Here is a 127,124-nt window from a genome sequence, read left to right as displayed (position 1 = left end):
AAGATAATCAGATAATGATGGTTATGTATATATTTACAAAAAAAATTAACAATATGTTTATATCAGTTGTCACCCATAACACAAGCTCTGCTTGAAGCTTTTTTTTTATTAATTTTGTTTCTCAAATTTTTTTTATATTGATATTAACCACTTCAGTCGAAATTATTACGGCTAAAATTTTAATTGTTTCATATGTTCCTCTGGAGGGGTGCTAAATTACGCCTATATAAATACATATATGTTTATTATATTTTATATACATTAGTTAGTAGTTAGTACTTAAAAAAAATAATATTGTAATTCTGCATATTTTTATGTTTTGTTAATATTTTTGAGGTGATTTACAATATGTTTAGCCAATAAGTCATACGAATTCAGAGTTTAGATGAGGCGCTGTGTGAATTGTCCAAGTTTATTATTAATAATATTTTGTACTTTTGTTTGGTAGCTGTCAATGAACGAAGCGGCAAAAGGCCTGCGTCCTACCAGCAAGGCAAGCGAGTTTGTCAAAGCATTGGGCTCTTCAGGGGTGGAGCATGTTGCTTTGTATACAGACGACATCGTGTCCACGGTTAGTTAAATATCTGTACCTAACTATTTATTTTACATGTATCGTGTAAAAAAATATAGCAGATAATTTGTATGTATGACGTATTTAAAAGCGATTCCGTTGATAATAAAATAAAAAAAAATACCTTATTTATTTATTCTTTTCGAGACTATTCCACTATTTAAATACTTCATACAAATGATTTTTGTTAAAAAACCGTCAATATTGTCTATAATATTTCTTGACAAATTAAAAAAAAACAAAGACGCGGTAAATTTATCATAAAAATAATCATATTTGCTATATTAAAATCTTGCGCCATATCGTAGATGCAGAACTTGAAAGCACGTGGTGCTGATATCCTAACCTGGCCTCCGACTTACTACGACCTCATCAGGGAGAAGCTGAAAGACAGTCCCATCAGGGTAACAGAGGGCATCGATGCGCTCCAGGCTAACAATATCCTGATAGACTTCGACGAGAGGGGGTATATGCTGCAAGCGTTCACTAAACATCTGCAAGCACGACCTACGCTGTTCATTGAGATATTACAGAGAAGAAACCACAGGGTAATAATATCAATATAACAGATAATTCCGAATATCTATTTGGTTGTTAATAATAATACACGCACACATACATATGCCCACACATATGCGTAGGTACACACACACACACTGGTTTGTTTCGATCCGTGAGTTTGGTTCACCCCACAAAGCGTAACAAACCAGCAAAAGCTGAGGAAATGAACCAAAATAATAATAACAGAGATGAAATAATAATAATATTAACATGGCACTGGACAATTCACAAAGCGCCATCTAGTCCCAAGCTAAGCTTGGGTTATGGATACCAGAAAACTGATACATAGCTATATTTTTTTGTAAATACATACATAAAATACATAGAAAACACCCAGACCAATAGAAACAATCATAAGTACTCATGAATACAAATGTTTGTACCGTGCGAGGTCGAACTCGCGACCATGGGAAGTAAAACGGTGTTCTAAACCGCTATACCACCGTGGTAGCATTACAATAAAATAATAAAGTGTTTCTTTCTTATGCCAGGGTTTTGGCGCTATGAATTACAAGTGGGTTTTCGAAGCGATCGAACTCTTGGATGCAACTGCAGATAAAAAAATTGAAGAGAAAACAGAAAAACTGAAATTAAAAGATTAAATATAAGTATTAACAATGACATTCCATAATTTGAGGTCAAATTAATTTCATTAAATACTTAAATATAATATTTGTTTGTCTTTTATTATTCAAACACCTTCCTTGGTTTCGCACAGGTGACCGATATTTCGTGCTATTTTACAACGAAGTGATTTATTTTTGTTATTAGTAAAACAATACAATAATATAAGAAAGAAAGGTATTTATTGATAACCAATAACATCATACATATACTCATATTTTTATATATTAGAAAAAAAAATTAGAAGGATTAATAAGATACAGAAATGTTTAAATATACTATCACTCATCACACATATAGTACTAACAATAAATTTAATGTTAATGTCAGTAAATTGCTCAGTAAAAAAATCAGCATATGCTGTGACAGCAGATTGTTACAGCGCTGATATTCTATAACCATCCCCTTTGCCTTTCCGTTAGAAGACAAACAAAACCAAAATAAAAAACCTGACACCATACGAATGGCATCACATCTTTTTGCCTTTGCCTGACTACATATGTACCTTAATAACTATGACCTACAGTTGACAAAAAGATGTAATGTATATATTCTTTTTATTTTAGGAAGATTAACTTCAGGAAAATTAATATATCACATATAACAGACGATTTAATTAAACGGTTATGATTTCATTTTATTATTAATTTTTATATAAATAGTTACACATTTACATTGTTTTCACATATATAAAATTAGTTGTGCCCGAGGTTACACGCGCGTAAAATTTATAGCTTATGTGCTATTCTGATATATAATCTATATTATTGTAAAGTTTCATTAATATCCATTCAGTAGTTTTTGCGTAAAATAATAAAACAACACACTGACAAAATTCCACATTTGTAATATTAGTAAAATATTAATAAGACTAGAAAAGATTCTTTGTTTTAGTTGTGAACGAAACTAATACAGTAAATAATTTACTTACAACAACAAAAGCAATTAATTAAGAAATATACAAAGTAAAAATATAATACTAAAGTACACCTATTAATAATGTGGCAACAATTTAATTTAAATACCTACTGTTTTAATACAAAGTTATTTACTCGATTTCTATAAAAACAACACAACAAAAATATTTGTTGTATTCAAATGGCAATGGAATCGTAATATTAATGCCAAGGAAAATTCCCGTAGAATATAAATGCGCAATATTTTGAAATATGCAAAGCAGGCAGTCACCTCATACCGGACTCGAACCTCAACTGACGTGGGGTAGAGACAGCTGCGACACTCACATTATATTGTGACTAAATATCGCGGGAGATTCGCTGATTATATTTTTGACCAACTGAAAAGGTTGTTGATTCAATTCAAGTATTGTTTTTTTTAAGTAGATATAATATTTTTTATCGATCATAATAAAATGATGAATCCGCCTGCACGAACGATCTACGCTAGCGGGCACCAGTGTAGGATGATAAAATAAGCATGCAGTCAAGTCATTTAGCTCATCTTGGCAAGTGCTAATTTAGCACGATATATATATTCCAGGGGAATTTGACAATGTATATATATGTATATATAAACAATGTACCTGTACCATAGTTATCAATGGGGTTATAGTTTACATTAGTAGCGATCCCCTTTCCCCTGATAGGTATTATATTATATGATATTTCCTGTCTGATCGTATTTTGAAGTTTTTTTATTAGGTTTATATACAAATATTGATTTACGTTTATTTTCTGGACGTCCCCAATTTACCCCCAGCACTTTATATTCAGCTACAAGATTAACATTTGGTACTATACTAACTTTGACATGATTAGTAGTTAATTTTTTTCTATAGAATAGAAAATACACATTTCTATAGCCATTTTTTCTAGGTCTTTTTAATAAGGTTCTACTTTTGTAAATTCACAGCTTTTGCTTAGCAATATACATGTATAAAGTCCATACACTGACTATAATAATGTCAGTGTAACACTAGGACTAACGACTTTAGGTCAGGAAATATATGTGACGCCGCGCCACCCCGTCTATGTGCTTGGAACTCCGTCCATACCAGTTTTATACATCGAAATACATTTACATATTGTTTATCAAGTGGCACAGTGGGCCGGTTTGTTTCCGCATCTGGACAAAATTAATAAGTTATAAATTTTATTGAGATGTTGCGTTGATCACGACATCGAGTGACTTTACCAGAAAGTCTCTGAGTACCTATCCCAACTGGAATTGTTATCGATGATCCAAAAATTATAGTTGATTCAGAAAGAAATTCAGGATCCAAATTTCATGTAAATAGTAATATATTTTACAAATATATTACTATTTACCACGTGGTGTATATATATTTATATTTATAAATATTTTTAATCTATAACAATATATTAAAAAATCTATGTTTTATATATATATATATGTATTGGATTTTGTTGATGTTTTATAATATTATAGATTGAAAATATTTATAAACCAAATCATTTAGAAAATATTATACTTTAAATTTTTTGTCCACAGTTAATTCGTAACGCAACACTGTGCGTACACTATGTAAGCACGGCACCAGTCAGATCATCTCATAATCACTACGCGCCGTAATTATAAACTCGTTTTCACATGGTCCCATGTTAGTTAGGTCGTGGTATTTTCCAATTTGGCATAAAAATTATAATGTATATAAAATCATTTACATTATATTATTTTAAATATATATACGTTAATTATTAATACTTTTTAACACCTTAAAATATACAGGTATATATGACGTGTAGGTCTGTTGCTAGGTGGTGGCAATCGTACTTAGTATGCTATGATACAATATTACAATAATTTCTAGCCCTATACAAAGACCGTTATCTCGAAGGTTTATGAAATCCCATAAAATTTGAAAAGGATAGATATAAGTATAGGCCCGTATTTTTGTCCCTAGTAGGTCTAGGTAGCGAACTTTGAAAAAACGGCTAGCAAAATAGATCTATGTAGGGCGCAGCGCTACAGGTTTAAACATCTGACAATAGCCCAAAACCCTTAATAAAAATAAATATCATTATAATGATAGTCAACGGTCTTGATTTAGTCATCGTATCTCTAACATCTTAACATTACATGGGTTATTACATGATGATGTTATTTTCTACATGAGAGGATGAGGAGATCAGAAAATGAGGAGAAAACATCTTCCCTCAATTGATAATGCGTTCATTGTAGAACATACTTTTTTCTATGCGTGATAGAAATAAAAAAAATTGTAACGTAATCGCACCTTTATCCTTAGTTAAACTAACGAAACAGCCTATGGACATCCCACTATTTGACACGGGTTTAATTAGGAGAAGTACATTAATTACATGGGGGTGATTTTGACGATTTTTCAATCCGCCCTAGGTGAAATCGATTACCTCCCTTCTCCCTTAATCTGACACCAGCATTCCACGTATGGTTATCCTGTGGAGGCTAAACAATCGAACGATTATTAAAAATATTTATTACTGCTTCTTGTACAAAAATTGCTTTTTTTATTATTGTAATAATTAAAAAAGCAATTTTTACCGAAACCCTCTAGTTCTAAATTTTAATTAATACCTTTAAATTATAATTTTGGATGCCCCATTACTACACTTAGACTTTGTACAAGACTTCATTTCCACTTTGCCACCCTTGCACTAGTTCTTTGTTCTCCTTGCCACAACTTAGATAAAAGTTAAGAAGAATACACACGTGTATTCTTATTCCGTCTCCACAAATCTATTACAAGTCTAGTGTTATTAATAAACGCAAAATCATATTATAATTACCAGAATCTGGTCGGAATATAAAATCGTTCGTAAACAAGTAACTGTTGATTCTTAACAGACACTCCGAGCGACGTATACGTTGTTGTTTTGTGGTAGATAACTAATAATAAAGATTTACTAATAAAAGTTTGGCTGTTCTTAAAATAATGGTAAGTACATATACTACTTTCCGAAGTAACAATGTTTACTTTCATTTATCTGAACAATTTTTATTTCAGTTAAATTAAAAGATTTTTTTTAAATAAAATCTATACATATAAATAAAATTGGAGTGTCTGTTTGTAATATTAATATAACCGTTTTTTATTACATGCATATTGAATATAAATACGATACATACACCAAAATAACATATTTTACAATTTTTGTCTGTCTGTCTGTCTGTTTGTTCCGGCTAATCTCTGAAATGGCTGGCCGATTTAGACAGGACTTTTATTGGCAGGTAGCTGATGTCATAAGGAGTAACTTAGGCTACCTTTATTTTAGAAAAAAAAAGTTGAATTCCACGCGGACAAAGTCGCGTGTACATCTAGTAAAAAATAAACTAATCTTTAAATCTCTGAGTTAAAAGTAACTTATACTTTTTAATTCATAATAAATTAGAAAATATATTTTTATTTTATAAATAATATAATATTTATTGTAACATCTTTGTAGACTTCATATACAGACAAAGGGAGGAAGCCAGAGAATGGAAAGTTTCTATCATTCGATCATTTGACCTTCTGGGTATCAAACGCGAAACAGGTAAGAACCACCAATTAAACAGTATTTAAATAAATATTTTATAAATTCTATAAACCCACGCAACTTCCTATAACAACCTATAGTTGTTCATAAAAGCAGATATTGTTTTGTAAAAAAGCATAGTTTCACACAAAAATTTCGGATGAACATGAAAACAAATTGTACTAAAATAATTGTTACCACAGTTTAATCCAGAAGATGTCTCGTTAAATCTTAATTTTTATAACAAAAACACTATTTTTAAAAAATCACTCCCAGAATTATTATGAAAATAGAACCCACTATTTTTTATGCTTTATTATAGGCAGCCAGTTACTATGTCACGCGTTTTGGTTTCGAGTGTCTCGCATACAGTGGCCTCGAGACGGGCTCCAGAAAAATTGTATCCCACGCCGTTAGAATGAATAAGGTAAAACAATTTAATTATATTATAAACTGTACTATATTTTAGGGTAGATAACTTAATTATTTATTTATTTATTTATTTACGTCACACTAAGTGAGCTTTACAGTTTCCCAATATGCCCACTTAGGAAGATTGTATATATATACACACACTTATAAAACACTAGTTACTAATACATGCACTAATTACACAAGAAAAAAATAAAATAAAAAAATAATAACAATAATAATAATCTTACTTTTCCATACTACTTAAATAATCTATTGCCATCCTACGAAACTCCAGCAAATTACTAGTAAATATGTCTAGATCCGGAAAACGACTAACAACACCGTTGAGTAGACTCAATGCCAGAGAAATAGGAGCATGTTTGGCCAGCTCCGTCCTTCTCCATGGAACATCAAACAAGTTTCGTCTTCGTGCTTGTACGTAATTATTGGGCGCTCTTATGGACACCGATGTTAATACCGCTTGGTTACATTTTTCACCTCTCATGACTTTGACTACATATTCCATTAATGCAATCTTCCGTCTTACTTCGAGTGTGTCATATCCTACCATCCCCAACAAAAACATAGTAGGATATATATTAGTGTATGTTACCCTATAACCATACTGCCTTTGATATATATATCGTATAAATTTCTTTTGGAGTTTCGTTTATCCGGTACTTCATCTGCACAAACTTTCAATCCTTACTCATCATATTATCAATTCGTTCACTCAAATTCTTATTAAGAGAGATGGTTGTGCTTCAGTTTTCATTATTTTAAATATTCATCCCATACTCAACCCTTTCTATAATTTTCTGAAAAGATGCCAACCTCGTCATACAATGTTTAATAACAAATTTCATTACGAATCCATTCATTCGTAGTAGTGAATTTGTAAAAACAGACGTACGTACACATTTTCACATTTATAATATTAGTAAAACAATAATTTATTTTTATAAGTTGTTCACTAACATAATATGGATGGATAAATATCCGAAATAAATGAAATAATAATAACATCCCTGGACAAATCACACAAGGCATAGATTAATAAATGCTCTAGAAGAGCGTTTATTAAACTATGCAAAAACTTAAATAAAATTTGAAATAGCTGTTAGCAATTTCAAATTAACATTTTTCACTAAATACAGACAGTAGTACATATATATGTGGTGCTTAATATATTGATATTTTAAAAAAATCTGTCTGTTTATTCTTGCTCATCTCTAAAACGGTTGGACCGATTTTGACGAGACTTTCATTTATAGATAGCTAATGTTATGTAGTAACTTAAGCTAATTTTGTTTTACAAGTATTGTTTATATTTATTCTACGTGGGCGAAGTCGCGAGTAACAGCTAGTATTTATTATTATTAATGTTATGATTTAAATTCTTAGATCTCTTCTTTTTATTTACATATTTAGCGGCTGTGATGAAGCTTCTATTAATTATTATGTATTCGTAATATTACTGGCAGCGCAGCGGAAGGAACATTCACTTATTATGTTATTTTGTTTTAATAGATAATATTCGTGTTCCAAGCACAATACGAACCTGAAGAGACGGAGTTCTCGAATGAGGTGGCGTACCACGGGGACTTCGTGAAGGATGTAGCATTCCAGGTGGAGAACCTGGACTACATCGTGGAGTACGCGAGGAAACAAGGCGCCGAGATCTTAAGGGACATTTGGGAAGAAAGTGACCAGTACGGTACTGTGAGGAGGGCAATTTTAAAAACGGTAATTTATTTTATTACAAACAAATCCACGCAAATTCGCATGTGTCACATTTTCCCGTTTCTGGAACATTTTTCCTTACGAAAAATGTTGCAAAAACGGAAAAAATGTAGCCGCTCCGCTGTAGTGTAGATAATGTCACGGTCTACGTGGTCTAGCGGTTAAGTATACCGCCTTACTCCCGATGATCGCGGGTTCGACTCCTCGAGTATGATTGTTTATTTTGGTCTGGGTGCTTTCTATGTATGTCATGTACATATAAACTATCTGTATTTACAAAAAAAATGTATTTGATATTCGTATAATTTCTCTAGTACCTATGAAACAAGCTCTGTATAGTTTGGGATTAGATAACCCTGGTTGGATTGTTCAGGGTTACTATTATTATTAACATCATCATCAGTAACCTTCCCCGATAAATGGACTACCCAAGATTAAACGAATTTTCAAAATCAGTTCAGTAGATCCAGATCTCACAAATGTAACCTATTTATAATATTAGTACCTATATTTCAAAATTATTATTATTGTACAATTATAGTGTGGAGCAACTGTCGATGTAGACTTTCTACGAAGTCATGTTCATAGGTACGCCTCTCTCGCAATTTTTAGCATCTTGCTTTGTAAGAAATATAAATAATCTTTTAAAAGCACTATTGAATATGGTATACGTTCATATTTTACATGAGTGTTTGATTTCAGTATGGTGACAACACCCACACATTGGTCGATAGAACGAAGTACAGAGGTCCGTTTTTACCTGGTTATGTTGCTTTACCTCCTGATCCGATACATAAATTCTTGTAAGTATGAAAATTAATTATTTTACAGTATGTGTATTTTATGATTGATTATAAAAGCAACGATTTCAATACTTTCCATTGTTAAATATGCGCCGTCAGCATATTGGTTATTCCAGTGTATAATTTGGATATTAGAAGGTTGTTTATTAAGTACTAGCTACTCGCCCCAGCTTCGCCTGAGTGTACATGTATTATATATATAAACCTTCCTCTAGAATCACTCTTTTTATTAAAAAAACCGCTTCCTCTTTCGTTGCGTAGTTTTAAAGATTTAGCATACATAGGGCTGGACAGACAGCGACAGCGATGTTTTATACTAATGTATTTTATTATGTAATAATGTATTTAAAAAAAATGTATCTATGTATTTATATCAATTGTCTAGTACCCATACCACACGTTCAGCTTTGTTTGAGACTAGATGGTGTTACGTGCCATTGCACGTATATAATATTTTAATATATATATATTAATAATATTATAGACGTTCTCTTATAGTCAAAGTCAAAATAATTTATTCACATTGGACCTCGCAAGTTCAGGTACTTAAGTTGAGAAGAACTGGTAAGAAACTCACCTGGTACATTTTGTTATGTTCTATCTAATATTTAACTGTACATGTAATATTTTAAAGAAATAATTAGAAATTAAAACATATATAATTAGAAATGACGAGGGAAATCTTAAAGTATATTTTAATAGTAGGTACAAAAAGCCTTGACCTTTGAAGATATTTCTGTATTTTTTTAAGGCCAAAAGTAGAAATCAACTTTATCGACCACGTGGTTGGGAACCAACCAGATAACGAGATGGAAACGGCTGCGTCTTGGTACGAAAGATGTCTACAATTTCACAGGTATATTTTTGAATTATTTATTTGTATATACCGTCACACTGGATTCGAAGGATATGAAATGCCTTCGATAAGTGCCTGTAAAGGCCTAATTCCAAAATAAATATTTTAATTTCACATGTAAAAGCCGGTAACGTTGGGTTTTATAATATACGATATTAGAAATGAAAAGAATACAAGAAAACAGTGGCGTAAACATAAAATAAAACAAGCCTCGTGTTTTATTTTTTATGATTACGCTCCATTCCACTAATCAAGAACGTCGGATGTTGTTGTTGGATGTGTGGGGTTGCTTCTTCATAATAAATATGTTTATTTTTTATACTACTATGATGACAAACAAGCGTAGGACCCATCTGATGGTAAATGGTTACCTCCATAGTAGTCTATGGACGCCTGAGACACAACGCGCGTTACCGATTCTTGCCATTTTTTTTGTTATTTTTGTGTGAACAAAACAAAATCGTTTTCGGAATACAATATCACACGGGACCAATTAGTAATTAGTAATGTGTTAGAATTCCTGCTGTTTAGCATACCCTTTCCGATTATACCTGTATACTTTGCGGTCAACTCTATATACATTGTACAGATTTTGGTCAGTCGACGATAAGCAAGTCTGCACTGAGTATTCAGCACTGCGGTCAGTCGTGATGGCAAATTGGGAGGAAAACGTGAAGATGCCTATTAATGAACCGGCCATCGGCAAAAAGAAGAGCCAGATCCAAGAGTATGTGGAATATCACGGCGGAGCCGGGGTGCAGCACATAGCTATCAACACCGAGGACATTGTATCCACTGTATGTATTATATAGTAGTAAAAGTTTTATTTATAAAACTAGTTGTTACCAACGACTTCGATCGTGTCGAATTAGATTAATAAATTTCCTAACTTAAAAATAGCCTAAAGTTACTCTTTGTAATATTAGCTACTTGCGAGTCTCTTTAAAATCGGTCCAGCCGTTACGGCGATTAGCAAGAACAGACAGGCAGATATTTTTTTATAAGGCCCTTATTTGTATACCTTTATATATATGCATTTAGTAAAAGCTGTGAGTTTGAAATTACAAATATGTAGACACTTAAATTTTATTTATATAAATTCCCAGACACTAAAATATTATATACATAATAAAGAAATTAATTAGACGTTACTTAAATAATTAAATGGTGAAAATATTTCAGATTGAAAAACTACGTGCGCGTGGCGTTGAATTCCTCAGCATACCTTCAAAATATTACAAGCTCATCCGGGAAAACTTGTCTCGCAGCAAAGTGAGGGTTGCAGAGAGTATTGATATACTGGAACGTCTGAATATCCTCATAGACTATGATGATGAGGGGTACCTGCTCCAGATATTCACGAAGAACACACAGGACCGACCCACACTATTTTTGGAGGTTATACAGAGGCGAAATCATAACGTAAGTAGAAATCTGGTAATTCTTATATAATATGTATTTGTTACAATATCGTGACTCGGTTTTGTGGATCATATCTGGTTGGGTCCAAATATAGAGCAGTTTTTAGCACAATACTGGTTTCCCTCAAAATGACTCCAAATAAATAATTTGTACAAAAATTGGTAAACTGCTTACCATACGGTTTTTTATGGATGATGCAATGTTGCACCCGCCTACGCTAACGGTTTACACTGGACACCAGTGGAGGATGATAAAATGAGTATGAAGTCAAATCAGTTAGCTCATCTTGACAAATTCTTCTGAATTTACCATGATGGTTTCCAGGGGGAACCGCGTGGAGGTCAAACCAACATGGTACATACCACACCACCATTACCTCCATACCTCCTTCCCCCTTACCATCGGCTTAGCTGTATGTTTATCACTTTAAAAGAATGGCGACTCGAAATGAACCATTTTTTTTCTAACTTTGCAGGGATTCGGCGCAGGCAACTTCAAAACTTTGTTCGAATCTATAGAATTGGAGCAAGACAAGCGTGGCAACTTGTAAATATGAGATATTTTAATTACATACTAGGTAATATTAAACAAAAGCAGAGCTAATAATAAACCTGATTTAATATTAATTGACGCTTACATTAAATCTAGATTTATTTTACGAAAAATACCTTATAATACAATTTATATATTTTTTTATTTTTATATAAATTAATAATAAAATTATTACCTATATAACTTTTATTAAAGATATATTAATTTCTAACCTCAGAAGTCGAGGACATCATAATCAATATGTACAAAATATGTGAAATATAAATTATAAAATATATTTTATTTATTTTTATTATTAAATCAAACTACATAGGCATGTACTTAGTTGTCAAACATTGTTAGAAATGTTTTCTATAGTTACAAAAAATAATTAAATATAAGTAAAAAAATGTGTTTGATATATGTACCAACTTTCTATAAAACTTATTACACTAATAATACATATTTAATTGTTTTTACATATACTTATTTAGTTGACATCACTCATTCATATAATATACATACATACATATTTAGTGTTGATGCATTATTTTTATTTCGTTATAAATTATAATTTATTAATTTACAATTATAATATTCTAACTTTATTACAAATGCAAAAAATAAACAACCCAAAACTTGTTATTATTGTTTGAATACCCCCCTAATTCCATATGAATTAGTCCACTATTTCATTGAATATTAAATTGTTTTTGAACACGTCTGATATGTCTTGATACGAGATCACATGATGAAATAGGAATAATCTTTATTCAATTAAACTTAAGGGTTACATGTCCCCGATCAGTCTCCATACAAAACGTACTATTACGATTTTTTTTACAAAAAATCTATGTATAGATTCGAGGATATTAGAACTCTAGGATTAGGAAACAGATTTTCATTAAACCATTTATTGTATTAGAATTACACGTAATTGGAAAATTGGAATTTTCATCAAAGAAAAGGACCCTTCTTTAGTTTATTCATATGAACAGTTTAAAACAATTTTAAAAACGTGCAAGAAGAATTATAATGTATTATTATAATAATGAAAAATATATCTTTATAGGTATTTTACGTAAATATTTACGGCAATAATTAAATGAAATTATTGCTACCGCGCTTGGGTGAGAAGTATTGACTACTACAATATTGACGGGTTTGAAATATTATTAGGTGTTTTAGACCTGTACCCTGAGATCTATCGTGCTGGTTCTATTTAAAATTCCTAGATAGCGAATTTTAAACCAAATTTAAACCCGTCAGTGACAAGAATTGAAGAATTTCTTTGGAGCGATAGTTTTTGAAACTCTTTTATATAAATGTTGTTCAGCATTATAACTATACTGAATTATCTCCATAACGCTACGATAGCTTTAAATATTATATCATTATTTTTTTGGAACCTAATTGGAAAAGGAATATCAATTGTGGAGGTTTATCACTTACTAAGAGTTATATTTTTTGAAATCACTGCAATCTAAAGGCGCAATAGTGTACTAAGTTGCAATAACACAAAAAAAGCATTGACTTCTTTATCCAATGGTTGGTAATACAAACTGTCATATTAAGCACAAATATACATGTAGTACTAAGGTATATTGCATAGATGGCGCTGCTTAAAATACATGCAAAATCCTAGTTGGCGATGTTAAGATTTTCTCGCTCCGAATGACCTCCCCTCGGTACAAGTTGGTTGTTATCGCTTCTCGGCCTTTTGGCTAAGATCAAAGTGTAGTATCTGTTCTTTTCAGCTTAATATCTGAAAGTTCCCTCACTGAGGGACCAGTATATTAAACTGATTTTTGTAATCCGACGGGATGTTCGGGGCTCGCTCCACTCCCGTCACGGGTCGGCCCGGCATTGCAGTGCCGCCGGGATTGGCCCACATAATTCACACAACATCCTACAACTCGCACCCTCAGCAACCACCAGTACGGGGGTAGTCTACACGTCGTACGCTTTGCATATAAGCGTACGACGTGTAGACAAACCCAAGAACCTAAAAACTACAAAATGAATGGCCCCTCACCACCTACCTTAGGATCGGTGTATCGGGTTCTATAATCTATTGCAGCTACTTGTGTTAATTGCGCCTGTAGAGATTTCTCATACTTAACAATTACATATTAAGTACTGAAAGGGATTTTTTTATTATAAGAAAAGGGCTCCTATGAGACGTTAGGGATGATGACCGTCTGTCAGGCGGTGGTAATCGTATTTACCATGCTATAATTCAGCAGTATCTTAGCTTATTAGTTAGTTACTAACTAGTTGAAACATTTTGGTTACTGTTTCCCTCTTAAAATAGTGTGAAAATATTAAAAATTACTTTCTATTAAACAACTATTCTGAAGGCTTAAAACTTCATATTAATATTATATAAGGAGGAGAATTGTCGGCCACGGTGGTCCTGTGGTTTAGAACACCGCTTTACAACATTAAATCGTGGGTGCGACTCCTCGCACGATTCAAACATTTCTACTCATAACTATGATTGTTTGTATTCTAGGCTATTACCTATATATCATTGGATTGAGTGTTTTACAAATGTGCGTATTTCTTATATGTAATTTCAGACCAAAAGGAATTGGTTGGTTTTATTGAAAGATCATTTAAAAAGAGTATCGTTTTATTGAATTGCCGTTGATTGACATAAATACACGTTGTTTAATAACACCAATAAGATCTTGTTATGAGTATGTATATACAATACAAACACAGAAAATCACACTGGCGATTTGAATAGCGAATTAAAAGCGACGCGAAAGCGCAACGTCTTCACAATCAACACGCATCGATCTCGTGACGGGTCTGCAGCGTACATTACGGTAGGGATGATTGATAAACATTGGTATTTAGTGTAAAAACATCGATATTTTAACATCGACAAGTCATAAATATGATTGATTCGATATCGAATTTTATCGACAAAAAATAGTACCTGGATAGGTTTAAAAAAAATGACACCCAAGATATGAATTCTCTAATAACTTGATAACTAATAGGCTAAAAAGCAAACTGTTTTTTTTGTATGGATGATAACTAACTAACGGTATATTCTGGCGGGGCACCTGCGAAGGTTCACAAGATAAGCAAGGAAACCCAAACAAGAAATCAGAAATTCATACTGACAAAAGAACATTCTATATGCAAAATTATAGAAAATCAGATCGAGCAAGGGAAACATTTATGTTTTCTGACATCGACCATTTTATTCGACATTTATTATATTGTACATGTTTCTGAAATATCGATCATCCCTAGTTCCGAGGCGTCTGTAATATGAAGTATACCACCAATAGCATCAATTTTTTGCTAGCAATGGGAACATAGTAGAGATGTGTTGTACACCCAAATTTAGCCATAAATACACGAGTGAGAAAGTTCAAATTTCACTGGCTCGCTGTCCACAACTAGCGCGCACGCTATGCTTTCGTCGGTTTGCATTTGCTGACAAATCACCATTATGATATAACCCTAAGTGTATATAAGTCAGTGAGTTGAAATGCTAACATTATAGATAACATTCTAATATGATACTTAATATTGTGAATTTAAGGTTACAATTTACATACCTTTGGAATCAAAATAATATGACACATCAATATAACAATTTTCAAGATAGAATTCCTGGAAAAAATCGAGCATTCATGAATTCCGAATGCTTCATCAATTCATTCTCAAGAACAGAAACAATTGTAATACAAAGGATTTTGGACTTTCTGTACATATGAATATAAAATAAAAAAATAAAGACTTTAGAGGATCTGTACTCTTAAATTAAAATTAATATTATTTATATCTTGGTTTGGTTGGAAGTTCCATGTCATTATAACAGTTTATTGATAAATGAATGTTAAAAAGATGAAAGTTGACAATAATATCGTTGTGACAAAATACTATAATATTTATTACCTGTCACTGTGTAATTGTTTCACGACAAAGTTCAAAATCCATCGAATAACAATAACAGTACCGTCTATACTTAGTACAGCACCAAATAAATCACAAAACATATTAATGGACATAACAAAACAAATAATATGCATATTGTTATATGCATAAATACAGCACAAAATTTGTCTATATAGGTTATACGAATACATAGGGCAAGATTAATATCTAAATTCATTTTTACGGTAGTAGTGTACATTACACGGCAAATTAACAGATAATAAATTGCAATAACACATGAGTTACAATCGCATCACAAGTCCTCAATATATCTTCCATACATAAAGTTATGATATACATGAGGAAATGTAAACAAACAAATCACAGCCCTACGATTGTAATTGTCTATGAATTACCCACTTTTTTTGTACAACTGTCAAGAGAAAAATTGAAAAGAACAATTTTTGGCAACATTAGGATCAGACGACGACATGAGTGCGACAGGTACAACAGGTCAAATATGTGATTCCGTGGTGCTATTCTCATAATATATGATGACATGAGAATAGTGGCCAGTGGTAGTGATTGCCATTCATCAAATCGGTCGTCAGTTCTTTTTTCTTGTAAATAGAATGGTTTTACCGTTCTAATTACAAAAAAAATAGTACTAAACGAGACATTTTTGAAACTCAGTCGAGAGTTACAAAACTTTCATTCACCCTTCATGACTATTTTAACATTTCCAAGTCTATTAAGCGTGTAACGTACACTGAGCTACATTGTAATTTTAACTATTGTAATTATACATTAGTGCGAAGATGACGAAATAAATCACTAACCATGATTTATATTTATAGCAAAATTCTTGAGGCTTTAATCGAAAAACATGTAACATCATAACAATACCCTTGATTCGGAATACTTCCCAGGGTTGCCAGCCTTAAAACACATAGTTCTGTACGAGAACATTGAAAATCTGTCAAAATGTATTAGCTGAATTTGGCTGTCTAACCTCGTTTATAACATTTGAACAGATCCGTCAAAACTTTATTATTTTATAACATCCTTATGGATGAAAATGTCCTCGTACAGAAGGTTAATCACCTTATATTTCAGAGGATCCTCGTAGGTTGGCACCCCTGTTCCAATTATTACTAATTCATCTAGTATCAGAACGCAGTGGGTCAGTGACAAATAATACTGTTTTGAGATATCAATTCACATCTCAATATAAATCTTCATACTTCTTTAACAATTACAGTAAATAAATAATGTAAATAAATGCATTTTATATATCAATTAATTTCGTATCAATATTTTTAACATGTCCACAGAGCATTGCGGTTAAAGCCCTTTCTATAACCCTGTATAAATAATTAAAAAGTAAATCTGTCGACACAAAATAGTATATTTACAGTAATACCATATAATTACGTTTTATAAAATTTATTCAACTTCTATTTTGCTGATATAATATAATATATATTAAAATGTAGTATAGCATAGTTTAATATTAAATGTCTAAAGTTTTCTAACAATTATGCAACTCATCTCAGAACAGACAATTATTATTTTTTTAATGCATATTTTCTTCTTTTTCGCCATATAATTTGAATTCAGCAAAGCAAAAAACACAAAATAATTCTAATGTACGTTCATTAAGTATATTTATAACCAATTTCTATATCAGATTTTATACTTTGATAATTTAGTTGTTTATCATTGTTCTGTAATATTATGCCACTGGATATTTTATGCAAACATAATGCTTAGAATTCTCAATAATATCAGTCTAATAAAACTACAGCGTGATACCGCAATGCTATGTCTTACAGCAGCCCTGATATCGTGTATAAAGAATTTTATATGAGTTTAACTTGCCACTACCCAGTGCGTTCACGTCATACGAATGTACCGGGTCTACGCATTAGAATCTTCGTCGGGTTCGACGTCATCTGGCCCCACGATCTCGAAGTCTCGATCTGTTGAAGAACGCTGACTGTTCTCCGACTCCGATTCGGATTGCTTGTCTGTGTTGGTCAGCAGAGGTTCCTCTCTGTCGAGTGTATAAAGAATCACTGTAAATTATATGACCAAACTAAACGAGAGTGAGACAGTTATCGCCAAACCGTGTAGTAACGCGACTAAACCGGCCGTGATTTCGAATATGATACTAAAATTTTGTGTCAATTTATATAACAGCTCTCTGGCGATGAAAGCATCGGTATCAAAGCAAAATTAACAAATAATATTAATAATATCTCACAACAATTTAATCAGGACCATCTAGTCCCAAGCTAAGCAGAACTTGTGTTATGAGTACTAGACAATTGATGAACATATATAGATGTATATATTTTTTATAAACACATGCATATTTCATATAGGAAACACCCAGATCGATACATACAAATATATTCATGAATACAAATGTTTGTGCCGTGTGAAATCGAACCTGCGACCATCGGAAGTAAGGAGCCGTCCAATATCACGCTTGCCCGCGCGCAATTTGCAATTAAGAAAGAGATTTAATACAAAAAAAATACTTCATCAGGATGATCATCAGCTTGTTTGACATTCCAATTATTCAAAAATAGTGATGATCTTGATCATGATGATGACATACTTAGCTTCCCCAGTATCTGTCTCTGGCGGGGCCTCGGGTACGCTGTGCTCCGGCTGTTGCTCGGTCAACAGTGGTGTCTTCTCGCTCTCGTCGTCGGACTGTTTGTCTTTCTTGCGTTTCTTCTTATTTTTAGATGACTTGTCGCTGTCCGAACCCGGCCCGCGATACTCGTACTAAAATGGTGGAAGGTTCTAGAATTAGAACTTGTTACTTTCTTAGCTATGTTTTTTATTTGGGGGTTTAAGACTATTGTCAGATGCTAAGACCTGTAGCACTGCGACCTGCATAGATCTATTGTGCTCGCCCTATTTCAAAGTTCGCTACTTAGACCAGTCAGGGACAAGAATTGAAGAATATTCTTAGCAGCGATGGTATTTATCTCCTCAGGATAGAGTGTATCCTTACCCAAAGGAAATATTTCAGTTTTGCATGAGTGGGCTACAACTACACATCCTATGTGGATGTGTAGTGGCGTTTCGTCTTCAGCTTGGCAAAAGCTGCAGATTTTTGTAGACCACAGGCATAGTTCTCTTTACTGCGATAAATATTTGTGCAGGAGCTTGTAAGCTTTATTTCGATTGAAGAGTGAGAAAGTCCCTAACTTTGGTAAGAGCACTGGGCCTAGTGGTAAGAAAATAGAAAAAGTAGGTTCTAATCCCGTCCGGGTTAATTTTTTATAATAAAAAAATAATATTCTTGTAATAGTTGTATTATTTTGTAAACTTTGGTGATTTTACATACCTTATAAAGCGGCCAGAAGGAAGCAAAGAATCCTACGTCTTCCGTAAGGTTTGGCAGTAACCACAGATGATGCCTGGGGACAAACAATAAAAATGCTTAATTTACAATATCTTTTATGATTAAATATACTAATAGGTAGTTGACTTATTTGCGGGTGCAAACGATTACAACACTTCCAACGATAACTCAATCATGTAAGTATGATTTATCAATCATACATACATACCTATCGTAATCATAAGTCTTATATAGTCGGATAAAAAATAGTGCCAGATTCATAATTTTTGTTGCTTCATAAGCTTTAGTCTCGCGTCTACAAGTCTAGCGGTTTACTTCCATTAGTCGCGAGTTCGATTCTCTTACAATACAAACATGTATTCATTAGTAGGATTGTTTCTGTTAGTCTGTAAAAGGGGTAAAAGTATTTGTTTCAAGTAAAGATAATAAGAAACGTCGGTAGTCCCCTCTTATCTTGTTGGATTAAAATAATAATAAATTTATTAAGACACAATTATATATCATTTTATCATAAATCATTTTCATAAAGTATTTGTGATTATATGAGCTTGGGAACTTAATTAGGCACGAATATACTGCAAAACGTGGGCTTCTCAAGTATTGTGTTCACTACATTGATCATTGACAATCCTTCTGATTAGGGGCGAAGGCAATTGATAGTAATCCTATTGCCATGTACCATGTACCAACAATGTACCACAGCAGATTGGCCTCCACACGATCCCTCCTTGAATAACGATCGAACGATCCCTTCCTGATAAATAACTGGTGAATTTACCACGATGGGCTAACTGATCTGACCTCATGCTCATCCTATCATCCCCCACTGGTGCCCCGTCAGCGTAAACCGTTAGCGCAGGCGGGTAAACCATATCATAATAATTCATTATGAAAATCCCTCTAACTACCCCATCCGGGATAGCAGTTGTGACTGTATGTTTTTGTGTTTACCTAGATAGAGTTAGTATCCAAACTAGACAGAACACGACGACGCGGAGGACAGCCAGGACAATGATCATCACCAGGAAGGCTGCAGCGGCAACACTTAAATAGTATACGCCTTTTCTGTAACATAAAAAAAATATCTTATTAATCTTATAAACGCGAAAATTTGTGAGTATGGATAGATGTTTGTCACTCTTTCCCGCAAAAACTACTAACGGATTTTGATGAAACTTTACAGTAATATAGCTTGTACATTAGAATAACATATAGGCTATAAACATTACGACGGTGAAATCGGGGCTCAGTTAGTATTATAAATGCAAAAGTAACACTGTCGTTTTGTCTGTGTCGCGGTTTCACGCCAAAACTACTGAACCAATTTAGATGATATTTTGTAAACATGTCATTTGGTACGTCCTAGGTCTAGGCTATCTGTTTTGTCTAGGACGACAGGACCAAGGACATAGGCTAAATTTTAATGCGAAAAAAGTGTTCATAATTAATCTCCCCTTTTGGGGGTTGAAAGGGGAGATGAAAGGTTGTATGGAAGTATCGTCATTTTTAAAGCTAGAAGTTTGAAACTTATTTTTAGGTCGTCCATTAAATATAAATCTATATGACATTCAAAGTTCCTAAAATTTTACCCTTAAGAGGGTAAACTAAAATTAAAAGAGGATGAAAGTTAGTATGAAATCGTATTTATAATATTTGGAAGGATAATTCTAATATAAGTAAGGTAATATGTACCTGACAGTAGCAGGCCACAGTGGGAACATGCAGAGCACGATGGTACTAAGGACGACGAGAGAGCCACACAGCCAGTAGTACCACGGGATCGGGTTGTAGATCCATACGTAAGCATCCGTTGTGTCCAGGAACACCTGCTCCAGGTGCATCTCGAGGCGGATCTTGCGTTTTTTCTTCTCCTTCTCTTTCACATCTTTGGTTTCCTGCGATAAAACAGAAAATTATACAGCGCACATGCCTGTGACAGAGAAATAAAAACAACTGTAAAAACAATATTTATCAACCAACTTCAAAACAAGGAGGATTTTGATTTCTAGTTACTACAAGTTCTGGTATTGTATGATATGGTTATGGTAAACGGTAACGCGGTTGATGTGTATTGTATAGTCACCTGAACAGTACTACGGACATCATTGTATTTCTTACTAGAAGAAATTTAGTTACCCCTAATAAAACGTTAATTGCAATGTGCACAGGAGAAATGGGCTGCTAGTGTAGCGTACATATGTAGATCAGTCTACTCATAAGTAGATTTACTAGTACCAAATGACAGCCTTAGCGGTATACCACTCCGCTTTACTTCCGATGGTCGTGGGTTCGATTCATCAGAATAACAAATTAAATATTTCTAGTACTCATCTAGTACCCATAACACAAGTTATGTTTAATTTGGGACTACATCACGCTGTGTAAATTGACTAGGATTATTTTTATTATTATAAAATAATACATACCTTGCCCTCACAGGCACTAGCTTGACTCTTCTCACCATCTTTGTCATCTCCACTCTTACTGGACTTCTCTTGTTCTTTATCTTTCTTCTTGGATTTCCCTTTCAATTCTTGCTCACTAACTGGAACCTGTAAAGGAGTAACAAGTGACATGAGATACCAGTTCAATTATTATTACTACAAACAACATACGATCTAGTATGTTATTTTTAACAAGCGACCCGTTTCCGCTTCGCATGGATGCATTACAAAGCTTTGAATTTCTCGGCTTGTTCTATACTATAACATGCATGTATTATAGATACAAACCTTCCTCTTAAATTACTTTATCTATTGCAGTAAAAATACGTTGCTTAATTTAAAAGATATAAGAGACTTTGTTTTATATTATGTAAAGATAATATTTATGTACATTATTACTTTTCCATGTATAGATATATGGTATATATAGATATATTTAGATATAGATATTATTCTACATATGAAATGAAATACGAAGAAATAATGTTGAATTATATGTCTATTTAGCAAATTCTAAAAATAAACACATTATATTAACATGAAGAAAATATTTTGGTTTACTATTTCAATACACACAAGTGAACCTGTCTTGCCAACTATACAGATGGGTCCAGTGAAATGTGGCCATGTTAAATATTGTGTCTGCCATGTCGTCAATAACTGACAATGCCCATGGACACAAACAGTCGTGACGCAGTGTTATTGTGTTGTGTTGATTTTTTTTAACTACAATCCCATTATGTCTGTATTATAGATCTATATCAAGTGCATCTAATTACAAGCATTTAAGAGCATAGTAAGTATGTTTGTGTTTAAAATTTTCATAATTCATTGTCATTCGCATTTCACACTGATGAGGAAACAAAAATCATTTCGTTTTCCTATTTGATTAATATTCCTTGAATTACAATTGTTAAAGAGGAAACTAACTAATGTACTCATTAGCTTACTACTGGTTACAAGCTAATTGACTAACTTAGTGTTAGTTGAATAAAATTAACTTTCTTTAAGATAACCATTTAAACTAACAAAAAAAAACAAACACTATAGTAAAGAGCTATTTTAAAATTTCTTTTCCCTTTCTATTTAGATAGGCTTTGTACGTTTTCTACATGGATGCCTCTGTTTAACGCACAAGCCACGAAGTCCACACACCCTTCGTCAACCCCCTGGCGGGTCCCACCCGCCTAGTTTTTTTATTGTGTATGATAATGAAATGGCGCACCTGCCTGCGCGGCGGGCAACAGTGAGGATGATAAGATGAACATGAAGTCAGGTCAGTTGGCCCATCGGGACAAATTCACTAGGAATTTATCACAATCGTTTCCAGGGGGAACCTTTTATCATCTACCCCCATATTTTATAGCGATATTATTTTTGTATGGCTAAACAATGTTTCCTGGGTCAGCTGTTAAAGACATATAAATACAGTACGGTACTGCTTTTATTACCTTCTTGGCTCTGTGAAATAGTTTGTGCAGCAGCATTTTGTGCAGAAAGTCCCGGACCTCGTGACGGGTCGTGAATATAGGGTTCTTGCCGGTCGCCCACTTGGATGTCAGTAGTGCATCCACTGCTTTTGTCCCTGAAAGTAATATATTTTCATTATTAATCACTTACACCATATATATAATTAGATAAAGCCAATTTATGATTTTATTCTTTACTTTACTTTCTATACATTATTCTTTATCACCCGTGTTGTGCTACCCTAGTTTTTATTTTTTTTATATTATGTTTAAATTTGCTAGAAAAGAGTCCAGTTGAAAAACCAAAGCCGCACATGAACATCCTGTCGGCACATTCTGAAATATATTTTGTTTTATGTATTTTATTGGCAGAAATAAATTATTCTTATTCTATTTTTATTCTGTTCTTATTCATTAACGTTTTATGACAAATACTTTGTGGAGTACTGTCGTAGAAGATAGATTGTCAATTATTTTGCTACGGATTTATTCTTCTTCCTTATTAAATAAAATATTCTATATAATATGTTCTTCCTTAATAAAATAAAAGTAGGCATGTATTGCGTAAACTACGACATGTACAATTGACAATACCTCGACTACTCTATCTGGGATAAAATCGTAGCGGAATGGGATTGTTTGTATTTGGACCAATAACCCCATTGCCGGCAATGTTGGCAGGTCCACCTTCGTGGTCTTCCCTGGATACTATCGTGATTAATTCCTGCTTATTTAATTACAGTAGGCAAACTGACCTGACCTCCTGAAATAATCCTCCACTGGTGCCCCGCTATACCGTTACCGCAGACAGGTGCACCAATCCTTACTAATCCATAAAAAAAAAATTGAGTATGACTGCATACAATTTCGCTCTGATATTGCATAGTAATATTTATAACACGAATTTGTTATATCAAACTACAAATGTTGTTAAACATTAACTTCACGGTACTTGTGCCGATGTGGCTAGAGCAGTCATGTCAAACATACGGCCCGCGGGCCGCATTCCCCCTGGCCCCCTGGCTGTATCAATAAAGCTCGTGATCGCAATGTGTCATTATATACTATACTAGTCGACCCGGCGATCATTGTACCGCCTAATGTATAAATATTGACAAATATTGACGACTGATGAATAAATATTATCAATATATATACGATACTAACGTCACTAAATTGTTTTGTATTCGCGGAACATCTCCACTAACAGTTGAACTTTATGGTATGGTATTAAAGTTCAGATTGACTAAGTATTATTACGAATCGTTTGTGTGGAGGTACAGAAATAGACTTTTAAAGGCAATTTTTTAAATTTTATTATCCGTAATAACCATCCTCATGCTTATACTTATAGGAATATTCTAAAAAAAGAATTAGCGAAATCGGTTCAGCCGTTCTCCAGATTTGCGCTTAGCAACACATTCAGCGAATCATTTTTATATTATAGAGAATATAAAAAAATAAAATAAAATGTTATAATAATTCAGTATATTTTTTTATTTGCATCTGGTCTGCATACCTAAACTTTCTAAATTTAATACATTGCCCTCTGTAAAATTGTGTTTGACACTTCTGGCCTAGAAGCTGGTACAATATTAGTTACGCTCGGTTCTTACAAACGCGAGTGTGGAGGACTGTATCAAAACATTAAATTCGATAACCTGCAAATCAGGTCAGTCGAACAGAGGAAACAATTACAGCGATAATTATAGTTTACACTAAGAATAATAATAACAATTGAAAGGTAGTAGAAATATCACAAAATTGCATTAATTACAAAATCTTGAGAAAACGACTTTAAGCTTACTGAACTGGACGGTAGGGAAAAATATTTAATATAAAAAATTGACGCGGCTAAAATGTCCTACATGAACAAATTCCTGTCGAATTTTCATCTCATCGTTCTCCACTGGTGTCCTGCCACCATATAAATTTAGCGCCGGTGAGGGCACCATTCCATTATCAAGAGATGACCCTTAAAAACGCCTCCATTATCCTGCCTACCCCGCCTGCGATATAAGTCGTTAGGGTATGGTATTATTAATATCACGCCAACAGATATTGATGGCAACAGCATGACGCATTAAAGTCCTAGTCAATTTGGCGGCACCATATTTCATATGCGTAGTTTCATTAATAGAATCGTTGATGACAACGTAAACATTGTCTGATCACACGTTTTTGGATGGCTAGTCCAAATTCATTGCGTTGTAATGTTGTTCTGTCTGACCGGGGCACGCTTTGACGATGAGACTATGTAAGTAAAGCGGTGTGCCAACCGCTAGCCGTCAGACGTCTGACCACTGAGGTCGGACAATATTAAGAATCGTAAATCATTACAATAATACCTGTGAAATATTCGACATGATGGTTCAGAAATTTGGTTTTCTTTGTGGGGACGTTGTTCTTCAACCATTTCGCGACCGAGTACTCTTCGCTGGTTGCCTTCTCAGACTCTTTAGGTTCTCCGAACTCCTGAAATGCGATATATAAAAATCAATATTTTTATGAAGATAAAAAAATAATAGATTTGTACACCTGCGCTAACGGTACACGCTTATTTATATTTTTTACGGTGATATTGAATACATATTTGTTTTATTTTTTATGACGTTAAAAAAGTAAATGGATTTGTGCACACACGTCTGGGCTAACGGTATACGCTTTTTTATTTTTTACGGTGATAATAATTCAATATTTGTTTTTTTTTTGACGATAAAAAATAATATGATTTGTACAGCCGCCTTCGCTAATGATATACGCTTTTTTTATTTTTTACAGTAATAATGAATAAATATTTGTATTATTTTTTAGGACGTTAAAAAAGTAATATTTCTGCACACACGCCTACGTTAACGATATGCGCTTTTTTCAATCGGTGACAAAGAAATAGTGCAGTTTCCTGGCCTAACAATATACGCTGGCGGGGTATTAGTGGAGAATATAATAATGATCAGAAAGTCAGAGCCCATCATTACAAATTCACCAGTAATTAACAAAGATGGTTTCCAGGGCGAACACAAGTCCATATAGTAACAATCCCCTGCCCTTCAATATTTGTTTTCTTGTTCGTATGAGCTACCATGTTTTTCATTCTATTTAGATGAAACTAGTCTATATCGAACCTTTTCATTCAATCTATCATAATGAGAAAATTCATTGCGATCTCTTCAGACGTTTAGTTATAATAAGGTCGTTTTTAACAGACAGAGTATCGCTTTTATAAATAGAACTTAAAAAAAAATTACATCAAAATCGGAGCGCTGTATAAGAATGTTTATTACCGATCTGAGTACACTTAGACATATTTTCACGTCTGTATCAGTAATGATTAAACATTGTGAAATTAGTTAGGACTTCAGAAAAAAGTAGTCAAAATCAGATTGCTCTGTAAGAAAATATGTTTGGATACATTATTAGCGTCAAGTTAATTAATCAACTGAGTACAGTCAGACATATTTTCACGTCTGTATCAGTAATAATTAAACATTGTGAAATTAATTAGGACTTCAGAAAAAGGTCGTCAAAATCAGATTGCTCTGTAAGAAAATATGTTTGGATACATTATCAGTGTAAGCTTTATTACCGAACTGAGTACAGTCACACATATTTTTACATATATATCAATAATGATTAAACATTGTGAAATTAGTTAGGACTTCAGAAAAATGTCGTCAAAATCAGAACGTTCTGTAACAAAATATGTTTGGATATATTATCAGTGTAAGATTTATTACCGAACTGAGTACAGTCACACATATTTTTACATATATATATCAATAATGATTATACATTGTGAAATTAGTTAGGACTTCAGAAAAAAAGTCGTCAAAATCAGAACGTTCTGTAACAAAATATGTTTGGATATATTATCAGTGTAAGATTTATTACCGAACTGAGTACAGTCACACATATTTTTACATATATATCAATAATGATTATACATTGTGAAATTAGTTAGGACTTCAGAAAAAAGTAGTCAAAATCAGAACGTTCTGTAACAAAATATGTTTGGATATATTATCAGTGTAAAATTTATTACCGAACTGAGTACAGTCACACATATTTTCACATCTATATCAATAATCATTAAACATTGTGAAATTAGAACTTCAAGATTAGAAAGTAGGGTATTTTAGGGTATTTTTTTTATTTGGGTATTTTAAGGAAATAGTCGTCAAAATGGACACCTAATTAATAATATTTTTTCATACATTATCAGTGGCAGATTTATTAACCAACTAAGTACAGTCAGACATATTTTCACGTCTATATCAGTAATGATTAAACAATGTGAAATTAGTTAGAACTTCAGATAAAATGTCGTCAAAATTGAAGCCTCCTGTGATAAAATATATTTGGATTATCAGTTTCAGTTTAATTAACCAACTGAGTACAGTCGGACTCACTTTCAAGTCTGTATTATCAGTAATGATTAAACGTTGTGCAATTAGTTTTTATATGAATGACGTCAGAAGTAGACTAGAATCCAATACACAGTATGTAGGTACTAGAATCGTGTCAGTTAACGGTAAGGCCCGTCGTGTCTCGCTCTGTCGTGTAAGCTCCGACCTATGTGGTTATGAATGTCGAAATAGTTATATAAATAACTGAAAGAAATAAATAATATTATTATAGCTAAGAGACATGCCACGACGAAAGTAAGATAAACTTATTAATATTAAACACTTTTACCAAGAAACAAAGTGGAAAACTGAATATAAATTCAGTTTACTAAATTTGTAACTTGACCATACACAAGCTATGAATATTGTAAAAAAATATAATTTTCCACTTTGCTATAACACATAGCTGCAATAAAAACACCTGTCAATTGTGACAATGTATTTGGAACTAACAATTAGACGATTTCTGCATTTAATTCGTAAAAAACTACCGTTCTTGCTATATTCTCCCTAAGTACTCATATACCTTTTCATATTTCTTTCTAAATATTAATAAATCTTCTTTTTTATCTGTAGAAAAATAAACATGTATCCTATAATTGTATGTATGACTATAATTCCAGGATTGACGATAAAATTACTTAAAACAAAAACAAGTTTATTTTCAAGATAAATACATATTTTTTAAAATACGACTAATAGTACATGAATCAGTATATTACTTATAAATGTCGTCTGAGGACGTAAGTGAGTAGGACATTTTTTTAATCTACACCAATTCTTGAGTAACCATTTGACAGCGGTAAATTACTTAACCTTTATATAAGAAACTAATTAATCATTTAATTTATTTCATAATAATTATTGAGTAGTGATTTGTCATGTGATAGAAAGACAAAAAAACCTACATATAAAATTCTTTATAATCATTTAGAGCAGACCAATTATGATTTTATTCAGTAATTTAAAAGTAAGTTTGGATTATAAAACAAAAATAAACACAAAATAATCAGATGAACTTGAGCATGTTTTTTTTTTATTTAAAAAAAATACCCATAGCGAGTTACAAACATCGCCAGTTACTAGTTATCAATAACTCCACCCACGAGAAAACTAGGAGATACTAATAGTTCTGTGTTATCTGAGCACAGATTGTTGCAGTTAAACGTTCAGTACCCGCTTTAAATAGGTCGAGGGAAGGTGATTATCTACGTATCTTTAAAGGTTTTTTTAAGGGATGATAAAGTAATGGTGCATCCGCTTACATTAACGGTTTACGCTGGTGGGGCACCAGTGATGATAAGATGAACATGAGGTCTGGTCAGTTAGGCTATAGTGGCAAATTTAGTAGGAAATTATCACGATCGTTTCCAGCGGAAAGCGCGTAGGTCAATATGACAGGGTACATAGCTAGCAATGGGATTATTAATCCACATTCCTTCTCTTGCTTTAAGCGTTAGCATTGAGATACCAAAGAGTAGCCCTACATATATATATATGCCTTGATAGCAATGTACCACGTCAGGTCGATCTTCATACGATTTCACCCACGAAACCATCGTGATTACCACAAACAAAATAAATATAGCTTCACGATTAATATCCCGTATGGGGTAGACAGATATGCTGTCAATAGAGGTAACGTAAAACGCAACACTTTGCATAGTGCCCCTACCGCGTGATCTATCAATCGTTTGTCCTTCCAACGATCCTCCTTTACATGCCCACATTTCATTGGGTATATTTGAATCTAAAGTGATGGGGCCACTTCCCTTCGCCGAACAGTCATTCAAACTCAGAAATATGAATTTACAATGAAAGTTTATTTTTTAATATGCGCTAGATTTGAACTCACGTGGCGATACACGCCGGGATGGGCTAACTGACCAAGTTCATGCTTATTTTATCTTCTTCCACTGGTGTCCTGCTAGCCTACACTGTCAGCGAAGGCAAGTCAATAAATCAACCAATCAATCGATATAGTCAAGTCAAATCAATCAATTTTTTTAATGAATGAATATGGAATGCTGACATTCCATATATATATAATAAAAAAATGGATTAAAGTTCGCATACGCAATCTTAACTAAACTTTGTTGCTTAGAATTAAACAAAATGTTTATTCGCAAACATTATTTACTTAACTCTCAAGCACCTCTCAATTATAGAGGATACTGTACTATAAATAGGAAAATTATTAAAAGGAATTATTTGGTTAAATTTCTGTTTGCAAATTTTAAAGCACTATTCAATTTCTCTGACTTTCTATTAGTACAACATAACAGGGAATATCTTCGTCAAATCTGAATGGATCATTATTAAGCCTATTTTATTTACTGTGGAATCAACATTCAAAATATTAGTAAGAGAATTGTGTGGTGGAGTTTATTCGTTCCTTTAAAATCTCGGAAAATTTTGCAATTATTTTTCATTATCATGTTTAATTTAACGGAAAATGACTTCGTAAACACGTTTTCGGACTGTTATTTCGACCCAATAAAACATATTAATATTCTGTTTAATCAAATAATCGTCGATAAATTTATATATTTAGAAGTTCGTATGGGAACCAACTCAATCAAGCAGCTCACCATAATATTGCATTACACACCGAAATAACAAAACTTCATACCGATCAGATGCCAGCGACTGTTTGAAAAATAGATTACAAACCGGAAAGACGAACGGAAGCTTCTAAAAATATTATATTTTGGAAGTTGTGCAAGTGGTCTTACTTATTATTAACATGTAATACAGTTGAAACATGAAAAACTATTAAAATTAACAATACCTTTATCAATTTTAGACTGATAATAAAGGAAACCTACATAAAACAGTTTAACCTACATAACTTTGAACAAGATTTAGAAGAAGCAGAATAAAACAAAGATCTTTAATAACCGAACTGACAACAATAATTCTCGAATACATTAAAAAAAACTTACGTATTCTCTCATTATGATTGCACTATTCTATAAACACTACACACTATAACACTATACGAAAGGCAGTCCCGTTCTGATTGTAGACGTATTTGATTGTGGTGAAAGTAGCGCGCGCGACCGTCTCTGCCACTGGTTTGAATAAGTCAGGGGTGAGCAACCTTTTACATCAACGGGCCAATTTATATTTTTAATTTTTTTGGCAGACCGCGCATAAAGTAATACTTATTAATAAGTACTTTATTTATTACATTATAGGAATAAAAAAATTATAAAAATAAAATTTAAATAGATTTTGAATGCAAAATAAAATCTCGCGCAGACACGGCGCGTTCGTATTACATGTGTGAACAAGTCGCCGACAAGTGAGTAACTCGTCAGAAAAAAATGTTTCGGTTTAGTATGTACCACAATTTTATTAAAATTAAAGTTATAACAGTATATTTATCGAGTATTGCTTGGCGGACCGCAGAAACATGTTTACCGGGCCGCAAGCGGGCTGCGAGCCGCGTGTTGCTCGTCCCTGGAATAAGTCATAACCGCTACACGAGTATGACGAGTCACGGTCAAGGGTATTCCTCGTTTCGAATTACGTCAATTATCACAGAACTCATTGAGAATAGAGGGAGATGACTATCTAGTGTCTAACAACAATACATTTCGTGTATGAAATGCATCATGGAATAGAACATCTGTGACTAAATTCGGAACAAAAGCATTTGACTTTGATGGCGTTACTACAATTGGGTTACAAACCAATTTGTTTTATTTCAAAGTGTTGTAGAGTAATATTGAGTACTAGTTGTATAGCTGTTACTCTTTATTACTATATTGTGGTATATTTTTTAAAGGATGTATATGGAATTCTCATCTGCGCTAACGTTCGCCAGCGTGCCCCGCTAAAGCAGATTTCAGTAACTACAACGCCATCTAGTTGAGTGAGATAACCACCACAATATATTTTTAATTCATTGATATAATTTATGCTTATAAACTTAAAAATATAAATAGTAAAGATTAAATTTAATTATAATTATGACATGAAATGAATGATATGACATGATATTCTAGGAATTTGATCATGTTTATTTTTGAGTACAAGATATATCAAGTATATAGTCAGTACTTGATTTGACTATAACAGTCCTGCCTGCCTACTGATTTTAAAATAGTGAATAGCTCAGTTCGGTTTATGTGCTCGAAGTGGAAAGTAAGATATAAGTGACATAGGGAATCGGGAGGAGCTCGACCCGACATAGTATATTATTATAACAATCGTCCTTAGTTAGTAATGTGGACTAATAACCACATTGTTAGCAATGTACTATGTCAGGTTGACCTTCACGTGGTTCCCTCTGACCTCTGACCTCATACTTATCATCCTCCACTAGTGCCCCACCACCGTAAACCGTTAGCGCAGGTGTGTGCACATTATCATCCATAAGAATTATATATGGAAATATTTACATCCAGAGATACACGTCGCAGAAAGTAAAAATAATAAAAAAATTTAAATATACATGAAGATAAATAATTTAAATTCTGACCTAAACCATCATTTTCATTATAAGATCTTACAGCACTTACTCATATTGGATAACACCTGTGAAAACAGATGATTGTAAATAATTACTGAGTAATTTATTTATTATATTATTTAGTGAATTGGTATCCAACTGTTGAAATAAATAGGCTATAAGCGATTAAATGTTATGCATTTTTATAATATTTGTATTTATTAAAATGTCCTTTTGATATAATGATTTAAAGTACAAACTCGTATGGCACTGGTCATATCCTGTAAATAGTGAGACATTAACTTTTTTAGAATAGAATAGAATATCATTTATTCAAATAAACTTAATTTAAGCACTTTTGAATAGTCATAACAATTTGTTTTTTATCTACCACTTTTAAAGTCAATAGTTGATTGGCATAGCATTAACCAAGAATAATTCACACAGAGCCTACCTACCTATCTATACTAAGCACAGAGCTTGTACTAACAGGAAGTACAGAAAGAAATACTGTTTCTGTAAATACATAATATACATAGAAAAACAGATGATAGGATGATGTCAGGTCAGTTAGCCCATTGTGGTAAATTTACCAGTGACTAACTATGTTGGTGTCTAGTGGGGACAGCATAGAAATCAACATGATGTGGCACATTATCAACATTGTAATATTGGATTCACTATTCCTGATAATCAAAGGTACAACATGTATCTAGGTATGGATAAATATAGGCTGATAACAACCACATAATTGTATGCAGGAAGGTAGAGAGGCGAGAGGCATGTTTCAATCACAAAAACTAAGCTGACTCATCTTAAACTATGTTATCAAATAAACAGAGTTATTATCTATCATTGATATGTAGAAACATGTGACTTTGTATAAACAATCATTTAACTACAACTCAAATCAAAATCTAATAAAAAAAATTATAAAACAGAGGATTGACAGAGAATAAGATAAAATATAATATCAATGTAACAGGTAAACAAAAAAACAACAGAAGATCGAAATTAAAATGGTAATAATTAATTTGGTATATAATCTGACATTAAAAAATAGAACTTATTATATAATAGAATAGAATGTCTGTCTTCCATCAGATTCGTCAATACATCAGTTTACATTACATATTTTAATTTTCTGTTATTGTGCCCATAATTACTTAAGAAAAATTTATTTTAAATCTCCCCATAATGAAAAGCCTATTCAATATAATTATATTACCATGCCTACCATGAAAATTTGGGATAGAATTTTGTTTCTAGTTTTCCTGTTTTTGCATCAATGTAATTGTAATTTGTTACAAAAGTCATCTATTACAATATGCTATTCCACTCTTAACATTATTACTTTATAATTTTTCACAAAACCTTGGCCATATATCTAATGAAGCAAAAATTAATTACTAATTATATTATATTAGTAACTATCATGGTTAACTGTGCCGAAATCAGTTGTTTTCAAAATCTGTCCCTGTTGCAATTAATCACCCAATTTCCCATAACACTTGTGAAATAAAACAGACTTAGAGAGTGACATGGAGACAGCAAGAGTGGATATAATGCAATACAAATATACATATATAACTAGTCAATATTTAAAACAAATGAAAGAACTTGATTTATGCAAAATATTGTGCATTTATCTACAAAATAAATAAACAAACATAAAAGGAAGTGCAAAAACAATTCTTTCAAACCTTTTTGCGCTGAAAAGTAAAACAAAATAATTAACAAAAACTGTAAAAAAGTTGTAAATTCTATTATTTGAGAACAAATATCTTTAAAAGAATATTTTTAAATCTAATATTCTCTTGTAAGATAATGTTCATAGTACTTTTGACTAGAGCAATAATTCCCAATGTGGGGTCCATGCCCCACAGGGGGGCAATATGATTGTTAAGGGAGGCAATTCAAAAATGGATTCTTTATTAAAATTACATGGAATGTGAATTTCAACTTTTTATTATGTGTTTACTTATAATAAAATTTTACTTATTGTTCATATCTTTAACAATTTCCTAGTGATTTCTTCCTAAAACCTATTTTATGGATATTTATTTTGCATGATGGAAGGAAGGAATCATACAAAAAAAACCTTCATTCCATCAGGTAATTCACAATTTTTTTATTTATTAGGTACTTTGTATTATCAATATCACTGTCACGTATATTGAAAAATTTGTGACAAAACCAATTACTTACAATATTCTATTATATCATTTGTAAGGTGATTAACTGTAATACATTAATGATCACTTTAATAATTAAGATTCTATACCATTAAATTGACAAATTAGTAATAGAATATGAACTTATATTAAATTTTAATAATCTGTTTCTTGAGAGTTAGTGCAATTATGTCTGTAATTAATGAATGGACTAGTTTGTGTATTATCAATTGACCTTAATCAGTAAGATCATGCCAAATAAGATATTTGTAGAATGCCAACTTCTTAGTTGGTACATTGCTTTATTTTGATTTACATTACAGATTTCTCCTATTCAAATATTACATTAATAAATGTCACACAATTGTGCCTACACTTGTAATATTGCTGTCAACACTAGAGACACCTATTAGCACCTCTCCAGATAATATAAATTTAAGTTCAGTGTAAATACAGTTCATGTTGCGACTCCCCATCAAATATATGTGTAACTAATAAGCTATGTAACACACTATCTAATAAACTTACTAATGTCTAATAAATAGTATAATCACCACCTAGATGTTCTAGTAAATTATGCAGCAACACCTCATCACATCATATACATATAATGCTACAGTGGTGAGGTGATAACCATTGCGCTAGACAATCCTATCAATTGCCATGTATATATATAATATAAACAAAGAATACATGTAAACATATGAAATGTTTAAATATTTGATTGCGTTTTTTTTTCTAATTCTAATACTTTTGACCGCAGCTGGTCTTTACAGCTTTACCAAAAAATAAGGGGATTCTATTCCTTCAAATTAACAGCTGTTTCAACATGTTTAAGATATATGAATACTAGTGTCTTTTGTCATTACTGATTTAATCAATGATGCAGATGCAGAAAGTGATAACCTTATGTGGTTATGTTTTACAGAAAGGAGGAAATATAATAATATTTAATGTCAAAAGATCACATTATATATATTTTAAAAATTCATGTAATTAATTTTGTCTTCATTAGATAACAATTTATAGAATTTTTTTTTTATTTTTACATATAAATCAATGCAAGGAAACAAATACTAATGTTCTTAATTACTTTTTTTTAAATATTTGATTTCAATTCAAGCTAATATTCCAATAACAGAATATTGTATTTAGAATACAAGTTAAGTGCTGCAGTGTTATTGGTTAACTCCATGTTGAGTTAAAAATACACGTTAGAAAATGCATGTTTATTTAAAGTTAAAACCAAAATAGCCAATTCACGGCGGAGAAGAACTGCGTAGAATACAAACCCTATATGCCGGCCTAATGACGAGACAGATTTCGTCACGGGTATACTTACTACTTTCTTTGTGACGTAAACAACGTAAAAGAAAAACAAGGAGCGAAATTGATTTTAGTAAATTCATACACCGCAATACGGAAACAATAACAGTGTATGAATAGAGATTACAATTTATATTCTAGGGTGTAGGCCGTACTGAAATTTGTAATAATAACGTTACTTACTTCTTTACGCTTCTTGATTTTCCGTTTGTCTGCCATTATAGAGTAATTTTGTCAACGTTGCTAAAATTCAATATGCTTGATACACTTGCGTTTTACTGATTGATTGTGTTGATTTGATGATTTCGTTTTGTTCTGCTTCTTACTTGACTTTGACATTTGACATTATAATCACAGATTGTATTATACATACACAATGTATTATAATATGGAAATAATAGAATTAAATTTCCATGTGACAGTATAGGACTGACATTTAGAAGTTACAATCAAGTTTAATTATTTATATTTAATAGGATTATTATTATACATCTTACATTTAATTTTATGAATTCTATTACTTTAACTTTCATGTGCACTTTGGTAATAAGGAAATAAACTTGTGTATTGGCAAAATTACTATTTGAATAAGCGACTATCAATAGAATCGAGTAAACAATCGAAAAATATCTATTTCATAGTCAAATATTTATTGTAAATCTCACACAATTAGCATATAATGATTTATTTTTTAGAAGTGCACCTTTCAGTTAAATCTTTATTCAATTTTACGTTTTTCAAATGCTTCAAACAATATTATTGTTCTTAGGTCAATCTTAATTTAAAATTATAAAACAATCTCAGTCAAGACTTCAAAGATCAACGTCCTTGTCAAGCACTTAATGTCATTCTGTCTGTCAACACTTGAGTGTCAGTATAGAATCAATCAATCAATTTTCAAAAATCTTTTTCTTCGTATTTCGTAGTGTCAAGGTAAATAAATGATATAGTTCTTTTGCAAAATTTTATATATTTAATTCTTATCTTTCTCAGCTTGACGTAATACACTCTAACCATAGTTAGTCATCCAACGTCCAAGTGGGTGGACAATAGTGTACATTTTGTCTTATACAAGTTTACACTACTGAGGCGATCTAGTTAGTACGGTTCAGCAGTTCTTGCAGTGTAGTGCCCATAGAAGACAGTAATTTGTGAATATAAAAATCAATACATGATTTACCTAAAGTGATAACAAATTAATTGTAAAGCTGTAGCTACTTTATTTCTTATTAAAAATACAGTTCCTTTTTCTTTAGCATGGCGGAAACGAACGGACATCAAGTAAAAGAGAGTAAGTGATTCTATATTTTTAATTATTCCACATTTGCTGTCTCCTATTTTCCTTTGTTTTTCCTGAAAAATTATAAATATGGAAATGGATTTCTGTATTTTAATTATTTTACTTGATCATAGGCAAAGGCCGCATAGGTAATTATAATTATGTATATTTTATAAATATTATTATTTATGAAGTAATATTTGTATATTATATGTACTATTTATATAAATCGATAAATATATATGTATGTATAAACAAATCCCTATTACCCTTGCTTATGTAAGAACTTGAGAATGGCTTGTCCAATTGCATTTATTTAATTTCTAAGGTTTTGGAAGATAATATGACATTTTGTAAAAGTGGAATATTAAATTATTCTAAAATGAATCATATTCTTAGGAGTTATCTGTATATGTATAATTAGTATCGTAATTGTTATTACTATTAATAAGCAATTAGAATTTATTAAACAAAATACTAAATGTACTTGAATTAATAATAATAATTTATAAATAATAAAAATGACTTTATTTATTTAGTGCTGGCTGCAATTTTGCATGTATGTACAGTTGTAAATACTCATCTTTTGATAATAATTAAACAATTGTAAATAAAGCATTTATACAGTACTATTATTTTATTAATAAATTTTAAAATAAAATTGCTAAAAAATTTCACAAAGTTCCCCACCATTTTTTAAATTAACACTGTAAACCAAAGGGTCTGCTTTTAAGAATAGGAGATTATAAAACTGTAGTGTTGGTAAATATAATATTAAATAATATAGAACCACAGAGGAGGGGGGATTATTAGTAATGGGAACTAGTGACCCCCAGTGCTAGCAATGTAGCAGTCAGGTCAATCTCTACACAGTACCCCTTAGAAACAATAGTTATATCTCACAATTTTGTAAGGAATAACTTAGACTTGACTTGACTTCAGTTTATTGTCTTTCACTGGTGCTTGCATGACCTCCTAAAGAAGGCAGGTACAAACATTTAATAATCATACATTAAAAAATGTATACACCCACAATTCATATATTCATTAGAATAACTAGTATTTGTAATTTTTAGTATAAGTAAAAATACCAAATCAAAAAACTGGAGCTAAAACTTTTATAGGTTTCATTCAAGTATATTTTTTACAAATGTTTACAAATGCGGAAGTTTGTGAGTATGGATGTTTGTTACCCTGGTATGCAAAAACTACTCTATGAATTTTAATGAAACTTTATAATAACTTATACATCAGAATGCCTATATGTTATAGGATATAAATTTCAGGCGGATAAAACTGGGCATCTGTAGTAGAATATTGTAGTGAAATTTTATTTATGAATACAAGTTATTTGTTCTTTATTACTTATTTGTTTTTCATGAATGATTTAGTAATATCACAGGGTTGTTACTGGTTAATATCCATTAGGTCAATTTACATAATTACTAACAATTTTTCACATTCACAATTGTAAATTGCAATTTGTTTTTATTTACACTTCATCAATTTTCACTCTAATTTTACAAAGGTGTCAAGGATATTGAATGGGGTATTGTAATCTTTACTATATTAATATTGTAAATAGATGCTAAAATATGTTTGTTTGTTATCTTTCACAACTAACAACTGAATGGATCTTACTTGATTTTGACAAAAGCATAAATTGTAAACAGTTCATATCCCAAAAAGCAAATGTAGTCACAGGTAATAGTTAGCATTTTACATGTGCCAATCTTGCTGTCTTAGTTTTCAAGATTTTACTATCATATAAGAAAACATCTAAAACAACCTAACTATGCAATGTTTATAAATGTTATACATATCCACACAACAAACTAGTACCTAATGTATTACTTTTGAGTATTATGTAGTACATAATACTCAAAAGTAGTACATTACTCTAAACTTGCAGTGTAAGATAATAAATATTTGGTCAGTCTTATTGAAATGCATTCACTGAACAGACAAATGAGTTGAATCAAACATGACTACATATCCTCTTAAATCATCCCCATTATTAGGAAAACCATGGAACAATATGTCTCATATAAGCACTGCAAAAATACACGTAATAATTCCGGTATTTCCGATCGCAACATATGAGTTGGACCCGCTGGTATATAATGTACATATAATTATGTTAGATATACTTCCCTGTTCTAACCCTAGCGGGCACCGGTGAAGGATAATAGGATAAGGATGTTTTTTCGCAGTTTCACCCGCGTGAAATTTGTAGCCTATATGTTATTCTGATGTATAAGCTATATTACTGTAAAGTTTCATCAAAATCCGTTCAGTAGTTTTTGTGTGAAAAAGTAATAAACATCCATCAATACTCACAAACTTTCTATCTAGTATTATGCATCCGCCTGCGTTAATGGTTTACGGCAACAGGGCACCAGTGGAGGATGATAAGATGAATAAAGAAGAATTTTTCATAATGGTTTCCGCGTGGAGATCAACCTGACATGGCACATTGGAAGCAATGGGCAATCCTCTTCCTTCCCCCAGGAAATTAGTCAGTCAAGTTTAGTCAGTTAGCCCTTCGTCACAAGTTCCCCTCCTGTTTATCACGATGGTTTATGGGGAGGACTGGAGAGCATAGATATATTGCCCGCAATGAGTGCTATGCTAGTCCAAATTACCTACTATTTTAAACATTTTTTACTGTTGTTTACGATTGTACTCATTATACAGACGGGTTATTTATTATGGTAATATTATTAATGAGCTCCCGATGTTTCGATCATTATTACCTACAATACGTAACATTTGAAATGGCCTTACACGTTTTGGTTTATAACGTCTTCATCTGAATGGCTCTCTGAGATCTCTGTCGATCTGAACCTAGATCAGAAGAACCTGGAACTTATCACAGGCAGAACCTAGTTTTAAAATCAATATGTCTACTTCCTTAAATGAAAACAGTCCGATTTACGTCACATCCGGCCAGAGATATTTCGGTACCATGTAGCCAATCTATAAAAAGAAGGCCATGAACTTGGAAGAAATTAAACATTTATGTGAGGATTGTTTTGAAACTTTTAAATACCTACCTACCGTTAACGACGCATAAGTAATTGTTTTTAACGCTTTAAATTCCTCTCTAACTCTTTTAACTAATATTTAAGAAATTTACTGAAGAAATTTTATATACTAGCTAGTATAGTTATATCCCGAGGTTTTCAATCATGAATTAGTTATTTCACATAAAGAACTGGAGAGACAAATTTCTTAGCATTCCATGATGTGGAAGAGAGGGAAACTCCAAATAGTTCTCGGGACTTGTGATCCGGGTGTAGGTTTAATGACGTATAATACGTAAAAATGAGAAAAGAAAATGAAAATAATAACAAACATAAAATCATGTAAGAAAATACTAATAAGTAAAATAAGAATTAAAATGACTAATACCTCTTCCTTTCCTATTCTGCCGTATTTTTCCGGGTAAATAAAGTCATATATGATAACTCGATTATTACATATTGTGGAGTGTTAAAAATTTTGGCCTTTACAATTATTGATTCGACACTGCAGTATACACAGATATTGCTAAGGTTACTCTGGTGGTTTTATAATATACTACATAGCCATACATATCGTTTGAAACTCATTCTTCTAGTCCCATAACCAAAGGCACTTTGGTTTAGACACTCCCTATTATTGATTATACTCGTGAAAGGGTGCAGCAGAAGGGACTGGTCTGCTCTGATCAATACCAGTCATAGTAATTTAATTTGTTAGTCAACTAATTATTTAATGTTTTTCTTGCTATTTTTTTTGTAATTGTAATTGCAAACAATCTGACGGCTCATTTGGTTCGTGGTCACCTGTGAACAGTATTGCGGACATCACGTTGCCATGTGAGCCTGTGATTCCGCTCATGCGTTGCCATTCTGAAGGGACTATGGACTATGTTACGTATATTTGCTAAATTTCAGGACAATTGGTTAAGGTCAATTTTTGGTTCAATAATATTAGTTAATGTAAGTATATCGATTGTGTCTTGTCGAAGATTTTCTTTATTACTAACTCAGAGTCTTATTAACAATTTTATCTACTCTGTGTCTCTGCATAAGTAGGCAGCTAACTTTAAATAAATCTGAACTTAGAGACTTTCTATTTACTAGCAGATGTAGAGTCACCGATTTCTATTTCCGGATTACTCCTACTTTAATGGACACTGATTTTAATTGTGATTTACGTTCTAACTCCCTTATAATAAGAGCACTATTCCATCATCGATTACAAAAAAAAAATATCTACGACACGTCTATCTGCTACTGTCTAGGTAAAATAATATACGTAATAGCCTATGCCAATCTGGAATCTACTTTTCATATGGTGAAAGTATTCGACTAGGCATAATGGTTCCGGAAATAACCCTCGGTATATACAGAAACAACGTTCACACTTTCTCTTTAAGATATTAGATGTATATTTATTTAAATAGATACATTTAAACATATGTAGGTTCTTAATTTATTACAATATCAAGCTATTAATTTGTTTTCTCAAACTTACAATTTTTTGTCTGAATTATTATAATTTAAAGCGGTTTATCCTGGTGAATATGTATATATTCAAAGATACTGACACTGGCAAAAGACTGAAGACACTAATGTCTGGGGAGAAAAATTGATTACCGTGAACTGTTTTGTATTGATCGACTGTATACTTCTGAGATTCAAGTCTAGAAATCATCAGTCAATCGGTCTTGATTATTGTTGTGTATATATCATTCTTGAATAAGGAAATTGAAGAGGACTATGGTCATGCTCGTCAATTTCCTTATAACTTAAGGTCGAGACGATATCGCAGAAACGTTTTCTTTCTGGTTATATTCTTCCATTTGTGTCGGTCTTTTGTATCATGACTGGCGTCATGGACACCACCCTGTAAGCACAACGCCCTTTTAAACCTTTTGCCCTTTATGTTATCCACATTGTGATAATGCTATATATATATATATTAGCTGTGGTTCTTATACTTAATCTTTACATATAAATGTTGTGTCTACTCTTTGCTAGTGATTTGGATCAAACTTAATTGGTTCAATTGCTTACCGAATTATATTCACTTATCATTCAGCATTATACCTAGCATGCTTGTTGTATTTATACAAGTGTGCTTTGACATATCGTTTATATATTTTTTAATCGTATATCTTGGTTAACTTATGTTTACAAATACGAATATGAACAAATAATGATTATTATCAAGTGCTCATTCTACTATTTAATAAGGACATTATTTAGGATTTTTGAGCTATCATTAAATTTTACTTTAATTACAGATTTACCTCCGGGTGTCCAAGTGGAAGAGATCGAGATACCAGTACCATGGGGTCACGTATCTGGACGATGGTGGGGGCCTACAGACCAACAACCACTGATAGCTATCCATGGCTGGCAAGACAATGCTGGCACATGGGATAATCTGATCCCCCTTTTGCCCATCAACACATCTGTTCTCTGTTTAGATCTGCCTGGACATGGTTTGTCCACATACTATCCAAAAGGTATGTCGTATTATATTTTCTGGGATGGAATCGTGCTGTTGCGAAGGATTGTCAAACATTTCAAATGGAAGAAAATCTCTTTGTTGGGTCACTCCCTCGGTGGTGCTCTAAGCTTCATGTATGCAGCAGCATTCCCCGATGATGTTGACAGAATTATTTGCATTGATATAGCTAGTCCAGCAGTAAGAGAGCCTGCACACATGGTAAAGACTACAGGTGGAGGGATAGATAAAGTGTTGCAATATGAAAATTTGACTGATGATCAACTACCTTGCTATCAATATGATGAGATGATTGATATAGTTGTTGAAGCTTACCAAGGATCTGTCTCAAAAGAGAATTGCAAAGTTTTGATGAAGAGAGGCATGACACCGACTCCTCCAGAGAGCAAGAAAGAAGGTTATTACTTCAAAAGAGACCCCAGACTAAAAGTATCGGGGCTCGCTATGATGTCAATTGAAACGGCGTTAGAATACGCAAGTAAGGTAAAATGCAAAGTTTTGAACATAAGGGCATTGCCTGGTCAGAAATGGGAGAGGCTGGATTATTATACAAGTGTGATAGACAAACTGAAGGAGGTGACAGATGTCAAGTATGTAGAAGTAGAAGGTACTCACCACATACAATTAGAATCACCAGATAAAATAGTCAATATCATTGAAGAATTTCTAGAAGATTATTAATTTATGCACATATTAGGTAATGTAGTTGTGATATGCATACTAATGTAGTGTTTTGTGTTGTACAGCTATGAATATGCAAGGGCTTAAATATTTAATGCGTAAATCCAAATTCTATTGTGGTACAATGATTCCTAATTAACAAATAATAATGTTGCGACAAATGAATTGTAATTAATATAGATTGTAGGCACAAGGACTTTTAGAATTGCATCAATTTCCATATAGTTTGGACGCAGTGCTTACGCGAGGTGATGTTTGAAGGCAACGATATTTTTACAAGTCATTTTGTAACTTTGTGTTTTTGTAATAGAATCTATTAACATTTTTAACTTGATTATATAATGCAGTTGTTAACAATTCTTTTAATGAATTGGAATTAAGTTTTTCTGTCCTTTTTATGCCAAGTTGCATGATTTACAACTATTTCAGTCGCTTGATGCGTACACAAACTGGTCAGTTTCAGTTTGTTCCTAATAATAATTCTTAGCAACTGTGTATGACAAGCCCGAAGTTACGAATGCAACTGATTGAAACCGTTGAATAAGAGTTATTTTAAGTCTTGCATTTTCTTAAATATCTGAATTATCATCGTATTTTCAAAATCTGACCATTGGATTTTAAAAATAATCTTAGGTTTTGTAATATCACATGTAGGTTGTTTTTTATTTTTTTATTTATGATGTAACTTTTAAATTATATAGTAGTAACAGTTTCAGTAAATTTTACTTAATTTATACTTGCTACATTAATAAATTTATCACATAAGATAGTGATCTAGTTGTAATATAGATACAGTGATGAAGCGGCTGTTAATAAGAAAAAAATATTAGTTTATTTTTAGGTAACGGGTTCGAGCATAGCTCGTGTTAGTAGGCAAATAGGCTATTAAAATGAACAAACGCTTAAACAAATGGTGATGTTTAGTTCTGTTTTATCTTTTGTTATTGTTTTTTTTTTACAATGTTCTTTTTTTTTTCTCTAGATGAATGCAACGAATGCCTACCAAAATCAATTACTTTTACAAAGTTTTGTTTTTATTTTATTTTATTCAAGCAATTACAAAGAAATATCATGTTAGTATAGAAAAAAGCATGATTACTGAATAGTCTAACTCAATTCAAAACATATAAAGCATGATATGTTTACTCTAGACAAATAATAGTTATTGAGACAATTTTTCGAAACTTTTTTTTTTCTCTACTCTAATGCTGTTGGGCGCAGCTGGCCTTTACAGTTTTAGCATTTTGAATAATGCTTATCTACTAGAATTTATATTTTATTTAATTTTATTAGTAACATAAATACTGCTCGTATCTGTAATGGTACACTATTGACGAACAAAACACAAAAACAAAAAAATATAATAATATTTAAGAAACCGAGTAACAATATACTTAATCAATCCGAAAACGTATTTAATATGTATGACTTGTGTGACACTAGACATTCATTTACGTATGTTTAAAGTAGTTGTATTTCTACTGGAAATAAACATGGTGTTTGTTTCATTTCTTCTAGTATATTATATACTATACGATTCTCAATATATGTATACGTACGTACTTCAAAGATAAGTTCAGATTATTGAATATTCAAATATGTCATATCGTCTTATTCACAAAAACTGAAAACGTCTACAAATTCACTATAGTCTCACTGTCTATCCAATTAAGAAAGTAGCTGAAAAGGACAGGACAAAAACTTTCTTGTACATTTACTGAAGGTGTTTAATTTTGAAGCAACTGGTTTATCTGTTAATATGGATAAACTAGAATTAGTGTTGTCATGTATTTGTGAATATGATTTTTTTTAAATAATAGAATTAATTGACATTCAAAGAAAAACAAATGGACAATAGTTTAATTTTGTTAATATTATATTATAATTGTAAAACAATGAACATAATGTAATACATAATAATATATTTTATGAATAAGTTCTCATTGATATTCTTTTGTTAATTTCATGAAAACACTTTTTTTAAATACAGCCGTATGCAATAATATGTAAACACATTTAGTGAGATAAATACTTTCATTATTGATAACTCGCATGGTATTTTGTAATGAAGTGATATAAATACTATAGAAATTCAAAGTAACAAATCTGTACAAATATGTACAAAATAAATATATAGAATCAAGAACAAACTAATATTTACAAACATAAGTGAGTGATGCCGCTGGCAGTGTTTATGTTTATATTATAATTTATAAAATATTATCGTTCAAAGTACAATGTTTATATATTATTGCGTTTAACTGTACGAATAGAATGTGTGTGGGTGTCATGGAAGAAAAGATTTTGGGAATGTCTGCATAAAATTTGGACATCTCCAAAACAGTTGCAAATTTCGTGCAATAAAATTGCAAGGTAAATTTTTCTTACGGTACAAACATTTGTATTCATGATTGTATGTATTGTTCTGGGTGTTATATATTTATTTCTTGTATGCATTTGCAAAAAAATATAACCATTTCTATCCCATTACCATAACACAAGCGCTGCTTAGCTTGGGGCTAGTTGGAATGTGTGGATTGATCTGGGTTCTGGAACTATTGACAATTCCATGTTTCATGGTCAATGACAGCATTTATTGCCATAGCTATCGATTTAATAAATTTTGTCTTAATTACGTTTCAAACAACTGTACAAAAATAGATTAGATTGAAAATTGGGGCCACTGAGGTCCCGTAGTATTTTTTTTAATGAATGTTAATATTTGGTGCACCTCCCTGTGCTAACGGTTTACGCTGGATTCAGTGGAGGATGATAAGATGAACATGAGGTCAGGTTAGTTAGCTAATCGTGATAAATGCACCAGGAATTTATCACGATGGTTTCTGAGGAGTCTATCTGACATGGTACATTGCTAGCAATAGGGTTGTTTATACTGCCACTCTATTGCTGGGTGTAGCTGCTAACATAATTTACAACGATATAACTGTAGATAATTAATTATGCTTGAATATGCATTAATTACATCTAATGCACGAGTAATATGCATTTAGAAGCATCATTTGATATAGATTTGCTGTCACGTGGTAAGATTTTCTAGTCGATGTATTTACTTACGTAAGGTTTGTATATACATCAACTTAGGATTTCATTTTACTCATAATTAGCAATGTATAATCACAGAGTGACGTCATCCTCTCCATACTAATATTATAGATGCGAAACTATCTGCTTATTATGTGAAAACATAATTACTATTTGGGTATAATTATTAAATCACAGGATCTTACCACGTTTTATTTTTATTGAGTTCCTGATATGTCAGCGTTTAACCGCCATAATCACGGGTAAACTGAAGAGCAACGGGTAAATAGTAAATAAAATATTTTATGGGCAGATCTGGAGATTCCGAGAACAGAGCGAGATCCCGTGATTTACTAATTATACTTATAAATAATGAGAGCGTCAAATATAAAACAGTATATACTAGATGGGTAGTAATGAAATTGGACTAATTAAAAGAAGACGAAGTCACGGCTAACATTTGCTAGTAACATTACAAATTTGATGATTTACTTGTATTAAAGACATGTTATTTATAAGTAGATAGATCTTACACGTGTGGATAAAGGCATTTAACATTGCACGCTGAAATATACACATGGGCACTGGTTTTTAAAGACACGGTTAAATAACAGAATTACATAATATTGTTATACAATTGAGTACCTATCACGCAATTATATTGTTATCACATACATATTGTGTTTTATTTCGTCTTATAATTCCTTAAAGAGATAGCTGGCTATCTTAATCTGACCTGCAATATATAATTGTAATAACGTATGATATGTTACTTTTACATACATACATATATAATTGTATTTTATTGTATTCATCATTATCGTCTGCTTCTTCCTTATTCCATTTATTTGACTAATCTATATAAATACTATCTGTCCCGGCAAACATTTTGCCTTAAAATAAAAAAAAATAATTTAGGGTGGACTACCCCTAACATTTAGGGGGATGAAAAATAGATGTTGGCCGATTCTCAGACCTACTCAATACGCTCACAAAATTTCATGATGATCGGTCAAGCCGTTTCGGAGGAGTATGGGAACGAAAACTGTGACACGAGAATTTTATATATAAGATAATAAAGAGGGAGAAAGGCGATTGTTAGTAATGTGGAATTTATATCCCATTGCTAGCAATATACCATGCCAGATCGACCACCACGCAGTCCCCCCGGAAACCATAGTGGTTGTCATTTTGTGGTAAATTCGCTACGATGGGCAAACTGACCTCATTTCATGCTCATTCTAACATTTTTCATTGGTGCCCCACCAGCATATACCGTTAACGCAGGCGGGTACATCGTTTTATTATCATATCTGAAAAAATATAAACACATGAAGAGATTTTTTACAACGAAGATATGCCGATGTAGTCTAAAGGCGCAGAAACACTGGGTAAGTCTGTAACGCTAGAAATGCTGTTAGTAAGTAATAGCGTTGTGGAGAGTATAATAGGGTTGCCGATCTTAAAATATTGAGCAACGCACAAAGACATTACAGATCAATAAATCTTAATTTGGGTCTTTAATCTTGGGTACATCTTCCTATTTAACTAAATTCCTAAGTCCAGAATCTCATACAACGTTGGTACTAGTAAGACTAAAGACTAAAACTCTCGTACTTATACGAGAATTCTCGTAAGGATGACATACTTAAATACAAACAATTCACCTGTCAGTTATTTGTACTCATGAAATTCACCTGTAATTTTTTTCCTACTTTATAAGGAAGTAAATTGTATTTTTGATTTGTATGGATGATAATAGAATTGTGCACCCACCTGTGCTAATGGTATCATGTTAGCGGCGCACTAGTGAAGAGGGCATGATAGGATGAGTATGAATTCAGGTCAGTGACAATCCTGACGAATAAATCTGAAATTAACCATCATGGTTTCCAGGGGGAACCGCGTAGAGGTCGACCTGACGTGGTACATTTCGAGCATTGTTTTCTATAATCTTTATTTCCCTTCCCAGAGTGGAAGCCTAGTAGAGACTGGGCTGTATTACAAGTTGAAGTTTAAAGCGACAAATTATTATTTTTTTTAAACTTAAAATATATCATACATAGAAAAGTAGATACTTAGGTATTACGTGAAGGGCTGATGTTTCGGCAAGCTAAGACTCATATATTGTTATCGAGAAGATTCATGAGTTCTCAGTCGAACGACGACGAGTCATTCGGACGAAGTTAAACAAATCATGACAAACAAAATTGTAATTATAATAATATATATTATGTTATCTGTGATAATATCAAAACGCATTCTGATACTTTTAGATCATATCAACAAAATCTATCATTGAGCAATAACGTCATAACATGCTACTTATAACATCAATAAAAGTATGGTTAGTAGCACTTATTATAAACAAATAAATAGCACTTTATTACTTATGGATTCGAAAATTGATCATCAAACTCATTAGTGTTATGGCGTTTTATTAGGGTATGATGTAATGTCGCAATGACGTCATTGCATATAGCTAATAGGCTATAACATCACGACTAGTCGAAAGTAGGTATATTTAGCGAGCTGTACTGTAACCTAGCATAAGTAAGAGCTTTACTAATAGTATTTGATATTGTTTTATCTGTGTTCATAGTAAGTTTAGTCCTTATACTCTATAACTGAGGTAGAGTTTTAAGTCTTGTTTTAGGACATCTAGCCCACGATAATCTCCAAATGACGATGGATTGAAAAACATTTTTGCGCTACAGACAAAAACTAGACTGTAGATCGAGCTTAGATTCTGTAAAAAGTCGTCTACGAGTGTACTTGAGCCTGACCTTTTTTTATCTGGAGAAAATCGTCATGGCAAACCCGTCCGCCCCGTGCAAGGAAAGCGGTTACTGTATAACTCCTACACCCTAAAAACTAAGACGTCCCTCATCCAACGACATATGCCGGAATCACTGTATCAATGTCAGTCTGCCGCGACTTCGAGGGCGGCCCTCTCTAGTACTTCAGTATCACCTAATTCAACCGCCAAGCAGCTTATTTTGTATTGTGCTATGTTTCTATTGTTTGAGATTAGGTAGTGATATATATATATATATATATATATACGACAGGAGGCATGTCATTGTCATCTTAGTCTTCTGGAATAACAATGAATGAGTATCACGGGTTTAAGTGATAAAGATTAAGATAACTTAATATCTGTAGTGCTGTTCATGTAACCAGTAGGTGGGCCGTCAGTTATCTTAGCAATATTATAAACGTGAAAGTTTGTGAGTATGAATGGATGTTTGTTACTCTTTCACGGGAAAACTACAGAAGGGATTTTTATGAAACTTTACAGTAACACATAATATACATCAGAATAACATATAGATTATAATTCAATAAGATATTATGTAAATTGGGTGAAATATAATAAGGGTGATGTAGAGGAAGTTGCTCGGGTAAGATAGTATAAAATAAAACAAAAATATTAAAAGATCAAATTTATATTGAGTTTTATTCCCATCCGGAATAACAGTCTTGAAGGTATACAATGGGAATATATTTCTTCTATTCTTCACATTATGGTATCATTTTCAATATTTGCATACCTCTACGGGGTGCTGCATGTCATGTACTCTTATATGGTATGATCTAAAACTGTATCATGTAGCAAGCAAAATGTATAAATTATTATTATAAATATATTATTTCTTCACACAAATATTTAAACACGTGCATGACTGATAATTATCTAAATCCTCGGGACGAGTGACCTGTAAAAAATATTATTACTTATATTATGGCCTATATCCGTGTTTAATAATTGATTGGTATTTGTAAACAAAGAAATTAATAGATAACAATGATAAGTAATCATAATTAATAATTGGACGATAATAACGCTATCAAAGTGCAATTTATTGCACAAAGATCAAATCGTCGTACAATTTTGATAACTTTGTCTGTGGGTGCAAAAAGTGTTGTAAAATAATTATCATAATATAATAATTATATAAATTTGACAGCCTCGATGGTGTCGCTTTTTAGCACACCGCTTTACTTCCGATGGTCGCGGGTTCGATTCCCCGCACGGCACAAGCATTTGTATTCATGATACTCATAAATACAAATGTTTGTAATTGTTTGTATCGGTCTGGGTGTTTTCTATGTATAATATGTGTGTATTTACAAAAATATATATCTATGTATTTGTATCAGTTATCTAGCACCCATAAGACAAGCTTTAGTTAGCTTAACGTGGGTCTAGTTGATCTAGTTGGTCTGAGATTATAGTAAACATTTATATTTATATATTTATTTTTCTACTTGAAAAGTAAAGTTATTTAAGTGTTTTAAGATATTATTTCACTATGTCTTATTGCAACATAATATAATTGGATTTTAAGCACAATAGATCTCTGAAAAGCCTAAATCAATGAACATAAAATCTAAACTATCTAATAAAGAAGTAAATTTTGTAGGGGATAAGTGATCTCTGGATTCGATGAACCTATTTTGAAAATTCTTTTAGTGTTTGATGGCTAATTTATCCGGGAAGACTATAGGCTATATAGTACATATAATAAAATATATACAAACAATAGGAGCGGAACTGTAATAAAAATGTAGCATAAACATAGGAAATGTGACGCAGTGGAAGTGGCGCGGGTGAATCAATAATCTGGTCGGATACATGTGATAAGTTTTTTACGTCAACAGTTCTTAGTAATCTTACTAATATTATAAACGCGGAAATTTGTGAGTGTGGTTGGATGGATGAATGTCTGTTACTCTTTCACGCAAAAACTACTTAACGGGTGTTGATGAAACTTTACAATAACATAGCTTATACATCAGAATAACGCATAGGTTGTAATTTAAAAAGATATTCAGTAAATTGGTCAAGTCAATTTAATTGAGACGACAATTCGATTGTTACTCTCGCACCCATTTCCGTAGTCAGTACCTATAGGTGCGCCGATAACACTACCTGCGGGAGAGAATGTTATCAACTGTTATCTATAACGATGACGTCATCGTGATAATACAGGTGAATCTAATCTTTGTACCCGGTGTCAAATTTCTATATATTTGATATCTCTCACAACTCGGGAAATAAATAATATCATTGAAAATATTTTTACGAGATAAGGAACACTTCAGAAACTGTTCCGTGCGTTTATTTTAGTAAGTGGCGATGTAATGGTGTAGCCTTCTGCGTAAACTGTTACAGTTTACGCTGGCGGGGCACCGGTAAAGTCCGATCGCTCAGTTGCGTTTCTGACAGGTCGGGATCGAATGGACGATGTAACTTTGAACTGACGTACAAGTGACAACATTAAAAATTTAATAATTATTCTAACTTACAATAAACGTATTAATTTTGGGGTAAATTTATGGACTATTAACTATTTAACAAATATATAAACAATAGTTTTCAAAAGTCAAACCACATCAAACTGCGCTGTTTCAAGGTTATGTGAAATGTTTGCAAAACAAACAGTTGACATAACCATAATAAGCAAAATAAAAGATATTTAAAAGTTTGCAGTAAATTATACGTCAGTTCAAAGTTACATCGCCCATTCGATCCCGACCTGTCAGAAACGCAAACTCTGAGCAGGCGGATTGTAGAATATGGTAATTGAATGAGGATGAAGTCAGGCCAATTAGCCAATAGTTGTAAAATCGCCAGGAAGTAACCACGTTGGTTTCCGCGCATGGCATCCCTGGTACTGCAACGACATTTTAAATAAATACGCATATAAATAAAATACATGAAAATATACATAGCATACCTCAATTTGTTTCTTATGCTCACATTCTATCCTTAACTTATCTCCTATTGCGTTTTGAGCTTGTAATTTATCACTAATTGATCTCCATGTATTACTCGCTGATTGCAGTGTCTTCATGTTACCGAATAAGTAAAATCCTGTAAGTAATAACAAAACGTTAAAAACATGTGAAAATTTATGAAAATCTTGGATTAGGAAATGGCACCTGGTAATCCCAGGTCCTATTACCACGTACTCGCAGGCTTCCGTTAATCCTGCGTGAGCTTTTGTAGTCATGTACAAGCTCATTCGAAAAGAATAAGAGCTGAGTTTCTTGTCAGTTCTTTTTAACTCGAATACACTCCGAACTGACAATAATAGATTTTGACATATCACATGAATCTGTAATAGTCCTACATGAATAAAGATATTTTTATTATATTTGATTTAAAATTGTAATTATAGTACTCTGCGTGATGAGCATTGTTTTTCGGTTTTTTAATTAGTCTGTGCCGAAAAGATTGTATTAGAGAGCCGGCATCTCGTTTTGTAAATTTAATTATAGTAATTGTGTGAAATGTCAATAAACTAGAAGAACTGCAATACTATTTTTGTTCACTCGGCTGGAAGAACCCAAAGAAATGGCAGGTTTGCTTCCTGGCTAGATCAAAAACATACTCAGTGAATTGTCAATTAGTTGAAAATGTCTCTGACTACCCCATTTTGTGTTAAAGTAGTGAAGATGATTAAATATCGTGAGTCATGCATTTATTATTTGCCGACTAAAATAAAGTAGGTATGTAGACTGTAGCTTTAGAGGCAAAATTAGATAAAGTTGTCAATAAAGCGGTCTGATGTCGATAATGCATCATTATAATAAGATAATGATGAGATCCGTAATGTTATCTTGAGTATAACTCTGCCTAGCCTAATTAGTGAGACGTTCTCACGTCGCTGAGATTGATAGGGTGTTTTATATATACATTTATATATACACACAGCCTCGGTGGTCTAGTGGTTTAGCACGCCGCTTTACTATCCGATGGTCGTGGGTTCGATTCCTCGCACGGTACAAACATTTGTATTCATGAGTATGATTGTTTGTATCGGTCTGGGTGTTTTCTATGTATAATATGTATTTATTTACAAAAAAAATGTAACCAAGTATTTATATCAGTTGTCTAGTACCTATAACACAAGCTCTGCTTAGCTTGGGACTAGATGGCGCTGTGACAATTGTCCAGGGTTTTTATTATTTTTAGTATCCAATCAGGTCAACGCAAACATACCTTCTTTAGCTCTTGACAAAGCCACGCATATTCTATTAGGAGCTGACAAGAAACCTATATTGCCGTCTCTGTTACTCCTTACGAGTGAGAGTATGATAATCCTATTCTCTTCGCCTTGGTAATTATCCACTGGTGTCACTTTCACCTCTCGAATTGTGCTGTACTTTCTACTCATCTGTGAAAAAGATCATTAAGAAATTAAAGTGTTTTAAAGTAAATATCTTTCCTGATCCATGTATAGTAAAAAAGACATCGCAGTACATCAGTGTTGCAGTGTGGGGGTGCAGAGAGAGCTATGAGGTGACATACTAAAAGAGACAACAAAAATGTCGATTTTTATTAAAGTAAAAAATGAAACTGTAATAATAGACACGAAAAGTACATTATTATTTGTAATTAATTGACAATAATTATTGTAATTATAGTAATTAAGGAGCGGTGAATTTTCGGTTGACCTTAGGTGGGGAAAGACCACACTGTATATCGCATATCTGGTACATAACAGAAGTAACTAAAAATTATAATCTTTTCAAAATCCACTTGAAAGTTTGAACATTAAAGTCTAATTTTATACTGTAATTTTCGTTTCGTAATTTCGAAAACGAAACTCGTTGTATCCATGCTTTAATTATTAAGAGAACTAAAGTGTTATATCACTGCCATATCTTATTCTTCGTACAGGGATACAGTTTCCATAGCAAGCGGGTAGTAGCGAAGTATATTAATATATCCATGCGATTTTTTAACTCTGATTTTAGCGGCTTATCAGATGTTTTGCGCTTGATCTGTTGTAACTGGCTTGAATGAAGAAATGTTTTATATTCTAAATTTGTATTTAAAATTTATAGTTCCTTTTGTAGATTCTTGTTTGTTACTTTAATTCCATTCTATTTATGTCAATATACTATCCAAAAATATATATTTTCTCCTTATTCCAAGTCTTTTTTCCTATTATCTATACATGGATAATATAAAACTACAACAGAATCTAATCTCAATATCGATTTCAACCTAATCCAATAGCCCACACCGTGTACACGGATAATTTTAGTTTTATTGGTAAGTTTCGTCATACTTATTAATAATAATATAATATAACTTTACACGAAGTGTTAAAACTATCTTATTAATATTACAAACGCGAAAGTTTGTAAGTGTGGATGGATGTTTGTTACTTTTTCATGCAAAAACTACTGAACGAATTTAGATACACCTTTGGAAATTGGGCGAAATATATAATAAATACCAAGTGTGATGCAGACGAAGTTGGGCAGATCTAGTAGTTTATAATTAGTAGCTTATAATTTAAAAAAGACAACACGTAAGTATATAAATATAACACATATATAAACTATGTAATTTTGTATATATTACATAGTTTATATAATGATAGTTATAAATATGTGTACATATATTACACAACTCAGTGAAACACTATTAGCTTTACGAAAACTACTGCCGTAACAATAGCAGCTGAAATTTGTAACAATGTGGCAGCGAGCGATGGATTTCCGAGTAATGTTGGAGCTACTACGCGTGCTGATAAGGTATTGAAAAGGTAATGTTAATGTTTGGCCACGTTGAATAAACCGGTATCTATATAAACATTTGGTCTCATCGCTTTTGGACTTTGTTCTATACGTATCTACTATGATTTCGCGTTGCAATCACTATTTGCTGTACAAAGTACAAGGTTATCTTTATAATTTTAACTATTTCCTCGGCTCATACTTTATCTATTGATATTACGCTAATCGAACAATAAACATTAACATGTTTATTGTAAAATTGTAAATTCGTAATTCAGAATCACTTGTCTTTTTAGTTAGCTGATAAGAAAAAAAATTCTAGTATTGAATTTAATAAAAATTTTGAGTTCATCTTACGAATAAATGCTAAAGTTTTTGAGAATGGACGTTTGTTGAGATGTTTGTCTATTGAGTAATAGACAGTTGATTCAAGAACTAACGACCTTAGTGGTGCACTAGTTATGAATGTCACAAATAATGTCATGAGTTCGATTCTCGGTCCAATCATTTTTTTAAGCATTCTGGGAATTCTATCTATGTGGAGATATCAATACTCTAATTTGTGGCTCTTAAAGTTTGATGTACAATTTCTCATAGAGCAAAATAAGGTAATTTTAAGATTAGGCATTTAGTGTATGAAAAGTGTCACAAGTAAAGAGTTAAACTGTAGGTTATACTAGTATTTTACAACAGAGCAAAGATCACGCGCTATTCGCATTGTGATAGATACGGACAGTTGTATAGCTGTCTCACTTTTTCGCGTGACCTTGGTCGAATGTCAATACGAGTCAGACTTAATACTTCAAACTATATTTTTGCCAAATTTAGGATGTCTACCACACTATGGCTAATGGTGACGGCCGCGATTATTCAACGAAATGTATTATATACATATTACATTTTTGCATTTAAAAAAAAAATTAAACTTTTAATCATAATACGTATTATTATTTTAATCTAACATTTATTATTAAACTAGTCATTTTATATCTATCTTTATATGTTTAATAATATTGTGTAGTGGAGGGATGGAATTGACAGTAGTGACGACAAGTGACCATTTGTCCATGTCTGTACCATGTCAGCTTGTCGTCGTGGTTTATACGTGGTGAATTTGCCACGATGGGCTAACTGATCCAACCTCATAATTATGTTATCATTTTCTACTGGTACCCCTCTAGCACTACACCATTAGTGTAAGCGGGTGCCTCATACCATATTTATGTAAAGAAAATAATATTGTGCAATTATCTATATTATACAATATTATTGTATGCGTACGGCGGCCTTAAAACGAATGCCAAATATATAATTACGCATTTAGGATAAAACTGATTAGACTACAGTCATAAATGAAGACGGAAGTGATAAAATGTCTACGTTTATCAATACTGATTATCTGATAAGGTTTTATTCAACGTTTATCATTTTAGAGCCATGTGCCACCACCCTTCGAACCGGATCACAGCTTACTCTCCAGTAAGCTGTTTCGCGGCTGAAACAGTTGAGATGTAGACTACTTTATCACGGTCGTTGAAAACATCTGCCTCGCCTATTACTGTCTCCAATCAGCTTGCTTTGTTAACATTATTTCAAACGTGGAGAGAGATATGGTAGCTAAATTATAGGGCGCAAAAGAGATGCTATTGACGTCACATATGACGCGGTGTCGGATATAAAAAATATTATTTTAGTTTTTTTCATGTTTTACTGGCCTGGAAAGTCGTTTAAAGCTGGTTCATATTAATTTTTTGATAATAAAGTTTCAAGGCGTTTGTGGCCTGGGTTTACACCAACATTCTGCCCACCTTCAAGAAGAAAACAAAAGACTAAGAGAAAGAGAAAACATTTGTGATAATGAATGCAATGATGTGTATTGGTCTGGGTGTTTTTTATATATACATATGTACGTTTTTACACATAAAAATTATCAATTGTATAGTACTTATAACGCAAGATTTGCTTAACCTGGGAATGCGTTTTCTAATTTCCCTGAGATATTATTATTATTAATAATAACATATTTCATGAAGCACTATTGACCGGCGGTGTGTATCGGCGTTACCGGCAGATTGCCGTTGTAGTGCCGTGACTACAGATTTATTTTATTATTTCATATGTATATTGGTGTATAAGGTTATTTACAATATAGGCTATAAGTAACCCGAATTAAATAAATACATATTGTCGTATTTTTACGGCATTACTATTTAAATTAATGTATTGTATAGCAATAACAAAACTCATAGCATTTTTTAATTATAATATCTTATTATTTTTGTAGCTTATGCCATTCACATATGATTTATTATCGTTCAGAAAGCGTTTACGTAGCAGTTTATTACTAATTAATGAGATTAAGATATGCATACTGATTTGTTTTCGATTTATATCGATTATATTAAATGTTTGCACTCGTTCACGTCACAGATTATATATTTGTAATTTGGACACGTGGTTACGTTAGGTCGATGCCATGGCCAAATTACAATCGTTTAATCGATGATGTAATTGAAAACGATAATAATGTTTTGAATGCATTTTTATTCATTCCATTTTTATATTATATTGTAATCAAACGTAATTTACCGAGTGTTGCTGGCAGCTTGTCTATGATTCGTTTTATAAACTTTATATTTTTGATTCTTTGATCTGTTTTTAAGTCACTTTTGACTCTCTTACTTTTCGCTGTGAGCCCTTTTGGGAAATATACACATTATTATTACTATTCTGATTTTTAATAAAATAGTCGTTATGTTACCGCTCCAGTCGCAACGAGGTATATTATTTGTTTAGATTTTTTGGAGTTAACGCCAGTGAGTTGACATTCGAAATGATGCAAAATGAAAGTGATGATGCGTTGCACATTAACTTTTCTTATAAACCTTGTTGGTGACCTAATGAATTATAAAAAAAGCTCTGTGAAGATACCGAGAGGTTTCAGCTCAAAACTGTAGAAGACTTTCTTACCTCTTTAATAAGTGAAACCTGTCCAGTGTATGTAGATAATATTGTTATTTCATCAGATTTGTATTTCATGCCCAGTAGATAGTTAGCTAGAGCTGTGCACCATTTAGCTTCGTAATTGTTCTTATGACTCCAACTGTCTTCCAGTCCCTTAAAAAATAGGTTTGAGTTAGTGTTACAAGGTAAAATTGCTCTTAGTTTTCAGATCTCTAAATCGACAATTGATTGAGAGAAAGATTTTGTATGTACGTTCAATATTTTAGGACATCGATATGTTAATAAGTAAATTCTTTTAATTTAAAAATTATACATTATTGCGTTGCACATTAACTATAATTTGGTTACATCATACATAGACAATTAAGTATTTATTTATATATAATATTTATCTTTATTATTTGTATTATGTATAATATTTTTTTAGAAATTTATATATATTTTTCTGACATATCTCATCTATATTAGTGCACCGCTAATTATCTTTCTCTGCACCACTCATGATTGACTCGTAGATAACGCTGCAAAGTGTTAAGTCGGCAATATGTACACATTTTTGTGCATTGAAGTTAAATAAATAAAATAAAGTTTTCTTACCTCAGAATCTTCATAAACGTCATGATTGAAAAAATACAAATTGTCCGCCATTCCCCTCACATTATTGTAACTGTACACTGTAGGGTGACTGTCCAATCTGTTGTATAATTCTGGGACGAGCAGTTCTACGTAGTTGGGTCTCATCCGACGTTGTGTGGTGAGAGTACGCGAATGAATACCATTTCGTACCATACGTTCGAACAAGGATATCTCCAAGTTGTAGTCTCTGGCTAGTTTATACTGGGCCGCTGTGGGTCTTAGTTGTTTATGGTCACCTAAAATAAAAATAATTAATTTTATAATTAATTATTTACGTGACGCAGATAATGTACCAGCCTCTTAAAAATAATTGTTTTTTACTACTCTCATGCTGTTGGCCGCAGCTGGCCTTTATGGTTTCACTGGACGATAGGATTCAAGTGCAGATGGCACTCCAAACTACCACCATCATTACAGTAAAAAAAATGTCAATTGAATCAGTCTACTAAGTTGGACGGTAAGGAAACAATATTTATACAAAAACTTGATGTTCATAAGCGGCTAAAATGTCCTACATGAATAAACAATTTTTGATTTGATTTGATTTAATAACAATAACTTTAGACAGAGGTAGGGTTAGTATAAATTCTCTGTCTAGGTACTATAGGTATTACACATAAGGGGCCACACGGTTACGCAATATCCGTAGTGCTGGTCATATGTGGGAATGGTGGTGGTTGAATCTTGCCATTTACCATCAGGTGAGCCGTACTTGTTTGTCAATAAATATAAAAAAAGTTTTCTACCTTCCACATCAAAGAAATGTGAAAGAATACTAAGTCTATAATCTATACCATATACTATAATTGAAGGAAAAAAGGAATACATACCAATAAGTATGAGATGTTTGCAATGGTATGTTAGAGATGCCACTATATGAGCCTCTAGCACTTCAGCAGCTTCTTCCACTATCACTGAAACAGTAAAATACAATCACAATACAGTAATAACAGGTTTATAGCACATAAAAAAATATCTGAAAATATAAAAAGAAAGATATCTGAGAATATGCTATATTGATACTGAAAAAATATAATACCACATTCATACTAATATATTTAACTTGGATTTAACAAAAAAAAAAAAACCAAGACATGTAACTGGTATCCTTTTGAAAAATAGTAAAAACAAAGTTTACATTTTTGGTGTGACAAAATCAAAGTGATTAAAACATTAGACATTTTTATTTTAATAAAGGGTTTGAACTATTACTCTGTGCTTAAGAGATCTTGTAGCACTGCAACCTGCATAGATTTATTGTGCTCGCCCTAAACGTGGTACTATTTTTTTTAAGTATATCCACGATTCCCGGATATATAATTCCAGGTTTTTTATATTTTTTTATTTGGATTTTTTTTTATTGGATTGTTTGGGCTATTGTCAGATGTGTAGCACCTGTAGCACTGCGACCTACATAGATCTATTGTGCTCGCCCTTTTCAGAGTTCGCTACCTAGACCCGTCAGGGACAAGAATTGAAGGATATTCTTAGGAGCGATCGTTTTTATCTCCTCGGGAAAGAGTGTAAACTTTCCAAAGGAGATATTTCCTTTATGCATGAGTGGGCTACAACCACATAGGATGTGAAGCGGCGTTTCCTCTTCAGTTTGGCAGAATCTGCAGATACTTGTCGTGCATAGGCCTAGTTTAGCCATATGCTTGTTTAATTTGCAGTGTCCTGTGAGGGCCCTAGTCATCATGCATATGTTGTTTTTACTCAATAGCAGTAGTCTATTGGAGTATTTGGTCGAGAAGCCCGATATAATTTATTTGGATACGCAATTATTATTTATTACTACGGAACAAAGTGTTACATAACTAGGGATTGTACTTAGGACATTCTATTCTGATATTAAGGTAATTTTTTTTAATTTCATAAATTTTAGGTTTATTTTTACTACTAGTGCTTATTCTATTATTACTAGTCTGATATGGTACTGTTAACATTACGTGCTAAATCTTAGAACATGCATATTAGAAGACCGCCTTATTGCTAAAAGTAATCTTTTATAATCACCTATAGGTGAGAGCAGCTTCTTCATGAGATCGTGTCGACGCGCTGCCGTGGTGGTGGTAACACCGACCACCCTCACTGCATTCATCACATCACCATCGATAAGTGTTGCCACTTCGTTTAACTCGTCGTTGCATTTGTTGTGTTGTTCCTGTAAATGAACATGAAGAAATTAAATAAAAAAAAGTCTACATTATGCTCCAATATAAAAAAAAAACACTAAAAAGCATTAACAACTACAATATACACTATTACTATAAAGGCAGAGTTTGGATGTTTGGGCTAATCTCAGGTACTACTGATCAAATTTAGAATTTATGGAACACGCTACGACCAATATCAACAGGAGAGAAGCTGCAATGAAAAATGTAGTAAATAGAAGAAAAATGTGATGTTAAAAGTTGAAATGAAATTATACTAAAATATTATGTTCCAATAAGTTGCAGGTATAAACCTTAATAAATTCAGAGGACAATTTAGAACTTAAGTGCTATCATCGTCGTTGATCTTTTATTGTATTAATTTACTAATAAAGGCTATAATAGAACAGCAGAGAGGGTGGACTCACTGAATTATAAACTGTTATGTCTCGATTATTACTTCTAAATTTTATTATAAGCAGCAATTGTAATAGTTTATTATTTGAGAAAAATTAAAATGATGATGGTTATTATTATTATTACATCAAACCCAATTAAATCACTTTCAACATACCAATAGAGTGTTCATTTTAGTCATCAATTTGCTTTTGATAGATACCACTGAATTATTGTACATCGTCCATCGTTGTTTCAGATTCAAGCTGTAGAGATCTTTCACGTTTGGCAGATTGTCTTCTAAATTTACAGCATTTTCTGAGGTTGGTATATTCCGCTAAAATAATAATGAAGATTTTTATTAAATTTTAGCCTTTTAATTTTAATTTAATCGTCGTCATTAAGAAGATAAAATAATCCTGGATCAAATTATCCAGTTTGTTTTTAACTTGTGTTTCTTTTGTAAATACATACGTAATATACATAGAAAACACAATTACCGGTAGAAACAATTATACTCATGAATACAAATGTTTGCACTGTGCGAGGAATCGAACCAGCGACCATCTGAAGTAAATCGGTGTGCGAAACCGCTAGACCACCGAGGCCGTCATAGAAGATAAATTGCATCACAAGCTATATAAAAGATAGCCTATGGGATTCCATAGGCTATCTTTTATATCAAGGTCTACTTTTTGAAATTGTGAAGTTGCTGGTTTATTTATAATATTTATAACAAAATAAACTTACTTTAAAACAATTCAACATCCCCTTGACTCTGTTTATTTGAGCCTCAAACTTGTCTGTCATTTGTTGCTTCTCTAAAGGGTCATCTGTTATGTCTTTAACATATTTTATACTATTCAACATAGAATCAATTTCTTTCAAAGCCCATTCTTCGGAAAAGCACGTTTCTAACTGCTCACAATCAATATTCACGTCATCAAACTGTTTCTCCCAGTCTTCTAATTCTTCTGCCTCTATTTCTACCTTCTTTGTATCATCAAAAAGCCAGTTTAACATAGGATCCTCATTAGATTCCATTAATTCATATGTTTTGTCACCAATCTTAAGATATGGTTTAATTGTTTTATACGTGAGGATCTCTTTCTCACATTTCTCTATCTCACTTTGTAAATCAGTCATCTCTTTAAATATCTTCTCTAATTCTGATCTCTTATTTCTATACATATATGAATATTTGGACTTCATTTGCATTCTCATATTATGCAATGTGTAAGGTTCTAATATTTTACTCTTGCTTTGACTACCTAGTCTTATTATATTCTTAGTGATATCTAAAATGCCTTCCAAGAATTGATCAAGGGCGTGATTTGTATAACAAATTATCAACATTGGAGTACCTAATAGTGATAGATTCTTTAGTAGAGTAGAAGCAATTTTGACCCCAATGAAAGTCTTGCCAGTGCCTGGCGGACCTTGAATGACGGCAAATTCTCTTGTTAGAGCAAATTTGTAGGCCTCCCATTGAGAGTTATCCAGGCCTAGTGTGTCGCTTGTAGGCCAGTGTTCTAAATCCAAAACTGGAAAAGATATCTCTTCAGAGTTTGTTTCTGTAATATATATCGTTTCTGAGTTTAAATATGCAGGTGGCTGTGATGCATTCTGAAATCATATAATATTGATAATGTCTACCAGATCATTAAAAGAAGAACCTACACAAAAGATTTATAAAATACACATTCAAGAATGTATATACAGAAATGAAATATATTAAAAATCTCAAGACAAGTCATGGATAAACTGTGCCTTAGTTAAGTTTTCCGAAAATAAAAGTTAATCTTATTCTTATATATTATATATTGAATAGTAAACCAGGTTTAATTAAAAGACCAAGAATATTAGTGCAAACCAATTTTTATTAGCCTTTTCAATTAAATTTGATCTGGCAAAGTTGAAACTTACAATTTTAGTTCTGGGATTGACAATACATGACATATATAGTCATTAGATATGCTAGTTTGCCATTACCGTTACTATATATATATATATGATAGAATAAGTGAGCAGTACCTGAACATCAACTATGTATTTCTTCATAGGCAAATCATCATTGCGAGAGTTCTGTAACACTTTGAGAACTCTATGATAGGGTTCAAAGAACACTTCACTTTCTACCATCAGATAAGATTCTGAGATTTTTTTCTCCGATATCGGGTTCTGAAATGAAACTGCCACCTGAAATTATATAAATGTATTATTAAATAAATTGTCTAGTTGATTGAAACAAATTACAATCTACAATCTGTTCTAATATTGAACTTGAAGCTTGAAGTCCTCTATTTAGACAGGTAGTTCATTTCACAATATTAGTGTATACAGGAGAAAGCTTTTCTGAAACCATATTGGCCGAGACTGCTTTGGTTCCAGCTTGTGGGGAATTCATCGCAGTGGATGGTGTGCGGCGCGATGGTAAAAGGTAGCCAGAACATAAATAATAACTCAATTTAATAAACATACTTACATAACCATTGCCCAATAGATTCATCCCAGAATCAAGAACAGTAGCACACAAAATATTCTCAAAATTATCACAAGTAAACAGTAACAATGATCCAAACATCAATTGCTTGTTGTATCCCAACTTCTTATTATCAATGGAGCTATGTGAGTTGCGTTCCTTCCATGCAATATCAATAAGATGACCCACTTTGTTGTTGCTGACATATGTGCGAATAATACGTACTTTTGGGTACACTCTGAAAATTTGAATATTTTTTTATTTGTTGTTGCAAATCATAAACAATTATACATATTTATATATGTATTTTGCACATCAGTTATATAATTCAATTTGTGTCCTTATATCTAAGCTTAACGTTTAGAATGATCAATGTGTTACTTGTGCACATCTGAACAAAACGGTTGTCGTGTTTTGTTTTGTTCAGATTAAGGCTGAAGATTGAATGGTTTTTATTTGTTGACAAATATAATAGCAGATGCTGGTGGTCTCTTTATTGGTACTGAACAAAAATGTTAAGTCGATTATGTATGTATAAATTAATTTGGGCTCATGCTATTAGGGTCAACCCCAACAGTCTGTGCCGACAAAACAGATCGACTGGTGCATTTCAACTAATATAAGAATCAAACTCGAGTCCTAAAAGTAAATGTATGAGTTCTTTTTGGGATATAATAAGTGTCTGTAATAGACGTACAGAAAACAGATGTATTAAGTATTTAAATTAGAAAAAAATGTGTCAAAATTAGGAATTCAATATTATTGATATTAAATTAAAAATATTTAAGTTTTCATTTTGACCACAACAGCCCAGAATATTAGTACATTACTTAACCTATGTATGTTAGTAGAAATGTGAGGAACCTCTTTATTATCTGTCTCATTCAGTGTCTTAGGTTAGGACAGTCCTCCCAGAGCACTCATCATTTTACCAATTTAGAAGAAAATAATCACCTAATATTTTCATGTCTTCTCTTAGCTGGATTCTCCATATATTTACCTAAAAAATAAACAATTTTAAACAAAACTTTTTCATATAACAAAAGTACTTAGAATAATAATAATAAAATTATTATTTTTTGTGGCGAGTTCTCAAGCAGAAATAAAAAAAACTTTATATATCCAACTTATTAAAATAATGTCTTTGGTTTCAGGGTGGTCATTGGTCAACACTAAAAACAACTTTGTGTTTAAATTTAAATCAAGGCATGGAAATATCAATAATAAGCAACATTAATTTAAAGCATTGTGGTGAGTTACCCCTAGCTGTATTGAATTTATCCATTCTGAATGAACCAACATTCACAATTGACTATCGCTGATATTATTTGGTAATACAAACATACATACAGATTTTGCAAAAGTATTGTGTATTTATTACAAATGAAAAGTATTAATTGAGAACTTAAAGTTGGATAAAAAATGCATAATGTGTTCATGCTTCTTGCATATATCCCTGAAAATCAGGCAATCAGGGAATGCCTGAAAATCAGTGACATTTTTGTGTAGGATGATACACACACAATGTTACTCATACATTTTTCTATATATATTATATATTGTGATTTGTAAAAGATGTAAAGTAAACACTACACTGTTTAGTTAACCAATGTAGTGATTACTTTACATTTTTTTCTTTATATTAGTGTACCCCATATCTGTTTGAAGGAAATAAAAGTTTTATCTTATGTATTTATATTATGTATTTATTTCAATCTGTATGTAATTTTTGTGTAGGGCTACCTCATACTCTGATTGTTAAGGTATTTAAAGAATAAATATTAATATTTTACCAACATATTCCATCTCTTAATGTGCCAAAGTAGTCTTCTCGTAACAATTTGAATTGCAAATCTAGATAATGTTGCACACTTGTATACACTCCATTTATTATGTTGGGCTGTATGTTTAACTTATTTCTTCCTAACAAGTCATCTTTTTGAGGAAAAATATGGAGATTTTTGTAATTGTTTGGGTCATCACATTTATTGTCCGGTATTTTATTATCAAATACGATTTGTTCACTAGGATCCTAAAAAAATTTAACATTTAACATCTATATATATAAATAAAATTGGAATGTTTGTAATATTGAAATAACCATTTTTTACTACATGCATATTAATGTAAATATGGTACATACACCAAAATAACATTTATACAATTTCTGTCTGTCTGTTTATTCCGGCTAATATCTGAAATGACTGGACCAATTTTGACGGGACTTTTATTGGCAGGTAGCTGATGTAATAAGGAGTAAATTAGGGTAGTTTTATTTTAGAAAAAATATTTTAGAATAATAAAGTTAAATTCCATGCAGACGAAGTTGCATGTACAGCTAGTTATTAATAAAATGTTTTACAACCTACACTTGTAAGTTCAATAATGTTATTAGGTAGAAAACAGACCTCACTAATAATTTTTGATATTCTTAGTTTCAATTGATCTATTCTAGTAAATAATTCATTGCTAAATGTCTCTGTATGTTCTTCTTTTACACCAACAGCACTTTCATCAGCTACATCCAATAACTCATAAACTTCTTTTATATAATCTAAAGAATGTCCACCAAAATGTACAAGACCCTCACAAAGCAATATAACATCACTAAAAAATAATTCTGCATCATTCCATAATTGAAAATTCATTTTTTTCTCTACAATTCTGACGGATGGCAAACTGGCCAGATAATTTTTAATTGTGATCAAGAAATTTGATTTTTCAAATCTCGACTTCAATTGGGACGCAATTCTCGAGTTTTCACCAGGTTCTAGTGATCTGTAAATACGTGCTAATATTTTTACTATTAAGACAATAAAGTCTCCTTTTAATTCTATATCTAAAAGATTCCAGAAGCCAGGTCTATGTGATATTTCTAGTGTTAAAACTGGAGGTTCTAAGAATGATAAGTCGAGAAGTCTTTTGAAGCCAATTGGTTTCTTTTCCGTAAATTGGGGCTTTGTAGATGTTTCAGGTTGGACCTGGTCTTCATCTGCAAATTGTGATGCATCTTCAGTAATCTGATGATTATCTTCTATAAGTGTACCGTCGAACCAGTCTATTCGTAAAGTTGATTTGTTCCGCTCACTCATGTTTATTAATAAAAAACACTATAAATGTAATATATTTTTCATACACACTTTGCTGTTTATAGAATGTTTTCATATATTTCCTTATAATTTTTATAATTCATTATTTCTGTAATCCACACGAAAACAAAACAAGTAATAATGACACGCAGTGACAGATAATGACATTAACATTGACAGTGACTTTCAAAGTGACAGCAAATTGTAAGCCCCAATTGTATAGCTGTATGGGTACAGTTCCCTTTGCCTTTTTTTAAAGGATAAATGGAACAAAAAAACATTAAATGTCATTAACAATTTCGATTATTAAACTAAAAAAAAAACTAAAAAAAAAAACAATAAAATTATGCATAAAAATTACAAAAGGGTTAATTAAGGTCATAATAACAAATTAAAAACTGCAATTACTACATATTCCTATAATAATTTTTACTGTTAATTCGCTTATTTCGGTATGTATTTCTTTTAATGATATGCCCTGGATATGACGTATAATTCACTATACGTTCCATATTCCGAATACTGCCTTTGTATAAGCTAAAGCAGTTTGTATCGCCGAATCGTTTAATTTAGAACAAAAATAATATACGATACTTGTTACTATAGAACAAGGGTGTTCGGCAATACTGGCCACCAAGAAAAGCGCATGGCCAAATTAGACTTAGATTATAACTGAAAATTTATATCCTTCTTGGATGCTCCGAATTTATTATTTTAATAAAAAAATACCTATTGGAATAATATATATATTTTTTTAATAAGTACACTGCACTATAGAGTACGTGGCCTCTTTAAAGTATTATGTTCCTTGTACGTGACTATTATAGTATATTATTATATAAGTGCGTTATAATAGTTTAACATACGAGGCGGAACCACGTTTTTCAACACATTGGATTCTAAATAAACAACAACAACAACAACAACAACAACAAAAAAAACTGCTACTTTCCCGCCTTTTACTTTTGAAATTAGTAGGTAGCCTACTGGATGGCATCGGGCGCCGTTTATTTCGAAATTTGATAAAAAGAAATAGAAAATAGTGCGGTTATAGAATATAACTTCACGTATTAGTAATTAAGTAAGTAAGTAAGTATTGAAAAAGTACAATCTATGCGTCTGTACGCTTCAGAGCAAAGGTGAATTTGGCCTTGCTTTGCTGTACTTTGGGGTGTTTGAAGTGTAGAAGACGATCTTCCCCGAAATAAGTCGTATTTCTTCTTCCTTTTGCAAAAAATACCTATCATTTTTATAAAATACGGTCCACTCTCTATTTTTCTTAGTACCTACAAATAATAATTAAATTCAACATATTGCTTCGAATTTGGATCGTGCCTATAGAGTCGAGACTAGATACTATAGTAGCCAACCGGACTCCCATCGAAGGTTTATATGTAGAATGTATTATATGTATATGTATACATATAATATAGGTATTATTATATATATAGGTATAGTATATCACAAATACCTATTGTACAGTATGAAGTATTCATACAGTGTGAATCGGAGGGGGATAGCTAGTATTTTCATATTTCAATAAAACTAAAACCTCCCACATACTCACAAAATATAATATAATACAATTTATAATATAAATGTACCTCAATATGCATTTTATACTACACATACAATTAGAAAATAACTCGAAATGTGGGTCACGTAGGTACATAATTTTAAACTCTGTACGACGCAGCCGAAAAACAAAACGCCGAATCTACATATTATGACCTTCGCAGCTTCACCCAAATTAATTAACCTGTCGCTCCAGATAATTTAGCTAAAATTAACACGAATGCCACTCATCCTTCACAGTATCCCAAGTCGTTAGTCTAACATAACTTTTCTTCCAAAGCGGATTAATCAACCCGTCGATACCTCGATATCTCAAATCAACCTTTGTTGGGTCTTTTCATCACATTGACAGGCTTCAGAAGTTTATAGTTCGTTACGGTGTTAAAGTTCTGAAGCCTCGGTTTCCGTTATAAACAAGTTAAATAGTGTTCTTGACATTGTATCGGCTATCAGACTGCTAACTTTACTATTATTCAATTAGCGAGGTGATCAGGATTTTGTACGATATTGGATATAGCATGACTATAATCCAAGAAGAGGTTTATAATGGATAAATAGCTGATATAGCAGCTGCCTATGCTAACGCTGGCAGGGCACCAGTGGTAGACGATATGATGATAAAGAAGTGAGGTTAGCACATCGTGCTAATTCTAGCGAATTTATCACGAATCGATTGATTGCATAGAATTTCTGGCAATTAGCTCCTTACCTTGTAACAGGCTTCTTCCTACACATATAGGGTATACAAGAGAATACCAATATAATAACAGAGAATTCAAAAGTATAGCAAATTATTCAACTATGCTGCATAAAAAATTGTATATACATATATGTTAGCATATACAAGTTGTCTCTAAAATAGATCTCTTTTAGACAAGACATAGCTTTCTAAAGAAGACAAACGACAAGACAAGCAAGACTAACCCATAACTTTCTATAAACGTTATATCATATATTAATCTATGATCTCTTTTTTAAATTAGGAATAATCAATATATTTGTATATTGTTCTACTCAGCTGAGAAAAAGAGATAGAGCCTATAGAGAAGATTACAGCGCGTAGGGTGACGAACTTTTAGTTTTTCAAAGCACAAAGTTTAATCAAACTGATATTCTACATAACGGAATAGCTAGCCGAGGAACCCTTAATTTGCGAATTTGGGAAATCTTAAGTAACAAGGGAGTGACTTAGAATTAATAGCGAGAGTTTAAACAACGCAAGATACCCTTATCCTAGTACCTATCTACAATACAATAAGTTTTTAAGGCAGATTTTTAGTCGCTCTGTGCAGGATTTCAGTCCTTTCGAGCTTTTTTCCAAATATATTTTGCCACATTGTGGAATTAATTCCTAGCAGTGGCAGTTCCAATTTATTTATTTGACGGTCTGGCGGTTTATTTCTGATGTTCACGGGTTGGATTCCTCACACGGTGCAAACATTTGTATTCATGAGTATATTTTTTTATACCTGTTTGAGTGTGCTCTATGTATATTATGTATGTATTAAAAAAAACGAAGTATTTATTATATATCAGTTATCTAGTACCCCACAAGCTCTGCTTACCGTGGGCTAGATGGCGCTGTGGTAATTGTCCAGGATTATTTATTTATTATTTTTTATTGTAGTGTTTTTTAATAGTTTTATTATATAGTGGTAATTATATAATATATTTAAAACATTATAAAAATAATATTGCTTTTTAAATAGTCGGCAACTCATCTGTAATTCCCTAGTATTACGAGTGCTCATTGGCGGCGGGAATCACTCATCATCAGGTACAAGCTCGTTTGCCATCTATATTATAACAAAAAACATTACACAATTGCCTTCAACATTTAGATAAAAATTGTACAATACAACGGAACGTCTTATTTGACTATTTAACTATATAACTTAGTCCGTCGCATCGGTATCTACATAAAACGGTATTCAGTTCATGCGACTGGATAGCGTGCAAGTAAATAGCAAATCCCATTCCTAAAACGTTAAAAAGGAAGTCGATTTGCGTGCAGCAAATTTTGTAGGTCTGTATATACACAAGTGTGGTAAGTTAGTGCTAAAGTTGGCAGTATTTAACTTTAACTCAGATTGCTTTAAATTGTTCTATTTTTAAAATTTAAACAAATATACTGTTACGATTGTTATCTCAAATAGGGTAGTCAGAAACAATACTAACTGCTGAAAAGTGATAGATGTAGAACAGCATCAACATTTTATAAATCGAGGGCGAAAAACATTTTTATTCTGCACAGTGGGCCGCACCATATATATTTTTATAAGGATTTTTTTATTTTATATTAATCACAGTTTTTATTACTTAATTGTTGTCGTTATTGAGAGTGGGCCTATGCTGTTGGCGGGCCGCAGAAAACACACCAGCGGGCCGCAAGCGGTCCGCGGGCCGGGATTGAAGACCCTTGATGTAGAACATAGTGATACATATATACTATATCTAAAGTTAATGGATTTACTTATTTAGATGCCCCTATGTAAACCATTTATTGAAAATTATAGCTAACGATGCCCTCAGAGCAGTAATTTTAATCCTCGTCATAAAGAAGAGTTGTATTGAATAGTTAGGATTGCTATAAAAAGCAGGGTATATGGGGTGAACTTAGTTAGACTAGTGCTGACTGACCCCAGTCCAGCACTTGATATGCCCACAACTTAGAGTTTATTTCAATATATTGAAAATTCAAGCCGAATTAATTAACTTTTTAATTAGCGTAGTTCGTCTATCGCAGAGTCTAGTGCATACTGCAAACTATGGACTCCAGTGGTAGCGTGGAGAGCTCATTTCGTGTAATGGTATTTATTTTAATTTAAACGGTTCAATTATAAAGCCTACGTAATTAATAAATATGTTTTTGGAATTCGTATTTGTTTGTCTTTGTTTACGTAGTCTTAAGCAAATCTCAGATCGATGTAGGTATTGTGTTTACGATAGATAGATTCTAGTAATATCGTGTTTGTTTCGTTTCAATTAATTCAATAAAAAGTTAGGAGTATCGCAAATAGAAGAGCTCTCCATGTATTAAAAATAACCTATTTTTAATCACAACAAGACGCGGTCCAAGTGGCGGATTTAGCTTGTATTTAATAAGAACTAGCGGTTACCCGCATCTTTGCCCGCGTGGAATTTTACTGTTTTTTTACTCTTAAATATATTTTGTAAAATAAAAGTAGCCTAAGTTACTCCCAATAACATTAGCTATGTGCTAGTGAAAGTCACGTCAAAATTGGTCTAGCCGTTTCAGAGATTAGCAAAAACAAACAGACTGACAGGCAATTCTTTTTAAAATATTTTTTATTTTAATACCGTATATAAGGATGTAATGAAAAGCTGGTAATTTGAGGTTACAAACGGATTTCAGTTTTATTTATTTGTATACATTTGTGTTATTATAATTATTTCCGAAATCCTATCAAGATGGTTGTACTGACTGAATGACTGAACGAATAAAGAGGCATTCATCACTGTCGACTGTTTGACAGCTGATTCGATATTCAAATTTATTTTTTCATTTACACTTATAATGAACTGGATTTACTGAAAAGAATCTTTTAATATGCAAATACAAATACATTAGGGTTATTTATATTGTTAAAACCGGAGGAGATTTATCTCTCAATAATGTAATATAATAGTTCTTTTTCTGGATGATAACGGCACAATTCTGCACCCGCCTGCTCTAACGGCTTACGCTGGAGGGCCACCAGTGGAAGATGATAATATAAGTATAAGGTCACGTCAGTTACAATTTATTACGATGGTTTCCAGAGGGAACCAAGTGGAGGTCAACCTGACATGGTACATTACGAGGGGGTTATTAGTCCACATTACTAACAATCCCCTTCCACTCAATAACGAATAGTTAATAACGTAAAATTTGAGTTTTCGTATGTCGTTCTTTTATATATTGTATGTCGTTTGTATCATTTATGTATTCATAAGTATGAAATCATGAATACAAATGTTTGTACCGTGGGAGAAATCGAACCTACTACGATCGGAAATAGCGTGGTGTGATAAACCGCTACACCACCGAGACCGTTACTACCATTATTATACTGTTACAAAAGCTGATAAAATCAGTCGACTGACCTTCACAGAATAATCAAGTTTCTTAGATTTGATGCTTAGATAATAGGTACACCGAACAATAAATAATTAAATTATTCAGATACAAAATTTCCGACCCAATGTTTTCTTTCTATTAAAAAAATACTAATCCAAAGAAAATAGATATAAACTTGCAACATTTTAACTTTTTTACTTTGGCAACAATCAATAATAACATAAGAGCTTTTGTAAATATCACTTGAGCATAGTAAAGCGAAGTCGATCAAAAATGTTCATTTATAATGTAGAATCTACTATCACGGCCGCATTCCATACGAAATTCTATTAGCTACGTCAATGCACCTAATACCTTTAATTCCTCATGGCTATAACGCCGTTCCCCATCAATTTTTACCGGAATTGTATATATAGCACTTATACCTATATGTATATCATGATGCGAGAGCGAGATATCCTTTACGAGGTAGACAGAAACATTTATGAAGACATTATTTTTATCTGGTTAGAATGACAAACAAGGTGACGGTCCATCAGTTGAAAAGTAATATATTTATACATTAATTTGCATTCGATGTTTTAGTAAAAACAGACTCGTACCACAACAAACAAATGTACCACCCTACTGAAATTACTGTTAGCTAGTGCTACCAACATATAATAAAAACCAGCTCTGCTGGGTGATAGTGATCTAAAAAATAAAACAAAACAAAATTCAATTAAACGGATACAATTTATTGAACACATACACAGGCTAGGATTTATATAACCTTTTAGATAGTGATCTAGAAACAACATAAATTATCAACATTCAATTTAAAAGACAGATTTTATTGAATTTCTGCACAGGTTTTAATGGACGAAAGTTAACGCATTACTCTATGAGTTTTTAAGTGGATTGTACACACGCTTTTTCCAACAGACGGTGTGCAAACATTTCGAATATCGAGAAAGTACGAGTATAGTTAGAATATTATTTTTCAATTGATCTATCATTTATACGGGTGGATATCGATAGCATTTGGCAGAAAATATCTGGATTAGGTACATATATAAAAATTATCAAAAATAATTAAACTCACGAATTTATATTATTTTACAACATCAACACGACAGTTTGTCATGACAGATATATCTATGAATAGATTTTAAATATTACTTACTCTTCGAAGAAAAGCCAATAATGAGCGATCTAGATTTTGTAGTTTTCTATAGGTGAAAGAAATTTTTACTTACGAGTTTTTTTATTAGACTAAATAATTAGAGCAATGAATAAACCATTGTAAGCAAAATATTTAAACTTTCTATTTATAATATTAATTTAGATGCATTATTACTAGCGACGGGGTCAATAGAGCCTATCACCACAGATTAGATAATATTATATACTATTACTAAAAATCACTTTCGCAATATTTCTATTCGATATATATTTATACTAGCTAACCTGCGCAACTTCATCTGCATCACACTGACTTAACATTTACCATTATATTTCGATCAATTTAAAACATATCTATTTATTAATTTAATAACCTGTTTTATTCTGCTGTATAAGCTATTATGAGCTATAAGAGCAAAGTTTCAGCAAAATCCGTTAAGAAGTTTTTGCGTGAAAGAGCACAAATGTCCATACTCACAAATTTCACGTTTATAATATTAGAACGATTAAATACACTGTACTATTTATGACTAAATAACTGTTACCCACGACTTCGTTTGCTCTGTGGTCTACTTTTTCTATTAATATGATCTTCAGCTGAAACTTAACTTAACTTAAACGTAATATCCATCTTCAGGTCAAATTTCATTAAGATCCGTTCAACCGTTCAGTTGTGAAAATGTAGCAAATAAACAGAAAGTTGCTTCGGTATTCGAATATTACTATGAAGTTGTTAATAAACACTTTTCCGCTACCTCCATCCATACATATTTATATTGGAAACTGTTTTGTATTTTTATGAGGTCCTTTTGTTATTTCGCATGAAGTTTTTCAAACTCGACCAAGCGTAAGATATGCAAATGATGGTTTCTATTATAAAATATTTTATGTAGTATAATCCAATACCGTTATAATAGTTATCTATTAGTTTACTTGGACAGCTGTTTTTTAGATAATAGGTAGTCGTATGTCTGTTCTCGTGAAATCTATCTTCACTAAGAACAGTTCAGCCCTTCAGTCGTAAAAGGGCAGACTTGCTCATTTATAGCATTAGTATGCATACACTTGAATAGAATGAATGGCGGGGATGTGAGTTGATTATAAGAACAGAAAATATCAGCTCGATAATGAGTTCTACCTATCACCAGTCATACCCATAGTATTGTTGTACCAAATGTAAAAATTTACAACACAAAACGCATTTCAATAAATTCGAACCAAATTCAATTTGTTTTCTGTCTCGAAGCAAAATCCGATAAGATATATATAGACTACTCGAAGAAACATTATGCGCACTGTTGCACCTAGGTAAACAACATATTTATTTTATATTCTTTTTTAGTAGACGATAATGGTATGGTGCACTCGCCTCGACTAAGGGTAGCTGACGTAGCACCAGTGGCCTCCAGGTAGTGGTCTAGTGGTTTAGTAAACCGCTATACGTTCGATGGTCGCGGGTCGATTTCTCGCATGATACAAACATTTGTATTCATACGTATGACTGTTTGTATTTGTTTGGATGTTTTCCATGTATATTTATTTACAAATAAATAGTGAAAAAAATATCTATATCAGTTGTCTGGTACAGACAGATAACATAAGTTTTGCTTCGTTTGGGACTAGATGACGCTGTGTGAATTATCCAGGATTATTATTATTTCCTTGCTATGGTTTCCAGGAGTGTAGAACTGTCTTGACTTGGACATTGCATGCATGGGGCCTTTATTCCCCATTCTGACCAGTCCCCTTTATCCCTTAGTTTATAGCTTCATATATGTATGTAAAGATTTTTAAATTAAGTTAACTAACAAATTCTCTTTTTTTCTATAGTTATGTTCTTTATTTTTTTAAGATTTATACTCAAAGCATAAAAATAAAAGCAACCGAACTATTACTTTAAAGAATTGCACTGAATGGCTAATGTTATGAACGTCTTAATGGGCAGTTTGGGTATAAAATTGGTCTGAAGGGATTAACTTGCCACAATCCACCAGATTTGGGAGATATATGTGTTGTTTAATGAAAGTAACACCTCGCTGCAGGTGTTCGAAAATAAAATATAAGTAAAGAAAAGAGAAACCTATATATATATGTATATATTGATTGATGTGATAGTTCCGAAAGTACTGAACCGATTTTAATAATTCTTTTACCAATAGAATTCTTCATCATCCTTGACGAACATTGGCCTTGGCATGTTTAAAAACCCGTTGTTTCCGGGTTCTTATGTAAACTTAGATGTAATTGGGTTACATTATCGAAGTTTACAGACATGTGAAAAAAATATAAAAATATACTTATATTATGTAGGCTGTGAAAATGATTGATTATAGAGCAAAGTGATGTACTACAGTTTAATCTATAAAAAAGAGAGGACATCAATATTAACATAAAAGTCTACGATACTGTGATCCGCGTGTCTAACTATTACAGTTATGTCTCAATAACTCCTTTGTCATATCACGTTTATTATTTATTTAAAAACCCGAAAAAAGCCGGACCTCTAATAATGTATAAACTGTTGCTATTTTTTGAGGGCATTGGTGATCTAGCAGTTTAGCACACCGCCTTGCTTCCGATGGTCCCGGGTTCGATTCCTCGTACGGCAAAAATTTTTATGTAGATGAGTGTGATTGTTTGTATCGGTCTGGGTGTTTACTATGTATATACTATATGTATTTACGAAAAAAATATATCTATGTATTTATATCAGTTAACTAGTAAATATAATACAAGCTTTAGCTAGCTTAAGTTGGGTCTACATGGGGCTGTGTGAATTGTCTTGAGATTATTATTATTAGTTTCTATAATTTCGACCCGTAGGTATACTTAAAAATTTGCTTCGTTGTAAATTCGGTGCAGTTCTAGTGCTTTGCCCTTTATCAGACTCCTGTCCAGTTGTCTGCGTCAGGCATGAAAGCAGATTGATAATATTTAATATCCCTATTTTTTTTTTAAATTAACTTACTAAAGAAGTAAACATTTTAAAGAGATTATATATAGCGGTTGCTCGACCTAAAATTCTTTATGAATTATGAAAGGGTTCAGTGAATTAAATACGAAGGTCCCTATGGAGAACAGTTCGGAAGTTTTATTGAAAAGTTATCTACTTTTAATTTATTTATTCTATCTCGATAACATTTTCAGGAAAGGTTTTATATGTTTTTGTTTAATTTATGTACCTTAATACAGCTATATTAAATAACTAGTTGATATTCGCGACTTCGTCTGTAAACAGTTATCACACCTTAATGTACTACACTCTGGATTGTTCTTTGAGACAAAAGATAACATAGCTCGGTCCTTGTGATAGATTCAATCTTTACTAAGATCCTTTTAATATATCATTTTCACCTAATACAACCAGTAAAGCAGTTACGTAACCTGTGCTTCTGATGGAAGGTGAGATATGGCAGTGAAATAGGTAAGGTAATGAGGCGTAACATTTTAGTCCTGAGGAATAGCAACGCATGAAGGAAGCTACAGGTGTAACATGATGTTCGTGATGCTGTTCATGTACCGTCATGGGTCAAAAGCTTGTTTGTCATTTTAGTTACATAAAAAATATTTATATGTATTTATAGACGATTTCGGTGGTGTAGCGATTGAGCACATCATTTTAATTCCTATGGTCGTGGATTCGATTCCTCGCCCGGTGCAAACATTTGTATACATGAGTATGACTATTGGCATTGGCCTCTAGACTAATACCAACAATCATACTCATACATTAAAATAATACATTGTATACCTACATTTACTTATTCTAATGTTTTTTGCAGTGTCTATGTATGTATTAATTAATGAGTTTTAATAATTATGAATTTAAATAATTCATTCATTCATAATGAAAAAAAACTAAGTATTTATTAGCTTGGGACTAGATAGCATTGTGCGAATTGTATTTGAATTGAAGGGATATTATTATTATAATTATATGCGGTAGAAAGATTCAGTTAACACTGACTTTCCATAAATACGCCATTATAACTTCATAGAAATGTTTGCAAATACTTAGCAAAAAGCTTCTGCCGAGTCGTAATGTTTATTCAAATTGTTGCTTTTAGTAAGTGTAGGTACCACAGATTCGCATGTCAACGATATTGAACCTCAGTTTCGTAAGTAAAATATCACTGGATATTTTCATGCATACTGTCCAAATCTTTGTTTAAATTGGGTGTTTATTTTGTATGTAGTAAGATTGCATTTCGCAGTAAAATATTATTTTCTTCCAAGTATAAATTACATACATTTTTAAAATGTTCTGGCAGAGTTCCGAATAACGATATTCTCTAGATGTGTCCTACATACAGAAGTATTTATTAGGAATCTTATATCCGACTACGATTCGTTCTATAAATTGTGGTTATAATATAATATATTTAATGTACCTATTTAACTTTTACTTTTACAAAGCAGGCTGCTTGGCTACCGAAATTGGTGAGCTTGAGGTACTGACTCAGACTTTTTACACTGTACCTAAAAAGGAAATACATATAAAATGATTAAATAATTCAATAAACGCTACATCTCATATTTACATCATTTAAGATAACATATGTATTAAACTTTAACGTAATACGTAATTCTACCCCGTTTAATGAGGTTTAAAAGTAATGGGAATCAAAAATAAAATATATGAGAAGACGTAAGAATACATATAAAAACACTTGATGATTGATATGAAGACGAAGACACGTTTTTCTTTTGTTAAATATTTATATAATAAGTATTCTTAGGATTGTAACGGTGACAATTTAAGATATAGTTGTATGGTTAATATCTTTAAGTTTACCAGGTGGATAAAGAGTATAAATACAGACGGTAGCTAAAAATTAAAAGTAGACTAGGCTGTACGGTTTAAGGATCTTTGCCTGTTTCATCATTGAAAAGGAGATGGACGAATATGTGAAAAAAAACAAAGTAACTAATATTGAAGTAATTAATATTTTGTTATTAATCGATTCCGTTTTTAGATTGAACTCATAAATCGTCCATTTAGCAGTTATATTTATCTGTTTGTGTAATTCTAACATTTGTGATGTTATTGTCTGTGAAACATTGTTGTATAAAAATGAATTTGTGGATGCTATTCTTGACAGAGTTCATTCAAAAATAAAATTGCTTCAGTATAAAGGTCCAGTGTGGTTCTTTCTCTTATTGTCTGTTATCTCAAACTACAAATTGTTTCCAGTTTCACGAGTAAGTTTAATTTTAACTTTTCATTCCACTTCGTTATACTTCTTCAGATAAATAAAGAGCGTTCAAGTTAACAATATGATCTGATTAATAATAATAATAATTAGAATGTGACAAAGGATTCACCCCTCTTTCTCTGGCTAAAGAGGACTGGCGAAAACCCGAAGTCCTGGGTACCTCTCAGCGGGAGGCCGTATGGAAAGAGAAGGAGTTGCACGGAAGGTTCTTCAAAGCCCTTCACGGGCCGTACGTCAACACGAAGACCTCCGTGCATAAGTTCAGTTCGGTGAAAACTCATTATTGAGCATTGTAAGTATGTGAATAGCATAAGGCGGCCTTATCGCTTAAAGAAAACTCATACACACACTACAGACAATCTGAACTAATTATGTGATATTATTTTAGTAAATTCTTATATAAGTGTATATATTTATTATTAAGTACTTGCTTATTCTAAGATAATATTGATTGATTTAATATTTATAATTGAAGTGAAAATTTGTGAACTATTTTATAAGGAATTAAGATTGTTAGGTATAGGTTAAAATAATTATAAATTTACGATTTTTAATATAGATATTTCAAGGTTTAGATATTTTATGTTGCAGTAAAAACGTGGGTTTGGGATGTTTATTCGTTACGGCAAAAAATAACTAGGTCTGCGGAAAAAGTATGAATAACTGCCAAAAAAAATTCGGGAAGTAATTAGAATGGCAAACATTTACAATGGGTAGGTACATGTAATCTTAAAAGAGTATAAACCAGAATATTTTAACACATACTTTGACGGCTTCGTTGGTCTTGCGGTTTTGCAGACCGCCTTACTTCCGATGGCCGAGGGTTCGATTCCTCGCACGACACAAACATTTGTATTCATGAGTACGATTGTTTATGTCAGTCTGTGTGTTTTCTATGTGTTTTATGTATTTACGTATAAAATATATTTATGTATTTGTATCAGTTATCTAGTACCTATAACAGAACCTCAATCTAGCTTAACTTGGGACTAGATGGCGCTGTGTGAATTGTCCTAAGATTATTATTATTATTACTAAACATACAGAATCATATACGTATATAAAAGCTAATATAAATGTACTCCTTAAAACAGTTTCAAACCTAAATAAGTAAATGAGCATATATATTTCTTCACCATATTAATATTTAGACTAAGAAAATGTTTTGTACACACCATTATGTTCGTCGTACTGTGTTTGGAAATTGATATCTAAATGTGATTCAACAGCTATCGTTTGTCGAATGTCTTTCCAAAACATTTGGCGGGAAATGCCGCCATATTGTTATGGTGTTTGGAGACAACGACAGAGATAGTTGTTATTTGGAGACAACTATAGAGATAGACAGATAATAGATAAATACCACAGGTATTTATATATATTGGTGTATATATATTTAAAGAATATAGGTAGCAGATGTACTTGCAAAAATTCAGAATAGATTCCTAAAGTTCTAAATCAATACGAACATCTGTGTTGCATTTATGCTACAGAAACGGATAAATGGACGAGACTTATAACCGATTGCTTTAAGCATTAATAATTCAATTAAGTGGCACATATTTCTTAAAAAACGTATTGTATCTACAGATAAGATAATATTAAATTTATAATTTACGTTGGCAGTTGAAGTTATGTTATTATGTCACATGGAATAAGATCTAAACTTGGTTGTGCCGTGCACTTTATTGAAGCAGCTGCACAGGAGCACTCTACCATGTGACTGCGGACTTCCTACCAGCATTAGAGTAGTCCGAAAAAAAGGACTACTAGATCGACTTTGGACAAAGCCTATCCTGGTTTGCCTTGAATACAAAGTTTATGGAACACTGATAGAAGGCACAATGTTATTATGGAAAAGTATAAGTAATGAAGTTAACATGCAAATGAAAGTTTGAAGCGCGACATAAATGTTTTACGATCTTTTCGTCACAAAACAAAAGATAACCTATTACGAGCAATAAAATTGAACCATGTAAGTGTGTACTTAAATTAAAAATGAGCTGAGAACAAAGAACTGTGTTATTTGTAAAACGATGCACTAGTAATTCACTAGTAATGTTTCTTTTTATATTATTTTTAGTGTACAATGAAAAGTTACTTACTGCAATTTTAATAATAGTATCTACCTTGTGATCTTACACTATCGTATAAGAACACTGTAAATAAAATAATAACTTAAACAAACTTTGTTTTATACGAATAAATAAAAATAGTATTACAATATTATGCAACCTTAAAAAAATTGCGTCGCACGAAAAAAATAAGAATTCTAATAATATTTCGTAGTTCAAAATGTCGTAGAAGCGGGGTTGAAAATATCCTCGTACCAAAGGCCAAAAATCTCGTATTGTACTAGGATTATCGTAGGGTTCGCATTTAATTAAAAAGAGCTTTTGAATGGTCATACTTTTTTAATTTATTACTTATTCGGAATGTAAATTCAGCACAAGAAGAATGAACAAGAATCTTGCCTGCAGCTTATTTAAATTTAAATTAAATATAACAACTTCATATTTTTAAGTTAAAATATGAGTGAATTTCAAAATACCAAATAGCATGAATTTAGAGTCACAATAGTTGGTTGAAGTAAAATGAAGTATAGGAGGACTAACCAATGCGTTTATTTACTTGTTTGTTATACTACAAAGAATACAGGTTTTTTTTTTGTTTACAAATTAAAATAATAATGGAGTGGTGCCATGGTGGTGGTGTGGAAAAACGCCAAAATTACATTTTTTCTCAATTATACTGTAAACTTTGATAATCTCCTTCTCTAATAGAATTCGTTGTTTTTCAATTTACTATATGATTTTATATTAATTTTGTTTCATGATAGTAAAATGCAATATATTATAACGGTACCCTGGAATAGAGTATATAAATTTCTTATCTCTACATTTTCCTATGTAGATACAATGTATCTATTTGTACATAAAGGACGAGATTGACCAGAGACAAACGAAGTGAATTGATCTACAAGAAAGGGCATGTTATTGCGAAGTGACCCATGTGATATCGCTCATTTTTCACAGCATAAAATTTATGAACCGGCAAAATGTTCTTATCTCAACCATGGTTTGGACGCGAGGGCAAGAATTATGTTCAAAATGGCAATATTTTTCATGGAAATTGTTCCATTTCTTTTCATGCATATTTTAACACACGTAACAAAGCGGCTATAAATTTTTTATATTTTTATATAATAGTAACGTTGATATGACCAAATTAGATGGATAGATTGTTGTAAAAATATGTTGTGAAACAATTTATAATAGGATAAATATTTTAGTGGTAGTAGTAGAAAAAGAAAACTTACAAATATAATTTTATATCTTTGATTAGAATACAAGAAATATAAACATCAAATATATCAATATTAAAAGAGTTTCTCAACATAGATAGATAGAGTTGTTTCAGTCATATTGGATTAGCTAGTAAATCTAGAAGTTACTCATGCAATAAGACTCTCATTAAATCAGTGCTGTAGAGCCTATCTAGTTGGATTCAAATGTAGGGTAAATTTGAATCCAACTAGATAAGGGCTACTCTGAAATGTGGTGAAATGTGGGTTTATATTAAATATCAAGTGTTTTTCTTTAATAAATGATCATGTTTTGGCAATTTTATTACTTCCGATTTGCGCTTTCGGCATACGATCGCTTAGCAGATAATGTTTGGTTTTATTATTTTTGTCCAGGTGGTTTTCTATTTGGGTTGAATGATATTAAGTGTTGTGTTCACCACAATATGTACAGTTGGCAATACATCTGTCTGAACATGTGTCTGACATCTTATCATTCTCGATTGGTGCTCTGCCTGCGTACATCATTAGACATGTGAATCTTTCGATTATTCACTCAATAGTATATGGTATTCACACTTACTTATTACTAGCTAACTAGGTTACAGTATGTCTAACAATAGACGAATATTTGATTGATATAGCCAAATTAGATTTGAGGTGACGCTACAAAATTATGATAAATTACATTAGATGCATAGTAGATTTATAATTAAATCCACATAAATATATTTACACATAAATTTGGATCTACATGTGAAAGGGCGAGTAATTTAATTTGATTGATTGTATAGAATAAGGAAATAAACGTTAAACAAATAACTGATTAGGCCTCGGTTGTCTATTGATTTAGCACACTGCCTTACTTCCGATGATAGCGAGTTCGATTCCTCGCACTGTACAAACATTTGTATTCATGGGTATGATTGTTTGTAATGGTCTGTGTGTTTCCTATCTATATTATCTAAGTATTTACAAAAATAATGCGTCTAAGTTAATACTTAGAGTTATAAATAATTTTATATCAGTTGTCTAGGTGACGTTGTGTAAATTGTCCAGGTTTATTGTTATATTTCTCCGAGATAGCCTGATAAGGAGGGGTATTAGAGGTATCACGATATGATATATTGTTTGTTGTGCTGTTCATGTAAGTATATATATATAAGCAAATGTTGGTATATATAGGTTGTCTTGAAAAATTAATTGCATCGCGTCATTGCATTGTTACTTTACAATATATAAAATTCTATAGTATATTCAATAAAATTTCTTTCAAATAACATGTCATTCATGACTGAAATCTGATATATCGTACCCAGGCGTATCGATAAGGTCTTTTAATTCCATTTTAGGTTTACCGAAACGCTCGATTAAACATTATGGGAAAAAACGACACTGAAACGGGCATCCGCCTGGAACACATTTTTAAGGTCTCGAGAGCCGGTAATATTTTTTAAATTTAATATTTTCTTTCACCGTGTTTTTATACCCCGACCTGACAGGGAGAGTATTTCATAATTTCCTTAGGAGTAATTTGTAATAGTATCTACAATCTTTTTTAATCCATTGGTTACTTACCAAATTTATAATATTGTTTATGAAGTAATAGGATTAAGTCTAGAAACTTTGTTTTTTTATTTGTATTCTATGAAAAACCTGGATTGATTTTAAAAATTCTATCCCCTTTAGAAGGTCACATTTACACATCATAATATAGGCAATTTTTAACGCAGATAGCATTGTGGGATATAGTTAGACTTATGAAATAAGGGGACATTGTGTTAATTCGTAGACTTCTACTTGTAAAAGAGCTGCTTTCAGATGACGCTCTGAAAGGCGCCCCTAACAAGTTTGAGTAAAGTAATTTTACAACAACAACAACATAACCACACTCTGTATGCATTATTGCTTTATATTTCTATGTCTTATTATTATATATCTATTAATGCTTTATATACAATTTTTTTTTGTACGGATGTACATTGAGAGCCACTATAATTTTGTTAAATAAAGGAAAAATAAATTATTCATATAGGATATTTTTGCCAATTGTGTGTATTTTTTTAGCACTATCGTATTACGTTTTTAGGATAATAATAATACAAATATACAATATAGGTATCTGATAAATAATAAATTTGAGGACAATTCACACAGCGCCATCTAGTCCCAAGTTAAGCTACCTAAAGTTTGTGTTATAGATACTAGATAACTGATAAGATTTTTGATAGAAAAGTAAAGACAATAAATTTATAAAGACAAGCAATAGTTATTTATAGCCAAATAGAACCGTAACTATATACTGAAATACAGTGCAAAATTGGTCGAGAATTTGCAAAAAGCTTTCCATGAACCTTAATAATGGTACAATTCGCTATTGGACCCTCGTGAATTCAGAAGTGTGTTGGTGCAAAGATAAAAATCGAGATACCGTTCGTACTCTTACAATTGCAAATCCATAAAGATGTCTTTAATGTTATCAGGTACGATTTCAAGGAAACATAGTAAATTGATTTTTTTCTATCAGATTGCAGGACAGTACTTATATGTATAGTATATTTTTGAAGAGTTAAAAACTATAGAAAAACCTTACTTAGGCTTTTTAATTTAGAGACCTATATACTCACTACCTACATACTACAACAAACAATTATGTAGCGACAACTTACACATCACATATAACGCTACAATAGTGATTTAGAGTTAAAAATATAAGATGACTTAAATAAATAAAAAAATTACAGCGATCAAACTTAAGAAAATTAAAAACTATTTTGATGTTATTCATTGGATATAATCGCTCCCCCTGTCTGTGTTCTTAGGTCCTTTTAACTACGCAACAAATTTTAATGCAGTTAGTAGAGCCAAGCCGCGGCGGGCAGCTATAATACGCAATTAAAAAATATCTAAAAAAAATCTATTAAATCTTATATTAAAAAAATTGTGTCACAATGTTAGTTACCATGCTCCTGCGAAACAGCTACACTGATTTTAATAAAATTGTATAAGAATATTCTGTAGGTCTGCGAATCGGCTATCTATATTTCATACCTCTAAGTGATAAGGCAGATCGAACCAAAACATTTTTTTTTTAATTTTGCACACAGGTTTTATTTTTTTGTGTGTATGTGTGGCATTGAAAATACAAACAACCTTAAATTTTCACCCTTCTATCACCAACCCCTATTTTTAATAGCGATATTAATATTCAAATTTATATCCCGCAAAATAACGTTTGCGGAGTCAGCAAGTATATGTATACTAGCTGTCCCCGCAAATTTTATTAATATAAAATTTTAAATAATATTTTGTGTTCTTCCGTAATTTCAAATTTAAAAAATGGAATACATATATCTTAAATGCGTGGCAATGCAGTTACACAATGCGCTCGGTTGCTCCTACAACAATGGTAGCTAACTACTGCAAGCTGCATCCGTAATTGTGGAATAATAGCAGGTACTTTTCAATAGTCGTATTTAGAATGAATATAAAATTACAGAACTTTATAGACGCTTCCAGAAGGTTTGGTTTTGTATAATAAATAATTTAATTACATTATATCAAGCTAGCTAGATTAATACTTATGAAACTGGATTTTCAGATATCCACTTATTTTCTTGAAGAAAAATCAAGAAAGTAAGTGGAAATCGGAAAATAAATATTTAACTTTTCTTATTAAAATAATCACGTGATCATGCAGTTTGGAAGTTTCTAGAAAGTGTTCATATTTTCTCACTTTTCTTTAGCAATGTCGTTTCATAAAAACTATCGCTGGCTTTTGGCTAGGTAATGTAGTACAAAATTTGCTTTCGAATTTCCAATGTTTTTTGATGCAAAATATACAGTTTCATAAGTACTATATTTGGGTATTGGTTTTGTATACGCTTAAAGGTCTAGCCCTGTATAGGTACTATTTGAAGTCATGTAAACATTTGGGGCAGTGGGTACTTTATTACGAAAAAGATCCTAATTCTATTCAGATCTTATTTTTCGATGTTTTATTCATTCGCATCAAATATTTAAGTAGATACATCATTGTATACGATAGATAATGGTAGCCATTAAGAATGCTTTTATGTTTAAAAATATTTAATATCCCGCGCCCACGACAGAATAGCTTGCGAATTTTTCTTATTTTGATAAAAGGAAGACGCGGGAACAAAGATGAAGACATAAACAATAGTATCTATTTGATCAATAAACACAAGGGAACATTTTGTATTTAGGTATTATAGTCTTTAAACTGGTTGTTTTGTTTTATTATTTTGCCATTAACATTAATTAATGAGACTGTGTGAATCAATGTAATCAATCAAATCAATCAATCAAATGGTGCGTAGATGTAATCTTTGAAAACAATTATAAAACACCAAAATTGTAATTATATATTTTTTATTTTAATTTCGATATTATTAGCGGTGTAACAAATATTGAAGAATAGAAACAAAAGACAATCGTGCTCTTGAGAACACAACGATCTCTATTTGAAAATTATAAAAAAAATATATTAATGAGTTTTTAATAACTATTTTTTAGGAGTTTCTAACAGAGACGTCATCACAAAAATCAGAACACTGAGTAGTATATCTACGATAGAGAAAATGATAGTTGATGCACAGAGTTGATTACCTTTTTTTATGTAGGTAACTGGAAAGAGAGACAATCAGACGGCCTTCCCGATGGTAAGTGGTGATCGCCACCTGTGTACGTACAGCACTATTGGATATCACGCCATTATGTAACGACCGTGATACCACTTATGCGCATCTATTTCGTAGGACTAAGATGTCATGTCTCCATAGCTTGTAATTGCATTTCCCTCATCCTTAAAAAACACATCTTATAAAGCAAGCTGGTTGAAATTGGTAAGACAGATGGTACTCACACAGAACAGTCAATTCTTATCCTGAATGCTGTGCTTAGCCACAGATATACATTGGGCAATTCTTTGTCATAACTTGGTGTTTTGGAAATTTATTAAGTAAAAACTATTCTATATGGAAAACATTCAACCCTATGGAGTAGTCACAGGCAATTTATATTGTCAATGTCGTGACGTAGTGAACATGTCCACATTTCAGTGGGTGTAACTGAATTCTGCGTAAAGGGGCGAGCCTATTGTTGTATAGACTCGGACTAATTTTGGTTTGTTATCGATAGTTTTATCAGTGGCGAATATTGACAGCTTTTGTAGTCAGGAATATCATATAATTTATATGTGTCATTCATAACACAGTTTGTGGGTATCGACTAAGCTAGTAAACCATCTACCACGATTTGAATAAATTCTTTGCCCATTCATCAATCTTGAAATAATCAAAGTCTACATAAGTAAGTGCCTATTGAACAAAAACCGTTGACATGGGAAACATCTACGTTCGCTTCATGGACAAAGATGGTTCCCATCAAGCAAAACCAAATATTAAACAGTCGGAAGTTACGAAAGTTGCTGAGCAGCAAACGGATCCCAAACCGACAACGTCGACAGTGGCTCCCGTAACTGCGGCAGAACAGTAACTCCGACTGCGATGGAAGTGCAGGATCCACCTTCTCCGGATTTCATCCTGGATGAAGAGTGCTTTCCGGCGGAGGGGAGAGAGCGAAGCTAGCGATAGCGTCCTCTACTCCTCCCCTACGGGAAGACTAAGATCCTGCAGTGCAACCTCCAGCACAGCCAAACTGCGACGGCTTCTCTTCGCAGAGTGCTGGAGAACAACGCAGAGACCATAGCCCTGATCCAAGAGCCGTGGATCAGGAAGAACAAAATTTGTGGTCTCGGAAATAGCGGAGGAAAAGTGATACTGGATACCTCCGTAAGTAAACCAAGAACATGCGTATTCTTACCCAACCATGTACAAACAACACTAATCAACGAATTCTGTTCAAGGGATTTAACACCAGTAAGAATTACCAGTGCAGCACACCTCCCCGACATCGTCCTCGCCTCAGCGTACATGCCGAGCGACGGGGAGATACCACCACCAGAGCTCGGCCAGTTGGCTGAGTACTGTGAGAGGGAGAAGCTGGAGCTGGTCATCGGCACTGACTCCAACGCGCACCACACGCTGTGGGGCAACAGTAAGACGAACAACAGAGGTGAGGAATTAGCTCTTTTTATTCTTAGTAATAATCTCACTCTACAAAACAAGGGCTCGGAACCAACGTTCATAAATGCCCGATCACAAACCATAATAGACCTAACACTAACATCAACAGGCATCTCGGGGTCCATTCGTGATTGGCATGTGTCCAGCGAGCTTTCATGCTCCGATCACAGATGGATCCGTTTTACCATTGACATATCACTACCAAAACCCCAGCCGAGACGGATACCCCGGAACACGGACAAATCCAAATTCATAGGATTAGTTAGTGCTTACGTAGGGGAACAACTCTGCCTCCCTGACAACCTTGACAGAACGGAACTAGACAACTATGCGAACAACATTACGTCCATACTTACCTCTAGCTACGAACGGTCTTGCCCTCTTACCACACCCAAAAACAAAGGTAGGCAACACTGGTGGTGTTTCGAACTAGAGAAACATCGACGGAAGCTGAGAAAACTGTTCAACGCAGCTATGAACAGTAGATCACAAGGTGACTGGGACAAATACACAACTAAAAGGAAACAATATAAAAAACTAATTCGCCACAGACGACAAGAGTGTTGGAGGCGATTCTGTACCAACATAGACAATAACAACCAAGCAGTCAAAGTGAAGGCCTGCCTTTCCAAAGAGAAAGAACACACAATAGGCTGTCTTAAAAAATCTGATAATAGCTACACAACAAATGACACAGAAACCTGCGAACTACTACTATCAACTCACTTCCCAGGATTCCTTGCGGACAATGACCACTCATGGAATTCCCAGGAAAGTAGGACAACCAGCAGCTCGGACTGGGAGATAGCAAGCAGAGTAATAAACAGAGAAAGACTTACATGGGCAATCAACACATTTCTACCTTTCAAAGCTGCAGGACTAGACGGTATTTTTCCGGCTCTCCTGAAATGGAGCGGTGACATAATAGCTGAACACTTGGTTCAACTTTTCCGGGCATGCCTAGCTCACCGTTACATACCTTTGAAATGGCGTGAAGTGAAAGTAATTTTCATTCCGAAACCTGGCAGAGGTGACTACACACAGGCCAAGTCCTTTCGACCAATTAGTCTCACATCGTTTTTACTAAAAACAATGGAGAGGCTTTGCGACAAAGAGATCAGAGACCTGATATGTATAAACAAACCACTGCACACCAACCAACACGCCTACAGTGAAGGCAAATCAACGGAATCAGCACTCCACAGCGTCGCAAGTCGCATTGGTAACTCGCTAAACTCAAAGCAGCCTACCCTAGGTGCCTTCATAGACATCGAAGGGGCCTTTGATAAAACGAACTTTACCAGTATCAGTCGCGCTCTTACCATACATGGAGTACCAACAACTCTCATAGAATGGATAAACAACATGCTGAAAAACCGTGCAATCCAGTTCACCGTAAACACTACCACACGTGGGATCGTAAGTAGAGGATGTCCACAAGGAGGGGTCCTGTCGCCACTCCTGTGGAACTTAGTCGTAATGAACTCATTGAGGAGCTCAACGACAACGACCTCTACACGGTAGGTTACGCAGACGACATTGCTGTACTTATATCAGGAAATTTTGAGGGTACCTTATGCGATCGCATGAGAGAAGCCTTCAGAACAATAGAGAGATGGTGCGAAAACCATGAACTCTCCGTGAATCCTTCTAAAACAGAACTCATCATGTTCACCAACAAAAGAGCTCCAGGTACTTTCAATTTACCGAAACTCTTTAATACAGAGCTTAAACTTAAGGAGGAGGTCAAGTACTTGGGAGTCATACTAGACAGCAAACTTCTCTGGAATAAACACCTTGATCACATAATTAACAAAAGCACAATTGCATTCTATCAATGCAGGAAAATGCTTGGTAATAAATGGGGTGTCTCCCCGAAAATAACTCTCTGGCTATACACATCAGTAATAAGACCAATGCTGGTATATGGGGCCTTGGTTTGGTGGACAAGGTCGAAACTTACGACCACAGTCAACAAACTAAGATCTTTCCAAAGACTTGCATGCTCCTCAGTTACTGGATGTATGAAAACAACCCCAACAATGGCAATGGAAATAGCCCTTAACATTACACCCCTTGACCTATACATACAGCAAGAAGCAGCTATAGCTGCCACAAGATTATACCATCTTGGTCTATGGGGCAAAAACCATTACAGTTCTCACACAACCATCCTGAACCAAGCAATCGAATATGAACCTTTGATTGCCGCTCCGTGTGACAGAACTCAAGCATACCACTCGTTTAACAGGAAATACCAAATACAACTGAAGGAGGAGGAAAGGGACCAATCTGCAGTAAATGAACTACGCATCTACACAGATGGCTCCAAAACACAGAACGGTTCAGGAGCTGGGGCACATTCCCTTGACCTCAACATGAACATATCTATACCGCTCGGCAAACACAGTTCGATCTTTCAGTGCGAATGTGTTGCCCTGACCGAGGCAGCAAAAGCTGTATACAGGTTAGGGGTCAACAATTTCAACATTAAATTCATATCGACAGTGCAGCCGTGCTTAAAGCACTACAGAACAGAAAATCCAACAACAAACTAATAATCGAGTGCCACATCGCCCTGGAAAAAATTGCAACGCATAACGGAGTAATTATCCAGTGGATAAAGGGACAGCGGATCATATGGCAATGACGCCGCGGACGAACTAGCGAGAGTAGGATCCGGTATGGTGGTTGCAGGCCCCCTCCCGCTCATGCCAATACCATTCTCGCAATTTCGCACCTGGATTCGCCAGAGATCCACCGAAATACAAAACCAAAGATGGAACCTAACCACTGATTGCAAACAATCTAAAGTGGCAATTCCAAAAACGAACCATCGGTTAACAACACGTCTACTTAATCTAGATAGACAAAACCTCAAAATAATGATAGGGACAATAACGGGCCATTGTTCCTTAAACAAACACTTATACAAAATTGATGCTACAGACAGCCCCCTCTGTCGGGGCTGCTTTGAAGCTGAAGAAACGGCGGCTCACGTAATCCTGGAGTGCACGGCAGTGGCCGAACAACGAAATCAAATCCTCGGAACGGTGAGGTCGCTCCGTGAAGCCTGCGAAGACACCAGGAGTCTTCTGCGCTTTTGGGAGGAGCTTGGCTGGCTACGTTAGTAGTCTGGCTCTACACGCACAACGGCCCGAATGTGAGGCTAATTGCGGAGAATGGAGTCTAACATACCATACATACCAACCGTTGACAAACATTGTCATTTAAATCAATGACGCCGAGACTGGGGGGCTATTCAAATTAGCTTCTCAGTAACAATGCTTAATGAGATCCCCCTTTGTGATCGGCTCATTCTGTGAACGTAATAATTCCCTATCTATTCACTTTGACGATATTGTCAGATGTAAATAAAGTGAAACGCCTGTTACATTCAGAGTAGATTTGATTTAATATGTCACTAGCTGAGTTCATGACTTCGCATGCGATTAACTTTTATGTTTGTAAAAGAACAGTATAAAACAAACACTAAATAAGCAGTGATTACTACAATATATTAGTTAAATCGGCTAAACATTTTTGAGATTACTACGCGCAAACGCAGAAATGGACAAACAATCGTCGCTTTTGATTTCATTACATTGAGCACTTTATCTCTAAATGTCTTTCTTAGATATCTTTTATGTACAGACATTTCTTTTTAATACACATGTAGTATACTTATAGTAGTGTTAACTATCGTGTGACGCACCATTAATTAAAAATGGCAAAGTCTATAATCATGTAACCTGAAACGGAACGTGAGAGGCCAACGCCAAAATAATCTTTGTGACATTGACAAGTAGATCGATGGATGGATTGAACTGAGGCAGCGGGAGTTTTGGGAGCGAAAAAGTTGGAGTGTTTATATATTATTATAAAAACAATTAAGAGATAGGTAATTGTGAATATTGTGGGAATTGAGGGGTTTTCTCTCCCTGACCAACCGGCATCACGCCTATGTCGTCAGGATACTAGTGATTTTAATAGTAGTGAGTGAAGTTTGAATTAATACGCGTTTATAATTGTTTGGCTCCAGTTATAACAGTTTTTAATTATAAAATAACACTGCTGTGCCAGGTAATGTGCAAGTAAATCGCGAAATCGTTCGCGTGGAATTTACGTTTTTATTATTGAAATAAACAAAATTTATGAAAGAAAAGTAGTCTAAGTTTCTCCTTATAACATTTTTTTCTAATGGATAATAATGGTATGGTGCAGCAACCTGCGCTGACAAAAAAAGTCCCGTCAAAATAGGTCCAGCTTTTCAGAAATTAGCCAGAACAAATAAACCGATAGACAGACAAACAAAAATGATAAAAAATGTTATTTTGGTATATGTACCGTATATACATTCATATGCATGTAGTAAAAAAAGGTTATTTCAATATTACAAACAGACACTCCAATTTTATTTATATGTATAGATAAATATAACAATCTTTAGTAACAAAGGACTCCAGAATACTAAGTAAAAGATTTTATCAAATCGGTGGTTTCAGTGCCTAGTTTTGTCACAACAAAATCCGCTCTCTATCTTTAAAATCCTACTGATATAATAAAGACAAAAGTTTTGACTTTTATATGATGGGATTATTTCTCTAAAATAAGGTTTAATAGTGTACAGTAAATACTAGAATGTCGAGGATTGATCCTTCACTTAACCTAAAACATCCCAAAATTTGTTACAGCATGTTTAATACGCTAATTTTAAAAGGGAATGGTCCGTAGTTTTGAGTATGAAACTGTAATTAAGCTTTTGTTTCGTTATTCTCATTTATTTTCAACTGGCTTTAGTTTTCACAGTATGTGAGCTCATTTGTATTGCGTATTTTACTGTAATTTTGTTAAGTATATTTTAATATTTGCGGCCTTGGTTGTGTAACGGCTTAGCACACAGACTTACTTGCGATGATCGCGGGTTCAATTCCTCGCTCGGTACAAACTTTTGTATTCATGATTATGATTGTTTCTGTTGATCTGGGGGTTCTACGTATATTAAGCATGCATTTACAAAAAAATGTATGCATTTATTTATATCAGTTGTATAGTCACACCTTGACACATACTCTGCTAAACTTAGGACTAGGATAGCGCTGCGTCATCATAGGACAACTCTCCTGTTTTGATAATAAATGTCTTAGCTAGTTCTAAATCGTTTAGGATATTTTTTTCTTAATCAAAACTGCTATAAAAAGACTGTACTTTAATCTAAGATATAATGTATCTGTACACAAAATTATTTTGGAAACCAACCAGAATACTTTGCAGTTCTCTTCTTCCCGGGAATAAGGGTTCATACGAGAGATAGTATTTACATAAACATGTCAATGAAACCAAACTTAAAATTGCAATTTTAAGGCAAAATAGTTTAGTACATTCAAAGGGTGAATTTATGGTATTGGTACCATAAAATCGAGTCGGAAATTTTTAATGCTACCTCGTTTCAAAGTTACGACGCAATTGTAGGTCGCGAGCGGATATTTATAGTTTGAAGTTCCTCGAAAAATTATTTCATTGACAATTCTCAGGTAAACTGGTGATAAATCAATATTACTTAGGTATTTGTATTCATACTGAAGGGTATATTTAGATCCACAAATAACTGCATTTAGGTTGAGGTCGGTATAAGATGGGATATAGAGTTCTGTATTACAAAAGGAATCATAAAAATCACTGCATAATTATACTACTGCTTTATTCGATATGATATATTATCTGACTTCTTTTTTGTTGGAGAATAATAGCCGTGAGTTTTAGACGTGAAAGGAGAGAAATAAAACCACTATAAAACATGTTTGTCCCCATTATATACATACTAGTTTCCGTCCTAGACTTTGTCCACGTGATCAAGATTGAATCGGGTAAAATTCATCTCCATCCCAAATTTTTTTAGTAAATACATACTTAATATACAAAGAAAACACTCAGACCAATACAGATAATCATACTGATAAATACAAATATACTGCGTGTAAATGTGTAAGTAAGGCAGTGTCTCGTTGGGAGTATTACCGTTAGACCACTATGGTGGATGGATACACAAACATGAACCTACAGTTCATAATTTTTATATATACAATATAAAAATTATGGTCATGATGATAAAGAAGAATACAATTTTCAAGCAAAGCCCAGTCAACCACGTACTAAATATGAAGCATGTAAGGAAAGTAGTGAATCGAGTCGGAAAATGAATTGCCAAATTGTACCCGGATTAACCCGGCCGGGTCGTTTTATACAGGATGAAGCCACTGCTACAAATGCTGCGGTTTAGTAGAAAATCATAAATAAAGCTTAAAGGATTTTGCTCATCTACTCGTGCGAAATTGTCGGGTTAATAAGTACTATAAAGGCCATATCTCCTAATCGATATTAAGTTTTAGTTTAAGAGGGAGATTTTTTTTTAGAGGATGTTAATGGAACTGTGCTCCCGCCTGCGCTAATGGTTTACGCTGGAGGGACACCAGTGGAGGATGATAGGATGAATATGAAGTCAGATCAGTTAGCCCATAGTGACAAAAGTCACCGGGAATTAATTTAAACACACGATGGTTTCCAGCTGAAACCGCGAGGACATCGATCTCCTACATTGCTAGCAATGGGATCATCAGTCCACATTACTAACAATCCCCTTTCCCCCTAAGAGGGAGATTTTGTATAGTCATTTGCATGGGTACTTCTTCCTGCAGAAATATGTAGATACATATTTCTGCCATCAAACCAGCTTTGAAAACTGTATGAAGGGGAGAAAACGCATATTGCATGTTGAATTGACATCTTGGACCATCCAGAACATCTCAGGCCATGCATGAGTGGTGCCAACAGAATACATGACGTGATGAAGAGTATGGTCTTCCATGGTCTAACCTCATATAGACAACATAGGCCATTTACTGTTTGGTGGGCTCTTAGATTGTTTGCCATTCCAATTATAATACATATAAAAAGATTTAAGAAAATAAACGGACCGCTCTGTAAAATATTATGTTTGGCAAGTTTCTTAATGTGTAAAAAACAAGTATCATCAAAATTCAATTCAGAAATCGTACTGTATGGTAAAAATAAGGGTAAATTGAAATCTGATGCTTGAAATTTATTAAAAAATACACAATATTGGTTTCATTTCAATACGGACTGAATATTGGCGTCTGTGCCGCTGATACTCGATAAATATTAGAGTTTATTAGCTAAATGCACTTCGCTTTTGCTGACACAGCGAGATGCTTGTCGAAAGCAATACATACGTGGAACTAGAATAGAATACAAATAATGTATATAATTACAATAATTTTACTCGCAATGACAAGTCTATCACCCCAAAGGAAGATATATAAAAGAATAATAATAATCTCAAGACAATTCACCCAGCGCCATCTAGACCCAAGTTAAGCTAGCTAAATTTGTGTCAGTTATCTAGTGATAACTAATACAAATACATAGTTCTTTTTTGTAATGACATGTATGTTATACATACCGATACAAACAATTATCGAGGAATCGAACCCGCGACCGAACTGAAGGCGGTATGCTAAACCGCATGAATACAAATTTTTGTGCCGTGCGGGGAATCGAACCCGCGACCAGCAGTAAGGCGGTATACTAAAGCACTGGGGCATTCAAGTTCGTTTATTTGGTAAAACTCGTTGATCTCAGGAACTACTATTTTGAATTAAAAAATTATTTTGCTATTGGGTAGGATAACGTGTTGGGTAACTGACGACGCTCCTGAAAAATCTAGTTCTGTCACGCGGCGTGTTACAGCAATATGATGTGCTACCCATTGCCGTATTGACGTGGACTACTTTTAAACTAATATCAAAAAGGTTAAGTTAAGTAACGCATTCAATTGTATTTTGTTTTGTAAATATACATAGAATTTAAGCATCCACCATCAAAAGATCTGTGTAAAAAATTGCTATATTATTAATGGGGAGCAGTAATTATATACGGTAAAAAATACTACATAGTTCTAAACTCAAAAATGTTTCATAAGAGATCCTAAACACAAATATATATATTAGTAATATATATGGAAAAACACTCACAGATTCTTCCTAGATTTCGAATTTCCCATGTGGAATGGATTCGATATAATAAATTGGAAATTTATGAAGGCTATTAGGTATGTACAGCATAATAATTTATTACCGCATCCTAAACAAAGATATCCAGTACGAAAATGTATCTACATTTAGTTTGAGTAACAATACCACATCGCAAAACCAGAAATAGAAATAATCTTTATTCAAATAAACTTAATATAAGCACTTTTGAATAGTCAAGTTTTTTGATTCTACCGCTTATTCGGAATGCAGACTCATTACAAGAAGAATAAGCAAGAAACTTGTGTGTTGCTCTTTTAAATTAGATCGTACCATTGATCATTTGCTTCGTATTAATTAACCAAACAGTAGATGTATATATAGTATACCGTGGGTAAGTAAGCGGGTGTATGGGGTGCAATAATATTAATCATAATGTATTGGGAGTTACAAACACGGTGGCGGTATATCACGTACTGTTTGCAGACAGCAGCCCAGCGACACGACACGACACGACACGCCGAGCACTCTCGACGGCAAACAAAGAGACACTTTGAGGGGCCTCGAATTCAAACACAGCCCCATCGTTTTTGTATGACATTCTGCATGAAAACACATATAGTATTATATTAAGAAATTTTATTATCAGCTCGTACGCACTGTAAAGATTGTTTCTTATACATGGCGGTCTCGGTGGTCTAGTGGTTTAGGAAGGTCGTGGGTTTGATTTTTTTATCACGGCATAATTATTTCAATATATCAGTTATTAAATTATAGAATATACGTTTGTATCGGTCTGGGTGTTTTCTATGTATTTCCAAAAGAGTATGTTTGTATTTGTATCAGTTGTCTAGTTCGTTATGGATATAACACAAACTCTGCTTAGCTTGGGACTAGATGGCGCTGTGTGAAATTAACATGAATAATTTTTATTACAAAAAGAATTACTATAAATATTAGATGTTAAGTACTTAATAACTGTTACCCTCAACTTCACCTGCATTCGTTCCTGGTATAGATTTTGAGTTAAAAGATATATTCGTTCTCGTACTACCATGAATCCTCAAAAGACATGTTCAGACATTTAGTCGGCAAAAGGGAATATACAGTCAGACACACTTTCGTATTTAAAGAATAGAATACAAATATTCTTTATTAAAATAAGCTTAATACAAGCACTTTTGAATAGTCTAATATTGTATTTATTCTACCTTTTATTTTTCTCTTTCGGCAAGCAGACAAGAAGATCGAGCAACATACTTGCGTGTTTTGTGATATTAAATAAATGTTAAATGAAATAATTATTACAGTATTAGCATGGATTATGGCTTATCTATAGGCTTAAAAATATTGTCTCTCATTTAGTTTCATTCATCGCATTAATATTGAAAAGGTAACAATCATTCCTGATTATCTTTAGATATTCGTTAATATATCGGGTAATTTTTTTAATTAAAAACAGAATAAAACTATAGTAGACTAATAAGAATAATAGTGACAGCGATGTATTACAAAAAGGAATATAAAAATATAAAACGTACATAATGAACGGTTCCAGTAATAGATATTGTGTTTCAATTCAACCTTTAATATTCAGAACTATTCAGAATGAGCACTGGCTAAAAAGAATTCATTCTGTATATACAATAAATAGTCTGTGCCACTATATGAATGGAGCAGACTTGTTAACTATTATAACATGTTAATAGCTAAACTTGTTTAATCACAGTTTTCTCGGAATTGTTAAAGTAAAGTAAATAAATATTTTCCCCAGTGTTTGGTACTTTGTCTAGTAACAGTACTTGTTTGTTCTTTTGTTACGGGTCACATTTAAACTATTTGTGTATGCTAATTAGGGTTTCCATCCATAGTATTTTATATATAAAATTCTCGTGTCACAATGTTAGTTACCATACTCCTCCAAAACTACTTGACTGAATTTTATGAAATTTTATATGCCTATCTGGCCTATTGAATAACAATAGGCCTGAGGATCGGTTAGTACCTATATATTTTTCATACCTCAAAGTGATAAGTTTTGGCCACTCCTAATATGTTTTATGTATTAATGACATTTTTTTTATAACGTAGCATTAAAAATACAGACAACCCTAAATTTTCACCCTTCTATCTCCGGCATACGTTTGCGGTGACAGGTAATACATATATTGTACTGTGTACAATATTATCATTCCCAATTCAATTTTTGCGCTTTTTATATTAACTGTTAACTGATATACACGGCCGCACAGCGAGTCGATAATTTCAGGAGGATATTAACGACTTTCATCTGTTGTTTATCACACTTGTCAGGTATTTTAGCAAAAGTAATAATGAAAGCGCGTGGTAAATGAAATAAATAATGCAAAATATGTCCCATTTTTCCGTAGCATTCTCAAAGCAACTATATAATTTATAAGTTAAAAAGATAAAGACAATATTTTCTGTAAATAAAGGTCTCAAAAAACAATATTTTTATAGTAACTTAAAAATAAAACAATATTTTTTGTAGCAACGTGGCAACCCTAATGCCAATTAACATGTGTAAATATGTATACCTGGTGGAGAAGGACTTCATCTCACGAAGTTTTATTAAAGTTGCTATCTAAACAACCAAAATTTGCTGGTCCGTTTTTTTTTACACAAACTGAATATCAATCTGGAGAATACAAAAATGAAATCTCATTTTTATATGACATCAATTGAAATCTATCAGGCCGTTTACGGTATAAGCCTAGTCAAAACATTCGGATGTATATATACATCCTAAGACTGGCATTCTTTGATTTTCAGCAATTATTTTGGCTACTTTACCAAATATAAGAGGATATTATTGTAATGAAGGGCAAAAGTCCACATTACTAACCCATTGGCTGGCTGTGTGCTTGTATGTTATTATAACTACATAAAAATAATTATATTTATTTCTTATTTTTTCAGGGAGTAAAGTGTAATCTCAGCTTTTGTGTTGGTCCTGTATTAATTTTGTCACAATTGGAATAAACTACTACTAAGCTTAAAATAATATTTTATTAATTTATTAATCAGATCTCTTTAAAAATCTTTGTAGTTTTGAGAAGAGACCTAATTAATAAAGAGGCGATATATAGCTACAACACAGTGGCAAACAACATTTTTATCAGTATTATGAACACTAAAATTGTGAATACATGCTTAAAATGTTGATTTCCCCGGGGACAAAGAACAAAAACCAGTCACAAATACGAAATAAATTCTGTGGTATGGAAATGTCTCTTGCTAGTTGGATGAAAGTTCATAATAATCTAATTTCTACTGCATACAATAATTTTATTATTAATATTTGAAGATGGCTTAAATAAGAATTATTATGTTACAAAAATTTTAGAAGAAATCTTACAAACTGAATTATAATACGAATGAATGAATTATAATATATATTTATCTCAGTCTATTAAGGGCTCATATTTTTTTTAATTAATGACTATGAAACAGAGCTTCCGCTTGAGCTATAATATTAAATATAAGCTGGCGGGGCATTAGTGGAGGTTGATAAACGAAGAATGAAGTAATGTCAGTTAGCCCATCGTTATGATGATCACGAATTGGTTTCCAGGTCGACCTGACATGATACATTGCTGGCAATGGGGTACCAGTACCCATTACTATCAACCCCCTTTCAACCGAACTACGGTAGAGTCGATATACGTTCGGCCGGTAGTCCTTTATGAAATATATTAAAAATAATATAATATGTATGTAATGGATGTAAAGGGAGGGGATGCCCTAAGAAAAGATGGATGGATTGTGTGAAAGATGATATGAATAAAAGAAGAGTATGTTCAGATATGACGACCGATAGAGAGCAGTGGAAGAGAATGACATACTGCGCCGTCCCCAAATAATGGGATAAAGGCAAGGCAATGATGATTAAAAATAATATAATATCTCAGGACAATTCATCTATCGCTATCTAGTCTCAAGCTAGATAACTTATACAAATACATAGATATTTTTTTTTAAATACGTATATATTATACATAGTAAACACCCAGATCGATATAAACAATTTCATTCATGAATACAAATGTTCCTATTGAGAAATTGTACCCACGACCAACGAAAGAAAGACAGTGTGCTAAACTGCTAGACCAGCGAGGCTTTAATTATGTAGAAATGTTCGTGAGTGTAGAATCAACTTATCTGAATATTATATACCTGTATAATCTATACTGAATATTATATACATGTATGTGATCTTGGCTGTGGTAGCGGTGGTGAACGCGTCACAACAGGTCCGAGAGCAGCGCGGTCTCCTTGGGCAGCGTCTAATCAGCTCGCATACACCACTCCACGCCGCCCCTTTTCTGAGCACCCACTCTCTACAAGCCCCATTGTTGAGCTCCCACTCCCTGCACGCTCCCCTAGTAAGCTCCCACTCTCTATATACCCAATGTATGTACTACTACCATACTACAATTCGTGAAACAAAATCATAAAATCAATATGAAAATTGCACTACATCAACGGCAGGTACATCAATATGCACTTATCGATTCTTTTGTGGCAACGCGAAAGAAATCGAAATTCGAATACGTAAATACTCGATTTTATATCTCGCAACAATCGTCCATTGGAATACAGATTGCGTCGTTGTATAGATCCTATATGCACGCCATCTGTCTAAATAAATTCCATTCAGACGAGTACTTTACGACTTCCGTTGCGCCGTGGTGGGGCACTTTGCTTCATGTAAGTACGGGTTGATGCAGTCCACGTAGATGGAATTCGTACATTCTGAATTGAGCCAATTACGATAAGAAGGTTTCTACCAGCTTGTAGGAAGACCCGGTTTGTCTGTATTTTTAGTGTATATCTTACAAGATATAATATCTCTATGGAGTTTATATTTTTGGATAAGACCTAATATATGTATGATTTTATGTATATATTTTTAATATATTATTTTAAATAATCAAATATTATAATTGTTATATAATTATCGGTTGACATATAATTGTTATTACTATTGCTAAAATATTAGTAAAAAGCAACATTTTAAGAGAGGTTTTTGATACGGCCCATCTAATGGTAAACGGTTACCGTTGCCTATGCAGGCCTGTAACACTAGGAGTGACACGTGCCTGTTGCCGACCCTTAAGAAATTTTAATATACCCTTCTTGGAAAACCCATCCTGTTTTGAGGTTTCGAGGTTTCGAGGAAACCTCGGCAGGTTGTTAATTCCACAATATATACAGTAGGCTTTACACAGTCTTTTACGTATTAAACTCTGTTTCTGTTAACATATAAGTATCATAATACTATTGAAGTGAATATATTTAAATTGTTTTTTCATAGATATTATGTTTTGTGTCCCGCCTCCATCCATTTTGTAGCAACAATTTTTATTGTTCCAAGTTTAGTAGTTATATTTTGACAATGTCTTGTCGCTAGCTGTCACAATAACTGACGTAAAGCCCTTTGGCCGAGATTGGGTCGTGCCCAAGTACATTGTATAGGCAGAGAGCCAACCTCTGTTTTGTATACATTCATCTACAGATTTCCATTCTCGTTTTTGTAAACAGCATAAACTTGTTAATCTTCCCTATTGAGTGAGAATTGTAATATATTTTACGGCTTATTTTGAATTAAATGGTTGATTTGTTTAATTTTGTTGATTTCCATTCTATTACTATTCCATTTTTGTTGAAAGCATAAACTTGTCAATGTTCTCTATTGAGACAGAAAAGCGTATTGTTCTAATATATTTTTCGGCTTATTTTGAATTAAATGGTTGATTTGTTTAATTTTCTTTGTGAAGTATTTTAAAGTCTATTTTTAGAAATTAAGAACATTTTTTTCAAATAACCGGAATGGTAAATAAGCTGACGATTCATCCGATGGTAAGTGGCAGCCACACATATTTCTGAACACATATGTCTGAACAGGACCACATACTCACATAGCAGAGAAGTTAGTTACTTTTACGGAAACACAACTTTCAAAGCCAATTTTTGGCCGTGAAAACAGATGAAATATAAGTACCCATATGAACGACTTTGTACAAGTCTGCCTTGGTAAAAAATTACAGATTTTCATTTTTCACTTTTTCAAGAATGCTGGTATTTTCCTTAACAGCAAAATTCTCTTCCAATAATAAACAATAGCACCTTGACTGTAGACTATCTCGCTATAAATGAATATTGTCGCCTACAAACAAAGCCTTTGAAGTGATTATGTCGTTAAATATTCAATTAATTCTACTGTGAAAAGATGCTTAATGAGTATAAAATTCTACTGAAATTAATAAAACGATATTTATTATTACAGACGGTAAAGACACTTTAATTCTTTTAGCAATTATTTTATTTATATTTAAGGATCGTTGACTAATTTATATATCATAAAACAATTTTCACTGAATGAAAAACTACATGTCGTATTCCTTAATACTGGTTTATTAAATAATAATAAACCAGTACCTAACACTGATTAAGTATAACAGTAACCTTAATACTGATTAAATATAAAATTACATGTATTTGAAATTAGACTTTAAAGAGAAAACTTTTGAGTGCATTTTCCAAAGTAGAATAATTGTGCTAGGTGTGTGATATGTTTTTCGATTACCATTCATTTTATTTTAGCTGTATTGACCAATTAAATTTTATAAAACAATCCCCACTGAATGAGAAAACTATAATACATATCGCACACCTGAATACTGGATTAACTTAACATTACAAATTTTTGAAATTAAACTTTAAAGTTAAATCTGTAGATTGCATTTTCCAAAGTAGAATAATTGTGATAGGTATACGATATTTTTATTTTATTATTCATTGAACAATAGGGAGCAAGTGCAGATGGCACTCCAAACCCGCAGAAGAACTTATGGAGCGGCTGAAGCCAACCCCTGCCTGACGGATACGTGTGTGCGATATATGTATTTATTACTAGTCAATAACTACCCAAATTGGGAATAGCAGATAAATTTAATAACGATTTATATTATATAGAAATATAAAAAAAAATTAAACAAATTATAGTATTGAGTTCTTTGATCTAAATACTCATTTAATTAGCTGTAAAAAATATTCATATATTGAAAACTTAAATTAGTTTACATATAAGTAGGTAATGACTATACACAGATTGACTTCCTTAGAAATAGAAATAGAAATAATCTTTATTCAAATAAACTTAATATAAGCACTTCTGAATAGTCAAGTTTTTTTATTCTATCGCTTATTCGGAATGCAGATTCATCACAAGAAGAATAAGAAAGAAACTTGTGTGTTGCTGTTTTAAATAAATTTTACATGTACATGTATTTGCAGATGTTTTCTAGAGTGGAGATCGCGAATTTTTCAAAGCAGTGTAGGACGCCGCACCTAGGTGGAGCAACAATACTACGTATGGTTGCGGGTAATAACTAGAAGAGAAGGGCTGAAGGTCGTGCCCAGTGGCTTGCATTGGGAGAGGCCTATGTCCAGCAATGGACTGCAGTGGGCTGATAATGATGATGATGATGTATTTGAAGTATACTATAACATATGTTTATGGACTATATATCATATATATAATGGTCAAGTGGTAAAAATAGAAAAATAAATTATTCGTACTGAACCCTCAATGTGCAATCCCCAATCGTATTTTACCGGTTTTAAATCGCTTTCAAGTATTTCTTCAGTAAATTCGTGATTTCATAACGCAATATAATCTGCCTACAGTTCACAGTCGACGCATAGAAAACGACTTCTTAACTTGCAAAATTCTTTATTAATAAGCGAACATTCAAGAGTTGAAAGCTCTCAGAGTTTGGTAAATGTTCTGTTGTAAAGGAAATAATGTACTAATTTATTCACTGAAGTCGTTAGAAATATACTCATGGGCTTGGAAAAAAGTCTCTGTCGTCCTTCTCAATCTATACATATGTATAAATATAATTGGAGTGTCTGTTTGTAATATTGATATAACGTTTTTTTACTAGATGCATATGAAGATAAATACGGTACATACACCAAAAAAACATTTTTAAACATTTTTGTCTGTCTCTCTGTCTGTTTGTTCCGGCTAATCTCTGAAATGGCTGGATCGATTTTGACGGGACTTTATTAATTACTTTATTGACAGGTAGCTGAGGTAATAAGGAGTAACTAGGCTATTTTTATTTTTATTTTATTTTAGAAAAATAAAGTTAATTTCCACTCGGACGAAGTCGCGTGTACAGGTAGTAAAATATATTACGGCATAAGGTGTATGACTCGGTGGTATAACAATTTAGGACACTGCCTTGCATTTGATATTCGCAGATCCGATTCCTCGCATGGTACAAACATCTTTATCCATGTATATGCTGTTTGTATCGTTCTGGGTGTTTTATATGTATATTATGTATATATTTACAAAGAGAATGTATCAGTTGTCCCATACCATACCCATAACACAAGCTCTGCTTAGCTTAGGACTAGATGGCGATGTGTTAATTGTTCTGAGATATTATTCAAAATATATTATATTATACTCGTAAAAGAGAGAGAAATCGGGGGAATGCTGTTTTAAGTACAACGATTTTCGTTTATTACAGTATGTACAATAATGTATTTTTAAAGAATATTATGTCATTTAAAAGAAGACATTGTAGCAAATGTCGTGGACAAAGTTAAATGAGTTTTCTTTTCTGTTGAGTATCGTTTCGTTAAATTGGGATTCCTTCACTATACGTAATTACTTTGTACTTCTTATATGTCATTCTTTAAACTGTAACACAAAGACATAAATAATGTTTACCGCATAGCTTTTATATTAAATTTGTTGACCCACGTACGTTCGTCTGTATCACATTTTTCCGCATTGCTCTACTATTTTGCTATGATTTTGTACTAAATTGTCGATTAAGTGCATAAACAATAAACTCGATTTCTGTTTAGCATAAGAATTAAGAAAAAAGTAGATAACAAAAAAACACAGACAATATAAAAATTTCATATCACAGTGTTTGTTATCGAATTCCTCCGACACGGGTTGACCGATTTTGATGATTTTTTTTGTATATATTTGATTTAAGGATAAGTATTTTCTATATCATATCAAGAAATAATGTATACGGTAAAACAGCATATTTTATTTCTCGAAAGACACAATAATTTGTTTCTGACAAATTTAATGAGTGGGAATTATTAGTAGATAATAATTGTACTTTGTATTTTTATTTTTTATATAGTAGACGACAGATTAAAATTATTATGTCTATTTTATCCCATTTTTCTCATTTTCTTTACTCTATATAGGTACCTACCTACCTATATATTATTTATAGGCATGTGTATTTATAACACTTTCAGTATAAAAAGCTGTTTTATAATACTTAAGAGCTATTTTCATATATATATATATATATATATATATACTCTATTGCTTAAGAACTATGATTATATTGTGATTAAATATGACTATTACAAGAACAATTTGAAAGAATGTTACGCACATAGCATAAATAAAATGTCACTGAAAAATATGAATAAACTATTATATTAAAATCAATTAACTTTACAACTGAACTGATTGCTTACATAAATGCCAACAAAGCAAAACAGTTTATGTAGTTCTCATACAACGCTCCTAGATGGCGCTGGTTAAAATGCAGGCAGAATCCTAGTTGGCGATGTTAAGATTTTCTCGCTCCGAATGACCTCCCCTCGGTACGGAGTGGTTGTTATCGCTTCTCGGCCTTTTGGCTAAGATCAAAGTGTAGTATCTGTTCTTTTCAGCTTAATATCTGAAAGTTCCCTCACTGAGGGACCAGTATATTAAACTGATTTTTGTAAACCGACGGGATGTTCGGGGCTCGCTCCACTTCCGTCACGGGTCGGCCCGGCATTGCAGTGCCGCCGGGATTGGCCCACATAATTCACACAACATTCTACAACTCGCACCCTCAGCAACCACCAGTACGGGGGTAGTCTACACGTCGTACACTTTGCATATTAGCGTACGACGTGTAGACAAACCCAAGAACCTTAAAATAACTACAGAAGGAGTAACCTTGTGAACGATGTACGTGGCTGCTGCTTAGTACTGGTTGTTGAAACAAGTGGTATACCAGTTAAATTTTCTAGTAGGTATATAATATTACCACTTTTTTTACGTATACAAAAATCATGACGAAGCGAAACTCTTGTTTGAATCTTACACGTAAAAACGTCTGGAGGAGATTAGAATGATATTTTACCCACAATATACTATGTGCTGACTACATATATACACTTTAGGCGTCATGATAGAATGAGCATGATGTCAGGTCAGATAGCCCATATTCAGAGATGTTTATAGTTCAATTGAATAACGATTATTTCTAAAATATAATTAGGAATTAATGACGATGATTGCAGGGGGGCCTACGTGAAGGTCGGCCTAACATTGCTTGGGCAACGGGGTCACTAGTTCCCGTTTTTAACAATTCCAGTACCTCGCTGTATAAAAAATGCATATTAAGTTGATTAGTAGCCACAGTATAAGACACAGAGTTTGGGACTATTGTAGATTCCCATACAAAGAGCGCGGTTAAATCATCAATGTGCTATGAAACGTTGAAAATATATTATCGAATTTCCACTTTATTATTTGTTGAAAATTTTATTTTTAATTGGACTTTTGGCTTAACACTCTATACGTCTAAATTTAATGTATATCAAGTATACTCCTATATAGTTAAATATATATAATACTAGCTGTGTCCGCGGTTTCACTCTCGTCAAATTTCAGTATATAAATTTCAACATAAAATATAGCCTATGTGTTATTTTGATGCATAAGATATATTACTGTAAAGTTTCATCAAAATTCGTTTAGTAGTTTTTGCGTGAAATAGTAACTAACATCTATACTCACAAACTTTCGCGTTTATAATTTTATTAAGATAAAGTATAATTATGTATAGGTACTTATGAATATATAATATATATTCAACGACGAGCCTTTTGTCCCGGCATTCGCAGCAAATTGTTGATGGCACCCTATCAAATAAACTTCACGCCTACGCGACGAGGCGATGATCAATGAAAAAATAAATGCCTACCTTCCGTTATGTATTTCTATACGACACATAAAGTATGCGCAATATAAATCTTGTAGTGTGAGTTTTTATAGCGATTTGACGGTAGTGAACCGAATGACGTTTAGCTGGGGTAGGTATCTACTGACGGAATAAAATTGCCTCGGTAAATTTTCCCCTAAACGGTTTTTTATACCCAGTCTTTTTGTCCGCTTGTGTTATTTAATCTTGTAATAGCCGCCCATGAGTTGATGGTTTATTAAATAGTAGGTTCCAAAGACATAGCTTTTTATGCAAATGTATGGACGATAACAAGGTGTTTTAGATTTGTAGCATTGCGATCTGTGGAGATCTATTCTGCTCACCGTCTTTTTCTAAGTAAGGGATAATAATATTCTTAGAAGCAATGGATTTCATCTTCTGAAGGCACTATCGTGTGAGCTTTGCAAAGGAGATTTTCGGGTATGCATGAGTGGGCTACAACCACATAGTGTTTTTGTGGGGGTTTACTTTTCGACTTGGAAAATATGCCGGATTTGCATAAGGTTGACTTGTGTTTATTTAATTTGCAGTATACGGTGAGGGTCCTAGTCATAGTATATTGTTTTTAGAGAATTGATTTTCTATAACTGGAAGGGAAAACTTAGCTCTTCCCGTTACGCGTGCTCGCCTTTCCTAATCTGGTTCCAGATGCATTTTGCTGGTAAGCATCGTCAATTGACAGGCCCGACTCTTTCTTGACCCTTGACTATTAGGTAGTTAGTGGCCTAGCTGATTCTCTTTTCATTGTATCTTTGGAAAGGCACTTCTCTATTACGTTATTTTCGGATTTTCACAAAATATGTCCATACCACCTAAGTTGGAAGTTCCTCACGCCTCAAATTATCATTTATATTTATATTATAATTACATATTAAAGCAAAGGACAGGAGAGAATGGAAATCTTTATAGGAGGCCCATGTCGAAAGACAAGCTGTACCATTTATTGATACATAGTTACATTTCACATAATATTATAATAAACACATGAAAAACTTAGTATACCAATAAAGATTGTTTATTTTATCTTATTTATTTCATGTTAATCTATAGGGTATTATATAGGGCCATTAGTAGCCTGAAATAAGTACATAAAAATTACCAATATTAATCTCTAAAGCTATACTTATGAAGACTTATATATTTGTTTTCATCCTACGACAGAGAAAGCTGAAATAATCCCCCAATTCATAGTCTATTCTCTTTTAAGCTTTTATACAGAGCTTAACACTTTTTTCTAACAATACAGTTTTAGCGAAACTCTGAAATAATATCATGTTTCTTCGTAATGGAGTAATGGATACATATTATATTTCTTAAGTGAAACACGATAAGGAGTTGTGCCTTTAGAAATGGATCGTGTCTAAGTATGTACTAGGTTTACAAGAGGGAGTGTTTCTACAAAGTAGTCTGATTGCCTTTGTCGCAATAAAATGTATAATAAAAGAAATGATATGATAATAACACATTATTGCGATATATAAGTATAAAAAAACACCGCATAAATGTTCTTGACAAAACGCGGTCTTATCACTAAATTCATTTTGGATAATATTGTGTATAAACATATATATATCGTTTTAGACGCAATCTCATTATTCACAAATAGAATTCTTATCGTCTTATTTTTATATACCTCCTCAAAATTAATTGTATATTATGAGTGTTTTGTCACATTAATTTAAGACAAGAGAATAGCTTGTGCGAATAGGACAAAACAGTTTAAGTTCAAAAATAGTTTCATTAGACGTTTAACATTTTTATATTTTAAGATTTAGATACTAAAATATACTATAATTATTTATATATATTATTTATGGTAATGAGGATGTAAAAAAGTAAATATATTAATAGTAGTAATAAATTAATAATAAACATTATTAAAAAGGCTCATCTTTTCTGTTCTTTAATTTATTATTCAGGAAAATATTAACAAGGCTTATAATACTAGCTATTCCCGCGGTTTTAAATGCGTGAAATTTATACCTTATGTGTTATATAAGCTATATTAAAGTAGTAAATGTGAGTGATGAAACTATCATCAAAATCCGTTCAGTAGTTTTTGCGTGAAAGAGTAACAAACATCCATCCAACTATCCATACTTACAAACTTTCGCGTTTAAAACTTTAGCCATTTGAACGATATCTTACATCGAAAATTTCTTATAAGACGCATGATTAAAATCTATTTAAACCTTTTAATTTTATCCCTTATTATTCCTATCCTTATGCCATCCTCCTAAAAGTTAATAAAGTTGGAAAACATCTTTATTCTAATTTAAAAATATGTCTTACACAATTTTATGCGAATAAACATAAGAAAAATTGCACGACAACAGGTAACAGAGTGTTATATCTAAAGGCAATTTCTCGTGAACACCGAACGTCGAGGTGTAAGGATATTATTTTATCGTCTAATTTCCGTCTTAAATCTCTTGACGTCACAACTGCTCCCAGTTATTTTATTTGCAAAAGAATTTTTCATATGACGAAATACACTCCATTTGTGTCCCCACAAAATCATATCCGTCATACTCGTGAACGGGTGCTGCTTTTACAATAGCATATTAAATTCAAATTTGGAAGAATAGAGTGACCACCAGAGTCACTCTATTCTTCCAAATTTGAATTTAAAAATGAATCTGTATTATTGTAAACATGTATAACATTTATTTGAAAAGAATACGAGCTGAGTTTCTTTTCAGTTCTTCTCATCTCGAAATCAATTCGAACTGACGGTAGATTTCATTTATCATAATTTTGATATTTTTTAAAATTTTATTATTACTTTTTAGTAGAAGGGACAAATGAGCTTGCTGCTCACTTGATGGTAAGATTACCACTGCCCATCAGGACCAAAGGCCGGCAAGTGCGTTACCAGCCTTTCATGAAGGAATAAGCTTTTTTCTTGGAGGTTTCAATATCGTATCTGTTAGGAAATACCATTTGCTGGGAGGTGATTCCACAATGCTTTTTGCTTAGCAAAAACTTTTTGGAAAAACGTCCTCCACCGTGGAGGACCGCTATTCATCCAGATGATCACAATAGTATTTCATAGTACTACAAGTGGTATACCCCGGATTTGATGGCATGCTCATAGCTTCTTGAGTTTGTATATAATGACACAATATTTTTACTACACCTTGTACAAAGCTATCTGCGTAGGTGTCTCTCCCATCTATTTCATACGCCACAAACGTAACACTTATTTATTAATGGTCTCGGTGGTCTAGAGGTTTAGCACACCGCTTTACTTTCGATGGTCGCGGGTTCGATTCCTAGCATGGTGCAAACATTTGTATTCCTGAGTATTATTGTTTGTATCGCTCAGGGTGTTTTCTATGTATATTATGTAAATGTTTACAAAAAAAACATATCTAAGTATTTACATGTATTATAGTATGTAGTATGTATTTACAAACATATCTAGTATATCAGATGTCTAGTAGATAGACTTACACAAGCTCTGCTTACCTTGGGATTTGATGACCTTGTGTATATTGTCCAGGAGTATTATTATATTTCCCCGAGATGCCATGATAAGGAAATGAGGGGTATCAGAGGTATCACGATATGATATATTGTTCGTTGTGCTGTTCCATTTATACAGTATTTTATTCTATACTAGTTCACCCGCACAACTTCGTCTGCACTTGCACTTACTTGACATTTATTTCGCACAATTTATATAATATCTTTTAAAATTATAGCCTATATGTTATTCTAATGTCTAAACTATATTACAATAGAATTTCATTAAAATCGAGTCAGTATTTTTTGCGTGAAAGAGTAACAAACATCCACCCATTTCCATCCAGTTTCCGTAATATCCATCCAATCTACATACACATAATATTATCTAAAGTTACATGCAAATATTTCGAGATTTAACGGAAATCTTGATAGGAATATTGTTATCGTGTTCTCATAGCACAAAATATGGGTACTTAGTATGCATTACACGTGGTTGAAATAGCTCGCCTACCTCTAAACGTTCGGATGACATACATTTTATGACTACAATATACCTACTTATTTACAAAAATAGCTATCTATTTTTGTACTAAAATAAAATATAAAGGCTTTTTGCAATAATATACCGTAGAGTCCAGATTGATATAGTACCCGTAGAGCCCAGCTCTACATTTCAATTATATCATACAATTCGTACCAAAATATAGTTATAAAGTTTATGAAAAGAGTTTTTATTTGTTTTTTCTATGTATCTGGAACTAATATGCTTAACTGGTATATGAATTTCGACCCTATTGGTATAGGAAATACCCACCAAAATACTATATTTTGGTACGTATATTTATGGATATAGTGAAAATTTTCGAAACTAGTTTTTATTTTCTTTTATGCATCTGGAGATATCGAGAGGTAGGAGAAATCGCGATTCACAACCTTTAAGCTCTATAAATGGGTTATCATCGCTCCCAGGGGAAAGTGAAAACGTACACAGTTAATGCAGTTGTCTCAACTATATTATGGGTAACCTAAACCTAAATTCCCATCTTGACAAGAGATAAACATCGAATAGGAAGCCGGGGCTGAATACGTAATCGTTGGGAAATTTATAGCCACCAAACACCACAGTATTGTGACTTCCTTATGAAATATGGAACACTGAAGGCAGTAAAATAGCCCCTCTGGCGATTCATATTGGTATACTGCATGTATATTTTTTCTAAGGTATAATATACCATTGGATTCGATCACTTTGCTGATAAGACAGCCTTATCAGCAAAATTTTGACGACCTCGGTGGTCTAGCGGTCTAACACACCGCTTTACGTCCGATGGTCGCGGGTTCGATACCTCGCACGGCACAAACATTTGTATTCACGAGTATGATTGTTTGTGTCGGTCTGAGTGTTTTCTATGTATATTATGTATGTATTTAGGAAAAAAAAATATCTATGTATTTGTATCAGTTATTATATACCTTTAAACAAATTTTAAATCATATTTATTGGGCTAGATGGTGCTGTGTGAATTGTCCTGAGATTATTATTATTATTATTATTATTATCAACCTTAGGATTCACGTGGACATCGACGTAGGTAATGATAGATACAATGCTACTAAGTATCGTTTAGAAAAAGTCAATTGAAAGTATTGTTTAGAAAAAAATCTTTTATGTTAATGGGTATAAAAAATTATTAAAAAATCTGTATACTGAACTGGACGGTAGCGAAAAAATATAAACACAAAATATTTGACGTTCATAAACGGCTAAAATGTCCTACATGAATAAATTATTTTGATTTGATTTGATTTACCAATAGCGCCACTTTGGTAATACCAGGGGGGTGTTATTAAAGCTGTCTTGTCGCACTCCTTCTAACGTTCATATTACATGTAATTGATGGTTTGCAAGGTAGTCCGCAAAATAGGCTACTTTGCATTGCAATGTTTTGTTATATACATGCTGTATTGTAGAAGTACTTATCTATAAATCCGATTTATGAATCGGCTTCGAAATAGGGTGTTTCTCATATCGCTGGTATTTTTTATAGCTGCTGAATTTGTAGAAAGTGTACCTTGGAAGAGAAGGGATTTTTAGTAAAGTCCCCATTGCTAGAAATGGTGAACCCTGGAAATCATTGTGGTAAATTGGCATTTGACAAGGTAGCTAGCTAACCTGACTTCATGCTCATTTTTATATCTTCTCCGCCAGCATAAACCGTTAACGCAGGCGGGTATATTATTCCATTATCATCCATAAAAAACTGTACCATTACATAGTATAAAACAAAGTCGCTGTTGCTGTCTGTCCGTCCCTATGTATGCTTAAATCTTTAAAAATACGCAACGGATTTTGAAGCGGTTTTTTTAAATAGATAGAGTGATTTAAGAGGAAGGTTTATATATATAATACACCCGTGCGAAGCCGGGGCGAATAGCTAGTATATGGAGATATCTTTTAGCTTAACTTATTTTGTTGCTAAATGTAGCTTTCGGTTGAGGAGTAATGATATAGCAATGAAATTGAGGCATGACACCTTAACCCTCCGGTATGATGGAGCATGTGGGATATTACGGCCGTATTGTGGTGTTTTTACTCTGTGAAATCCCACAGACCTTTTCCATCTGCCTCGAATGAAAGACCTTTCAATACGTTAAAAAGGCCTTTTAGGATATTTGCTGTACACAAATGAGCGTACAGACGAATATAAGATGTTATGCTTATTATTCTTTTTGAGAGCTTATAACTCGATTTAGATATCAAGGATGGTGTTTTCAAATCTATAGATATAAATAAAATTGGAGTGTCTGTTTGTAGTATTGAAATACGGTTATTTCAATACTACAAACATTACTTATATTTTTACTACATGCATATTAATATAAATACGGTACATACACCAAAATAATTAAACACAAAATAACATATTTTATAATTTTTGTCTGTCTATTAATCTCTGAAATGGTTGGACCGATTTTGACGGGACTCTTTTGGCAGGTAGCTGATGTAATAAGGAGTAACTTAGGCTACTTTTATTTTAGAAAAATAAAGTTAAATTCCACGTGGACGAAGTCGCGGGAACAGCTAGTATGAAAATAAAATGGGTGTCAATTATATGTTTGATTAACATACTTTTAATAATCAGAGATAGGTGGTAGATTCCTGCTAAGGTGTGTTCCAAATATTGGATGGTTAGTTCGAAATTTGAATAAAAAATAGCAAATGTAGTTTTGCAATATAACTTCACGATTTGCGTTTACAGTGTATTTTCTTTCTTTCTTTACGTCGGATGGTTTTGAAAACGTAATCAAACCGTGACTGTGTCGATTCCTATATATATACTCGCATGGTACAAACGTTTGTGTTTATGAGTATGATTGTATGTATCTGTGTATGTATTTACAAAAAAAAATCTATGTATTTATATTAGTTTTCTAGTAGCCATAACACAAGCTTTGCTTACCTTGGGACCAGATGGCGCTGCGTGAGTTATCCTGATATATTATTGTATTATTATAATATATTTGGACATTGTTTCAAAATATGCCACATTATTTCGTGTGTATTTTATACCTTCTTTTAGTGTAAGAAAGATACGTAATTAAGGAATATATATTTTAAACGAATAATATTCGTTAATTTTGTATTTTTCTTCTCAGTTTCCTACAGCTGTGGGAGAAATTATGTAAAACGGAATCGTACAGAAATATTTTGTATAGATTTAATCATAATTATATACTCGGATCTTAGTTAAATACAAAATTAACATTAAAATAGAAGTATCTTTTTAAATTAGATCTTTTTTCTTATTTTTTAATACTACATTCTAATGTTTTATATGTCAATAGAAATTAATGCAGTGGAGTAAGTAGGTGTCTATATAATAAAGTATTTTCAGTTTGAATAGATCGATGTTTACTGTACATGTGGCTATTATATGTATTTGTGAAGACACGATTGATCGATGCGATGGTCGCCTTTTGTTTACTTCTTTCACTTTACAAGAAAGATTTTGGTATATCTGTATATCTGTATATGTTATATATATACTTAGCTAATATCAAAATGTTTAATAATAATAATCTGCGTTGATACAAATACTTAGATATTTTTTTTTGTAAATACATATATATATATAGAAAACTATCATGTTGTTCAAATTTAAGTCTTATGTAGAAAGATTAAAGACCAATATATAATTATATATCGTTCATCTAATGCAATACTGACTTAACTCAAAAAGTGTAAATATTTGGAATTAGATTTTAAAGGTAATGCATTAGAATAGATTTTCCAAAATCTGTACTTGTTGAGGTACTCATGTATATATATGTTATATGATCTACTTACTACACTATGCGATATAATCTAGTTATCTAGTATAATTTAGTTAGTAGTGGCCAGTACCGTCTTCGCCCGGGTGTACTAACTTTGTGTGTTTGGTATATATATTAAAATAATATTAACATTTTATATATTTTTGTTAATAGTACGAATATCGATATATATCAGTTAGTTTCGTCTTTTAAACATCGTTTTAAAAAATATTTACTCCAAGTACAAAAATCTTAAACGTAGCATATAAATGCAGTAGTCATATATACGAATATATTGAATGAATATGTTACTTATATTATATTATACAATTAAGTCTATCAATCAACACTTTTACGAAATTTTATCCTTATATATTTTTCTTCTATTTATTACACATACTTATAATTCATCCATTTAACTCACTCTTCATTTTATATATTTAAATTCATCAAGAATGCTATTTTTTTTTCAAGTTGCTACACTGAAAATCAGCGCTGTAGTGACATGCTGCGGCACCAGCTGAGGCCCTTTCAGCTCATAGCGAAATATTAATTGTTAAGGTTTCTATATTTTTACTCTGTACTATATAAATGTAAGAATAAAAGAAAAAAATATATATCACTTTGCAATAATAATGTACTTTAGAAATAAGAGAGCAAATTTTCAAATAATTCCTAATAAGAGAGTTCACTTTCACTTATAATATTATCTTATAAATTTCTTAATTTCATAAGTCGTAATTTTAATAAAAAAAATACTTACATTGCTCGCATAGAAAACCTAAAATACAGATACATATAGATTGTCAAATCTTAAATCCTTCTTGAACATTGAAAAAAATGTAAACAATCTCACAATACATCTCGAAATTAACCAACCATTAAGAAAGCCGAGTAGAAAAGCGAGAACGCTAATATTACCACTCGGTTCTGTAATATACATCGTCGTGTAAGTGCCTAATAATAAGAATTTGTAGGCGCCCCAAATGGGAGCACCAATCACAATTATGGAACCCAAGTCCACCTGAAACCCTACAAAGAACTTATCCCAAGAAAGTATTTACAGGCTGGTGTTTTAATGTCGAGATTTCAGATTACATCGAAAATATGCTTTCTTACACTGTATTAACTGAAGAGAATTTAAAATAATGTTATTTGTATTTCGTTTCTATAACTTCCCGTCCCTTCGCCGCCCCTTTTAATTCAGACGGGAAACTTAATTATGATGGTCTGAACTTAGGTTGGAATCACATGCTAAAGTCGTATCCATTAGGCAGGAGCTGGCCTTCAGCCGCTGCATAAGTATTTCCACGGGTTTGGAATGCCATCAGCACTCGCTCCATATCATTCGACGGAACTGTAAAAGCCAACTACGGCCAACAGCATTAGAATAGTTCAAAACAAAACCTATATATCATTTTCTAATATCGTCGTGTTAAATAATTGATCTTGGAACAGATAATGTTGGAAATTCATTGTTTGGCTCTCTTGTTAGGAAATCTTTGCGAGCGATGTCTTTGTTAATTTTATAACATATATGTGAATATTTATAATAAAAAAACAAATGGGTTGAAGAATTTTAACGGCTATCACTATTTGATTAGAATTTGTGTTCGTAATTATACCTCTTAAAATTTCTTCTTTCATTGGGCAATAAATAAAAGTTGAAGTTTATATTACATATTCATTTAATTTATGTGTACAAATTACCATTGTCAAAAAAACATCTATATGATAAAGTAATACAAATAACCTTTTATTATATGTTAATATATTATCCAATATATTCTGTAATTTTTATTTGCGTAATACAAACAAGATAAAAAACTTAATAAAAAAGTCATAAAATTAGGCAAAGTTAAAAAAAAACAACTGATATGAATACTTAAGTATGATTATTTGCATTGCTCTAGGAGCTTTATTTATCATTATCCTTCTGTTTGTGTGTCAAGTTTTTACATAAAACGGCTGGAGGAATTGTGATGAAATTTACACAGAATATGTTGTTAATTATTACACAAAAACAAGTTGATATAATACCCTCCAAAGAGATCAAAAAATTAATTTTGTCGACCATTTCAATACGCTATGTATAATTTTATTAATACATTCATTAATCCTATAAAAGATTACTTAATCAGATATACCTCATTATTGTCGTTTCTTACAAATATACATGTGTAGGAGGTCATGGGCGTAACTAGTATTATGTATATGTATTCATAAGAGAAATATGTATTTAATTATATCTATTAGTTAATACTTGTGTGATTTGTTGATGATAATTATAATACTGTTATATAAACATATTAAGTGAAAATACTTCCGTAATCTATCACATACGACCTATATAATAAATTAAAACATATTAAGGGATTTAGAGCTCAGTTTTTTGTTCGCGAGGGTTGTTACATTAGCCGGCCAAATTACATTGCTCCCATGATTACGTTGAATGGAATTATAACGACTGACCAATTGAAATTGAACAATTTATTTAGCATTTGCTTGATTACTTTAATTGAAAAGTCTCGCTGGGTATTAAGGGACTTTAGTAGATTATGGTAGACTGGAGACGGTCGACCAATGTGTATTCACTGTTGTGTGTCACTGTAATGTTTGTATTCACACACTTAAACTTAAATTGTAAGTAAGAATAAATTATTTAAAAGAGCAACATACAAGTTTCTTGCTTGTTCTTCTTGTGATGAGACAGCATTCCGAATGACGGTAGATTAAAAAAAAATGTATATTCAAAAGTCCTTCAATGTAAGTTTATTTGAATAAATGATTTTCTATTCTATTCTATTCTAAATGTGTATATACGTGTATTACACTTTATATAATATAAATAAATTAATTCATGTATGTTTCGGAGGAAGGCTAAATAAGACAGTGAAGTTACAGGACAAAAGAAATATTATCTTTAGTTCTTGGGAATCGTAGTAAGTATGTATGACAAATTGTATTTTTTTTTCAGAATACTCAAATTCTGACTGAAGAAGGCATGGTATGAAGTCAAAACTATTGTCGAGAAAGACAATATATAGTAGTAAGTGTTAATCGTAGTTATATTTTATAGTTTTCAAGTTGGCAACACAGCAAAGCTATATTGAAAAAAAAATGTGATTTCAAAGTTGTTTGTTACTGCAAAAAATAGTTGTATTACCGTTTTTTTCTTAATTATCGGTACTTAAGCACATTTCTGAAGTAATTTGTTCAATGTGTAATTGTCTGTAATTTGTTCATCACAGAAGAAATAACTAAAAGCGATTAGCCGTATCAGTGGAGAGCATCTGTGTTTTGGCGGTGGACAGATTAAGTGGCCACTCGTCATGAAAATGGGTAATGATGTGAAATGATGATAATTATACTAACATATATAATATACCATAACGATAGTAACACAGAGTAACAAAGTATAAGATCACTAAATAGGTAGAAAGGAGGTAGAGATAGGGTTAGGAGAGCTAATGAGAGCGTAAGTATATTATATTGATAATATCATAATGGTGAATTTTGATTTAAATTTAACGAATTCACATCTAAATAAGTACTTTCGCCGAGATTCAGCCTAAAGATAAACGTACTCCTTTACATTACGTAATTTGAAGATCTGTTGCACGATAGCGCGAATAAATAGTTATCATTTTAACTAACAAATACCTATTTAGTTAGATTAGTATTTGAGACTTCCTCAGGATTTTCTACGGAACTGTAGTTGAGCCCAATCACGTTTCTTGTTTCACGCCTCCCGCTTCTAACACGCGCCGTGATATAAATATATATAACTGAAACATACATTTGAAAAATTTTGAATTTTTGTACATGAATGAATATGTTAAATGTATGATCATGTATACAAGCTGAATACAAGCACTTTTGAATCGTCATATTTTTTAAATTCTACCACTTATTCAGAACGCAAATTCATCACAAGAAGAATGAACAAGAAACTTCTGTGTTGCTCTTTTGAATAAATGTTAGTTTAAATAAATAATTATACAATAAAATATATGTGATAATCAACATAGAAACTGCTACGCACTAGTTCCTAGTGCAATCAGATAACATTGTCAGGGCTATGAATTTTAAGGTTTTTCTACAAAAACATTATTATCTATAGAGTTTGTAAATCAAACTCTTCAATTTTATAGTAAGCACTTTTACGGAGAAAGTATTTTATACGGCACTTAAAAACTTTTTATTGAACGATACCTACACAACTCCGACATAAATGATAATGTTGTAGAGTTCTCTAGAAATAACCGAACTTTAAGTAATAGTAACAATTATTTAATTATATTTACAAACTAGAGGTAGACTTTAAAATGTAGTCAGCGTGAATATCAATAAATTCAGCCGATAAGTAGCTTACTTTGTAATTTGTCTCGGTAGTAACGTGCGGTTAGGAAAAGAAATTACAGGATAAGGGGCATGATATTTACTCAGTTTGGTGTGACAAAACCTGAGTGGTATCTCGAGTGTAGCATGATAACATGATGTTTGCAGTGCTATTCATGTATTCAGGCCCTGGTTATCTTATTATGTGGGTCATTAGCTTGTTGGTCATTTCATTTCCAAAAACAAATTCTAAGCCTAGTGTTGACTGTTCGGCGACCAAACCGCTACAATATCACTAAAAATATCAGATATATTATATCAGATTGACCTCCACGCGATATCCCCTGCAAATCTTTGTGATAAATTCCTGCGAATTTACCACGATGAGCAAATTCATCTGACTTCATGCGCATCGAATCATCCTCAATTGGTGTCCCGCCACCGTAAACTGTTAGCGCAGGTGAGCACTATTCCATTATCATCCATAAACAAAACATATACCGTAATCATAATACATAAACCATAACATAGAGCTATGAACTAAAATAATTATTAGTATATTTAGGTTACTTACGAAATGTAACAAGTATACACAATAGAGTCGCATTTTTCGTTGAACTATTTTCGGTGAAGTCTACCCAAAAATAAACATATATTCCATATAGAGCAGTGAGAAATAGTGATACGTAAAGACCATGGCAACAGTAAATGAGATATAATAATCCATTTTTCTGAAACAGACAAAAAAATTAAGAAGTGTGATATAAATGTACCTCTAAAACTCATATACTACACTAAACAGTTTTTACTATACGTACTAAACAAGTATTATATATACTTAAATATAAATAGGAATAGGGCCTATCCCTGTATCGATAGTGATAAGGATTGTGATCGCGATAGGGAATCCTTAAACCTCCGCTATCCCATCCAATCATTATTCACCTTTAAAAAACTATACAATAATTATCTATGTACTATTTAACCTATAAATCTTACGGCAAAGTAGTTGTATATATATATATATCATTAATGTAATGTATTTATTCATGTTATTTTATTCTATTTTGTTCTTTCTAGTATATGTAATTGGTTTGTATTTATTAGTTGTAATTTTGTTTTAATTATAATCATTAATATTTTGAATAGTGACCTCTTTCTCTCCCCCCACTTATATATATATATATTTTCTCGTTTTGGTGCCACTAAAAACCAGCTGTATGTTCAGGTTGTAGGACTAAACATTAAAGCTGTGTGGAGCCATTTCAGTGCATATATGGATGTAAAAAATGATTATTTTTTACATGGTAAATTAAGTTTAATTATATGTACATTTTATTTGATCTTTTTTTTTCGTTTGTTGTTTATAATGTATGATTGTATTGTATTTTTTACATTGCACTGAATAAAATATTTTCCTTTCTTTCTTTCTTTACATAATAATAACTGGAGAAATGGGGGATCCCATTTCTCCAGTTATTATTATGTGTTGATAATTATATAAAATTAATTAATTATATTTGATAATACTCACTAAATACGTCATAATTAAAAGCAAAATGTCTATTGTAACATCCACAGCTATCAGTATTAATATTAACATTACTATAAATAGCAATATTATACTCCATGTTTTCAATCCTTCGAAGATTTCGTATCCTTCTGTCTTTCGTATTCCATTCACAATTTCTATCAGAAAAGTTATCGATGACACCTGAAAGAATATTTAGTGCTATTATTATTATTGAGAAGTACTAGAATTTCATAAATACTGAAAAACAACAATGTAACTAGAGATATATAATTAGGTATGAAATTATGTAAAAAAATAATATCAATAATGCCTTTTAGGGTGGGGGGGGGGGGAACGAGATCCCTCTCGTACCACCCGCCAGAAACTGAAATATCATCCTGATCATCTGGATGAATGGCGGTCTTCCACAGTGCGGTTTTCTAGAAACTTTTTGCCACGCACCACCACATTGTGGAATCACCTTCCAGCAGTGGTATTTCCGAACCGATACGATATTGAAACCTTCAAGAAAAGAGCTTATTCCTTTTTAAAAGGCCGACTACGTACTTGCAATTCCACTGGTGTTGCGGGTGCTCATGGGCGGCGGTAATCACTTACCATCAGGTGAGCCGCATGCTCGTTTGTCCCCTGTGTTATAAAAAAAAAGACTTCCAAAAGATTTATACCGTAGACATACAAATAAACATAAATAAGATTTCAATAATTTTGCCCCCCATCCCTTATTTAGTGTAAAAAAGGGCCCAGCCAGATCTATAACGACTGAGTTGAAGGAAAAGTCGTCTGACTTTCCCTTCAACTATAATTCGCTGTAAGGGTAAATTACCCAATTTTGGTGTCAAAGTTTGTCCTTGTACTCGTCGACAACGTACACATTTACATATGGTAGATCATGCTAAATATCTGCCTTTAGGAGCCATATAGTTTGTCTAACAGTGGCTAAGAGCAGCAGGGCTATTTAACGAAGCGTATGCATGCCATGCATGCTGGTCATGTATGTCATGAATGTGTTTCGCCTCAAATATTAACTGGCATAAATAATGTGACGCCTTAAATATTAACTGTCATAAATAATGTTATTTTCGACAATTATTTAAACACAATAGTAAAACTTTCTTGATGGACTATAATATAATACATAAAAAGTCAAAAGAATCCTTCTCTCATCAACAGTTATTACAACAGATATTTTAAATTTAGGATTTTTTATATTATGTACTAGCTGTTCCAGTGTCTTCGTCTGCGTGGAATTTAAATTATTTTTTTAAAATAAAATTAGCCTAAGTTACTCCTTATTATAACAGCTACCTGCCAAAAAAAAGTCCAGTCAAAATAGGTCCAGCCATTTCAGAGATTAGCCGGAAAAAACAAACAGACAAAAAAATTGTAAAAAATGTAAATAAATATAAAACACTTATTTCAATATTACAAACAGACACTCCAATTTTATTTATATGAAACGTTTAATATAAGCCACCGAATTTTGCAATCGATTATGACTTTAAAACCGCCCTCCCTATTTCTGTTATCGCAATCTTTACGTCGTTGATGTAGCCACGAGTGTAAGTTCAGGTAAATTAAAATTATTATTTCAAGATTTGCCCATCATTTTCATCATTTAGTAAAAAATTAGGCGAGGCCGAGACACGCCATATATAATCACTTGTAGTTTCAACAATCTTCGCATTGTGTCTTAGTGTTATTTAGAGAAATAATAATGTTTCCATTTAAAAAAAAATAACCAAACGCAGGAGCTGTGAACTTGCCAAATGTCATTGGCTTTTTTCACGCTGTGTCAAGTGTTCCATCGCGTAAAATAAAATTATAATTTTAAAGTTTTTGTTACTTTAAATCAATAAAATGCCAAATAGACATAAAGATAATAATGAGGAAGATAGTATATATCGAAAAATACAAAAAACTGAACGAAAGTCGTCTCAGGATATTAACCTAAATAAGTACAGTACATATGAAAAATACTTTCAATACTGAGACCAAATGGGAATATTATAGATTGATTTTACATTTGAAAATGTTGAATAAATTCATTTTACAGAACATTTAAAATAGATTTTATAGGGATTTTATGTAGTGTAAATAACAAAAAATAATAATATTGTACTTTTGGTTTAAAGGATGCCAATTTTTAATCCCCCTTTAGCAGAGATAAAAAGTATTTTAGGTTTCAGTTTCAAGGTAAATTATATGAGTATAATATATGTATGCCTTTATTTTTCTTTATATGAGTATGCCTTTCAGTCTTCTTTATCGTAAGGGATATAAATCTGTCATTTATTGGTATTGGATGATATCATTGGTATTGGTAATCCAATACCAATAATATCATCCAATACCAATAAATGACAGATTTATATCCCTTACTTATGATGATTGCTTACAAAATTGTAATGCAATAAGGTTATTACTGGAATGTTTTAAGTTTGGAATTAACAAAGAAAGTAGTTGGCTTGGGGCATATTAAATTGTTGAATACTTATGTTGTTAATACATCAATTATGTCTATAATTATCAAATAACAAGAGGACATCAAACATGGCATTTGTTAGAAAGTTTTCTAAAATTGAGTAAAATTTTAATTGGAGATTTTACTCAGGTCATTGGCTTTCTTATAGTAAGCTGCCGATGAATACTCAATGGTTATGTTTACATGAAGGTATTGGGACAGCATAAGTATCTTTAGTCTTGTATAAAAAAAAAATAGTAAAATTATCATTAGTGAGTGTAAGTAAGAATTGTTATGGTGGTGTTGTTTAATATGACCATACTGAGAGGCCTATTCATCAGTCAAGTTCATAGTATCTATATACTCTGATTATTCTGGTTCTGGTAGGAAAGCCAGTTGCAATGGTCTCAATCAAACCTCTAGCGGTCTGCTAGAGGTTTGATGAGAAGAAAAACCATATTAACTATTTGGAGTTCTTAGCTACCCTTATGGGTTAACCTAACCTAGCCGCTTCTCACGCAGCGACATCCAGGTGTCTAGCTAGCTCTGATCTCAATGGCCAATAATAAGTTGTATATCACCAGTGAACCAGCAATCTGGAAATTGTCAGCAGGACAATCTGAATATAGTCTTTAAACTGTGGTGGAAATACTTGTATAACCTAATATTCAGTACATTTTACTTCATACATACTTCAATTTACTTACTAAATAAACTTATTTGTTAAGTAACAAACTTAATTAGCAAACGTATAAAAAGAAAATTATAATAACACTATATGTATATGAATAAACACTACATATGTTCCACTGTTATATTTCACTAGGAGTAGTACTACCGTATATATGCTTTTATTTTTAGTTATATTTTATCTTTTAAGTTGTAGAATTTTGCACACGTAACATATAGGATAGTAAATAGGTTTTGCTACTTTTAGGATGTTAGAAAATATTGGATATATACAGGGCACCTGTCTGATTAAATATGCTGCGAGATGACGCTTTTGATACTTCACTGCTCGGCGATGGTTAATCACACCCTTGATTTAGTTTTATAATATTCCTTGAATTTTATGAGTCCGTTTCAATTCACAATATGAATGGATTATGTGCAATATAATATTGGTCTTGCTGATTACCAATTAGATACGGTTATCAAATTATTTCTTCAAGATGATGAATCTAAGCAAGCTGTATAAATATTGTCCTGTCACGATCGCCAATTTATGAGAATAAGAATTTGTCAAATGTACTTACCAGTTTCAAGTATGCCCCGATTATTAGTGCAGTACTTATTGTAACACAGAAGCACAAATTCGTATATCTGGGTAGGTTTATTATATTTTCCATCGTAAAATTTGATTTTTGTACATAGAACCCGTTTTACTCATATGTACGTACTAGTAATCAGTGGCTACGACTGAGATTTGACATTCTCTTATCGGTGTAATGAAGTATGCCACGTAGAACGGAGTGCGTATCGTAGTGATTACATATAAAGACTGGCAACACCTACACATACACCTATAATATCTGTGTAGATTAGGTAGACAATAAGTTTTGTAATTGGATTCCTTAGAAATTTTAGTTTTTAGATGTGCTATTTTAGAACAAGACATCGATTTACTGTTTAAAACTACGATAACGGTTTGGGTTTCGGCGTTTGACGTTTATTGTTTAGCAACACAATGAATATTGGTCTACTTTTGTGATAAAATAACGCCGTTACTATTCTGTAGTCAACGGGTTTGTATTGACAATATAATATCATACAATATGTTTACATTAAGATTATACAATATAATAATCTTATTGTAAACATATTGTTATTGTAGACTAACAGACGGAACACGGTCCTTCACGTCTTTATGAATATTGTACAATTCGTGTTTATAGCGCATTGTAATTAGACAAGGTAATTGGTTATTATATTACACCAATATTAAATATTCTTGAATAGAGTTGTAAAATGTAATGCATTCTTTACAAGTAACTATTAGTTGTGAGAAAAAGTAAGTAAAGGAATTTCGGCAATGTTAAAGGATATACCAGTAACAATTTTGAGAGGTCTGTAGTCCCTGCACTCCTGCATAAGGCTAGGATTTTTAGTATTAAATTGTCCCCCTCCGATCGATCCCCCGTCCAATTCAAATGGGGCGCCCTATTGTTTTATACTATGTAGTGATTCAGTAGTCTGAGAATCGGCTACTATCTACATATTTTTAATACCCCTAAGTGATAATCATTCTCCACCCGTATCATCATTTTTATTTTTGGACAATTATTTATTATTTTATAATGTTGATTTAAAGATTAAATACAGTCTAAATTTCTATCACCAACCCCTATTTTTTAATAGCGATTATAATTTATATGGAAAATCATATATAATATCTAAAAACTTTGTACCATATATAACGCATAAAAGTTTTTAGATCAACGTTGTCGGGTTAGCTTGTGAAATGAAATACAGCTTCATTTGAGAGGTTCAATAAAAATATTGTGGAGTTACTTAATTACTTGATTAATTATACAGTTAATTAATTACTTGCAAGTCTTCAAGGTACTTAATTTGAGGGATTTCCAATCTAACTACACTTTCATCGCAATCTTTCTCTGTTGACGGATTTGGATTTCATGCAATAACGTGTTCTTTGTTCTGTTCTCTGTCTCTGTGCTTCTTCCATTCGCTTCTCACCAGTACCGTGACATAAATATGTGCTACTGAAATTAAATATTAATTAAATTAAAATATTACGTCACTAAATGATAAATTATTGAAAGTTTTACGTTAATATTTTATAAGATTTCTATATATAGGAAATCGTCTTCACCTTATGTATTTAAAATAATTTAATTTTATAAAATAAAGTTTAACATTATGTATACAAAGTAGCGGGTCACAGCTAGTATCTATATATAAATATATGTATTAATGTATACTTGTGGTGTTATATGAATATGTCAATGAAATGGTTGTCAGTAAAAGTTTTTGTTTCTATACCTTTCAAGATTAGGAAAGCCGACGCCGCATAACGGGAAGAAGCGAGTATGAAGAAGAGATAAAGAACATACATACAAACACTCAGGCCTATACAAAAAATCGTAAATACAAATTTTGTGTAGTGCGAGGAATTGAACCTGCGACCAACGGAAAGAAAGCGGACCAAGGTCGTAAAATTCCATCAATTATATAATATGAGTTAATACTGAATAGGTTCTTTAATTCAGCTTATTTCTTCATTAATTATAGCAACTTGTTTCTTACAAAACGTAATAAAATCAATGCTGTGTTTATTACCTGTGATTCCACAGACATACATATTAAACTTATAAGGCCCCTGTTTTTCCTAGAATGTTAAAAATAGGTATTTCTTTATTCATATGCGTGTGAATGGGATCAACAGAACCTTTTCGTTATTAGTTCATATTAAAAATAACCCACCTGTGGGCTGTTGGCTGGCTATTGACAGGTTCGAACCTGGATCAAATTGATATAACAGCGAATGGGCAGATATATATATATTCTATGGCAGTTGCCTTTTTAACCCGCGACGCAAAGAGAGGGGTGTCGTTATATATTACTATTCAATGTGTCTGAATTGGTTCGTATGTCTGTAACGTAGTAGCTCCTAAACGAATCGGCTGATTTAGATGTGATTTTTAAATTTGAAAGCTAACTTCATTTATATATTTTTAGCTGAAATTTGTTAGTGTTTTTTGAAGATTACTAATTTAATTTATTGTAGAATACTCTCTTTACAAAGGGAACTCTACTTTGACAAAGGGAAAGCTATCAGAATTGAAAATTGTTCACCAGAACATACAAAGTTTTCTCGGCTGTGAATTAATTATTCAATTGTTTTTAGAAAAAAATAATATAGATGTTCTATGTTTAACTGAACATTGGCTCAAAGTGAGCAATATGATGTTAAGCTTAAATAATTATAATATTGTCAGCTGCTTTAATAGAAAAATAGTAAATAGAGGAGGTTCCATGATATTGGTGAAAAATAATATAAAAGTAAAAGAACGTAGTGATATTGGCAATCTTTCCGTTGAGTGTTGTATTGAAATTT

The 127,124-nt window shown here is 32.5% G+C and overlaps 5 protein-coding genes and 2 non-coding genes across 7 annotated transcripts in view; 5 read left to right on the top strand and 2 right to left on the bottom strand.

Annotated features, from left to right (window-relative positions):
* Window positions 1-1,792, top strand: part of LOC131846597 (4-hydroxyphenylpyruvate dioxygenase-like) — an 11,756-nt gene extending 9,964 nt beyond the window's left edge. Inside the window, exons 8-10 of the mRNA XM_059195936.1 lie at window positions 449-571; window positions 880-1,119; window positions 1,624-1,792. Of these exons, the coding sequence (XP_059051919.1) occupies window positions 449-571; window positions 880-1,119; window positions 1,624-1,734 (474 nt within the window). The 3' untranslated portion in view covers window positions 1,735-1,792. The remainder of the gene's footprint in view (window positions 1-448; window positions 572-879; window positions 1,120-1,623) is intronic.
* A 3,751-nt stretch (window positions 1,793-5,543) lies between these two features.
* On the top strand, window positions 5,544-12,455 carry LOC131845671 (4-hydroxyphenylpyruvate dioxygenase-like). Its single transcript, XM_059194763.1, has 9 exons — window positions 5,544-5,654; window positions 6,163-6,252; window positions 6,557-6,661; window positions 8,179-8,394; window positions 9,094-9,194; window positions 9,946-10,050; window positions 10,640-10,847; window positions 11,233-11,472; window positions 11,948-12,455. The coding sequence occupies exons 1-9, from the start codon at window positions 5,652-5,654 to the stop codon at window positions 12,020-12,022; spliced, it is 1,143 nt and encodes a 380-aa protein (XP_059050746.1). The 5' UTR covers window positions 5,544-5,651; the 3' UTR covers window positions 12,023-12,455.
* A 1,252-nt stretch (window positions 12,456-13,707) lies between these two features.
* Window positions 13,708-13,900, top strand: LOC131848508 (U2 spliceosomal RNA). The gene has a single exon (XR_009357762.1). It is a non-coding gene; the product is annotated as a U2 spliceosomal RNA (small nuclear RNA).
* A 2,784-nt stretch (window positions 13,901-16,684) lies between these two features.
* LOC131844646 (translocation protein SEC62) lies at window positions 16,685-35,903 on the bottom strand. Its single transcript, XM_059193585.1, has 9 exons — window positions 35,750-35,903; window positions 25,550-25,676; window positions 23,184-23,317; window positions 21,715-21,840; window positions 20,981-21,183; window positions 20,240-20,353; window positions 19,271-19,343; window positions 18,530-18,702; window positions 16,685-17,959 (listed from the first exon to the last, which is right to left on the bottom strand). Exons 1-9 carry the CDS (start codon window positions 35,783-35,785, stop codon window positions 17,824-17,826), a joined length of 1,122 nt encoding a protein of 373 aa, XP_059049568.1. The 5' UTR covers window positions 35,786-35,903; the 3' UTR covers window positions 16,685-17,823.
* Window positions 35,904-36,465: 562 nt separating this feature from the next.
* LOC131844401 (probable serine hydrolase) lies at window positions 36,466-43,096 on the top strand. Its single transcript, XM_059193287.1, has 3 exons — window positions 36,466-36,499; window positions 36,823-36,857; window positions 42,142-43,096. The coding sequence occupies exons 2-3, from the start codon at window positions 36,824-36,826 to the stop codon at window positions 43,047-43,049; spliced, it is 942 nt and encodes a 313-aa protein (XP_059049270.1). The 5' UTR covers window positions 36,466-36,499; window position 36,823; the 3' UTR covers window positions 43,050-43,096.
* A 6,442-nt stretch (window positions 43,097-49,538) lies between these two features.
* Window positions 49,539-66,489, bottom strand: LOC131844391 (NFX1-type zinc finger-containing protein 1-like). The gene is made up of 14 exons (XM_059193276.1): window positions 65,672-66,489; window positions 65,061-65,295; window positions 64,218-64,263; window positions 63,267-63,501; window positions 62,816-62,980; window positions 61,532-62,407; window positions 60,960-61,118; window positions 60,249-60,396; window positions 59,063-59,146; window positions 58,194-58,468; window positions 57,603-57,749; window positions 53,104-53,278; window positions 51,836-51,972; window positions 49,539-49,810 (listed from the first exon to the last, which is right to left on the bottom strand). Exons 1-14 carry the CDS (start codon window positions 66,353-66,355, stop codon window positions 49,742-49,744), a joined length of 3,435 nt encoding a protein of 1,144 aa, XP_059049259.1. The 5' UTR covers window positions 66,356-66,489; the 3' UTR covers window positions 49,539-49,741.
* A 39,058-nt stretch (window positions 66,490-105,547) lies between these two features.
* Window positions 105,548-105,740, top strand: LOC131848514 (U2 spliceosomal RNA). Its single transcript, XR_009357763.1, has one exon. It is a non-coding gene; the product is annotated as a U2 spliceosomal RNA (small nuclear RNA).
* Window positions 105,741-127,124: the final 21,384 nt, after the last annotated feature.

This window comes from Achroia grisella, unplaced genomic scaffold, assembly GCF_030625045.1.
Source record: "Achroia grisella isolate CSIRO2021 unplaced genomic scaffold, CSIRO_AGI_Agris_v1 utg109, whole genome shotgun sequence".
NCBI classification, from domain to species: domain Eukaryota; kingdom Metazoa; phylum Arthropoda; class Insecta; order Lepidoptera; family Pyralidae; genus Achroia; species Achroia grisella.
The sequence above is the reverse complement of the archived record's forward strand: the minus strand, read 5'-3'. Positions and strand labels throughout refer to the sequence as shown.

Excerpts from the sequence above, each read along its gene's own strand:
- LOC131844401 (XM_059193287.1), top strand. The coding sequence starts at position 36,824 with ATGGCGGAAACGAACGGACATCAAGTAAAAGAGA. Across the intron at positions 36,858-42,141 it reads CGGACATCAAGTAAAAGAGA|ATTTACCTCCGGGTGTCCAA; the intron begins GTAAGTGATTCT and ends CTTTAATTACAG.
- LOC131845671 (XM_059194763.1), top strand. Across the intron at positions 6,253-6,556 it reads GGGTATCAAACGCGAAACAG|GCAGCCAGTTACTATGTCAC; the intron begins GTAAGAACCACC and ends GCTTTATTATAG. Across the intron at positions 10,051-10,639 it reads AGATGTCTACAATTTCACAG|ATTTTGGTCAGTCGACGATA; the intron begins GTATATTTTTGA and ends TACATTGTACAG.
- LOC131844646 (XM_059193585.1), bottom strand. The coding sequence starts at position 35,785 with ATGGCAGACAAACGGAAAATCAAGAAGCGTAAAGAA. Across the intron at positions 25,677-35,749 it reads AAATCAAGAAGCGTAAAGAA|GAGTTCGGAGAACCTAAAGA; the intron begins GTAAGTAACGTT and ends ATCGCATTTCAG. Across the intron at positions 19,344-20,239 it reads TGGATACTAACTCTATCTAG|GCATCATCTGTGGTTACTGC; the intron begins GTAAACACAAAA and ends GTTTGTCCCCAG.
- LOC131844391 (XM_059193276.1), bottom strand. The coding sequence starts at position 66,355 with ATGAGTGAGCGGAACAAATCAACTTTACGAATAGACTGGTTCGACGGT. Across the intron at positions 65,296-65,671 it reads TATCAAAAATTATTAGTGAG|GATCCTAGTGAACAAATCGT; the intron begins GTCTGTTTTCTA and ends AAATTTTTTTAG. Across the intron at positions 62,408-62,815 it reads AATACATAGTTGATGTTCAG|AATGCATCACAGCCACCTGC; the intron begins GTACTGCTCACT and ends ATATGATTTCAG.